Genomic DNA, 142,722 nt, shown 5'->3' with positions numbered 1-142,722 from the left:
AATAATAAAAGAGCCTCCTGACCTGATATGTGGGTAAAGGTGGAGACGTATAGGGATGGTATATTAAAAACCGCAGGCTCATTTCTGAGAACCCGTAATGATGTGGAGAATACACGGTACGATTTTGGGGCGATTTTTAAGTCACAAGGCGCTAGGAGTAATTGTACTGTGCGAGTCTAATTGACTTCACCTTTTGATCGTCGTCAACGCTAATTCTGGCAACTAAGTTTGGAACGGTGCAAATACACATATCAAGTGGATTGATAATAAGTCAAGCTGTCTCCTTGATGTTTGTTACAAAACAAAAGGAACTATATAACTTTGTTTAATAAAGTATTGACTGTATAATGCGCCATATCTTTTCATCTCCCTTTTTTGGTGACAGCTTGAGGGTAGCTTTGCAGCTTTTGTGAAAAGAACACAAAAAGAGCTATAGTTGTAATTTTGAACAAATTTACTGTGGTAAAATTAAGTTTCTTTTATCTGTCTGATGTCTCAAAATAGACAGAAAAGCATTTGCTCTGCCAGCAGGTAAAGCTTGCAGCATGGTTACTTTTATTATCACATAAGTTGGAGCTCAATCATTTTCGATACAATCGTGAAGGCCATACATGGGGCCAGTGGCATTCTAGAAGTCAAGGCAAACAATGAACATTGAACCTTGTCCCTTTCTTGGACAGGATATCTCATTCAAAGGGGAACTTGATTTGACAATTGCTGATCAAGTTTTGGGAGCAGATAGTGCATCCACTTCAGGAGTTCCCAATCTTCCATAATAAGAAGATATAGCTTATATATATATATATTTCCAAAAGTTAGTATCCACAAATTTGGGTAAAGAGGATAATGGTTTCCAGGAGGTTGAATTGGAAGTGAGTCGAACAGGCCATTATCATCACTGTAATACTACTCAAAGTTTGCAGCTTCGTCAGTTATGTCTTATCAGACTCTGTTTGTTTCTAAATGGTCTCTACGAGAGTGCCATCACTATAAGACTGCATTAAGTTCCCAGCTTCTTTAGATGTCTATCAGACTCGGTTTGTTCCTTAATAAGCTCGACGGGTGCCTAAAATAGGCTTTACAGATGCCTGAATAGGCTCTATTGGTGCCTCAATGGGCTCTATTGGTGCCTGAATAGGCAATATTGGTGCCTCAATGGGCTCTATTGGTGCCTCAATGGGCAATATTGGTGCCTGAATAGGCAATATTGGTGCCTGAATAGGCAATGTTGGTGCCTGAATAGGCTCTATGGGTGCCTAAATAGGCTCCACAGGTGCCCGAACGGGCGCAGCAGAAGTCCAAATGACTTATCGGTCGCCAAAGGTTCGCTGAATTTCTATCCTGACGAGTCATTAGCCATATAAATCGACATATCATCAGACTGAACTTGTTCGCAGCGAGTCTATTCGCTCGTAAAGACTCTCGGGCGAGAGAAGAATCTCCTAAAGAGTATCATCGTCTTCTACGTGAAAGGTCTTTGCGTCGTTTGGCAGGACCATTCATCACGTATTTCAGGCAGACGCCGAAACAGTTTCGGCGGGAAGATGGCGACCAGCAACGAGTCCTTCTACGCGACTTTGTGTTGCCAAATGGATATCTTCAGTGATGCAATATATCTGAAGAGCGACAAAATATCGCTAAAAAGAAACCTACTGTGCCAAAAACACAGAGGAATAGCCTGAAAAGGTAAAAAATTAGCAAAAATACAAGATAAAGGGCAAATACTTACCGTAGGGTTTGAAGCACAAGGAAAAAAAGCCAGTGAAGGATCATGGGTCCGCGGGACCTAGGCACCAGGGCCTTATAGGTAGACCCAGGCCCTTGTTTTGCTTTTAAGGGGGTACCCCTTATATTTTTAGCGTTAAAAAGTGGTTTGAAGCACTAACTGGGAAATTCCTACCATTTGTTTTCTCATATATTTCGAACGGAGTCTGTGAAATATAATCAAAATAAATTTCTTGTAGAAAAATGGCCGCTAGAAATCTGAGGTTCAGACGCTGTTTTCTCGCGCGTCTATGCCCCTGATTTCGCGCGACCATTTTTCCACCCGCGCTTTTTTCGCATCATGCTCGACAGACTAAAAGAGGGACTGCTCATAATCTAGAAGTACGACGTTCCTTGTTGCTTTGATTTGTTACTAAGCAGCTCAATTATTTTCTCTATGCCGACGAAATGCCACGGCGTCTGGGGAAAACTGTCTTTGAAAATTGCTTGTAATGGGTGGGCGCTTTGCAAGAAACGCTCAGATGGTACAAAATCCACCACGCTGGATGGGAAAAAAAGGCGACATCCTCAAGAACAAAGCGATTTCAACCAGTCAAGCTTGACTTTTCTTTGTTTTGGATGAACCAGTGACTGTGTTTAGCTTGTCAGCCAGATTTGTGGATTTTGTACTATGCCACCATTTATTGCACTTGCTTTTACACACATCAAGGTTGGTGGAGAGAGTTTGCCTTCAGTCATCTGGAATTTTATTTTATTAAAATTCAAAGAATATACACTAAAAGTAAGTCATTGCGAGGATCAAAATCCTTACTCCATTAAGCTTTTTACTTATTGTAGGTTTTGTACAAAAATAACCAAAAAATATAGCCAAACAATCTCTAGTTAGGTATTAACCAAAATAACATTTCACTATTTTAAGCAAATCACCAAAATAAAGTTTGGCAAATACGTAAAATAAAATGTATTCCAAGACTAAACTATGTTAGCCAATAAAAGCACATCAAATACTGCTTTACTGTCTTACTACTGTAACGGTCATTTATCATAGCATGTTTCCTGGTTTATTCTACTCCTTTGAATTATACAAAACATTTATGATTTCAAGTCATTTTACAACACGCAAAATTATCTTCCAACAGAGTCAACGTAACATCTCAAACCAACATCTAAGCAAGGCAAGGTAATGCCAAGGAAAATAGCATTTTGTCGTAAAGGAGAACGGGCTTTAGTTTTAGAGTTAGTTTACGAACTCACAATTTGACTTTTGTTCTAGTAGACAGGAGTCAACTTTAAAGTATTTTGCAAACACAAAATCTTGATTTCACGCTTGAAAACCTTTTTTGCGTGTTTGTTATGAAGCCAAATTGTAATGTTTTTGTTTTTTAGAAAGCGTTACTTGGTTTGAAATTCTAGTGTCGTAAAATGGCTTCAAATCATCACGAGGCCACTTTTTATCCAAAACATTTTTTTTAAAACCATATCCTACTCTATTAGATTATTACTGTAAACATTTTAATTAGGTTTTCTAGCTACAGGCCAAAAGTGTAGTTTTAAATGCAATTCTCATGGACGTGACAATAACGGTAAGATGTGATCTGATGGTCGGTATGCTAAAGCGATGTTATCTATGTTTTGTCCTCTTCGTTCACACGAAGAGAAGGGCGAAAGAAACTACATTCCAGGCGAAATATTCGAGTGTAACCTGTTGTCTAAACAACATAGATCCGCAACGCGTGCACAGTGCACAGTCCATATCAAGTAATTATCTCAACTTGTGATTCTTCTCACCTTTTGATGCATTATTCTTACGAAAACAATGAGAAACTATTTATTCTCTTTTCATTTTATATCTTCACCGATCTGTTTTATTTTGTTGTCATAATTAATTATTGTGTGATAAAAACAGCAATGTTTCAACATTACACATTGCCGTGACATTACAAAATTCTTAACTGCACGTTCTTTCTATTCTTTGCAAAATTCTTTGCACTGTAATCTTTTAACTAGTTTTTTTTATACATAAATTCTAATTATCTTTTTTGCAAATTTTTCTTTCTTGTTTACTAAGCAACACACACATAAAAACGTTTAATGTATTCTTGGGCTTCACGTTGGAGGGCCTCTGTCCACAGGGCGTTTTAAGGACCTCTGTTTAAATTTGAGTTCTTCTACGATGTGCTTTGAGGAGCCTTTTCGTCGAAGGTGAACCGACTGTTGATATAGAGTGACACATCAGTGAACCATACACAGAGTGTTGTCTTAATGTTGCTCATAAAATAATCTTAAAAAGGCTAAAAAGGGATAAAAATCATTAAAGTTCTTAAAAAATAAAACGTTGTCGACTCGAAGGTCATCATCAGTGTTAAATGAACATCCACATTCAACTTAGCCTGAATTTCAGACATCCCTCTGTGCTCGCCTGCTTGCCAGAAGGGACGTCTGAACACATTTGGGCCTAATGCCGTCCGGTGACGTCACTACCCGAAAACCGGGTAGTGGTTTTGATTGGTTGATTTAAAAATTATTTGCATAATTATGTGAAATTATGACTGAATTTTACCGCGCGAGGATTGTAATTTGAAAACGTTTGGAGTTCGATAGAGTTCACCTTCCCGAAATGAATTTATTAGTCATTTACCTTGAGTTTATTACTTTATTAGTTTACCTACGGACGAAGAATAGCAATGGAAATCGGTAGGTTTTAAGTTGGCGGCATTCGTCGCTTCGATATGCAGTGTTTTGCCAAATTTATATGTAATCTTGTTTTGTCAACAAAGCCGCCCGACGTCCTGCAGCCTCGATGAGCCAGTGATTTCTGAATTCAGTGCCAACGGTCAAGTAGGATATTTTTGTATTGAATGTCGTTTCTTGATGCCTCTGTAACCGTCTAAATTGATTCATTTAAGTACTCACGAGTGTGTTGTATTTGTCCGTTGCGTAACATATATTATATTTTGATCGCTAGATAAAGCAAATCAGTTCAGATTAAATCGGTTCCGTAAAAAAAAAAAATGGCCTGCAGTCAATTAAAATCTCATTCATTTGTCTCACGTTTTCAATAGTTTACTATTAAAACAATTTTATACCCTGTAATCCTTTATTGAAGCGATTTTTCTTTCACAATTTCATGGCCTCGACAGAAACTTTTCCGCATGAATTAAAACCAAAGTGTAGTGACGTCACCGGACGGCATTAGGCCCAAATGTGTTCAGACGTCCCTTCTGGCAAGCAGGCGAGCACAGAGGAATGTCTGAAATTCAGGCTACATTCAACTTGGTTTTGTGTTTTTATGAAATTCTCGAGGGGAACAGTTTGGCAATAAAACAGTAAAAAAAAAAAACAGTAAAACAGTTTGACGATAACACAAAGTATTTTACATGGAATTTGTATGCGATACACAAAAAAATGTTTCTGATTTTTGTCAGAAACATTTTGTATCCGCAACAAATGTTTTCCGGTTTGTACGGCATGGACACAAAACATTTGTTTTCTGCTCGTTTTCCCACCCAAGAAACATCATGAGCAAAGATTGTATCCGCAACAATGTTATGTGTCCTTGTTTGCTAGCACCTTAAAGACCAACAACTGGCAAAAACTCACGTATCTAGCCAAACTACTTAAAAAAAATCACCGTGGTATATTTTTAGCTTGAAACAGAACAAGCACTCTATCCGAGTTACGTTTAATAACGAACATTGCACGTGACGTATAAACGATTTTGGCTTTTAGCATGTATGTTATAATAGGATTATACTACAGACCTGTCTTCCGAGGTGTAAAGGTGAATCTTCTTCATGTGTGTCCTGTTGAATGACCAAACAAGCCTATTAGTATACTTCCGTTGACAGATAATTCACGGTTCATAAATATTCCGTGTAGCCTAAAACAAATTAAGCCGATTTTTGAAGGGGCGGCCGGCCAAGTTTATTTTTTTCCCTAGTGGCCGTTTGGCCACCGACTGCTCAAGTTTGCCCCTCAATTTTAGTTGCTAGGCTGGCGACTTCGGTTCCAATTTAGTCGCCAGCCCCAAACTTTAAGTCGCCATGGCGACTAGAATGGTCTTAACTTAAAGGGTTAGGCGTCTTTTTTCCAGGAGATTTATTCTTTTCAATTCCAGAAAGGAGCGCATCCTCAAGCTAACTTAACCAAACTGAGGAACAGCATAAAATTCATTAAGCCTAGACTTTTCTGTACTTAATACAAAACAGAATCGTTTAAGTAACTTGGAAAGGGGGTAACTGTTTCAGCCAAAAACTGAAGGACATGAAATCCACGAAGTAAGTTTCTAATCCATATATAATAGTGGAATGATATGCAGAGATTCTCCAAGGCATATGAATTAAGAAAGTAGATTGCAACGAATAAAAAGTAATAATCACCCTTGGACCAACAACGGAGTATCTCGCCATCGCTTCTCTCTGAGAAGGATCAGACCAGATGCCTTCTCTCTGAGAAGGATCAGACCAGATGCCTTCAGGATGCTACAAGAGAAAGGGTTCCAGTTAGCGAGATTTATTTCACGTCTTTTGAAGAAGCAACATAAAGTGTTAAGGTTTTGCGTTACGTCGGGTACATTGCTGAACCAATCACAATCAAGCCCCGGTTCTTACCATTAACCAATCAAAAAGCGGTAAGCATCACGCTACGACTGAGCTGTCGAAACAAACCAATCACCAATCACTTTCAGAGCACAAAATGACAGTTTCCTAGGAAACGATGCAAACCGCCGACAACAGTAAATGATTTCCTAGTTCTTTTATTCAGCCTCTTTTGTTGTGTTTTGTTTTGTTTTGTTTTTTTTTTGTTTAATTTTTTCTTTATTTTCTCTAAGACTAGACAAAACAAAACAGAAAGGGATGCAAGGCTTCATTTTATTCTTACAAGGTTTTTTGTTTCACGCTCAATAGTTCAAGAAAAAAAAACTAGGAACAATTTTAGGCTACCATATAAAAACCACGTTGTATACCTTCATATTAAGTATTGATGCCAACCAACGATTCATATCAGCCTTGTCCTTTACACACATATACCTATTTTGACAAGCAAAAAAGTTTGAACTTGAGAGAAATCAAACTACTTAATATAAAATAACAAATTAAGAAGCTGCAATACCAAAACTGGTGGGTGGTGAACAAAGTCTACAGTCCAAGGGTCCTTTTCTCGAAGGTCCCGAAAACTTTTCGCACCCAGAACGCCATAGCAAAATCTCAAACCTTAATATCACAGAGCTAACTTTTATCCACATATTTCTAATATCAACACAAGTTTCCTTTATACAAAGTTTCAGGCTTATACACTTCTCTGTTTTTAGATACATGTAACTAAAAATCGCTTTACGGGCCCGAAAAGTTTCCGGCGCTTCCGAGAAACGGGTCCCGGATTCGTAAGTAGATAAAAATCTTTAGATTTATTGCAATCAAAACTAAAATAAATTGACAAAAGGGCAGTACAGAATTTATAATTACATTTCCCACCTTTTTTGCCAATTAACCTGATTTCTCTGGCAGTCCTGAGGTCGGTCATTATATTGCCCTCCTTTCCCAAAAAGAGTATACATATTCTATATCTAGCCCCTATGGTTATTCCATCCAGCCAGTACTATTACTTAATTTAATTTTCCTCTCTGTATTAATATTCTTGTAGCGCAAGAGTACATTAATTTTGTTGTTGCAACGTCGCTAAGAATTGTTCACAATCGTTTGCCACTAACCTGATGATATCCTCTTGGCCTGTTTTCACGACTACGGTAAATCCGCAACTGCCGAGAGCAACATTACTACAAGTTACTAAATTGTAAACCTTTCATTTCCGAGACTGATTTAAAATCTAAATTCTCCTCATAACATCAATACATTGTCAAGTGGAATGGTGACGAGAATTAAGTAATTCATCAACTAGAGGATATTGTCTTGCCGCACCACCCAACTCATATTAAAGGAGAAGTTCACTCCAGAATGGCCATTTATTTTCGTTACGCCAATAAAAAGTTTACACAGATATTTTATTCACCAAAATTTCAGCCTCCAACGTGCGCTTTAACCATACAAAATATTTCCCAAAACTCGACAACTGAACGCCGCCTAGACTTGCCACAAGTCGACCTCACGAGTTTTCACAGTGAATAAGCGAGCGAAGCGAGCCTTTTAGGTCGCGAAGCGGCCGTGCGAGCGACGAAGTCGCGAGATCGCGTGACGAAGTCGCGAGAGGTCGACTTGTCTCGCTTGATGGGTTTTCGTTTGCGTTTCGCGCCAAAAATGGGGAGTATCAATTTTCAAGGGATGGAGTTTAGTTGTTGCGTGACTTTAATACTCCGACTCAACTTTATACTAACGACTCAACTCCGACGAAAACAATGGAGCGTGTGTGCGTTTCTCGAACTTCAGAACAAATGGAAGTCACCGTTTACATCAGGACAAAAGAAATTTAAAGTTGTGGATTAAGCAATGTTAACATTTCTATGACACTTTAAAGTCGCACACTTGGTTGAATTGTAAAAGCTAGTAACGCTTGCTGCCGCTTGCTGTTCCGCAGTTGAACTTAAACATTAAAATAGACAGTGAATAGACCGGGCTTCTAAGTAAAAATAATAACTGGCACGCGATGCATGCAGAAGCGATGGCGTTACGAGGGGTCTTACATAATTTTGAGGAAAACTTAAAGTAAATAATAGTAGCTGACACCTTGTGTGTCGAAATGACTGTTATCCAACTGCATCTTACATTTTTTTAACATAAGAAGCAATGTTAGTGATTGTATAAATAGTATAGTCCGAGGATCTGATGGAATTTAAATAAATGAAGTTGTTTCATATGAATTCACAGACCAAGGATGCAAATAATACATTTGACACATTTTCTTCGTAGATTTGCTCAATTGAACAACAGTAATACTTTATTTTATATTTTTATTATTTATTTAGATTTCCCTATGTTGTCTCAACAAAGATTGCGTTATACTGCAGTGTGATATCACGGATAAACGACATACGATACGCGCGGGCAAGCTTTTAAGGTCAAACGGTCTCTTGCTCACAGCGGCCCTTTGTATTTTAAGAATTAGAAATTTCTGCCAACTCAATCTAATAGATTCCATCATATATAATAAGTCTCTTTCGTTCATACATTGTAGTTTTCCATTCTAACTGCACAGAAGTATTTTGCTTTTGTGTTTTACGCGGCGATTTCTTGTTAAGTTAAACTTGATTTCTGTTCGATCGGGCCAAACAGACAAAACGAACCGATCGTGCGATGGCATAAAAGCGATGTCACGCCATCGCTTAAAAAAGAACGACAAACACTCTTAACATTTGGCAATGCCATGTCTCTCATCGATGAATACACATTTGAAATTGTTTTCCAACCGACGAAAAATGTGTCGATAGTTAATCGTCTCCGGACTTCCAAACACCAGTTTAGATTTAAAATCTAAATTATCCGCCAGTTGCTGTTCAGAGCAGTCGTCACCAACATACAAAGCTGGAATTCCAGAGGCAATAAGTTTCGAGACTTGATCTTTCATTAAAGAAATCAGTGGAACGACATCTAAATAAAACAATGGCGTTGCTATCCTCACCAAGAAAGGAGTCGAATGCGTACGGAGCGAGCTCAAAGGTGAGGCTTTTTCCAGCTCCGCTCCGGTTGGAGCAGACACAACATCTCTCCCGGAAAGATAAAATTCTATTGTTTTCCGCCAGTAGTCACACAAACATGAATAACTGGTGACCTTGACAGCATCATCTATCGCTTTCGAAATTGACCCCATGTTGAATGTTTGACCGCAAGTCACGTTTCACTCCGCTTGATCCCTTGTGATTGACACTTCTGTCCTAAAGGCTGCTCTGATTGGTCTACGCTCAGCGACCCGTTTTTGGGTCGCTAAAAGTGGCGCGAATCAAGTATGAAAAGTCCTTCGTCCCGGCGCGCCATAATAAACAAGACGAAGGACTTTATTGAAAGTCTAAACGCCGCCATCTTGGAGCTGGTAATGTGTGCGTGACGTCAAAGAGCTCAGCCTGAAGTTTGGCGGGAAAATTAAAATACTCGAAACTCCTTGTTTCTTCGTAGTGGCTTTTGTTTGTCAAAATGCCTGTTTGTGCAGCTCCATTTTGCTTAAACAGAGCTCCAAAAAATACTCAAAACAAGGAGTTTTGACAATAAAAATTTTCCCGCCAAACTTCAGGCTGAGCTCTTTCACGTCACGCATACATTACCAGCTCCAAGATGGCGGCGTTCAGTTGTCGAATTTTGGGAAAGATTTCGTAGGGTTATAGCGACCGTTGGAGGCTGAAATTTTGGTGAATAACATATCTTTGTGTAAACTTTTTTATTGGCATAAAGAAAATAAATGGCCATTCTGGAGTGAACTACTTCTTTAAGGACGTTCGCGCTAACATGTTTGTGCATCCTCACTTTCTGCGCACGTAATTCATGTCGCGACGTCACGCCACGCCATGCACCGAGCGCGCGCGCCGAGGAAACAATGTAAACACATATAGGGCTGGAAGCCGTTGTGCTAACTTTGTTTGCAAATAGCTCTCTTATATGCTCGGTGACCCCTACATCGTTTTTTAACCGTTCACTCTTGTTAACGATTATCTACGTTTTGAGAAAAAAAAATGAAAATTCCGCTTTTTGAGCTTTTGGTTTTGCTGTACGACAGTTTGAAATACCGCTTACAGAGTTAAAGTCTAACACAAAAAGGTTGGCAACACTAGGAATTATTTACGCAACAGAGGCACTTCTACAAAGTATGACTGAGATCATTTGCCTCTCTTTACTCATCTTCGATATTTATAGTCATAAACCCTGTAAACCATGCTGAATTACGTGCGCTAATTTTTTCAAAATCAGGGTAGTTTTCCACACGCTTTATCTCTGAAGTCGGTGACCCCCCCATTTTTTGCATTTCTGACACAAATAACTCATTATCTGACTGCAGTAAATATTTCAAAAAAACGCCCTTAAAAGAGATGTATGACAGCTAGTAAGGAGATTTACACCATAGATGAGCTTACCTAGTGTTTACTCCTTTGGTAGCTTTCTCGTACTCCTTTGGTACGCCCACATACAGAGTCAGTTTATGAAGCGGCCACTGTTCAGAATCGGATTTGTCCGACTTGATGACTTTTAAAATCGACTGGAAAAAAGATAACATTGGTTAACATGAGAAAATGTTTGTAGGGTGTGCCATGGTAAATAGGGAAATCTTTGTTTACAATATTTGCCTCATTAACATAAGCGCTTCACTTTCTGGGACGGATTGTTCGAAAACCGATTAGCACTAACTAAGGATTAAAAGTTGATTGAGGGTTTAATTTCTCTTGTGTCAAAGTGTTTTTATTGTTTATGTTTTGTGAAGTTTGAGATAAGTCGACAACAAAACTGAAGGACAGAAAAAATAAAAACAGAAACTTCACTGAAAACCTTAGAACTAAAAATAAAAATTCACGCTAATCCTGGATTAGCTTAATCGTGCTTTCAACAACCCGGCCCTGATCGAGCTATAAAAATATCAATTCTGAATATTGAAAGTACATGGTATGATTAACTTTTACTATAAGACCCTATAAATTTGAGCCCGATGTATTAAATACTTTTTCTATGACGCAGGTTTAAAAACTTGATATTTTACAAAGAATGAATGGGCTCATAAGCGCTTTTGCCATGCAGAAATTGTGCAGTTTTTGAACGCTTATATCTCCTTGAATATTACACACAAAAAGCTTAAATTCCGCGGATAATTAAGTTTTACAAGCTCTTTACATATGTGGAGTCACTTTGTATATAGCATGATGCCTTATCCGCGTAATACAGAGGCGTTGCTCAAATATGAAAAACTGTCGAGTATTTTTGGGACAGTTTCAACCCCACCACGTTTCAAAACGCCCCGCCACCTCTGTAATAATTTACAAGTACCCATTTATACTCTGGGTTGGGTGGAGAAAGGCACTGTGAGAGTGATAATTCTTACCCTCGAAAAAAAAACCACAATGACCCTCCAGGGCATTAAAGCCTGGTTTTCACTAGCGACGCAAACACAAGCGCAAGCAAAACCGCTCTTATTTCACCGTGAATACGGCTTCGATGCAAGCAAAAGCACAAACACATTGAATTTTGATGCTTGTGCTTGGACTTGTGCCAAGCACAAGCACAAGGGTCATTTGGTTTCCTGTTCGCGTGCTTGCGTTTGTGCTTGCGTCGCTAGTGAAAACCAGGCTTTAGCCACCACGTCTCCTTTAGTCTCACATTAAAGTAATTACAGTCGAGGCTCTCTTAACGGACACTCTCGTAAGCGGACAGCTCTACTTACGGCCGCCTTGTTTGAAACCCCGTTTTAACTCCCATACAAACTCTGTATTTTTACATTCTCGTAAGCGGACATTCCCGTAAGCGGCCGCGGACACTTTCAGAGATTACGACTTAAACTTTTTCTTTGTTTTTAAGCTCCCGTAAGCGGCCGTACAACCTCTGTATCTTGTTATTATCAATCGAATTCACATCGCCGTTTGTGACAATGATTTTACAGTAATTACAGGACCACATTTTAGTGCTTGTTTTGTCGTCATCTACGTCCGTCCGGTTATTGTTAGCTGGGCAAGCTCCCGTAAGCGGCCATCTTTCCCCTACACTTCTAGTGGCCGCTTACGAGAACCATTCTCGTAAGCGGCCAGCACCAGTTACGGACACTTTTTTTCACGTCCCGAGGGTGTCCGCTTACGAGAGCTTCGACTGTACTATAAAAAAGTGTTTTACCCCACGCTCTTTGTTGACCGACATGTAACCATTCTTCAAGCACACGTGACTCTGTTTCCAGCTCCCTCTTTTAGGATCCCGGATGTGCAAGGTGCCCTCAATTGTCAGCATCGAGCCGACCTGGGACGAGGAAAAATAAACAACCATAAAGTTCAACACCGTGAATTATGAACGACGTCAACGAATATCAGACACTTAAAAGCATGCTCAGGTCACAGAAAATTCCATAATAACGGTTGCATTTTGTAGAAATATGTTAAGAAAATGTCAGGAGAACGTTTGGTAACATATCAAACACGAAAGACAGTGCTAATGTACAAGGTTAAAAATTTACTGGCATCTAAACACATTTGTGACATATTTTATAAACAATCTAAGAATTATGATTTGCGTAGTAGCGATTTTCCAATACCTAGGTTCAACACTGTAAATTATGGTAAACATAGTATAAGATATTTAGGTCCCTATCTGTGGGGTAAAGTGGATAAAGGCCTTCGTAACAAAAAAGCCTTTTTGAATTCAAAAAAGCAGTTCGGGACAGTAACATTACTGATGTGTTGGACGGACAATGCAGATGTTATGCTTGCACAACATAATGATGTAACTAATTTTAGTTATCTTGTAATCATTTTTAACTTATTAGAATTTTAAAACATATTTGTGTCATTTAACCATCTATCTATAGATCTATTTTTATAATATTAGTATTTTTGTATTTTATATCTATTTATCTATTTATATAATATTAGTGTTTTTATATTTTATATTTTATATCTATTTATATAATATTAGTATTTTTATATTTTATATTTGTATATTTTATTTTAGTGTCCCCAATTAGCTATTTAGCTAAATACCATGACACTTAAATAAAGTTTATGTATGTATGTATGTATGTATGTATGTATGTATGTATGTATGTATGTATGTATGTATGTATGTATGTATGTATGTATGTATGTATGTATGTATGTACGTACGTACGTACGTATGTACGTACGTACGTACGTACGTACGTACGTACGTATGTATGTATGTATGTATGTATGTATGTATGTGCTTCATCAGGATATCCAAACATCGAGAAGAGAGTTGAAAATACGACGTGCAGAGGGGTATTTTGAAAAATTCAACGTTTTTGGATAGCCGAGAAAACATTGTCTCGAGTGTTTGATATATCTCCTCAATCGAAACAAAAACTACGGAGTAAACGGAGAAATAAAATCATAAAAAACCATGCTAATGGTAAGACCGGGTATCCAAACCTCCTTCACGAGTATGGTTTTCTATGTTTCAACTTGATGAATAATTAATGAGTTTGAGAAGTAACAATGACGAAAGATAGTGAGGATGGAATAGGACTACGATATGAGAACAAGTGGATTAAGAACACCCAGGTCAGATTTTAGGAAATAAAGTACCATTTATATAAGAACACATTCAGCCTGAAAAATGAAAGTTGTTCTTATATGGAAAAATATCAAAGATCAACACTACTTTTCATTGCACACATAATAGTTCCACCCCAATTACAGAACAGTATTGACTTGATTTATCAATTTTATTAAAATTAAAATACAATTGTGTGCATATATATTGATTTCATCTATTGGTAGCCTAGTATGTTCCTTATTTTGAGATACTTTTTTTAAGAACACTTAAGAATACTTACAGGCTGATTTTGCAGATTATAACCCTTTATATAAGAACCAAATCAGCCTGAACCGCCAAAATAGGTGTTCTTAAACGCGGGTTTTTACTGTATTAAACTTAAAACTGGAGAGTCACGTTTTAAAGCTACGCACGGATTTCTTCGCTTTTCTGCAAGTCCTCTTATTACAGGATTGAAATTCGTTTAGAGAATAGGCCATTGCTGAGTTACGCTTTGCCTCTGTTTCAAAACGAGTCTACGTGCGAAGCCATTCAAATGAGAATGAGTTTTACCAAGAGGTCCATTTCCATGCAAATCAAACTTATTTTCATTTGAATGGTTTCGCACGTAGACTCGTTTTGAAACAGAGGCAAAGGGTAACTCGGAAATGGCCTATTGCTTTCATCTTTCATTTTAAACCAAAGAATTCTCAGTTAGAGTTTTAATAGATATGTTTATATCTCAGTTACGGCTGCAACCAAAGAGTAAAATATTTACATATGGGGCGATTTGTTCTGCGATGTAATTCTCTTTGACTATCAGGTAGTTTCCACTCCCCCAGTTTGCCGAGGCCATGACTTTCTCTCTGACTTGGAACGCACGCTCTGTTAGAGATAAAAAGGACAAGAAAATCTTTAAACTAAGACCAAAGTACGAACACATTTCTCTTTGACTAATGAAGTACATGAAGTAAATCCTCACAATTTTGTTAAAGAAACCTGAAAACATTCAACGGATTTTGGACCAATGACATCCACTTTGCCTGGTGCGTTGCATTGCCAACTTAACTTTGAAGCTATACAATTGAAGCTCGATTTATGCCACTGAGAATTATTCAAGAAATTCTCCAGCCAATCATGCAAAATTAAAAAGCCCTAAAACGCCTTTCATTCAAATTTTTTTATAGTCATATTTTGGAACGGTAGCAAAATTATAAAATCCTGGATATACCGTCATCGATATGGTCTACTGTATGTTGAGTGCTCGGTTAACATTTTCGTTGGTTTTTATTGGTCCAGGGCACGTGAACAGTAAATGCCAAGCACGTGTTTTTCTAATAGGGCATCTCGCCCAAATCAACTGAATAAAATGACATCCTAGACTCACCCATGGCGCCGTTTTCAATAACTTCAAAGAGCACCCAGTCCGTGTCACGTGATAGCCCTTTCTGTGCTACAATATCAGCACATAGCCTTCCAGCTGTCATCTCAGAAGAAACCTGACAAGAAAATCACTGATTTTGTACTGAAATGTACTGATTTCGTACTGAAATGTACTGAGTACATTTTATTTCCAAAGAGCGATTCTCCTTACATATCGTCATACAACTCTTTAAATATTAGTTTTGAGAATTTGGTAGTCAAATGGAACCCTGTTAATCGGATAACGACGGGCCATAAAATACGGTTCAATTTATTATGGTAGGATCAATTTAAGGAGGCTCGATGTAGTTTTTTTAGCCGAAGGGTGGTTGTTTTGAAAATTAAAATTATCTAGGAAGCCAATGTTCGATTTTTGCCAAAATACACCATAATGATCAAATATGACCAAATTTTAATTTTTTACTCGTCACTTTGTCACAAAGGTTACCATAGCAACCATTGACGTTTTCTTTTGTTTCCAAACAAGCTTGGTTTTCTCGAAATCTAGACTGACACTTGGTATTCATTTTTTGATATGTTCAAGTACAGTAGATTTACTACCTGTGCTCAAAATTTTAGGAAAATCTGTAAGAGCGTTTTAGAGTAAATCAAGAATGAAGTTTTTGGTATTTTCTTATAATTTCTTACAATCGGCAGTCGATATATTTAAACAAATTAAAGCAAAAAGTCTTTCGCTTTTAGTTAATGGTCTTTGATGGTGTAAGTATTTATATTTCAGTGAGAGAAACTGTGCTCAAATAATACGAAACAATTTTAAGGCGCCTATTTTATATTAAAACGGTATTTTTCTGAAAATTTCATTCTTGATTTACTTGAAAACGCTCTTACAGATTTTTCTAAAATTTCGTCAACAGTTAGTCAATCTACTAAACTTTAACATATCAAAAAATAAACACCAAGTGTCAGTCTAGATTTCGAGAAAATCAAGCTTGTTTGAGAACAAAAGAAAACGTCAATCGTTGCTATGGTAACCGTTGTGACTAAGTGACGGGTAAAAAATTAAAATTTGGTCACATTTGATCATTATGGTGTATTTTGGCAAAAATCGAACATTGGCTTCCAAGGTAATTTTAATTTTCAAAACAACCACCCTTAGTCTAAAAAAACTACATCGAGCCTCCTTAAAATGCAAGTATTAATCCCTTAAAAATGTTACCACAGGTACAATTTAAATTCTGACGCCTCGCAAACCCCTATTCGTAGTACAACAAACACAACCGATGCATTTTATTTCCACTCAACACAATTTTATTTACTCTCCAATTTTCTTGGTCATTTAACTCATTCGGCATTTCGACAGGTCGATTCAACGAGGTAAATTTATGAAGAACAAAAGGCTGAGAACGGGATTCCAAAAAAAGTCGTTGTATATCCGCAGTACAAATATATGAATTTCATATATTCATTTCACAATGTAAGGAGAAGTTGCATGCTGATCCTAACAACAGTGGTAAGGCAAATTTACCTTCCGTCGACAAGGGTTGTCGTTCTTTTCTTTAACATAAATATCCAAAGTGAATTCCCCATCGGAAATTTGGGATTTTTCTTGCATCAAATCTATTATCTTTTTCGAGGCATCTTTGATTTTCTAAAAGAAAATGGAAATATGAATCAGCAAAGCTGAACTACATGGTAAACAAGAAACAAATTTAAAGACAACGACAAAACTTAATAAAATGATCCACTGGTACCCTGTCCTTCTCTACTTCTTCGTCACCAACCTGGTAAAATTAAACAAAAAAACGCGTGAACAAATTAAGTGTCGCAGTGTTATCAATCTTGTTACAAAGTCAAATAATTCTCGATCAGTTTCCCTACTGACACTACATCAAGTGAAACACTCAATGAATTATCAACCTTGTAGTTAGTTATGGGAGGCGCGGTGGCCTAATGGTTAGTGCGCCGGACTCCGGATCGAGCGGTCCGAGTTCGAGCCCCGGCCGGGGTCACTTGTGTTGTGTTCTTGAGCAAGACACTTTACTCTCATAGTGCCTTTCTCCACCCAGGTGTATAAATGGGTACCGGCGACATAATGCTGGGGGGGGGGGGGGGGGGAATCCTGCAATGGACTAGCATCCCATTCAGGGGGGAGTAGAAATATTCCTAGCCGCTTAATGCTACGGAAACCGGAATAAGCTCCGGCAGTGTGGGCCGCTTGGCTCGTGGCTTCTCCTTTGTAGTTAGTTAGTGGCGACTTAAGGAAGCTGACGTTTCGAGCGCTAGTCCTTTGTCGGTTGTAACCTTACCGCTTCTTTTTTCTTTACTTGAACGCGCGCGACAGTTCATAAAGGCTGGTTCTCATATAATCGCCCCGATCGTTTGCAAATACTGAGACGATCGTAGACGATCGAAGCGATTGGAAGCGATCGGGGGTTCTCATATGATCGTCCAAATCGCCTGGTATGAGCGAAGACCTATGAACAACAAGACTCGTGGCCTCCTATCTTCCCAGTTATTGCAGTTTTACGGCGAAGAAGGTAAAAGAGAAGCTAGAAGGATAGATCACGGGCGATCCAAGCGATCGTGATCGCCCCAATCGCCGCAGACGTTAGCGATCGTCTGTGTAATATTCTCGTATTACCGTACCCAAATTCGCAAGTAGCCAATCAGAAGCGCGATCTACTGTCCTGATATTCTACGATATCAAGTCACTGACCTGATATGCCACCATATCACGGTCACTTCGAAGTAAAGTAGTGTTACTGTACGATGAATTAAAAAGAGGTTTTGCCAATGAAACAGAACCTCGTAATTTAAATTTAGCTGGTGTTTTGCGGTCGTAAAAGGAGAAAAACTTTCCCGCCAAAACTAAACTTGAGCGCGCTCGCCAATTGCGCGATGTTTGCCGACGAGTACTGAGACATTCAGACTGAAACAATGGAGTCAGAATTTCCACATTTTACGCTAAGTTTGGATTTCGAAAATTTAGAGAATGAAACTCCAAACAAACGAGCAGAAAAAAGACAGAAGAGGAACTTGTTAACAGTGTCGAAGACCAAAACAGTATCAATACAAACAGGTCAACACAATTTGTATTACGCACCTGGCAAGCATGGCTTAAACAGAGAAAAAAATATAACCGGATTTTTGGCTGTATTTGGGTACGGTAAATACCTAATCGTACCTTTTTGGTACGCTTCGGCGGCATATCAGGCTCGTTTGGTCTCGCCAAAATACGAACCATGGCTCGACCAAACTCGCCTGATATGCCGCCGAAGCGTACCAAAAAGGTACGATTAGGTATAATAATTGCTCCGATCGCAAGAAAACTTTTTGTTGAAGCGACAGAGGCGATAGAAACGATCAGGCGAATGGAGATAATTGTTTAGTTAGGCTCGACCCATGCTTGGCTCAAAATAGACTTTAAAGATCAGGGTTTTGTGAACTCACAAACAAGAAAACATTACTCTGACTAGTTTTCTAGCAGCGTACTTACATCAAAGAGCCATTGATAATATGTTATCATATCTCCTACTATCGAAAATTCTTGGTTGATTGAAGCATCGTCCATTCGACCAGTCTGGTGGTAAACAAAAATACGAATAATGCGGTCATGGAGCAGTAACTTACACAGCAAACGTGACCAATGAGAAATACCATATTGAATGATACGTTAAGTAATAATAGCTTATTTGTAAATACGACCCCAAAAGGAAAAAGGCTGGTTAAGACAGAAACGAAAGATGAATCCGAAAAAGTTTGGTTAATTCGTTTGCTTATAGACCTTATAGGTTTGAATGTAATCCCAAATGTAGACAAAATTGATCGGGGAGGGGGGGGGGGGGGGGCACAAGACATCATTAAAATGTCGAAAATTATATTCTTAAGTAAGAGTGTCTCGCCGACTCTTTTGCAAATAATTGTAGCTTCATTAGGAATTGTTGCATACAATAAAGCACAACAATAGCACATTAGCACAGAAATCGTATGGGCTAAGAGTTTTCCAACGTACAAAAATTTGAGTTCCATCTCGCAACTTGCCTTTTTACCACTATGCTTAAAAATTACCATTTAAATATACTAAACTAAGAGTAGAAGGTCAGTGCTTACGTTCTCATTGGACATCAGAGTGGGTCCAAAAATCATCGCAATATTAGATAATTTCATCTTATTTACGATATCTAACTGCACCACCCTGAAAAAGAGACCAAGTAAAATAAGAAGGTAAAGTCTGTGTCCGACACCGATAAGCTCCGGCTCATGCAGCCGGAGCTTATCCCGGTACCCATTTATACACCTGGGTGGAGAGAGGCACTGTGAGAGTAAAGTGTCTTGCCCAAGAACACAACGCAGCGCCCCGGCCAGGCCTCGAACCCGGGCCGTTCGACTCGGAGTCGAGCGCGCTAACCATTAGGCCACCGCGCCTCCCACAAGAAAAATAAGAAGAAGTACCGTATTTATTCGAATAAACGCATCCCTCGAATTAACGCCGCCCTCGAATAAACGCCGCAGAAATATTAGGGCAGAAATATTAATAAACGCCGCATCATGATGCGGCGTTTATTCCAATAATAGAGTCAAAAGGCAAATACAGTAATAATTTAAGATATTGAAAATGACTTCAGACAAGCATTAATTACAATTTTGTTTTTAAAATTCAAATGTTCAGTTACCATACAATTGTTAGCAAGAAACAAATTGAATTTTAGCATAAACGCAGCCCGCGAATAAACGCCGCACTCGAACCACGAAAAATTTAATAAACGCCGCGGCGTTTAATCGAATAAATACGGTATAGATTTCATGGCAACTTGGAGACAAATAAAAAACATAAGCAGTGCATTACTACTTTTTAGTTCGCATGGAGTTCTGTAGTTCGAGTATCACACCCTTCTAGTTCTTAGTCGTTGGCGGAGCTGCCATCTTGAATAACGTGACAAAATTACGCAGGGACCAGGGGTGCGCCCGGATTTCACTCGTTACAAAAACAAAGGTGGCTGCTCGAAGATTGAATTGGGCATTCCCGTCCCCAGAGCCCTCCGTTTTCTCGTGCCAAGCCGGCTAAGAGAAAAGAAAGGGCTTTGGGGACGAGAATGTGAATTGGGCAAATAAATAGGGTGTGGCATAATCTATAGAAAACGTACCTTATTACATGAAATTTTCGCTACACGTTAATTTCGCGATTTTGAGGTGCGCATATTTCACGACACTTAATTTCGCGATTTTGCGGAAATTTTGTATTTTGAATCACTTTAATTTCGCGTTTTTGAGTAAGACACAATATACATTTCTGTGGCAGTATTATTTAACATGCCCTTGAATTAAATAAAACGACTTTATCAAAGGAACAATAACGTCAAAATTAACAAAAACGCAAGGGCGGGACTAAAACTCGGCAATAGCAACAACAAAGTTCTCACTATGTCTACAAGTAGGTCATGCTTGTAAGTGCATGAGTTATTGTTCTTGAGTCAATAGACGACAACATCCATTTACATTGAAGATTCCTTCCTTTAGTGGTACTAAACTTATTGTTTCTTGATTATTGACATAATGTGAGTCACTTATTTTCGCGTCATGTTATGTTCGCGACACTTATTGTTCGCGTCACTTTAATTTTGCGATTTTTATGGAATTGCGAAATTCGCGAAATTAGGGTGTCGCGAAAATTTCATGTAATAAGGTATTCACTGGCGACAAAATGATGTGGTAACTCCTAGTCTCGCGCTATTTTCGATCTGTAAAAAAGAAATGGAAACTTATTTACAAGATTTGCCAATGCGGGTCATTAACAGGGCAGAGAGGTGTCTTACTTGGTCAAATGAAAGATGATTGCTTTCAGAGTGTCATGGTTCACTTTTGGAAGCTGGTTGATCAGATCTTTTAACGTCTGCAGCCTGGAATTGTGGTCTTGATTCACTGAATCAAACAAAAATATAAACAAAACGTAAATAGAGGGTCTGTGTCACGGCTGAGGTAAGTTTCTTTCATTAAGTTATCCCAAAAACTTGCTATGAAACTCAATGTTTGCAAAGAAATTACTTCTATAGATCTAAATGACAAAACCATAGCTCCATTACAACCAAATGCGTCTCCCGGGCGTTATAAATTAAAGTTACAAGCAATCGAGATTAACTTTGAAAACTGTTCAGCCCAACAGTATTTCAAAAACCCCGGCATATCGCAATCCGTTTCAATCTTCTTTACTTTTGGCCATCCGTACATTCATTTGTATTTGCTTTGTTACTGAAATGTTCCTTCACTGTTTTAAGAGGTTATTTTTATAATTCACTGAAATTTTGCTCAAATCTGTGACACAGTTCCTTTAACTTCTAATCAAGTCCCCTTCCCTTCAATGACTGTTGCGAAACCAAAATAAAAGAAACCACGTGCACATCTGACCAATAAGAGCGCGCACGCATACTTCAATGAACCAACCAGCGTTCGCAGTATTATGTTGCAACCCGCGCCAAACGCGGGAAAAGTCGAAAACCCAATTCACAGATAATTTTAGTTTAAAGGATGGTTGGCTGCGATAACAACATGACATGTTCTGATTGGTTACACCAAGTCACACGAGAATCTTCTGCCAATCAAACAAATAAAACAAAAAGCCAACCCAAACACAGATAATTTCTTCAGTCAGCCAAAAATTGCTTTCAACGGGTCGCTTGACGCCCGTAACCCTTAATTTTATTCTCCAAACTGGAGTCATTAGCTGAGATCAGAATTAGGGTAAATTCTTTAGTACTCACTTCCTGCTGCAATGAACTGTTTGTACATTGTTCCCGGGATGACTGGGTCGGGCAGCTGCCGCAGATATTGCTTCAGCACTCCAGTGACGTCATGAACGCCGCATTCATCCAAAGTCAGCAGCACGCTGCGAGCGTCTAAGAAATGAAATAGTACTTCATTATAAGCGTACACGGAATGTCCTAATGTCCACTAAACTGAGTTTGACGCCAGGCAAAAGTCGGAACAACTCAGCAAAGTAAAATATATTCACAAACGTACAGTTTACCTTGATCAAAGGACGTTCTGAGTTTCTTCATTGTCAACTGGCCGCCATTCACTCGATAAACTCCTTCCATCTCAAGACCACCTGGATGTAAATAGACAGGATTGCTCAGATGAAATTCAACCCGTATGTGATCATGGTTCCTCTCTGTTCTTTGAGTCTTAAATTACACAGGCCTCTTAATTTCACTGGGGAGTCGGAGTCGAGATCAGAAATGCAAAGTGTTACGATCTAGTTAAAATCAAACTGACGGAGTCGAAAGTAGAGTTTCGATTTCGCTTGACTCCGTTTTTTTTTTTTTATTCATTTGAATAAACTTTTATTTACACATACAACACTTAAAGCCTAAAACTCACAACACTGCTACTGAAAACACTTTACAATCCCATAAACTACTAAACCGTCTTTTATGATCCAGTAAAAACTAGATTGTCGGAGCCGCAAGCAGAAAGGAAGCACTCGGAGGGCCTGAGAACTAGCACTGTGATTGGTTTGTTCTTCCGCTTCTACTTGCGACTGCGACAATGTAGTTTGTCATTAGCGACGGAGTCATTAGCGGAAACTGAAGAAACTGGAAACGTTCTACTTCTTCCGACTGCCGAGTTTATGCCGAATTTCGATTTTCACTTGGTCGAGAGCGCTCTTACAACTCCGATTACGACTTCGACTCCGTCGCAAATGAAAGCCGGCATTTATTATAATGAGGAATTTTAACTAGTAAGGAACATTACACCTACCATAGGTTTCGACAAACTGCAGGCATTTTGCCACAAGATGAGGAATGCCATCAGAACCAAGTTCTTGCTGACTTAGTAAGACACCAAACACCTTCGAGGAGAAAAAAACCGTGAGATTTTGAATGAAACGGAAATAAACTCTACGTTAAAATAAGCAATGTTCTTTTCCGCGCAACTCTGTGATGCTGCATTTCATTACAACGCAATGAGGCAATGATCCAATATCACGGACTAGAATTTTGCTGAAGCAACTTACCAAACTTTTATAGAAAGTTGATCTACCAACTGGCCAAGTTTCGTTTGAGTTTTGGCAAGATACAACTGTCATTTTTCGTGTATAAACTGGAATGATATTACTTCTGCCTCAAATAGGTAGATGATAGTTGCCCTGTGGTCGACTGTTTATTAACAGACCGCGAGAAATTAGCGGCATGGAAAGTTCACATCGGCAAGGTGGAAGCCGCTCTTTAAAGTTCAGATTTGTTCCTCAAGTTGCGGTTTGCGTTTTCAATCAATATTACAATACTGCGCTGCAACGCTGCAATGTTGGGCGGAAATCGAAAGCCTGGTTTCAGGGTTCGAAATAGCAGCCTGCCAAGAATGACCACTGAAATGGCAAGTGAGGCCCGGTATTGCAGAATAGACAGTTTATATCCCTGATACAACAGTCGTTTATTGCTGTATATTGATACAATCCTGACACGAAATATCTATTCTTTATATTCCGCACAAGTTATTTTTACACTTGAGACCTAATAAGACGTCTAATATCACACCCATGTAAAGTGTATTTTCTCAATCTTAACCCAATATCTCCATGTCTTTTTTGTATATTGTGTATAAATAGTGGAATTATACACTTTAGACATACATTATACACGTTATACATACACCTTATTCGATGGTTTAACATATAATACGCGCGGATATTTTGCGAGTTGCGTAGTATTTTCCAAGCCCCGTAGGGGCGAGGAAAAATACGAGCAATGAGCAAAATGTCCGCTCGTATTATATGTTAAACCATCGAATAAGGGAATATTATTCCACTAATTTTTCCACTTTGTTTGGGCCAGTATTCCGTAAGTTTGTCCGCCCGTATTTTTGCCCTGTTCTACTGTGTAATAACGTGGCATATTTTGTGCGTTCTTTTGCCCTAATATGGTAAAATGGCGCAATAGTGGAATAATACACAATCATACAGAATAGACACGGAGATGTCGAGTCAAGTTCGAGAATAAACACTTTATACACTTATGACTTTAAGTTCGAAAATAAACACTTTAGACATCTATTATACGTCAAATTCGCGGATTTGGCTGAGATGTCCATGTCTATTCTGACAATTATGTATAATGTGCATAATCATACACTTTAGACGCCTATTATACGTCTAAATTCAAAAGTGTATCCAATGTGTATGTAACGGTAATTTCGAGAATGGACACCAACGGGAATTTATACACAATATACATTGTTACAGTACTGTCAATTGACATTGCCTCATTTGTTTATTCTGCAATACCGCGGCTTAGAGGAAATGACGGGCCAAATTTCAGCCTGGGAGGTTATTCTTATTTTTTTCTATTTCGAGCCCTGGGTTAAGTTTGCCTGTAAGTAACGGCGTGAAAAGCACCAGTCTCCTACCTGTTTGCTTCTCAGAGCTAAGTACCAGACCTCTAGTTCCTCCTCTGTGTCGGCCTTCAGACTATGTGTTCTAAACAAACAAAATATCACTGAGAAAATGCTACATATGAGAGCTTATTACAGTGGAAGGGTGATTTATCAATAGTGATAGTGTTGCAATAGTTGTTTTTTTTTCTGGTAAACCTACTTCAAAACACCCAATGAGCGCCCCATTTAAAAGATACAGAGTGTATTCCCAACAGTTTCACACGATCAGCAAGACTTCTTAGCGCCTGTTTACATGATACCGGAATGACTTTCATACCAGAACGAGTTCATTCCATCTCCATAGATTTCTCTTCCTTCACAAGTCATTCCAGAGTGAGTTCATTCCGGCCGGTTTTCATTTAGCCTGCGTTGCAGACGAACAAAACCCCTGCAACGCAGGCTAGTTTTCATTCAGAACGAAATTTTCGTTCTTGCATGAAATCTCATTCTGGTATCATGTAAACTGTACAACTCCGTTCCGAGATGAATCCGCAAACCATGTAGTCTGGGGCGAGTGGCGCATGCGTATTTCACGAAAAACTCGTGTCATCTTTGTTTTAAGTCTGGCGCAAAAACCGTGCACGTGATTTTAAAGGCTGAGCTGTTTGTCATGTGAATGCTGAACGAACTTCATTCTGGAACGAAACTCGTTCCGGAATGAAACTCATTCCGGTATCATGTAAACAGCTCCTTACTTATCAACGGTAACAATGTCCAACTGTAGCAGCTCTCCCTTGGGACACTTGACCAGTGACGTCACAGTTCGGAGATCAATCGTCACAAGATCGTCCTTCTCGTGGGGCTGCAAACAAATCAGTCAGCGGTCTAAGCAAACTCGGTTTATTCTTCAAACTACATTAGGAAACGGCTTTTGACTATATATTTTATATAATAATAAAATAATTTTATAGGAATAAATAGTTAATAAAATTTCTACTCACCCCTCTAGCGTATTTCAGGTGTCTGTCTTTCAACAGAAACCATCTTTTCCTCCAGTTCTAGAAAAAAAAATAATTTCTCGTCACAATTATGAAGCTTTGAATCAGTTATCGATTCGTGCTGAGCGACAAACTTCAAGTAGAAGAGAAACAAAGCTATTTAGTCAGTAAAATCATGAACACTGCTCTTAAGTTGATTTACGTTTTCACATTCAAACTTCTGCACAGTTTGAAACTAAATGCCAACAATTCCTCCCAAAACACTCATTTACGTTTACTTATTTCAGTAAGCCTTAATCTGGGCAACTGGCACAAGAAAACTGCGGCATACGCAGGCTAAATAAGCCATAATACAAAAAAATTCTTGTGTTAATGTTTTTAATTGCGGCTTTCGATAACCCTTACCCCTTCCTTCTTGTACAAGAATCCTTCCTTCTCATAAACTATGTCAACAGTTGTACTTTGCGAAGCCTGTCAAAAAATAAAAACATTTCAAATCAGTGTGCAAAATGTAGACGGTTTAAGTATATACTAAAACAGTGGATAGCGTTTTTTTGTCGCGCGCTTATTGGCTACTCAAACTCCGAATATCCTTTGTTATTATTCAACAGATGCGCGCGCTGCCCATATATGGTCAAAATGTTAAGGATATCTGTCATCCGTACATAACAGATATCCTGCGGTATTCGTAGGTTGCGAAGATTCGTCCGAAATCTTGTAAAGCGCTGCACAATTACAGTTTTTCTATGTGCAAAATGTGTTTCGTTGACATTTTTTTGAATAATAAAACAATTATCCTGCTCAATCTTGCGGAATATCGTCTGATTTTAGCCAACTCGGCCTACGGCCTCGTCGGCTAAGTATCAGGCGATATTCCGCGCGATTTCGCAGGATAATTGCTAACTATTCACCTCCGAGCAACTCGCGCGCGAAAATTGTAATCTTTGACAGGAATAAACTAGTCAAAAATCATCCTTTTGGGTTATATTATCTCACTGTTTTAGTATATACTAAAACAAATATTCACCTCAGTGCCGGTGGTTAGTGGTGGATATTTACCGAGCCGCAAACCGAGGTAAATATCCACCACTAGCCACTTCCACTTAGGTGAATAGTTGTTAAATATTCGGGGCAGAGCAAAATCTTCGTACAACTACCCAAAGGACTTCCGAGTCTTACAACCAATCAGAATACTACACGAGTATTCTCGAACGCACCGAAGAGTACCACGTCAACTTGAAGTCACCTTATAGTTGCTTAGTCACCTTAAGTAACGACTTAGACAAACAAACCGGAATGGCGGACGATTTTCCTTAAATACTTTCTAAAACAGCCAGTGTTCCTAAAACACTTTTTTAAAAACGAAAACTTCGCTTAGATTAATTCTATTTCTCTCAGAACACGCTGATGTTTCCTGAGCCTCGTGGGGGTATATAATCATTTGCATCAGTCCATTTTTAGTCCATTTCTAGTTCCTTGATGGTACAAGAACAATTTTAGGACTAAAACAGACAATGATTCAACACTATTTTGACATTGGTCTATTTACGAATATCAGCTTCCCACATCAGCGTGTTTTACAATCGTATAGTTTCGGAGAAACCTGTTGGCAGACAAAATTATTTAACGATATGCAAACATATTTTTTACCTCACTATTGCCTGTTGCTGACAGGTCCTCACAGGAATACTGATCCAGTTTACCTTCAATAGCAATATAAAATGCGTCAAATACGTTTTCCTATACAACTTTGAAAATAATTTCAAATCGAAAAATAAAAGTAAAACACAACTTGATACATACCTCCTTCCCCGCCATTCTGCCGAAGCAGCTCCTAAAGAACAACAAAGAAACTCGTTCAAGGCACAAAACAGTACATGTTAAAATAAACCATACATGTAAGGGCTCTACAATTATATGAAAGATTCGTTTGACTTTCCGGCAAAAGCCTCTGGTATCATACCAGAGAAAGAAGTGAAATTGGGCAGCTGGGAATCTTGGCTACTTAAAAAAATCAAACCTCTAAACATCCGTGTTGTACTCACCGCTTGGAGAGTTTGCCCAGCTTCTTCAGCAAGTTCAAGTGCTGAAAGAAAATAAAAGTTTAAGAGTTACAGTAAAAGCTCGGACAGACGCTGCAGGAAACATTGCATGTGACAATGCGTGTAAAGTTTAAGCCATGTTACACCAGGCAATTTTTCTTGCACCCTGCAATGCAACGATGACGACTGAAAATATTGCAAGTTGCAGAGTGGATGTCACACGTTCGCGATTTTTGTTGGCGACTTGCAACACACCCGTTAGAAATTATCATCTTTGAATCTCCCGCGAGAAAGAGACGCTATGATTGGCTCATTTTAATAAAACTGCGTTGGAAGTTGCAATTGACATGTCAAACGCAGCAACTTGCCTGGCAACGAAAAGTAGAGGATAGTTTTACTTTCCTTGCAACTCGCAACGCAACATTTTGTTACATCGCAGGTTTCAAGTAGTGAGTGTTACACGTGAATGCAATGAACTGGCAATGCAACGCTTCTTGCGTTGCAAGTCGCAAGGAAAATTACCTCGTAAAAACGTGGCCTTTTAGTCGACTTGGCCACACGCTACAGCATTTTGCGCGACTCTACTGACCCAGCAAGCAAGTGACGATGTAAAACGGCGACGCTCTCTGACCAAGAACCCAAGAAGAATTAACCCGGCACAGATGATCAGTGCTTTTGTTCTCAAGGGAGAAATAAAAATAGAAAGAAATAGAAAGTATATTGCATATTTAGGTTAAACGTGTCGTGGCTTACGTGTTTTTTCGTCCTCGGCATCCGAAGGAACGTAACGCACCTAAAATGGTACAAATATTTCATATGAGGGTGAAAGAAATTCATTTACAAATCAGGAGAAGTAAAACATGTGTTCTCGCTTTATAGATAACGAAAGGAAGCAGATGAGTTAAAAAGTAAATATTTCAACAGCTCAACCTTCTAACTTGTCTCAGGAGTTTAGAGGAATAAAACAAAAAACATTATAGTCACGCCTTGACAGCAATGTGATTTTTTTATATTCCTAGCCTAGCCTGCATTAAGAGAATTTTAATACATCAAAATAGGCCCATTAATTTTCGATGTGTTTGGCCCGATACTGATCTAAATTGATTCAACACGCAAATTATTTAAAGGAACCATTATGTAAACTACTTGGCGAGAAGTAATTAATGTTTAATTGCTCGTTCTTTTCATTTACAAGGTTGAATATCATTATTCTCATAAATTCTCCCTGATACCTTTTGAATTACAGGCGACAAACGTGATAAAAGAAAGCAATAATATTAATAAAATATTAGCTAAATTTGAGTTGTTGTTTTTTTTTTAAAACAAAACAGCTAATTTTCGATAAAAAATAAATGCAGACACGAGACACGTGCTTATTTTACTTACATCAACTTTGTTAAAAATCAATTCCATAGTTGTCATGATGTCCTCCGTCACTACTGTTTCCCGTAAGAACTACGAATGAGCAAAATAAAATTCCAAAAAGATGTTGCTGACGAGAAAATAATATGATCATTGATGAAATAAATACGGTGAGTGATTTCTTTGGCTTTCTGACTCCCACATGGTTTGAGCGACGTGCTCAATGAAATTAATATGAAATACGCTTGAACCAATCAGAAGACGGCATTTGTTTTTAAGGTAATCAGATGCAAGACTAAAAGAAGCCTCGAGCCGCACAGCGGTTAAACCAACGACTCGACATCAATTCCGGTTTTTATTGCGTCGAATTTTGTAAGAAAACGTAACAAAAACTTAAACGACAAAACTAAAAAACAGACACAGAACTTGTGTATATCACACAATTTATAAATTGAAAGCAAAAGTTTTCAGTAAATGTGTTTATGTTTGGATTGGATACATTTGCATTTTGTACCAGCAGTTTTTGCACACGCGCCTTACCAATGGTCGTACTGTGAGCTGCCCGCAACTACTTTCCCGCGCTTTTTCGTCCAATTTACAACATGTGTTCTTGATTGTTTCAAGTTTGTTACCATTGTAATAGGTTCCAATGCTTAGCATATCTTTTTACAAACTTCTGAATAAAAAAAATCACCTTTCCTAGGAAGTCCGCATCTCCGAAAGCTTGGTGGTATTTGCAGTACTTCTTTTCCCAGTATTTAGAATAGATAAACTCACGTCTTGCTGAGCTGCAAACCACGAGAAAATTCCATTTTAGTGTTAATATAATAAGTGCCTTTTAATTTCAAAAGGGTCTTAATTTTATTCATATTAAGAAAATTAAATGTCAGCTTTTAACTTATCGTAAATTGCAAGCTTTATTACTGCAAAAACAAACGAAAGGTAGAATAGAATAGAATATAAATTTTATTGAACACTCTTAAAAAGGGTTTTCATTGATCGAAACAATACATTAAGAAATAATAAAATTCTTAATGTAAAGTGATAAACGTTTATCAAATTGTTCAACTGACTGTTATCTATCTTTAAGTTTTTGAGTAATTTTAACATATTTTCTGTCACGTACATAAAACGATAAATACAAAAAACTGAAAGTATTTTTTCACATTGCAAACATCTACAAGTAGGTGTGCACAGATTTATTAGTATACATTTGACTAAGGGAGAAATTGAAAACTCTTTAAATGTTTCTAAACCGTAAAAGATAAAGTGCAAACAGTACTTACGAGTCAGATTCCGGGCTTATTTTGTCATCCTCGGGTAATTTGTGCTCCAGAAGCAGGTTGGCTTTGTCATTGCCAATCTTTATCATTAACTGTAGAAGCAATACAAAGTCAACAGGAATTTGAGGAATGGAAGGATCGTTGGACAGACAATAAAGGAATGGAATGGAATGGAATGGACAAATGCTTGGAAAAATGAACAGAAGAATGTTTGCTCCACTTCTTGCTCGAAAGATATCCAAGGAGAAAGTAAGTAAGAAAGTAAGCCTTTATTTAAAAAGGGGAAACTTCATCAGCTTTACATTTAAAACTGTTATCAACAAAGGATCTAGTAAAAAGTTAAAAGTCACAAAAACCTTACAGTTCCTAAAATACAGTTTAAAAATATTAAAATATAAACGAATACTTAGATTTAAACTAAAATTAAGTTGCATCTGTATCAAATCAGAAAATTTAAAAATTACATATCATTTTGAAAACGTTATAAATTTGGCAACCTGAATAATAAAAGGTTTTTTCGCGGCTTCTGTACGTAGTTTCGGCAGATGTAAAAGACTAGCCTGCCTTGTCTGTGTACCTCATCCCTATTAAAGGTAAAATAGTCTTTAAACAAATTAGGGCACTTTGCCGCTTATACATCTAAGAACTTGATGTACTGACAACTTGAAGTCTAGCTGTGAAACGAAGTCGTATGTCTTTTTACATGCAAGTTTTCCTTTTATTATAACTCTTCAAAACTAAGTGATAAAATTCAATCTCAATTTTTCAATAAATGGTATAACGGAGCTACAAAAGCGGGACTGTTGTCCACTTGGCTTTGCCCTTAGCCTATTTTTTTGCCCACAGATCTACGGTAATACCCAGACCATACAAGGTCAAGCACGTCATCTGTCAACTTGTTTTATAAAATGTATCATCAATAAGTTACTCAGAGGACCCCTGTTGGGGACCAAGACTTGCCTCCACAAGAGCTGGGTTCCAGATCTTTTCATCCATCAAAAGAGAGCGCGCCCGGGAACAATGTGACCCAAGGTTTCGATGGACACCTTTGAGGATAAAATTCCATTTTTAGAATAATTTTATCTTGTACATAATGCACTGTCATTTCCACACTTAACCTTTTTTTAAGTTAAAAAAAGTTGAGACCAAGACGATCCAAACTCCGGTCACCGGCATGCAAAGCAGGAATGATATCCACTAGGCCACTGATGACCAGCTGCCAGGAACCGAATTTTTTTTTATAGAAATCCTAACCCTATTATAGGTGACCGCAAGCAACTCAAGCTTAAGTAGGCTAACCAGAACGCTATTCAAGCTAACCAGAGTGCTAGTTAGGCCAACTTAACACTATTTTGGCTAACCGGAGTGCTATTCAGGCTAACCGGAGCGCTATTTAGTTTTTATTACATGAGTGTTACGTGGTATAAATATGTCATAAGGTGTCTTGCTATTGTCTCATTAAATCAACTGTGTGGAAAATAGTCAGCCCTGCTCAGGGAAACCACACAAAGTCATATTTTTGGCAAGCGCAACTAAATGTATTAATGACTTACCAATACACTTTGCACAGACACAAACACAAAAGTTGACTGATGCCCACACTGGATCTAAAATTAAACAGAATTAAAATTTTACCTAAATCACATAATTACAGAGCAAGTTTCTAACTTTGAACCTCTGGATGGAATCCTCAAAAGCAACCACTTTAATGAAACTGCTTCTGTTTGGTATTCTTTTTGTACAAAGTGACTTTTACGACTGTGAATGAATCCTTAGTGACTGACCTTTCATGTACTTCAGAACCTTACCTTTCATTCCACAATCTGCACAGAATCGGTTACTAGGATTTTCCCAAACTTTTTCAAGAATCTGCAAAGAAAATTACAATAAATTTAAAAAAATTACAATTTCAATTTGAGATGCCCTCACAGAGAACATCAGGCGCATAGCCAGCTTTTTGAAGAGTTGTAGGCCTGGTCAATCAGAAAGGGCTGCTTTTTGAAGCGGTAGGGGCGCAGGAGGTCCGCTGAGGAAGTTTTTTGGAAAAAGACACTCAAAAATGCTTTTTCTTCTCTTTCTGCTAATGTAATTTTTATTTTACAGCACCTAAATTATTACATTTCATAGGAAGGAATTGCACAGTTTTCACTCGTTCCAAAATAAATGCACTCATCTTTTAGAGTGCATGCAGTTGTCACCTGCCTAGTCTAGAAAGCCCTCCGAGTTTGCACTTGCTTGATAAGCCTTGATCTTATTGAAAGAGGGTAGTTGTGAAATATGAAATATATAATGCTTAGGTACATTAGAAATTGCTTTCTATTTCATCTTAAACCGTTTCAGACTGAAATTTTTCTATCATACCTTTTAAAAATACGAGTGGGTCCAAAAATTTGTAGGCCCGGGCCTATGGGCCTATAGGCTGGCTACACCCCTGAACATGTTCATCACTGCTTCTTAGCACTGGAGGGAGGCACTTTTTTCAGTAAGGTATATGTCTCGTTAAGCAAACTGAGCCAATCAATTCTACACCTGTGCCAAACAAGCTTGGCGTTTGTCATTTATTAAAAAATATAGAAAAAGGCTGCTACAAATGGACCAAAATGCTAGTAGTTTGGATGTTAGGCAGTCGAAACAAATCAAACTGCTGATTTAGTTTATATAGACTGTTCATAGAACAGCAAACAGCATTTCTTACCTCTCTATCACCAAGACCAATCTGGATGGCTGTTTCTATGGCAACAGTCCAGGAGTTTGCATCCAATTCACTATCTCCCTGAAAACTAACGCCAAAAATAAAATGAAATAACCACTTGATCAATGGCTTTCTTTGTTAGACAAGGGCAATACTTATAAACACAATAAGCCTACTGTAAAACACATAAACAGGGGTTTCAAAATGTTTTGAAGTAGACTTCAGCAACAAGAAGAGTAGGTGGCTGTGACAAGACAAACTTGTTTGTCGCGAGCTGACTGCTATGACCAGAGTAACTGGCAACATCTAATCAAGTAGCTGGCAAAACGCTGGCAGTCCCTGGCTTGGTTTAATAACCTTGTTAAGCCTGGGGGCCACAATGAGAACACAAGTTCCTAGAGTTGAAGATTGAGAGTTGCACAAGAGTTTCTCAACTCCCAGAAAGAGTGGTCCAAAGAAGAGAAAATTTTCAATGACTCTTGAGAAAAATTGGGACAAGTTCAAATTTGATACGAGCACAGTAAAGAATGTGACCACACAGAAGTTAATGAGTCACCAAGAGCACATGAGAGATTTAGACCAATTCATCTTACGACCAGCAGTCCATACATGTATGGTGCCTAAAGCTACTCATATCTGGCAACCCCCAAAAGACACAAAGCCTCCAAGCTAATGATTGGAAAAGACGCTTCAGCATTTCATGATAAACAATTAATGCAAGAGTACAGTTGAATCCAGATACCAACTTGAACCATCGGTAACTCGAACCTCCCACTAACTCGAACCTTTTTCAATCCCCCTTCAGGTCATTTTCTTTCTAATTTTGCCCTCAATAACTCAAACCCCTGATAACTCGAAACCTTTTCTGATTTCCCATGAAGGTTTGAGTTATCGGGATTCAACTGTACAATAATTGTTGAAAGCTAGAAAATATACCATAATGATTCGATTCAGCGCCCAGGGCGCTCATTTACTTTTGGCACCTCAAGGGAGGGCGCTTATTCGAGACAGGGCGCTTATTAAATTTTTTGAGAAACAACCAAATGTTCAAAACAAAACTTTAATAAATATTAAAATAACTAACAATAACAGAAACTGAAACAGTAACAAATTGCTGAAAGTTTAGTTTCTTTTGAATGAATTGTTCCTTTTTGCAGTTATAATTTTGTGTATTTTTACAATTAACTTAGGTGAATTAGCTAGTCTTTTTATTCTTTTACTGATCTTTTATCTTTGATTATATACAATTTGTAACTTTTTGAAAAGATTTGTAATTTTTAATTGTAAATAACTTGTTAAGTGCTATTGGTTAGTAATAGAAATAGCATTATATGAATAAAGTGTTATTATTGTTATTATTAATATATACATGTACGGTACAGTAAATGTTCATAAGTTTATCCATTCGACGTCGATGACTTCAGTAGAGGCAGATATCCACAATAGAGGCACTTATTACAATAGGGCACTTATAAGAATGGGGACGCTTATTAGAATGGGGGCGCTACTTAGAAAAGGAGCACTTATTACAAAAAGACATTCAAAGGGGGGGGGGCGCTTATTCGGAAGGGAGTGCTTATTGGAAGGAGGGCGCTAAATCAAATCATTATGGTAACAAACCATTACAAGTGACAGTGGAGACTGCAGAGCACACTAACCTGTAAGACTTATTGAACGTAATGATCACAAATCTGTTTTTGTGTCCTTCAACCATTTTCACTTTGGCAAGTGCAGCATTTATGCAGTTTATTGGTGTTGCATAAATGAAGTCCTTGTTGAAAAAAAAAATCAAAAAGTTACAGTTTGTATATGACAAATGCAATATAACACGGCTGCAAATAATTTTTTTCCCTTGAAAGGACATGCGTCCGATCTAGTCACCACTTTGATTGGACAAAATAAAGTGAGGTCGGACATCATATTACAGTACTGCTCGATATGTGAACCTGCTTATGTAATACATTGCCAATGCAGAACACTGGTGTTTGCACTGGAAAGCAAACAAAAAAAGTTGTCCGGACATTCTGTTCAACCACAGTTGGAATTTTATCGGACATTGGCATATTGTGGTCGGCCACTGTCCGACGTCTGACTGTTATTTGAAGCCCTGATATTAAATATAAACCATTTTATACTAAAAAATAAATTAATATAAAGAAACACACCTCATATGTGTCATAATAACAGATCTTGTCATCTTTGACAGCAACATATCTAAGAAGAAAACAAAGTTTGTAAAAACTTTTTACCTTTTTAGATTTTTTTTTAGTTTTGAAAATTTTTTACACAGCTTGCATTGTTTAGCGTTCGGTTATCCTGAGTAACATTTCCTTATTTTGGCATCAGGTATTGAGATGTAAATTAAAGTTTAATTTTTTATTTGGTAATACAGTCTATGTTGTTGTTACGGTAAACATTTTCTGGTATATCTTCTGGATAAAAAAAGGCCTTAGTTTTTAGTACGCGTTATTCAGCAAGAAACAAATTCAATAAATTATTATTACCTTCTTCTCCAATCTGCGACAACATTATGCCCCTGTTTCTTTAGCCATCCCTGAAAAAGATGTGAAAATATAAATCAAACTAGATCAAAAACCTTTTTCAGGGCTCGAGACTAACTTTTTTGCTAACTAGCCTAGTGGCTAGTGACACCTTTGATTTCTCTAGTTAGCCAAAACCAATTTTCTACTAGCCATAACTTTCAAGCATAGCTTTCATTTTTTCTTTTTTTACCAAGCCACCTCAGGCAAAAGCCAATGACAAATCGGACAAAATTGGTTTTCCTTACGTTTTTGTTCCTACCCACCACAGAATATCTCGGGTATCCATCGGAACCACATCTTACATGTGCACATGAAGGCTTTTTTGAAAGTGTTCACGTATGCGACCTCTCATCCTCGTTGTTCATGCAACCTTACCCAAGTATGCTCGATTTCCCAGGCCGGAAAAAAATTAGCAGAAACCGTTTTCTTTTACTTGTCGCTTTCGTCACTGGAAAGTCCTAAAAAAAGTTATTGATTGTTCGCTTTTCGGTACCTTTAGCTTGTCCATATTCTTTGATATATGTCAACTGTGTTAGTTCTGTTCTTTCAGAGTCAAATTATTTCAATTTTTCTTTTTCACAAAACTGCCTAAAATTTCCACTAGCCATCTTGGCTAGTGAAAGCCCAAAATCTACTAGCCAAAACTGCAGTTCTACTAGCCTTTGGCTAGTTGGCTACCGTTAGTCTCGAGCCCTGATTTTAACCTAAAATTAATTTTAAACTACCACAAAATCCAGAGTGGAGAGAAGCCCTGTGAGGATAATTTGTCAACACAACAATGCACGCCAGCCAGCATTAAATCCCACCTATCAGTCTACCTTCCAACATACTAAGGGCGCTTTCCATTTGTCAGAACTGGCCAGCCGGGCCGGCAGGTTTGAATGTAAAATGGAACTTTTCCACAAGGTTTTCCCACAAATCCACCACTACAATGTATAACATTTATGTATTGACTAATTTGATAGGACAAATCTGACTAACAACGGAATTCTGTTCTCCAATGTACCGGTCTGGCCGGCCAGTTCTGACAGATGAAAAGGGCCCTAACATTCAACAGATATACAACCTCACAAAACACTGTCTTCTCTTCAAGTCCATTAAAAACCACGTCCCTATACTTTTTTAGGTGAAGCATGATTGAGGCTATTTATTTTGCCATGAAACATGAATTTGGATTTTATTTTTTCGTGATTCATGTTTCCCAATTTTAAGATGTATTCATGTGCGTGTGGATGCAATTTTTAGCTTAAACATGACCCGTAAACTTAGAGTTGAATTAGACGTGAATCGAGAATCATCTTCTTTTTCGTGACTTTATTTCTGATTTTTCAGTTGTTCTAGTAAATGTTCCGCCTTTGTTTTAGCTCTGTGGTTGGGTTTTAAACAGATGAAACTTTTGTCAGCTATTTTGCCATGAGTGTGATCTTTACAGACACAATTATATCCAGGTCTTACAACTTCCGAGCATAACAGTCTAAACAGTGATCGCCATGATTTTTGGGTGAACGTGAAAACATTTTAAGAATTATTTGTGTCACATTAAATTATTGAACAAACAAACTTTCCTACCTCTTTGTCTGGATCACACATTTCTCCTCCACTCTTCCACATTTTGTTATCTCCCTACAAAAAAAGTTTAATTCACGTTTACATTGCAGGGCCCATGTAGCAAGAATTTGAGTGGGTAGGGGGGTCCAGGGGATGTTTCTCCATGAAAAGTTTGGATTTTTAATTTCTCTCAGATACCGAAAAATGCATTTTAAATAAAAAAAATCAAATTTTCAGCTTTTATATATTGCTGTAAAAACACTCAATTTAATTAAACAACAAATATGTTGCAAATTGTAAAGAAATGCTGCTCCATAAAACTTTTTAATAAAACTACTCACTGGCCCTTAAAACCTTACATCAAGACACAAACTTTTCTCACCATGCTGAACTTTCCGTTACTTAGATGATACCAGTTCGAAAAAAAAAGAAAAAAGACAATTTCACTTTCATTGTTGCAAAAATGAAAATACAATAATCTAACCTTTAGCAGCTGTACTGGACAATAAACCGTATCACCTTATAAACTAAACCCATTCATGCATTCGGATTGAAACAGACCAATAATGAACATGATGAAACAGGCCTTTTCCTGAGAAGCCTGCTTGCCCTTAAAAAGCCAGTTTTTAGTAAAGGGCAAGATCCTGGCCATATCAGCCTAAGATCATTTGATTATAACTGAAAATTTTTAAGACAACTGTCAGCATTCTCTTGTTCTTTACATATTTAAGTAAAAGGCAAGTACTTCTATTTTAATAATTACATCAGTTTCTGTTACCTTTGTCCTTCAAGGACTAAATCAATATCTAAATTTTATCACCAGCTTCTGGGAATTATTGCATCCAGAAACAAAATGTTTTCAGTAATTTTTTGTTTCTCTCTTAATTTTTTTTCTTGTAACTGTAAAAAAGTGGGGGAAGGGGGCTAAAGCCCCCCTAGTTCCTCCCCCTGCATGTTCCCTGCACTGGATATTACTATACGTTATAATAATTATCAATTCATAGCTTTTTTAAATGCTACAACAAAATAATGATTACACTTTCACTGGCCCTTAATTGCTCCAACCTATGCTCAAATCTGTATGGCAGTTAATTTAATTAGCGCTACCCAGTTAACTGCATTTTGTTTGCTAACAAAACCCAACAATTATCTCCCATAAAAAACTTGCTCCATTTTGAAAATGTAACAATAATAATTTGGATTTAATTTTTTTTAAGTTTGTCAGGAGTTTTTTTCAATCAAACATTAGAATATAAACTGAAATCATGAATATATGAAATCATATATTTGAACTGCGGATGAAGAAAAAGAGAAGAGAAGATCCTCGAAATGTCAGGGTTCGAGTCCCGGCAGACTGATTTTTTCAGGCTTTCTTTTCCCTGCTTAAGTTGTGTTCATAACTGCGAGGATCTTCTCTTCATTAAGAATATAAACTGTTACCTTATAACTAATGATCGCCTCCATGAGGGTTTGAGACCACAAATTCATTTCCGCTATTAAAAGAAAAATAAAACAATATCCAAAAAATTGAAAACCAAATACTTCAAAATGAATCACAAAAACAACTTACTGATGTTTTCAGATGCAAGAATAAATGTCCTATTTGGAGTTATCACTTTGAATGTGGCACGTTTTTCCTGAAAAAAAAGGAGACATATTAAGTCCACAATAAGCAAGAAGTTACCAACTAGTAATAGTGTCTTTTTATCTCTAAAGATAAATTCTAACACATCTATTTTTTGGGAATCCATTATATAATGAATCATGAATTTGACATAATTTTTTAGCCACGGGTAACAGCAGTTGAACCCAGCTATTTTGAACCATCAGGGAAAACAAAAAACAGCTTGAAATAGCAGGAGTTCAAAATAGCTGAAAGTATTTATTAATAAAAATGACTGAAAGGCAAATCCAAGGGAAATTGGTCTTAGTTCGAAATAACGGGGAATTCAAAATAACTGAGTATGAATTAGCGGGAGCTTTTTTAAAATAAATTAAAAAAAAAAAAAAAATTTAATTTATAAAAAAAAATTATTTTTGTGAAAAACCCAAAAAGAGGGGAAAAAAAAATGTTTTAAAAAAAAAGAAAAAACAAAAAACTTTTAATAGAGGTTTGTGACATGGACAATAAAAAAATTTACTCAATTATATTACCGCCGACTGGTTAGCTTAGTTGGTTGAGCAACGGACTACTGTGGGGGAGGTCTCAGGTTCAAGTCCCAGACCGGACCAACACTCAGGGTCTTAAAATAACTAGGGAATATGCTGAATTTGCAATGACATCTGCAAATGGTTATATATTCTAGTCTTCTCTGATAAGGACAATAAACTTAGGCCCCATCTCCTGCATCTTCAGTGTCCGATCAGCAGGGGACGTAAAAGAACCCACACACTTATCGTAAAGAGTAGGGCAAGGAGTTCTCGGTGTTGTGGTCTGGTCTTTGCCCGTAGTACTGTGCATACTCATCTGTTGACGTGCTTGGAGATATAAAGCTATTCTTCAAATCCGAGGGTTAATAAAAGTGATTATGTATGTATGTACCAGCCACTGTTCAAGTCTTGCATTCCCCCCAGACTTGAGAGAGGAGCAGACATTGAGCTTACAGAGGCAACCTTATCTCACAACTAGAGTTTCAACAGTTACACACAAGCCCTAGTTGACAATTTTCTTTATTCCAGTTACTTGTTTGTTTGACCATGTATTGATAAAATTTGTAAGGAAGGGTCACGGCATACTCACATCTTTGACAATTTCAATGTCCTTTATTTGACTGACAGGTATTATATGAAGAGATTCATTCAGCGAATCCTGTAAAACAGTTTGCATTAGAATGATTTTATAAATACAGATAAGCACTAATGTCAGAGCTATTTATACACTGAACACAGCCAGGGTAATTCAGCTGCTTGTCAGAACTGAAGTGTCAAGAGCTCTGACCTGGCTTGACCACCAGCTTGATTTGACCACCAAATACAGGGGCAGATCTAGGGGAAGGGTGCAGGGGGTGCGCACCCCTCCCTGAGATGACCTTCGGCTTAGTATTCACTTTTAAAATTTGTTTACGTCACCAGTCAGTTACGCCATTCCTTAGTGGTGCACCCCCTCCTAAGAAAAATCCTGGATTCACCCCTGAAATAACTGGATAACTTGGCATCGGCACTATAGATTTTATCTTGGCTTGTCTTTGCCACGCCAAATTTCAGGGGTGGATCCAGGATTTTTGTTAGAAGGGGGTGCCCCACTAAGTAATGGCATAACTGACCTTTTTTTGCAGAATACCAGTTTTATGAGAAAGCTGCAGATCATCTCAGGGGGTTGCGTACCTGCTGCACCCTCCACGTAGATCCCCCCAGAATGTTGAGAGATGCTGATGATTGCCTTAGCTAAAAATCTGGTTTGTTACATAAAAGCATGTGGGGGGTTAGAGTTGATGAGAGAATTTTACTTATTTTTTTACACAATGCTCTGACAAGCAACATATAGAATTACCGGTATGGCTTAAAAAATAATTCCTGACCAGTATACGTTGGAGAAGTTACACGTCTGCTGTTCAACTTACCTTATCTTTAAAGTATCTTAAGTCTTTCCCGTCAAAAACAAACCAACGTTTTCTCCATCCTTTATTGTTCTTTTGCCTGAGAGAAAAACAGAAATATTTGTATCACTGAATAATAAACGACTTTCCCCCTATTTTCCTACCTATCTTTAATCTAAGTGCTCAGCCTACTGTTTATGGATTCGTCAGTCAATGTCATGTCACTGAATGGCCCACACTGGCTAAATAAAACTTACTAGTCTGAACAGTGCAATATTACTTGTACATTATCATATTGCAGGCCCTTTTGAATGCCAAGAGAGAGGTTCAAGCATATTATCCGGCTACTAGTATACCTAAGGTGGTGCTGCCGGGGCGTGTTTGCTTGCGTCTGTGGGCCCCCTGTCCCCCTCTCACCCCCCCTCGGCCGCCCCCCCCCTCACTCGGCCGGTCGGGCCGTGTTCCTCCTTCACTGTCCTCCGCCCCCTCGCGCGCGGCGCCCTTCCCCTTTCTCGTGGCTCGTGTGGGCCTGGGTCGTGTGTCTGTCCCTCTCCAGTGAGGTGTCAATGGGCCGTCTCATCCCCCCCTCACTCCCCTCCTCCTTCTCCCCCTCCGTCGCTCCTTCTCCCCCCCTCTCCCCTGCGTCGCCCTTGTTCCCGGGGGCCTCCTCGTCGCTCGGCTCACTCGCTCGGCAGCTAAGCCGGTCCCGGCTTGATCTTTACAAGCAAGAAGCCTTTTAAATAAGGAAACTTACCCTCCTTGTTTCCAAAGGTATCCGTCTCTCTTACGAACCTGTGTGTGTGAACAAAAGGATTATCACAAAAGCACTCATGAACAAATAAAATTGTTACAATAAGTATAGGACTGAATAACTATGTGATTACCTTTAGGATGGTTTTACAGGACCCCAACTACTGTTGACCACCTTAAAGGGACCGTGTCACGGATTTTAGCCAAACTTAGGCATAGGAAATGACCACCAAATTCGTTTAAATATATAAAATAACATCTTAAAACATTGAAAGAATATTTAAATAATACACCAAATGCAAAAGAAGGTACGGATGGCCAAAAGTGACGAAGATTGAAATGGATTGCGATATGCGTTTTTGAAAAGTGATCCGGCGGACCAGTTTTCAAAGTTAATCTTGTTTGCTTGTAACTTTAAATTATAACGCCGGGAAACACATTTGGCTGTAGTGAAGCTATGGTTTTGTCATTTAGAATCATAAAATTAATTTCTTTGCAAACATTTAGTTTCATAGCGGGTGTTTGGCAAAATTTAATAACATAAAATTAACTTAGCCGTGACATAGTCCCTTTAAAGGGAACCTCGACTGTAAAACAGTTTTGGTCAAAATAATAAGTTTACCACAGTCTAAAATCGTTTTGGTTGTTTAAAGTCGTGGATTCCATTTTTTAATTGGAATACTGGGCCTTTGATTTGTCAATTTTTGTGCTTTTAAATTTCCAGCGCGCCGCCATTTTGAATTTTATGACGTCACTGCGTTGCCGCTATTATTAGAAAGCAGAGGTTCTTTTGTGTGAAACAATTGGGCAACGCACTGGCTTCATAAATTCCAAAATGGCGCCGAGCGGGAAATTTAAAAGCCATAATCTTTTCCGTTTACGGTTGTAATTAAATGCTGTTTCTCCCCTGTCCTGTAAAATTTGTAGTTTAGGCATTATTTCAAACAACTCAACGTCAACTTGCCTAAACAACAGAGGTTCCCTTTAATTTGTTTACTAGCTGATACCCAAGTATTTTACAATGGCAAGGGCCAAACTCCAAATACAGTCACTGAGTAAACTGACCACAGTGGTATTTGTCTTGCAGAGGACAGCTAAGAAATGAACCAAGATATACAACATAGAGCAGGGCCTGAGAATTGGCCAATAAACCTGCTAAGTGATTTTCTCATTACTGTTATGTTTGATTTAACTCCTTATTCTGTCATTGCCCCAAAGCAGAGAGAGGCACATTGCAAGTACAGTCAACTCTGGCTTTGCAGACACCCCGCTATTATGGACAAAATCCAGATCCCCGGTGAAAGCTACAGAGGTTTGACTGGAAATGACTCCCGCTATAATTACAGTACGTACTCTAGCTATTATTTCACCACTGTTAATAAGCTCCTCATAGTCTTTACTTATTAATTGTATGTTTGCAGCATTTTTTTTTTTGCCACACCCCACTATTACGGACTCTGACTATTACGGACACAAAACAACGCCCAGAGCGTGTCCACTATAACAAGAGTTGACTGTATTTTGTTGTCTATGATTAAAACAACTAACACTTCAACTGCCAAACAATGTTGTTTTCTTGATCATGATGAGGGTGATGTGTGCACTAGTCACTGTGCCTCCGTGGTTGTATCAAGGTTTATAATATAATAAATGGCTTGACTAAAGCTGTGCTACCAATGGATTGCCTTGTACTTATTTCAAGTAACTTGTACCACAGGGAGACCAAAGACTGCCTGAACAGCACACTTACCCTAGGGCTGAGAATGTTTGTAGACATCCTAGAGTTATCACCGACACTGTCCACACTGTCTCCTCTTGGCTAATAAAAACAACATAATAATTATCAGCTTTAAACCCCAGCAATAAATACCAACAAGGCTCGACTAAAGGACCAGTAGTCCAGATTTGTATGTCTGGTATGAGAAGTTGGTCTGTAGTGCATGTGTAAGGTGGCATGAAATTGATGTCTTGGATCTGTGGGTGTGAAACTAGTTCTAAAGCCTAAGATACAAGAGTTGGCAGTTATAATCTCCTACAGGTACAAGAAATGTAACTGTACTGTACAGTCGAACCCCCAATAAGCGGCGACCTCTGAGGAAATGTTAGACAGCCACTTTATAGGGGTTCATCAGAAATTTGCATAAGGCGTGGTAGAAACAACAATTTATTGCCAGGAAATCAAAAAGATACTCACTTAGCTTAGTGCAATGGAATCACGTCACGATAAACGTGTCATGTCAAAATAAGCATGTGAATGTTTTTATCAGTCGTCCTCTTCTATTTAGCTTGTTCAAAGCAAGGCCAAACTACATAAAATTCTTGCTGGCCACTTAATACATATAGAGGTAAAACTAGCCTGCGTTGCAGACGAACAAAACCCCGGTTATATCCGTCTGCGAATTAGAGCACAAAAGCTTGTTCCGCCCTGCGTGTTACCAGGGATTTCTATAATAACCTCTGATTGGCTCTTAAAAAAGGGCTGTTCTTTCCTGCGCCGTTATTGGTCGAGTGGATCTTGTGAAACCATAGTTACGCATTCGATGAATACCAGATACCAGTTACACTAAGGCGTTCTTGTCGTATACAGTAATAACTGTAATTTGTATATTTGCCGCTCTGTGGAATTGGTCATCCAATTTACTTTGCTATCACTTGTTTAGAAAGGGCACTTTATGCTGTAAGCTGTATTATTTGGAGGCGTTTTAAATTGCGTAGGGCCATAAAACTGTCGCTTTAATAGCAAATGTGTAGAGGTCATAGTCTGCACGGCTTTTCGTTTGTATATTTTGACTGTTTTGACACCTCTGTGTTAAACTTGCCATATGTAATTACTATTGCGGTTAGTCTTTGAACATTCATGTTTGCAAGATATTTTTTGAGCTCTCGAAATATTTGCTCTGATCCTAAATTTTCCGTGAAGATGTCGACTACTTGCATTCTGCATTTGTAACGCCGGGTTTGGCTGTTTGTTGTGTTGCAAGGTCATGTTGCTTCTCATCACGGATGACGGATGGTTCGTTGTGTGACATTCTTTCACCACAAGACAAAGACCTTTTTGCTTTTCAGTTGTGTTTGCTGCTTGTTGTTATTGTTTTCTTTTTTATCAGATAGTTTGAACCGGTTGCTTTTTTACCGCTTCAAATGTTTATTTTCACCGATCTGCCATGATCGCCGCAAGTTTATTGTGCATCTGTTAATCATCAAAAGCGTAACTATGGTGTTACGACATCCATTCGACCAATCACGGCGCACGGAAGAACGGCCCTATCGAAGAGCCAATCAGAGGTAATTATAGAAATCTCTGGTAACATGCAGGGGGCCGGAACAAGCTTTTGTGCTCTAATTCGCAGACGGATATAGCCGGGGTTTTGTTCGTCTGCAACGCAGGCTAAGGTAAAACCAATAGAGGAATCCTCATCGGGATGGCCAAAAGTTGGTCACAGTCACTTATTATAATGGAAGTGGCCTCTCAATACATGTATGGGTTTCATTTACAGTATTACACTGACAATACTTTCAGGAATTCGATAGCTGGCTGCTTAATATAGGTTCAAGTGTATAATACCTTTCCAAATTCTGGCAGATCATCAACCATTCCATCTAAAGACTCATCGCTTTCATAGTCAGTTTCTCCCTTATTTGACCAAACTTGTTCATAAATGTCTTCAGCTGCTGCAGGTTGATTGACAACTGGCCTTGATTCTCCATGGTGTTCCCCTGATAATTTAAACACAACAGTTTAAAGATAATTTCTTAAAAATAAAAAATTACTATATTTAGAGAGGAAGCCACATCAGCGCTAGCTGGTTTTCATGCGGGTCCTCTGTCCAGGTCGAATTGGAATTTGGAAGTGTTGGTTTTTCAGGAGGGAGGAAAACCGGAGAACCCGGAGAAAAACCCTCGGAGCAAGGCGAGAACCAACAACAAATTCAACCCACATATGGTACCGGGCCGGAATCGAACCCGGGCCACATTGGTGGGAGGCGAGCGCTCTCACCACTGCGCCATCCCTGCTCCCATCCCTGCCATCCCTGTGCCATCCCTGCTCCCCTTTGCTTTTTAGCTTGATAACCCTCTAATTAAAAGGTGTTTGCCAATGGGTACATGAATGTAACTGTCAATAACGTTATTTCCCCAAAGGTTTTTGTTTAAAAAAAAGTTGATAGTAAGTGTGTTTCAGATTACCACATTTAGTGGGTTGAATGTTACTTTTCATGGGACATTTTTAGGGACATATTAAATATTTAATGTTTTACAACCGTAAAATCAGCATTTTTGGGGGAGGGGGAGTCACTAAACCAGGGAAGAGAATTAAGCAAATTTAAGTGACATTTCTAGAGGCATAAAGTTTCAATTATCAAACACAACTGAGGGCTATGCCAAGCCGAATAACGCAGCCTGACGTTTATTTAAGACATATCAAAACGGAACTACTGCTCTCATAACAATCACTAGAAAAAATTTCAATGCAAAAATGACAACTGACCAGCAATCATGAAAAAAATGTTCAACTTAAAAAGAAGTCCTCCAACTGAATGCCAAAAAACGGCAAACCCAACAAGAGCCTCAGGAAATAGAAAGGAAAAAATACCGCTACCAACACTGCAACAAGGGGTGGGAGGGCAGGAGTCAGGCAATGTTGAACCGCAACAAGAAAACTGAGAACCATGTCAAACCAAGTGACCTAGAGCCCATGCAAACTAGCACCCAGACTCCCACATGAGTGTGAGAAAAACGTTTTTCACTTCATTCCTTCCTCAGCCAGCGGAAAACAACACTTTCCAATTTAAAGCTCCTTAACTGGAGCATGAACTAAAAAGAGTTTCATACAGTGAACAGTTGAATCCCAATTTCTTGAACATTCAAGGGAGAGGAAAATTGGTTTTAGAATTTGGGAAGTTCAAGAAACTGGGGCAAAAATTACAGTGTTCATTTAAGGAAGAAGAAATGACCTTCGGTTTGAGTAATTAGGAGGTTCCAGAAATTTAGGGTTCAAGAGATCAGGATTCCACTGTATATGAAATCATATTAAATCAAATATCAATAGGCCTTATCACGGTTTTCGAGGCCATCTTGACAAGTAGGCAAAGCAGGTAGAAATTACAGTGTTTGTATGGGAATCCGAAGGCAAATATCTTTTACAAAAATTGAATTCTGGATAACTTAGGCTTACATTATGAATTGTAAAGTTAAGATACTAGGCAAAAGTTTTTATTTGCCGAGTTTGAAGGATGCAGCGGGGCTAGAAAGCGTTCAGGGATGGCGTCGAAAACCCTGATAAGGCCTATTTATAATCTTGGAGTAACATAGAATTTCTACTTTATTTCAGCTAGTTACCTTGCTGAAAAGCACCAACCAATACATATGATGACTGGCTTGGAATGTTTCCCGTAACTGGCACAGCAGGTAATGGCATATTTGGAACCTCTTGTTTAACAGGGGCCCTAACAACACTTGAGCCACCTTGTCGAGAGGGTGGGGCTGGAGGGGGTGGTCTTTTCACTGTTGCAGCTCTGGGCATTGTTGATGGTTTCTCGTCAGTAGGATCAATCCTTCTGTTTCCTGGTGTTGAAAATGACTGTGTTCTCTTTTCAATTGTATTGTTTAAGCGAGCAGAGATATCCACCCTAGAATCATTTGCTGTGTCACTCTTAGGTAACAAATCAGACAATAATACATTGTCCTCTGACTTGACTCTATTTCGCGGTTTTGGTATTGGTCTTGTTGATGGTGCTCTCTCTGGTGCTTTTGGTGCTGGCCTTTTTGGTTCAATCTGTGGCATTGGTCTTTCTTCATTAACCTCCTCACCTGAAATTATCTTGTTTGTATCTTCTTCTGGTTTCGGCAGCTCTGGAACGACTGACGTAGAATTAACTTGAACAAAATTGTCTCTTTCTTCTGGTGGATTAACAGTTGCAGCATTGTCAATGTGGCTACTAGATATCGTATGTTGTTCTTGCATGCCAGTCTGTATCTTAGTTTTTGGGATAACCTCTGGAGCATTTTCAGAGGATTTTTTTCTAGGTGTTGTTCTTCGAGGTGGTTTAACAGGCACCTTTTTGGGAGGAACATCAGGCTGTTGTTGTTGTTGATGTTGTTGTGGCTGTACAGCAGGCTTCTCAGGAACAGAAACCTGCTTTAAATCTCCTGCATGAGTATCTATAGCCGTTGATTTTTGTTCCGAGGCCTCCACTTCTTCTAAGTCTGCCCTTGGAGGGATAGGAGGAGGTAATTTGACAGATTGCTGTTTTTTCTTTGGAGGAAGCATGGGCACATTGACATCTTTATCGTTCATATCTTCACTTGGCACGGAACTTCCACTGCAATGGTCTTCGCTATCAAAATTTACTAGCGGACCTGGCTGTTCATTTCCTGTTTCGGAACTATGACTTGTCAATTCCGTATTTGCGATGACACAGTCTTCCCCGATTGTTAAATCCATGTTCATGCCAAGTTTTGTTTTTAGCTCCTCGACAAACTTCAAAAATCGCCTTCGATGATACGGTGCTTCAATTTGCATTTCATCGAGAGCATTTTCATTGATGGAACAACACAACTCCAAGGATGTAAAGCCATTTGACTCAAGTTTATCTGCATACCTATCGAGCTTAACCTCGGTCGCGAGCCATTCCTTCACCGCTTCGAGATCCTCTTTTGCGGCAGCCATCAGAGGCTAATTCTTGTAGTTTTCCTAAGATCCATGCTGCTGTAGATCAAGGGATGATGCAGGCTTGATTTGCTGGGACTTGAAGCATAAGCCTATCAGGATCGCGTCTTTGAAACCCCCTATAACATTAGCAAGTGAGTCATGTTTTCGATATACACAGCTTCCGGGACCTTTGGAATGCGCACAATCGCGATGAGGGGCTGTGCTGACCACAGCTGACCACACTTCAGCAGTCACGGGACCTGAAAACTTCCGACGGGGACGGGGGGAGGGGGAGGGGGGGGGGGGACGACAAAAGCGTATATATTTTAATATTGTTGTGTTGTTCGCTTGTTTTTAATGTTTTACCAAAAATAGAAGGAAAACGAGCAGTTATGGAATGCCATAATATTCTACCATTTACCGTTCTAAACATGTACAATTACCTTTTACGCGCTTTCCGGCTCCGTACTCAGGAATGAGCCTCTCCCAGGGGTTTTCAGGGAACAAGGGAACATAGCCATTAACCTTCTTGGGAACATGTAACAAACGGAAAATAAAACTGGAAACACGGGGGAAAAAGCATATTTTAGGGAACAGGGAAAATCAAAATCGAAGCATTACTTTTAAGGAACACAGGAACATGGGCAAAATTTTGTTGGGAAAAAGGGAACATGGACCCTCCCTGTGAGGCCCACAGCAATAAGGAATCATTCAGTGAGATGTAATGCGTTCAAAATTATGTTTTAGCAACTCCTAACCATAGGCGTACGAGGCGGGGGGGCGAGGGGGGCTGCAGCCCCCCCAGCGCCGAAACTTTTCGGGCAAAATGCTCAGAATTCGGGCAATAAGCCAGAGAAAAAATTGAAAATAAGCCGACAAATCTCAAAGTTATGTTCAAAACGAATTACATCAGCAAAAAAGTATTGGAAATATACCAAACTTTGTGGTTCAGAAGTCTAAATTTCTCAGAAGTCTAAATTTCTCATCTCTTGTCTGCTTTCGTTTCCTCTCGCAAATTGCTATAATTGTGTTCGATTTTTCTCGAAAATTCTGCATGACCCCTCAGTTTGATTCAGTAGTAATGATTTTGAAGTGAGTGGGAAATTGACGAGGGCGACCAGAAGTTAGGATTTTCCATAGCTTGAGAGTTTGCGCACGGTGGATCCAGTGTAATACTTTGAAACAAAGCTGTTACAGATGTGATGAAGCTAATGCTCTGATAATGCTTTTGACCCAAACGTTTAGTTAGTTCTAATGGCTAGCCTAAAACTTTCAACGAAATGTTTTAACCCATTTACGCCTGAATGTTTCAACCACTTTTCTATAACTTTCAAGTGGGCGAAAACAATGTAAATTGGCTCCCCAAAAATACTTTAATTTTTTTCTGACTAGAGTGAATAAATAAAATATTTCCGAAGAAAAAGGATTCAGTGCATTGGGGGCGGGAAGATGAGAGACGCTGGGAACGAGGTTGTGCATTGACATCTACGGACAACGCCACGAAATTAATTAGAGAACTTTAAGAAGACAAGGTGCACAACTATTCCAATGCAAGTTTTGTTGTCCATTCTATATGCCTCTCTAATTCGCTTTCAACGCATGTCATTTTTTTTCGGGCAATAAGGTTTCCGCCCCCCCAGGTCCGAAGGTGCCCGTACGCCTATGCTCCTAACTGTAACAAGGCTTACACAAATTTAAGAAAAAAAAAAACGAGACAAAACGAAACAGAAAACATGCGACAGACGGGAAAAAAACCTTGTGACGTCATTGTGGCCGCGCTTGGAGAGTTTTGTGACGTCAGCAAGGTCCTGCAAGGGGGCGTGATACTAAGAAGGTCTTTTGTTGTGAATTCTACCAAGCACGTATCAAGACTAAGCAAATTCGAAAGTTTGCACGTTACAGAATAGCAAGCTGCCAAAAGTTGACAAGGAAAAGTTCCTAAGTCCCCCTCCCACCCCGCGCAATTCTGTCAAGCGCGATGCCTTATTTTCCGGCTTTTTCATGATTTGTCACATGTTTTCTGTTTTGTTGTATTCTTTGTTTTCTTTTTTTTGTTTGAATTTGAGTTTGTTTTGTTTTATTAAATTTGAATACACCTGCACCTGAAGAGATGATCTTTGAGTTCTTGATCTTCTGCATTTTTGATTTGTGTTTTCTCGAACGTAATCAGCCGGAATCACCATCACGAATCACGGTCCTCAAAATAAGCAGATCACGCTTTTACTACACTGGCAATGAACGGATCACGGCAAGATTTAAATTTAAGCTGTTTTCGCGTGTCAAGCACTATTTTTTGGTCAAATCACGCGTTCAAGATAACCCCATTACCACCTTGTTTCACAACAAAACTTACACCACCAAATGGATGAACAAAAACTGAGTGGTCATAATTACATATCTGAATTCAAATATAAATTCTTTCATTGACTTAACGTCACAGTGTTTCGTTGCATTTGCATCAGATCAGTAACCAGTTATTCATTTTGTTCACTGACAGTGCCTGACGCCATGAAAGATTTGTTGAGGAAGTGAAAACTGTGTTGGTTTTAAACGATACTGATTGCTAATTTGCGCTTGATCGATCAATCAATAAATACTTTTATTTATACGCGACTGCGTGATGAGTCGAAATCGCCAATGGTTGGTTTCGATTATTCATTATCTTTTGTCCAAACAGTCTCAGCCGTACTCAGAAAAATTGATTTCTTCAATTAAAACCTTCAATTAAAAATCACGCTGAAACATGTTACACACCCGTTTCAGAATCAGTGTGCAGTCGAATATTTGATGAAACAACTGAGACTGATATCTTTTCTGCGAGCCCGAGACCTTTTTAGCCTTGCAAAAGAAATCGAGACTCCGAGAAGGCGTCAAAGAAAAATTCAAGACGACCCCTGAAATTTGGCAAAAATTTTGCGAGACACGCATTTTTTGAAGGACCATTCACCACCCCGTTTATATTTTAACAGGATTTGAACTGCGAAAGTTAATCACTTGTCTTTCCGGCATCTGCAAGCTGAAAAAAAGTGAAACTTTTACCATGCTTTTCCACGGACTAACAAGGACAATTAAAAAAGTTTTGCCTTGTCATTTTCATTTCTTGCGCTTAAAAAGCAAAATTCCGGGAAACTCAAACGTTGTCACTGAATTTGCTTTTTCGCTGATTTTTTAGTTTTACAGCGGTTGCGCATTGTTTTGTGGTTTTCCTTTCCAGCTACCAGGAAAATTTAAAGTCTAATCAATTTGCTGCTGTTCCGAACCTTTGTCTCGTGATACAACAGTTGTTTCTTGCCCCAAGGGAACATTTTTAGTAGGGGCAGGATGATGGGAGGGGCGGGCCGGTGGTGGAGGACAATACGTAGTGAGGAAAAGGGGGTTGGATGTAAAAAAGAGTTGCCCTTCCCTACCTAGGAACATTTGGCATAAACCAGGGTAACTTTACCTACAGTGCTCTATAATAAAGTGAATGTTAGGCCTGTGTCTTATTTTCTTATCAAATGCCTCGTACGCGTTCAAGTACGTATTAAAACGCCGGGTCAAAGACGCCATTATTTTGTCTATTGTGTTTGTGTGCACCGGATCACATTTTTGACGTCATTCAAAAATCTCCCAGACATCCTTGCGGCATACGAAGGGAATATTTTTCGTCGCTGATAAAGTGCCTACAGTGTCTGAGTAGAAATTTATTTGGTCGAAGAAGACATGTAATTCAAGACAAAAGCACTTATTCTACTCTCCTTGCTATAGGAAAGTTATAAAGGTCGTTTCCTTGGGATTTTCAACGAATTTAAGGACTGCATTGGTCGTGACTTTGAAGAATTCTTGACACTGGTTACCCAGTATGGGTGACGGTGTTGCTGCAAGACATAAAGCGATACCAGAGGACAAGGTGAGACTTTTTGAATTTTCAGCTCTCTCCCTGTCTTGATTATAGTTTAATGCTACTTATATCTACCCTAAGATGTTTTTCTAGGAATACAACTAACGTAATTTACTTCGGAAGAACAGAACTGGCTGTTTTTTCGTTCTGAATGCAAGCTGTTTTTAGTGATCACAGCCTTGACTGATAACTCGGAAGAACTGTTTACTTCGCGAAGATCGGTGGAATTAGACAATCAAATCACATTCTAGATACGAAATCAAAACAGTTTCGGACATAAAATGATATCTTGGTGACACAACTTTGTCTCTAACCTCACAAAGTTGTTTTAGCCAGCCCACTCTTTCAAAATATTATACTCACGTGTGAGGAGTTAGCAAACGTTTCTATGTGCTAGGAAGTATGTAGCGATTAGACGCAAGTGGTGGGGATAAAAGGTCGCTTCCTTGATAATACGTTAACGAGAAACTCGGTAATTCGATGAACTTTAAACTAAATTTCAGAAGGGGTATTCTTTCATTGGGAATAATAAATCAAAATCCCGCTGTTTGTCAAATAAGATAGCCAGATATTCGACAGTTCTATTTGCTTTGGTTTCGTCTGTTCGGCTGGGTCAAGAAATAGCTTGTGAGAACTTGATTTCGTAGCACAAGTCTTAGCCTTGTTTTTGAAAGTAAAGTTTTGTCGATGTTGTTGATTTCAAATTCTCAACTACAGTGAAAGGTTTTGATATATGTCAACAAAAGTTCTAGTTTCTGGTAGATGCGCGTTACAGCATTTTTGACAGCGTTCGAATCTAAATTAGACGGTTTGGTGGATAAACGTCACATTAATTAAAATTGACGCCATTTCTCATGATGACGGTGGAAAATATTAGATCGACGACTGCATAACTTCCAGTTCTGAAAGGGAATTAACTTTATCTTGATTTTGCAATGTCTTGCCGTGGTTCCGCAAACAAAAACAGCGATTAGTCGTTTCATCCCCAGTTTATAGACATGTAAAAGGAAATGTTATACGGAATTCGACTGACTTGTTGAATCATAAAGACGGTGTTTCAACGTTGTTGACAAAGAAAATTTATCCGTAATAAAGAAAATTGAATCATTCCCATGTTTACTTTTGGTATTTGTCTCCACAGTAGTTCACAATTGGTGGTTATCTTCTAGAATTTTTTCACAGTTCTGTTACCTAGCAAGTTTTGTTGTACAGGTGCTAAAATAGGCACAAATTAAACAGAAAGGAAAGCTCACACGTCTGATCCCAAATTGAATTGTTTGTCTGAGTTGCTACACAGTCAAAAAAATTGTTTCAGAATCCTGAAAGGAATAATGTTATTAAATCTACCCATTGTTGTGATAGTACCAAGTGCCCATTGGCTAATGAGCCATATTTTATTGATTTCTTGATCTCAGATAATGTTCAAGTTTATTTATGGTCAATAATAATTATTGTCTTCAAAGATCCATGTTTATCTTCAGGTTTAAACAGATTTGAACATTTGTAGCTGATTTAAATTCATTTCCTGTAAAATGAAGAGATTTTTCACAACTTTGATTAATGGGGTTTTGTCAGGGATGATACATCTCACAACTTTTAGCCTCATAAAGTGTTATTTGCAGATTTCATTTGATTCAATTTATACACAGCAAATAATTAACAATTATCCTGCGAAATCGCGCGGAATATCGCTTGATACTTAGCCGACGAGGCCGTAGGCCGAGTTGGCTAAAATCAGACGATATTCCGCAAGATTGAGCAGGATAATTGTTTTATTATTCAACAAATTGTCAACGAAACACATTTTGCACATAGAAAAACTGTAACTAGTCAGCGCTTTACAAGATTTCGGACCAATCTTCGCAACCTACGAATATCGCAGGATATCTGTTATGTACGGATGACAGATATCGTTAACATTTTGACCATATATGGGCAGCGCGCGCATCTGTTGAATAATAAGTCTGGATATATCGTAAAGGCCATGTTACACAAGGCATTTTTCCTGCAACTTGCAACGCAACAATGATGACTGTGAAACATTGCAAGTTGTAGCAAGGGTGTGACATTTGTCACCAATTTTTTGTTTGCAACTTACAATGCAGCCATTAAAAATTATATTCTTATCAACTTCCAGCAGCGAAAGATAAAGTCTAATCGGCTAATTCGAACAAAATTGCATTGCGAGTTGCATTAGACATGTTACACGCAGCAACTTGTCTCACAACATTTTGAAAAGTAGGGGAAAGTTCCAGCAACTTGCAACCCAACATTTTATTGCATTGCAGGTTGCGGAAATGGGGTGTTACATGTAAATGTGCTATTTTTTTGTAACTTGCAACGTTGTGTTGCAAGTTGCAGGAAAAATTGCGTCATGTAACATGGCCTTATTAACATACAGTGGAATCCCAAATTTTCAAACCTTCTAGGGAAATGGTAATACCGTAATGATTCGATTTAGCGCCCTCCTTCCAATAAGCGCCCCCTTTTGAATAAGCGCCCCCCTTCGAATGTGTTTTTGTAAATAAGCGCCCCTATTCCAATAAGTGCCCCCATTCTAATTAGCGCCCTCATCTATTGTGGATAACTACCCCTACTGAAGTCATTGATGCCAACTAGATAAACTCCTGACCGTTCACCGTACAGTTCATGTATATATTTACTGCTAAAATGAACAATTATTTTCGAAGTAACTGAACTTTTAACAATTTCTAACTGTTACCAGGGCGCGACAAAAGTGCTGTCCGATAGCCCGGGGCTAGTAGAATTATCCGTCGGGCTAGCGTATTCTGGTCACGGGTTGCCCGACGGGCAAGCAACACACGGGCAAGAAACGTTTTTTTTATGACAACCTTCAGAAATAAATGTGCATCAGACAAATTAGACTAGAGAGAAAAATTTGGGGCTCAAAAATGTGACTCACTGCATCCTTGGAGACAAAAACTCCTGGTTTTATAGTCGCCAAACTTGAACGTGGCGACTATATTTCTCTCTGTTAAGATGAGTAACGGCCATTTTCTGAGGAATTGTGTCTTTTCAGAAAATTATATTGGAAGATCTTTGCTTCTAAAGCATTCACAATAAGAAAAGAAGTCATAGTTCTCCAATCCATGGTATTGCTTTGCCATAAAGTACTCCATCACTTCGTAAAACTTGCAAATGGCTGACTGTTTTTGAAAACGCCCCAAAATGCATTGCAGGCATTGGTACGTCATGTATGCATATGAATTATGTCTCTTGAAATGTGTCCTTCAGGATCCTTCATATTTGCAACGTTAGTTGCCACAAAATCGTTATGTGTTTGTTTTAATTCTTGTGGTAAGATTATTTTCTTTTTCTTTTTGAATATTTATGTATTTATTGTCTCCAAAGGAAAAACAATTTTAAATTTGCATAAAATTAATTATGCAAATTACCTTCGGGCTAGCTCCTCAGAGCTTCGGGCTAGTAAGATAAAATAACAGCTTGCCCGAAGGGCAAGCTGCCGTTTTTATTTTTGTCTCACCCTGGTTACAGTTTCTGTTATTGTTAGATACATTTGGTTGTTTCTCAAAAAATTAAATAAGCGCCCTGTCCTGAATAAGCCCCCCGTCTCGAATAAGCGCCCTCCCTTGAGGTGCCAAAAGTAAATAAGTGCCCGAGCGCTAAGTCGAATCATTACAGTACATCAGGGCTTAAAGTACAGTGTTTGTCTGAGGGAAGGGAAATGGCTTAAATTGATTTGAGTAATTGGGAGGTTTGAAAAATCAAGGCTTCAAAAAATCGGCATTCCAATGTAGCGCATTAATAAGCACACAAAGAAATCAAGTCAGTCATCTTCTTATTAGATTACAGGCAAATTTTATGATATATACCGGTATGTTATAGTATGACAATTTATTGTGGTTGTGATCAACTTTTAGCCTGTACTGTCAATACAAACCAATCTTGTCACAGTTAATTTTAAAATATATTATATCCTAAGCAATACAAGCTTGGTAATAATAATATTGTTGAAACACTATTAAGTGTTAACAGAATACTTTAGAACTGACACATGACTGAATTTGCAGGGCTTGACACTAACATTTAAACTCACTGGTTTACTGGCTAGTGGCATGTCAGATTTTACCAGCCAAAAGTAATTTTTCACTAGTCAGGTATATTAATTTCTATCAAGAACAGTTGACTTTTCCGAGTTTTTCTCTAGCCAAATGGCTAGAAGGAATGCTAAACCTGGTAGCCAAAACCTAAATTTTAGTAGCCTTTGGCTAGTTGGCTACCATTAGTCTCAAGCCCTGATTTGAAAGTGATGAACGAGTGTGGGCATGCAATAAGTAGCTAGTGCCATCATATATATTGCACATTTTTAAGTTCAGGATTCTAGTCATATCTTTTACATATTTCTTGTGGGTGTCTTATTGTTTACACCCTTGTAATTAGTGTAACATTACTGTGACAATTTAGTATAAAATTATGTAGTTCCCTCTAACAATTAACTCCCTGATAGAGTCTGTAGTTACCGGATGAAGCCAGTCTGAGGAAAATAAAATCAGTCAACAAGATTTACTGCTGTACTGTGCCGCTCACTAGTTTTTTGTTAAAATTGACAAGAGTTTTGGAGAAGAATTCAAATTGGCAGGCTACATGTAGTTATAGTGCAGGGGACTGTAAATATTATTACTGAAATAAATAAATAACTGTCACAGTGAATTACTATGTGAGTAAAAATGAAGTTTCAAGCAATGTTGCTTGGTTCTTTTTGTCTTTCAGATATGTCTACGATTAATTCTAGTTTCTGGCAAGACTCATGAATTTTTATTTTCACCAAGCGACACAGCATATTATATAACACGGCATGTTTATGAAAACTGGCCTGAAGGTTTGTACCTAACTCTTTCTAATTTATAGTCATAAAAATTGATACTCAAAGGATACTACCCCAGTCAATATTTTGTCAAATAGGCGGAAAAAATTAAAAAATATGATCACAATGGACTGTTGATATAAAACCTGTTTATCTGTCAGATGTTTGTTGAAGCCAGTCATTGTGTAGTCTCCTTTATATCCATTGTTCGGGTCAGCATCAGGGTTCTTAACTTAAAAGGCGGCCACATGTGGATTTCTACCTTCTGTCAACACAAAAGCGGCCGCCTGTTCCAGCTTGAAAATACAAGGCTTATGTACATATAATTTTTTTTGTCACCAGCATGTAAAGAAAGTCATATCTGATAGCCCGGGGCTATTGGATGTTATCTATCACTTGCCTGATGAGCAAGTAGCATTTTGGATGTTTTTTTTTTGTTGTTGACAGATTATTGCTGTTTTCAGTGATATGCAGACTCTGAAACTCAAAATCCAACTGACGATAATCATTGTATTTTGTGCTGCCGTCACTCATATTTATGGTGACAGCCAACGAACCATGAAAAACAGAAACAAACAAAATTGATCGAAATCTTCCAATCACAACCGACGGACCTGACCTTTTGACCCAGTTAGAGTGAACTTCTGTTTCCCAAGAGGTCTATTAAGATGATTGACGGCAGCAAAAAGTGTAAACCGTTGGTTTAGTTTTGAATTTCAGAGTTTGCATATCACTATGGCCACTGAAAAAGGCCTTCAGGCTAGCACACATTGACTCCAAAGTTGTGACCAACACTGTATTTTATTTATGGGAAGCGGTGTCAAAAACTGAGCGTTGGACAAAAACTGAGGCAAAGCATGGAGTAAAACTGTAATTTATTGTGTTTATCACAACAATGAGGACAAGATTTCCTGTTGTGGTTTAAAAATTTAGGTTATGGTGTGTTTTGTCTTTTTCAGATTGGAGGGATGAAGCTGTCAGTTCCCATAACATATTAAAACTTATCTACCATGGTCGGTTTTTACATGGGAATGTATCTTTAGGAGGTTGGTATACTAAATAATTTGAGAATACATGTACAGTAGAATCTTAATTTCTGCAACCTCTAAGGAGAACAAAAATTGGATCAAGAAATTGGGGAGTTTGAGAAAGCATTGACTCTGAAAAGCCGCATGGGGACCAACCAATAAAGCAGTTCTTATACTTTTTTTAGCTAGCAAATAATGAATACCGGTATATACTGATGTGATTTCACTGATTACATCAAGTCTGAGCAAAAAATATTTTAAATAAATGAGTATTTAAAAAAATATATGGCTTATGTAAGTCTTAGAATTTTGTATACTAAAAACATGCACAAACTTTGCAGGAGTTAAAAAAATAAGTTAAAACAAACAAGGTTAATCAATAAATGAATATAAAGTGTAATATTATCAATGAATAATATACTATTGGTAACAAAAGTGTTTCGTGTGTTGCAGCTCTTAATTTGGAGACTGGTAAACGAAGTGTAATGCATCTCGTGGCAAGAGAAAACTTACCAGAACCAGCATCACAAGGTAATAAAGAGATCAATAACTATCAAACACAGTGCATGACTGGTAATACTTGGTTTTTAGCTGGTGACATATTCACCGTCACTCTTTCAACATTTACAAGTAGCCTGCTCTCAGTTACACCCCTGTTACCCACCTCTAGTGAACCTCTTGCCTACATTAAGCCTCTCTAGGTGGACCTTCAATAGACCCCACGCCACTGCAGGGCCTAAATAGGGCTATAGAGTTCTTGTATGCAAAGTCAGATACATACTAGTTATGCAACGCTTTCGAGTGGTATAATATGGAATATCCCACGATTCACTTGTATTTTCTCGGTATACACACGAGCCTTTAGGCGAGTGTGTATGCCAAGAAAATACAAGTGACAAGTGGGATATTCCATAGTATACCACGAGAAAGTGTTGTGTAACTATTTTATACCATGCCATAGAAAATACGCTTACTAAATTTCGTAAAGAATACAGTCGCAGCGCACTATGGGAAGGTTGGGTTGAATACCGTCGAATATACAACGGCTTTCCTGTATTCTGATTGGCTGTATTTTCTATGGCATGGTATAAATGTTTTTATGTACTTTGTTGAGGTACTGTGTACCTACTGTATTTGCATTTGTAACCTGATGTTAACTCAACTTACACATTTTCAACAGGTCAAAGAAATCGTGAGAAAACCAGTGAACAGAGTTGCTGCTGCAGTATTGTTTGACTTAATGTTGAACTTTTAAGATGTTATACAGTATATAGAGATTATCTGCTCTAAACGGTCACTTCGATCTTCTTACAATTTACGTTTATACAATTTAATTATTGAAATGTTTTTAGTTAATTAATAATTAATAAACACCCTGTGTGTATATGCATGTAAGTAACTTTATGCCCATTACAAAGCTTAGTGTCAATACAATCTTGTACCTAGCCTGTTCCAGGCATTCCGTTAGCTGGGGAGCAGTGCAAATTCTGAACGAATGGTGGATGGAAAAATTGGCGCCGTTTTTCGCCCTCCCCCCCAACTAACAGAACACCTGGAACAGGCTTTATTGTACCTAGAGTCTTGATCTCCTTGATCAGTGGTCAGAAAATGAGTGACCCTGGAAAGTACCAATTGGAAGTCCAAAAAATCAGAAGTCCAGTTGAATTGTGTATGCCAAGCTATCAAAAGCGTGGGTCAATAACATCTGGTGTTTTACTTCAAGCCATTGTTATTGTTTTGGAAACCAAAACCCCCTTCAACAGAACTCTGAGTCACTGAATGTTGTAAAACTTGAGCAGAAAGAAGCAAGGGTTCAAGGTACAAGATTGATAACCATTACTTAGAAGCAGAGTAAAATGTAAGATATCAATAATGTTGTTAAAAATGCTATTTTCCCTTTTTTTTAAATAATTTATGATATAAGTAGTCCTTTTGTAACCATGATTTTGTGGTCAACATTTTTATTTTGAATTCATGATCATGTCTACACAATGTGTTTTCCTGTCTGCAAAATAAACTACCATTGTTTTTCACTAGTCATTAATTCTACATGTATGCATTCACAGTGACTTATAGAACCTATTTTTTTTTGGCTTTTAAATTATATTTTAAAAAAAAAAAAAAAAAAACCCAAAAAAAAAAAAAAAAAAAAAAAAAAAAAAAAAAAAAAAAAAAAAAAAAAACAAAAAAAAACCAAATACAATTTTCAAAATCCTAAATTAAGTGAATTTGATCCTAGTCAATGTTCTAATAGTATTACGGATTATCAAAAATACTTTACAAATAAGAAATTACCATATATGTCTTACACTTATGCATCAAACACTGCGTCACTCGTGGAGTACAAATGACCTGCAAAGCAAGTAATATAGATCCCATGATATTTGTACTCCCCCCAGCCCTCCTGACTGCATGGAAGATTGAAAAACAGTGGGAAGTCTAGATTTTAGAAAAGAAAACACTGCATAATAAAGTTCTTATTGGACATTTTAATGTGAAGTAATCCCTGTACATTTTTACTTATCATTGGCATTTTGAATCGTAAAAATATACAGCGATACAAGACTCGAAAATGTCTAATAACATATTTTATACCATGCCATAGAAAATACAGCCAATCAGAATACAGGAAAGCCGTTGTATATTCGACGGTATTCAACCTAACCTTCCCATAGTGCGCTGCGACTGTATTCTCGACGAAATTTAGTAAGCGTATTTTCTATGACATGGTATAAAATAGTTACACAACACTTTCTCGTGGTATACTATGGAATATCCCACTTGTCACTTGTATTTTCTTGGCATACACACTCGCCTAAAGGCTCGTGTGTATACTGAGAAAATACAAGTGACTCGTCGGATATTCCATAGTATACCACTCGAAAGCCTTGCATAACTAGTATATGTTTATTTTGGTTTTGTGGAATAGGGCCTTTACAGCATTATTTGCCTTTAATGATTCATATTTTTCTTTCTGCTGTGTGCAGTTGTGTTTCTGGTGGAAAGGATGCAAATTGATTATCTTTAAAAAAATGTTAGTTACAATTTTTTTTCATTTTGTGAAAAACTGCAATCACTACTATTTTTATAGTGTTTAAATTTTCTCCTATCTGTAAAACTGATATTCAGTAAGGTTTCTTTGAGATTGTTTTGATTTTACACACAATATACAACCAATCTGTCATGCATCGCATGTCTTAGATGGGGAAGGATTAGCCACATTTATAAATCATGCTGTAACGAACAGCCACTTTATTAAAGGAGAACTGTCAGCTTGCATTCACTGATATCTGTGACAAAGACAAGAATTTGTGTTTTTATGGATTAAATATACCCGGTATTACAAAAACTCATTACAAACTCCATGTAGCACAAATAAGAATTTGCACAATTCCAAGAGGAATCTAAACCACATGTGACAAATATGTTACCGATTTATGGTAATCCATTCTCTGTCCTTTACTTTGTTAGTCAACCCCACTTCCATTAAGTTATTGGAATCTTATAGTGATTTAGTTATGTTCTAGTCTATTATTCTACTATTCTGTTATTGTTGGGTGCAATCTGATCCAGGTATGGTTTATGGTAACTTTAAATCATGCCTGTGACACTGTGCCTTTTAGTAATATTTCAATGTAAGAATTTTTTATCCAAAAATATCATTGATCTTATTTGATCCATTAACTGTAGAACTGTAAATATCATGATATTGGATGCTGTTGATTTAAGTAAAAAGCACTAAATTATTTGTCTAGGCCTGCAGACTATGAGCATTTCCATTGTTCCTGGCATATCGCCAAACAAGAAGCAAAAAAAGAGCATGATTTTAAGCCATGCAAAATTGGTTAAACTTACATGTAACTTCCAGTGCAAAAGGTTGTCTATAATTAATTTAGTGCTTTTCACAAAATGTAAATTTAATGTTTTAGCCTAGAGTTGTAAGAATAATATCAGACATTCCAACCCTCCTGATCTAATGTCTTGCCTCCTATTCTCCCGATTTTTATCAAATTTTCCTGATTTATCATGAAATTCTGAAAACAAGGGAAAAATTGGCAAATTATCTTCATTTTTTTGGCAATCTGAGTAAAGAAAAGCCCAAAGATATCTGCGATAAGAATAACTCAGAAATGTTGTCAAAGTGCAGGAAATGGCACTTGAGAGAACCTAAATTGGCAAATGTTCTGGGAGAGCATGCCCCAGGACCCCCAAGAGGCTGGCAATTTTGGCACTTGTGTATAAGTCTTGGGTGCTATAAACTACTCCCTATTTTCCTTAAAAAGGGGTTGGAATCTCTTAGATAAATATAATGTATAACTGTGGAGTTTTTTAAAAAAAAAAGATTGATAACTTTATTTTGTCTTGCTGTTAATTCACTCCATGTAAATACATTGCTAAATAAACAGTCTTGGTGTGTACACGCAAGAACTTTTCTTTACATCACAATTAAAGTGTAATATTCGTAAAACAAATGTCATGTTTCATCATAGTGATCTGTTTTATCATACATTCAAAAGGTGGATAACTCGATCCACTGAGCAAATTGTCATCCAGTAGACAAGTAGACAAACTATGCTATCCCCTGTATGGTGAATTGTGTGGTTCCAGAAAATGACCATACTTCCCCACAGAAGAGATTGGATATCCCTATGGGTGAGAGGGGTCTCAAAGGCCAAAAACGTTAAGGAAATGATTGTATGAAAATTAATTGGAATTTCCAAAAGGGTGGGGTGGGGGTCCTTAGGAAAAATCCCTTCCATGGGGGAGGTATGGATAATTTATGGAACTACACCTTATCTAGTGCATAGTGATATTCTCTCTTTGCAGCAAGTGGTGGCAGGTGTTTACAATACTCAATAACTAATGCTCAAAACTGGAAAGCTCCGGTCTATAGCCCTTGCTCCAAGAAATAATATACCAACCAGCTTTTTCTGGGTCAAACGCCATGTATCCTGAGTGTGCCTAATGATTCCGAAGATGATCCGACAAATCCGGAGTTCTCCGAAGTGGTCGGGTTTTCCGAGACTTCTGGACATATCCCGGTCCCAGTGCGTGGATGCGTTCTTGGGCAAGACACTACTCATTTCCAATGCTTTCTCTCTTCCAGCCCAGCGATGTCGTGAAAGTATGGCGATTTACTCATTTTGCATAATTTTCATTTCTCGCATTGGTTTGAGGTTATAACCTTGGAAAGTGTGACGTTAGTAGTCCCATCACGAGGGGGAGTGAGAAATTACTTCGTAAGCGTCACTTAATGCTACAGATAAAGGGATAAGCTCCCAGTCTGAACTCAGCCCAAGGCGTGAGCGTCCGCAGGTATAGGCTTTACCTCACCTTTAAAAACCATGTCATTCCAGTGGCTTGTAAGATCACAGTTTTTATCTTGCTTTCCGGAAGTAACAATCAAGCTAACCTCCTACACTGTTACTCTGGTCTAGTTACTTCATCTTTCCTCTTCCGACAAGGAAGAGGAAAGATGAACTGAAAGATCATCATGGTGAACTGAAAGATCATCTGCCCAGGAAGCTAGAATCAAGCATGGATGCAACATTTTGGCATCAGCAGGGGAAATGTAAATCTGCTTGTATTATTAAAGCCGAGATGGCCATTAATCGGTTTCCATTTCAAAATTGGCTGGGCATGGAATGGAATTTTGCACAGAAGTACAGTCGAACCCCTATTAAGCAGACACCCTGGGGGAAACGGTTAGTGCCTGCTTAATAGAGGTTTATCACAAATAGATCGTTTTCACGTGAGGTCTGTCCAAGGCCATGTTGGTGGACCAGAACAATAGACTTTCTCTCCATTGGGAACAAGACTATTTTTACGCAAATTCTGCAAAAAAACATTTTGTATTGTTTGGTCCATTACAGTCAAAATAGTCAGGGCGTGCCGCCTTATAATTATTCCAGAATAGTTTTGATTAACGGCGAACAGATTGCATTATTCGTTTCAAACATTCAAATTTAATTTAAATATTGTAAATCATCCAACCGTAAACACATGAACATGTGAACCTGTCAAAAATTAACAAATTTGATTGGTTAATTTTTGACCCCAGAGCCACTTGTTCCTTGTGCCCCAGGCTCAGCTGGGTAACAGGAACAAGTGGCTCTGCTCTCTAACTCTGATTCCCATATTCAGTTTCCATGATATCTGGAAGTCACGAGAGAAGAGATTCATATAAACAGGAACAAATGAACAACATTTACTTCTTGTATTTTTACAATCCACATGCAACTTAATGACAATAATTCAGCATTTCTTAGTTACTTTTAATTACTGCTTATGTCAACTAATATTATTAGAACATCAACCTAGAGAATTAGATAGTTATACACTAGTTAGTTCAATCTAAGACAATCTTTTTTAATATAATTATATATAATAAACTACATTTATTTTAAATTATTATATATTATATTCACAGCTCATTGATCAAGGAGAACTCACAAAAAATATGTCAGACCAATCAATTTAAAACTTTCTTGTTCTCCTGAAAACAAAGTCTAGCATAAACAGAGAAAGTTCATTTGAAGCACAATTATCAAACTATGAGTTAATTCATGAACTTGGGTTCATGTGGCATCGAATGGTGCCAATGCTAGTTATTACTTGCTCAGTAATTTGTCGAAATACAACTAACACTGGGACCATTTCGATTTCTGTTCTTGACATGATTAAAAAAAAAAAAAAAAAAAAAAAAAAAAAAAAAAAACAAACCCCTAATAAATACTAAACAGTAAAAAAAATCAATATTTGAAAACTGTAATTTGTTATTCATATATTATATTAATGGCTTGTTATTAATAAAGGACACTAGTAATTGGTGACTTAATAAATAGTGCAACTAATATAAGAAAAGGTATGAACTGTAGTTTAAAAATTACCGGAAAGATATTATTTATTGTCAGTATCTCATTGTAAGCTTAATAGACCTTACGCATGATAACGTCATATGCTCAAAATTCACCACCAAGCCTTGTTTACTAAATTATCTCTAACCCTCAGCCACCTTTACTGAAATTCAGGCTAACCTTCATGCAGTTTTCACCTGGTATTCTTATCATCTTTGCTGCTTTGGGAATTCGTTCATGATAACATTTACATGTCTGCACTTCAGAAGTGAGGCTTGGTGGGTGAAACTAGCCAGTCTGACCTAAACACGCATAAGACTTTGACTTTTGGCCATAAGCCCTAAGTGGGCAAAGGGCCGGGTTGAAGGGTGGTAAGGGGCCCTGGTGGAGTGCACTGGGGCCACCAGGTGCACTTCGCAAATGCCAGGAAATGCCCACCGTGTCATAGGCTCTGCCACCAAGTCGGCTGTCGCATGTCCTCGTCATAACCCTGGTAATGCAGTTGTACTGCAGCTGAGCGACAACGGCAAAAGGCGGGTATCCGGCGCCTTTCAAATAACGGGATATTGTGGCTAAGGGAAGGACACCCTGACAGAAAACCCTGGTCCTCCAGGTTGGGGGTTGGGCATGGGGCCAATCCCCCCATCCCGTAAAAATTATTGATTACGGAAACCGGAAATTCTAATAAGCAAACACGCATAAGGGCTACCGTAAAATTCTGGTTATAAGCCCTGGGCTTATACAACTTCGTAAGGTGTTTTGGGTGGGCTTATAAGTGGAGGGGCTTTTATCCGGGAGGGCTTATAAATGGAATGGAAAAAACGTTTCGAAACGAGCCACGGGAGTGTTGATCGAATAAGTCTTTAAGTAAAAAACACATAATAATGCAACATTTAGCCCTGTTCAGTATTGTCATCCGGTAGAGGGGGGCTTATATGCAGAGGGGCTTATAATCGGATGTATTTTTTGTTTCCAGGTAGATGGGCCTATAACCGTGGGGTGGGGGGCTTATAACCGGAATTTTACAGTATTTCTTTTCCTCCAAGGGAAACAACTTTTGGTTCCAGTTATCAGGAGGTTTCAACAAATCTAGCATTTGAGAAAATCGGGATTCCAATGTAATTCGTAATTACCAATAGTAAGAATTTTTTACACCAGTACAAGCCATACTGATGTGAGTTATAACTTCTTTACAAAAAGTCATGTATGAGGTGTGGATCATGAAAAGGTCAAATTGTACCCACAAGGGACAAGTCTGAGAAGAATGATGGATGTCCCGTTGTGTGATAATTTTTTGTTTTAAAAAGAAAGTCATGAGTGTGACTTCTCACACATCCCAGGGGTATATTGAAAAAATAAAATAAAATAATTGTCTTCTAGTATGAGCTATTCATGCCATATATCCACGCAACAGCAAGAAACAAGCCAATCATAGGGTGTTCATGTCCCCATAACATACATACATAACCCCTTTACCCATTTCACCCATGTCTCTGTGTGGCATCCCCAGGAATTTCCCCTCGCCACGGCACCGGCCTCTCCCCACGTTGCGTCTGCCAGCATATCCCTTTAAATGAACTTGCGTTTAAGTGCGGAATCAGCAATGTGATAGACCTAGAGTGAAGCAGGCAATGTATGTGCGTTTGATCTTGTACCAGAATTAATTATAGTACAATCATGGAATGACATTACCAGCAGTGGTACAAGAAATCAAACGTAACACACACATGCCTAAGTTAAACAAAAATTTAAAAAAAATTAATTGTCAACTATTATTCGCAGCAACCTGAGGTTTCTCTCTTCTGAACTTTGGATAAATTCACTCCCTCGGTAGCACTGAAATCACTTTTTGCTTTGCTCTGTTCCAATTCATTCAGCCTTTTCACTGCTGCATTGAAGGCAACATCAACATTCGTGGCATCCTTTGCGCTTGTTTCGTAGTAAGGTATCCCACCCATGTCCTTGCAAAAGCGATGTACTTCTTCTTGCGATACAACCCTCTCGTTAACGTCAATTTTATTTCCCAAAAGGATAAAAGGAAAGTTGTCCTTCTCGCGAACGTCGGCATAATACAAGAATTCCTTTCGCCACATTGCCAAGTTCTTGAAGCTTTGAACATCGTCCACGGCATAGACTAGCAAACACAAGTCCGATCCCCGATAAAATGGTGTTCTTAAGCTTTTAAATCTTTCCTGACCAGCTGTATCCCAGATCTGTAAGGTATACGATTGTCCTTCGACAGAAACGTCCTTGTTTAGGAACTCCACACCGATGGTGTGAAACGACTGACTGTCGAACTTCCCACTTACAAAGCGGTTCATCAACGATGACTTCCCCACACCGCCATCGCCAAGTAAAACAACTTTTAAAAACGTTGACTTGCTGGACATCTTGATCCTTCCTACACAACAATCGATGGATAATATAAATCGATCATAAAGATATAAGATCTTGAACCAAATACACCAACTTGACCAACTGCGTTTCACGGTCACCTTTGCTTCCGTGCGTCACGTGATAGAGCGGATATGAATTTGCTCCCTCCCCCCCCCCCTTGGGGCCGTACTCAGGTTAGTGATGGCATGGGTAGGTGCACGTATAAAGTAAATTTAACCGGAGGGGTGGGTTCGTTAGCACGTTTATCTTAAATTCTCCGGCATTTTTCTTCAGGGGAGGGGAGGATACCGTGTTCAAAGAATTTTTTTAGGCTACATGTAAAATTTATGAAAATTATACAAGATAAACCGTTTTTTAGTAAAAATGTACAATGTTTTGTTTTGTTTCCTTGGAAGTCTTCAGGAAACTTGGTTTCTCTTTGGAAAAGTTTGAAAAATGATCAAAAACGTTTGTACAACCTTCGAACAACAGAGAATCTTTGGAAATCTTTGGTCTAGAAACTGCTCAGAAAACAAATAATTGCTAGAAGACCTAGAACAGAAAAAAAGTCGCCCCAAATACAAAAACCTGCCGAGTATTTCTGGGTCAGTCTTAGCCCCCCACATTACAAAACGCTCTGCCACCTCTGAATAAACAGTGGCGGATCCAGACCTTCAGCTAAGGGGGGGGGGGGGTCCGCTTGACTATGAATATTGAATTCTGTGAAGAAAATTCCGGCACTTCAAAGAAAATGCGCTATTTCCGAAAAAATAAGGGGGGACCTGGGCCCGCGGCACTTCCAAGTGGATCCGCCACTGATAAATACTGCTAGGTTCAAGAGAGAGCAAATTTTTGTAGGGAATTGGGAAATTATAAATATATACTGGGTCTACCTCCTCCACAAGCTTTCAAGATATCAATTTTTTGACGAGTCAATGACATATTTGTTGCATGTCAGCACTGCTTCCTAGAATTCTTGTTATGAACTTACTGCTATTATTTTGCCACTGCACAAAAACGCCACCAGCTAAACAGAATAAGTTTTCATCCTCCATTCATGGTTACCTCCTTGCCTCTTTTTTTTTCCTTTGAGTTGCTCTGGTCATCTGGGCCAGGCTCAATTTCCGCCCTTACATTTTACTCCAACAAAGGACTAAGGCTTGAAATTTCAGCAAAATTTGCAATTTTATTTATCTGCCTGTAGTCAAAGATGATCAACTCCGAGTATCAATTCCCTCCCACTCTCTCAATATAATTTTTTCAATTTATACACTACTTTATCAAACATGAATTTGTAAAGCAACTACAAATTGAAATATGTTCAACACAAAATGAAGGTTTTTTTTTAAAAATTTACTTTTAAAAATAACCACAAAATAAGTTATCTAAAACTAATTATAATTAATGAGCACAACTGATTATGCTATGTATGCTTCTTTTAATTAATAATTTATTTCACAAACCTGAGTTTATATATTAACTTCATGTAGGATAATAATTATAATTTATTCTTGGACCCTGATGGGTACACTTGAACACTTCAAGACAAATTATTAATAAAAAAAAAATAAAGCTGAAATAAATTTCTAAATAGTTGCCTACCACAGTGATTATCACCAATAATTAATTAAAATTTGGCAGCATAAGCAAAATGTATACAATTTATTGTTTCTTTTTAGTAATGAAAAGAACTGTCCAAAATTTAAAAACTAAACCAATCTTAACTGCAATGGAAATTTTAATATGGTTGATAATTCATTTAATAAAATAATTGTACTAAATCTTTTTATATTTATTTGTGTGACTGGTATTGCATTAGCTAGTGTTCACTGGTGACATTCAGCTGAAAGCCAATCACATGACTGCTCATATAGATTATGCTTACAAAGCATTTTTCATCATTGCACTTGATGCACTGTTGTATTGTATCCAGAGATGTAAATCATGTGATAGCGAAGGACTTTGCACATTCCATCCACTCAGAAGTTGTACCAGTTCACCCGGTGAGACAAATCTTTCCTTTTTATTTGCTTGAATTACTGTATTCTTTGTTAGAACAATAGCATAAACAAAACCATCTTCTGTGGTGAATCTCTGCTCTAAATAAAATGCAGTTTCGTCCCAAGCCAACACTCTGGTTTTAAGAATTACTTTTTGAAAGAGTTCCAGTGATCTGCGATAACGCACAGTTGAGGCAGCTATTGTCACACCACAGTTACTCTTTCTTAAGACGCGCATCATTCCACTTGTGATCCAAAAGTTAATTCTCCCAAAGTCACATTCACGGAGGTACCTGTAGTGAAAATGAAAAGATTTAGTTGTTTCATTAAGGTAATCAAGACAAGGCAGCAAGGAAAATCAGATAGTTTTCAGCTACCAAGAACTAGAATGTGGGCAACATTAAAGGGACTGTGTCACGGCTTAGTTAATTTTATGTTATCAAATTTTGCCAAATATTCACTATGAAACTAAATGTTTACAAAGAAATTAATTCTGTGATTCTAAATGACAAAGCCACAGCTTCATGGCAGCCAAATGAGTCCCCCGGGCGTTATAATTCAAAGTTACAAGCAGACAACATTAACTTTGAAAACTGTTCCTGCCGGACCATATTTCAAAAACCCATATCGCAATCCGTTTCAATCTTTGACACTTTTGCCCATCGGTACCTTCTTTTGCATTTAGTGTGTTATTTTAATGTTCCTTCACTGTTTTAAGGGGTCATTTTATTTATTTAAACAAATTTGATGGTCATTTCCTATGCCTAAGTTTCTATCCCTTTAAAGAAGAGAAAATAAGGTCAGCAAAAACAAATAATTATAATATTTTGGAAGAGATCAAATAATTGAACTTGTGCCATAAACATAAAATTCTAATTAAATTATGTCCACAACAAAACTTTATTATTTATTTTGGTTAGGATTTGCAAATTTCCTACATTATTCTCTGCTTTCTATCCGCTTTCTTTTTAATTCAGTTTTAACTCAAGTTACTCCTTTCAAGACATACCCCCATGACATATTATTTATTCATAAGTGACAACTTCAACAACCACAAATTGAAAGCAGTTCTCTAGGATTTCACCTTTGTAATCAGCTAATTGTAATGACCATAACTCACCTAGCGTTATTCATGTGAAGGTTAAGATCCATGTCTGACGGAAGAACGATGAAGGTGGTTTCAGAAACATCCAGGAAATCGTGGTTTGATCCTCTCCTGAAAACAACCTTCTTTAGAACAATCCATGTTACGCGTAAACTCCAGTTCACGTCAAAAAACATATAAAGAAGCGGGACTACAAGAGCGTAAACACCTAATAGTCTCCTTAGCAGCACTGCTGTCACAACTATGGCTAGAAAAACCAAAATTAGATTCTTTGACCGTCCCATGGCTATCTACACCGTTCCAAAAACCTTCCAAAATTGTTCAGGTTCTGATTTTCTGCAAGGCGTTGCTTTTTTGGCAAAGGAGGACTGGGGACGAACCACAGGGTGCCCGCAGGGACCACAGGATCAAAGGGACGACACAGGAATACCAATATCCTGTGAGGAAGAGCCACACGTAGAAGCGTTACGTTGACACTATAATAAAGTTGATGAATGATGAAATTATTTGATGAAATTGAAAAGCTTCATATGTATTTGCTTTTTAATTAGGTCAGTCTATAGTGTGTGAGGGGTGTCCGAATGGTATTAAAAATTGAGACTTTGTGAGATAGCAAAACTGATATCTTTTCTGAGTCCAAGACTTCCTTATTCTTGCCAAAAAAGTTTTGAGGTGACAAGACTCATGAAATATGGCTATAGTTCTGCATGACATGCATTTTTTGAAGGACCTGATTCACCACCCATTGTGTGTTTTATTTGTGGTTGTTTGTTAATTTCTTGTGTTTTGAAAAGCGGGATTGTGTCTTCTTTTTTCTCAAGTCTTGACTATCATTCCATTGATGGACTCATAGACTTTTTGGCTTCCATTGATGGATTTTTTTCTATAAAATTCATTGCTTTCAGTTCTAAAGTAAAGCACAGGAAAAAGTAGGAAAGGAAAGTAGGAGGATTGAGGGAATTTGAGGAGTGAAAACAGAGTAGAGTGCTGCACAGGCTTGTGAAAATAAAATTCAATAACAAGAAGCTTGTGCTGAACACAATACAGTTTAAAGTGTATCAAATGCTTTTTATTTTTATTTATTTCTTCTTTATTTTTTAGTTGCCATTGCTATAATTAACTGCGCTGCGCAGTTCTTGCTCTGCAAGCGGTTTTTTTTTTTTTCTCAGTGACCAGACTGATGCCTCGCTCGGCCGGGCTCGGGTCACGCAAGGTTTAAAAGCTAGAAAAAACTTACCAATGGGAAATTTTCAAATGCTTTGGTCTTAATAAGCATGTTTAGCAAAAATATCCGATTTTGAAGCGTTTTACTCAAAGAAATTTCTAAATTTTCATGCGTCAAAAGAAAAAATATATTTCAGCGGGCCAGAATCTGTGAATAAATACCATTACGTTGGTGTAAAAGAATGTGCTGACATGACAAGTTTCACTTTCGATCGGCTAGACCTCGAGTCACGTAATTTTTCAAAGCTATTATCATCTTCCTTTCAAATCTTTGCGAGGCCATTAATCTTTCCTTACAAAATTCAGTGTGAAGTATTTTGAAAAGTTTGAATCGAAGAAAATACTAAAATTTCACGCTTTAAACAAATACGCTTTAGCGGGCAAGAATTTACATTTATTAACATTACGTTTGTGTCCTGGAATGTGCTAGCGTTAGCAAATTTTTACTTTCACAAGGCACTGATCGGCAAGAATCACGCAATGCTCTAAAAGGTTTAAATCTGCCACAAACGGAAACTAAACAAATCCTCTGGTCTAAACTTAGCATGTTAAGTGTGAAATGTTTGACTTTTTAGCGTTATTTTTTTTGGAGCTGTGTCATCTAGAGGATTTCTGAAATCTGATGGAAAACCACTGAGACAAACCCTGACTTGCAAGCGTTACGTCATTGCTAAATTAATTCCCCGGGGAATTTCCATTCAGCAAAACACAGGTCTAGTGTTTTTCTCAAATTTGATTTAATTATTTGTTCCAATATTCCATTTTCGGAGCTGGTTATTCAATCTTTCAACGGTAATTCAAGACAACACTGGATGCTGATTTAAAATATTTTTTTGTTTCACGGATCAGGATCGTGGGAATTAAATTTGGCCAGCATTAGCATATAAGAAAAATATTTAATTTCGGATGGAACTAGTCAACCATGAAATGTCACGCAAGGTGTTTCCCTACCATCTTGTTTGTCAGTCGCAACATTGTTCGACGCAGGTAAAGGGGATAAGGGGGGCGGCGCATTTTTTGTTCCCCCCACATGGCTCCCCTAAAGTGCTAAAGAGACCAGCGCAGTTGTAAGCTCTAAGAGCTCTTGTTATTACAAAAATAGTTATGAAACTATTTACACCTGCTTGTCTCAACTCTCAACATTTCCCTCAACTTTATCTCACATTCTTGAGAAAACAAAACTACCGGTATCTATTTCCCCCCAGGAACAAGTCCAAGAGAAAACAGTCTGTCATTCCTTCTCAACGGTAAATATGACTACCACAGCCTGAAAAACTAACTGCAGCTTTGTTGTGGCTCTTATCAGCTTCTACGAAACAATCCAGGGGGGATTCTCATATGAGAGGGACAGGGATGCTTGTAATCTTTCGTAGGGTGTAAATTATGGTGTTTGGTCTCACTTAGGGTGTTTAGGGAAGCCAAAACGGCCATGTAAAGGGGCTCAAAAAAAGATTGAGGCAAGTCCCTAGATTGGCATCCTTTACAAGTTCAATCCAATTTTACAGAAATTTACAGAAATTCCCCCTCCCCACCCAGGGAAACAATATATTTTTACGCCGAAATTAGTTAAAACCGCAGTGAACTTTCACTACTCTTTAACTTGATGAGCAGGTAGCTTTTCTGCAACCTTTGTCATTATGTCTGAGCAAGTCAGACTACATTTCTCCAACTTTAAATACACTAAGTACTCTCAAACTCAGTAAGGACTTATTCTTTTTCAAGCCAATCTCTCTTGCAGCACATAATTTATCTTGTCAACCCTTCAATTCTCTCTTGGCGATATTTCTATCTTTTGACTTTTCCATCAATATGTTAGTCTGCTGATATCTATCAATCATCGGCAGCTGACATGTCAAAATCACCATTTTGTTTAGCTTCTTTGTGTTCCTCAACTGCTGTCTGTTCAAAGTAAAAGTACAACAGAACATTTCAACAAAATGCTATTGGTGTTGTGAGATTGCAAACATACATGCCAGATTGACTTTTACACACATGAATACCCAACCTCAAATGTAGCCAGCATGTGTTCACACATTGCAGTGAGTTCTGATAAACCTCTTCTCAACACATCTACAGCGGGAGTACCTAGAAAAATCAAATCTAATGATAAGCATAAGAAGCTAATTGCAATATTATCATTAAAACATTGTTCCTTTCAAGTATCCCCAAAACTTTAAACTTACTGGTCAGTATTTTTAAATATGGCAAAAAAATATTTGCTTATTCAAAGAAGAGATTCACAGAATGATTCAAATTTAAGCAAAAATATTTGCAGATCGCTGGATTTGGCAAAAAATGTAGTGGATTGGTAGATACAACAACCTCTATAATTCTGACCCTCACTCCCCCCTCCCCCCAAACTCCCACTTAAAGCAGAAGGGAATTTTGATGATAGAAGCTTTTAAAAGACTACTCGCTTACAGCTCAAACTTACCATTTGTTTGGATCCGAAGATTGATTTTGTTTTCTGATGGATGTGGAATGCTGTAACCACAGAATACGACATCAGGACTTCAACAAAAGGAAAAGGTATGTTAACATTAATGTTCTGAATAGATTAAGACATAGCAGCACTCATTTGTTTAGTCAAGATTCACCTTGTTTGAAAGAAAACAAGTATGTTGAAAAAATTTACAGTAATGTTAGTCCGCCAATATTGAATCTTCTTTGTAAATAAAGGTAAGCATAAATTTAAAAGCTATCATGGTGCAGTGCCCACCTCTGATAGGCACACCGCTATCCCCAACCCCTTATTCTCCCAATACACACACCAGCAAACAAATTCCTACATGGACTTGGTGATATTCCCCTTAGCCTACACAGACATAAGTTGGGTGCCACCCTGCCCCCTATCTCCACCCCTAAGATGAGGTGGTAAGTCAAAATCCCTCTCCCCCCCTTGCCGAAGAAAACAAGATCAAATTACCGACAGGACGCCCACCTTAGAAATAACCCAAATATTCTTTACTCCCCTCCCTCCCGGAGAATAGCCACCTTTCTTCCAAACCCAGTCATAAACATGTAAAAGATCTCTACAGAAAATCTCGTTTACGGGGGTTGCTGCGTGGAGTGCAGTGGGGTGGGGGAGCCCGGGGGAAGGCGGTGGATATGTACAAAATGAATGGCCCATTCCCGCAGTGTGCAGCATTCATCGCATCGAACACAGAGAGCAACTTCACCTTTTCCCCCACCCCTTCCCAACCAAATGACGTGATAAAAACTTGCCCTACTTTTGGCAAGATTTCTGCACAGCCCCCTACATTAATTATGCATACAATATCTGACTGATTCGTTCTTTTCATGATTGCTGTTTATGTATAGTGATAGTATGAAATAGTTGCATACATAATTAATGTAGGGGGCTGTGCGGAAATCTTTCCCTACTTTTTCATGATGATATATCTCAGCGAGTTTCCAAGAGTGTGATCCTCTTCGTGCAAAACAAACGTCGCACATGTTTCGTCATCTTCGCTACCTGTGGGCATCTTAAATGAAAGACAGGCGAAAAAAATTAACGAAAACAACCCAAAAATTACTAACATTCAATTTTTTTTGGCATTTAATTCAATTAACATTGCCACGTACCACTTCCAACCGACGAACTTTCGCAGTCTCTCCTTCCTCGCGGGCCGCCATATTGGATTTATCGACACGATCAAATGGGACAGCGGTCAATCCTCGTTCCCAGGGCCCTTTCTTGAAAAGGGAATGACGTCATTTCAGTCGATAAATGGCGTAGATTGAAGTTATTCCAAGAAAGAAAACCTCAATATTTAAAACTCAAAACGAAAGGTAAGAGATACATTTAATGGGAAACGTATCTTTAGTTTCCGTAGTTATATTTTCAGTTAGCCTTTTAAGGTTTGATTGTCATTACTTGGTGTATAAAATGTGTCTCTGCAAGCATTTGTAGCAAGCTTAAAATTAAGCCAGGCTGGTTAATAAGGAAAGTTAGATTAAAAGAAGTAAGAGTTTTCCTTATTTCTTTCTTTGACGACAGATGTAGTTGAAACAATAGACAGACAAGATCAAACACAGATCCTTAGCTAATTCTTAATCATTTTGTCTAGCCAGAAATCTATGTATATAAACACAGCTTCTGTGAATGCTTCCAGCTTTTAAATTAGTAATAATTCAACTCTAAATATTATTCATTGAAGTGGAGGTAAGTATCCCGTACCTACATACCAATACAAGCCAGCCAGAAAAGTCCAGAATTGGCTTATTGGTGTGTGTAGCACAAAGCAACCATCATACGTTTTACAGCTACTGTATTTACTCGAATAAGACCCCCCCCCCCAGGGGGGTACTCCGTCTTGTAAATGACGAGGATGATGGAATGGAGGCAAAACCCAGGACCCAAAAAAATCCCTAAGTCTTCCGACATTACCCAAAAAAATCCCTGGACCAAAAATAACCCCCCAAAAAATCCCTTGTCAAATTACCCCTAAATTGCCAGGAGCTTCAATAACATAACACAAAGAACGCTTGTTTTGTTTTTTCATCATACCATAAAAACGCCAAGGCCGCGCCAAGGCACTTTAGTTCGTTCTTAATGCCCAAAAAAATCCCCTATCTAAATCAAGTCACCCAAAAAAATACTTGCCAAATTTTCCAACCCAAAAAAATCCCGGAATCAAAAATTTCAACCCCAAAAAAATCCATCGATCATCCCCGTCATTTACGAGCCATTCAGCCAAAAAACTACTACATAGCAACTCTAAAACAACATTGGAAACTTCTTTTCATCAAAAGCGACGTTCTTTAGTTCACTGCTCACCCATTAAGTTCTCTATCCAGAATTCTTGCAATACATAGTTCTGAGAGCGCCGCCCTCGAATAACTACTGCATTTGAGGCACAAAAAATTTAATAAGCAGCACAGTGCTTATTAAATACACGCTTGTGCAAAAACAGAACTCTTCATGGTTGAGATTCTTTGGTTAAAGAGTAGAGTATGGTTGAAATTCTTGTTGGGCTGGTATATATCTTGGTGGGTTATAATGCTTTTTACCACGATCCAGTTGCACAATGGGTTGGTAATACTATCTACTTGATAAATCTCTGTACAGTGGATAGGTGTTCACAAAACTAACTAAGTGATTAATCAGCTGGATAGTGCTTTCTATTCTTTGACCAACCAGAGTCAGATAAGTCACTAGATCCAATGGATGGTGTTTCTTCTGTTGGTTGGAATATTCATCTTTTGAATAACCAGGTTTAGCATGTTGCCCTCTCCAAATTTTGCTTCAACCTTTTATTGTAAAATTAAACTAATGTTTACTATAAAGTCAAAAAGGAACTGTGTGCCAGTCAGATTGAATACCATGTTGTATGTTAGAAAATAATAAGTTGTATACGGATTTGTTTCTAAATTTATAATCCTGCTTTTAGGAAGAAACCATGCCGATCCTATATAGTGTTGTAGCTAGAGGAACTACAGTGCTGGCCAAGTTTGCTTCTTGTGCCGGCAACTTTGCTGAGGTCACAGAACAAATTTTGAGTCGAATTCCACCAGAGAATTCCAAACTCACTTATACCCAGGGAAGGTATGTGATTAACTTAAATATTTGATAATATGTACATAACGTTCTCTGAGTGCAATTCATGGAAATTGCTTGAATATTTCAAAGTAAAAATGGCAACAATTCAAAACTTGAATGTTGATTGGATTGTTGTCTGGCTTCACGCGACAGGCACGGGGAAATTCGGCCTGAATTTGCATAACCTAGTCAACTGTCAACATCCGAGTTTTGAATCGAGTTGCAGTTGGACATTGAAATATTGAATTCAAGAATGGAATATTGAAGCAAAGAATGAAATCAAATTTGCATTAATGGAATCATTAATCCACCCTTGAGAGTAACGCTTGAGCTGTTTTGACTGTAATGTAATCATAGAGTGACCCTTTTGTGAAAGTTACCGAGTGAGTAGCATAATCAAGTTTTATTTGACTGCAAGTAACTGAAAGGTTTCTTTCAGGAGTTAGTGTGGATTGCCTTGAAGAAAGCTCTAAAATTACTCTTTTCTTTACAGCTACTTGTTCCATTATATATCAGAAGACAGGATTGTATACTTATGCATTACAGATGATGTAAGTCATTGAACATGCTTTGTCTGCTTTGTTTGCTATCAGTTGATGAGTTGATTGCTTTCAATTTATTTCTAAAATATTGAAATATTAAAACATTTATTTAAAATGTTCTGAGTATTCTTTCCATTTCTGTGAAGGATTTCGAAAGATCAAAAGCATTTATGTACCTAACAGAGATTAAGAAACGGTAAGTCGCAAGTGTCTGCAGCGTTGTTTTTGTTGTTGCTTTAATTTAAATTTTTTATTTGAGTTTTAGAATTGAATAGACTCAGACAAGTGGTTGTATTTTGACAGTTTTCAAAGTGCATATCATGGCCGAGCTCAGACGGCACTGCCTTATGCGATGAACAGTGAATTTTCAAGGGTTTTATCAGGTGAAATGGTAAGTTAAGACTCGCATCTTGTAAAGGGATTCTTGATGTTCTTGATTATGGTGCACCAGTCAGATATTCGATAAGCTGGGATTCTAAGAGTGCTTTACATTTGACAGAACTGACCAGCCAGAACAGTATATTCGAGAACAGAATTCCGTTGTTAGTCAGATTAGTCCTGTCAAATCAGTCAACACAACAAATCTTGTGGGAAAATCTTGTGTAAAAGGCCCATTTCAAATTCAAAACCACTGGACAGGCCAGCCAGTTATGACTATAGGAAAGCCCCCTAAATTATCTTAAATTTTGCCTCAGCTTCTTCAGCAAATGCCACTGGTATTTATAATACAAAATAGGAATTGGAACTCTTTGATTACTTCACTGGGGAGGATTTTTTCAGAAAACTGCTCCTTCACTAAATTGTATAAACTCATTGGGTAAAAGTGAAAATTCAGTAGTGTCAGCGTGTCATTCACCTATTATATTAGGCATTATACCATTTTTTAATGTTCCATTTGACACTTTTATTTTATTTTTCATTAATTTAATTTGTTATATTCTGGATACACATAGTTATAGACCAAACAAATTTATTTGATTCTTTCTTTGTTCTTGACTACTTTTTGTGTCCAACTGCGTATCAGAATATATGTAGTTCCAGAAAATATTCATACTCGTCCCACAGAAGCTTCTTGGTTCAGCTGTTGGTTTGAATCCCCCCTCCCCTCTGGAAATTCCAGTTAAGCCCCATACTTTCCTTTAAAAGTTTTGGCTTTTGAGACCCCCCGCCTTGGAATTTCCAATGACCTTTCATGGGGTGAGTATGGATATTTTCTGGAACTGCACAATCATATACCTGCCAACTCTCACGCCTTAGGCGTGAGTCTCACTCCTGCGAGTTTAAAACTTCGATCTCACGCCAACTCACGCTAACGAACCAAATTCTCATGCCTAGTCAAAAAATGTGAGTTATTACAAACATAACCGACACACTTTCCAAAAATATGTTAACTCAAACCAATAAGAGAAATGAAAACTCCATGTAAAATGAGTAAATGACGATACTTTCCCCAAAATCTCACAGTTTTGACAAGAAAAGCATTGGGAACAAGGTTGTGTTTAGCAAAGCACGTCCATGCACTGGGATCGGGATATGTTCGGAACGTCTTCGGAATACTTTCGGACATCTTCGGAAAACTTCGGACATGGTCGTATTGTCTTCGGTAATCCTGGCACGCTCAGGATAAAAATCTCACGCCTTTGACCCAGAAAAAGTTGGCAGGTATACAATCAGCAGTGTTAGTTTCGGGTCTCAAATCACCAACATCCTTTCCAGAGTCTGTGAGTAGAGGTACTAATGGACAAGTATTAACTTAAGATAGTTTCCGCACAATTTTCGAGCAATACAGGCAAAAATAAAGTTACCAAAAAGACCTCTTATCATGGCAACAGTTTTAGTACAGCTAACAAAAACCTGCCAAAAATTTAGCACTCAAGCTGACCCCGCAAGAGAAAAATGGATTTGAAGTTGTCTTTATTTCAGTTAAAACGAACGTTTCGCGCCAGTTCAAAACAAAATGGCGCGTGTTTTATACATTTTTTCGAGGTTTGACTTTAATTTTCTCGAGAATGCTTTAGAATTTAATTGCGGGGTCACTAAGACAAATAAATTTCGATGAGATCTTTTAAATAGTATACAAAATGTTGCCGTGCAATGAGTAGATTTTTGGAACTTAATTTTCGCACTCATTGCTCGAACTTTCAGCGGAATCCGTCTTAATCATTTTGTTTCAATAACAGAAACGCTTTTCAGACACTGGACATCAGTCAGATAACTTGTCCAAGGTACAGGGAGAGTTAGATGAACTCAAAGGAATCATGGTGAAAAATATCGGTAAGGCCTTCAGTTGATCTTTTTATTCTTCCTAAAGCCTAGAATCATTTTTGCTAAAAATATAAGAAGTGTAGTCACAAAATGTCTTAAAGACACATTAACCTAGTGACTGAATTATTGTCTTTGAGATTTCCTGGATGGGACTGTCAATGCACTTTGTTATTTTATTAGAACATCTTTTTAGAGTGTACTGAAACTGAAACTGAAACTTTATTTACCCTCGGTATTATGAGCCGTGTTAGGGCTCTAGCAAGTATGTGCTAATGAAACCGAGCATTTCACAGTGTACAACACAATAGTAAAGATAGGCAGAAAATCCCATCCAACTACAAGACTAGTAACCAGGGAGGTCACTAAGGGCCAGCTGCTGGCTAATTTTACCGGCTGAAAGAGAACTTAAATCTGGCTGAAATTTCACATGAATACAAAGACATAGGTGAACTTTCAGAGCTGCCAAGGCCAGAAAAGCCAGCTGGGCTTGTTGATGAGCTGGCTAAGTGTTTTCTTAGCTACATCCCAGAGTAACATGAGCAATTTAAGTCATAGTCTGGCTTAAACATTGAGAAGCTATTCTAGGGCACAGCAACATTCACTGCATTAATTAAGTTGTATTGAAGCTAACAAATATACCCCACTTGATCATACACCTTAATTTCCTGAACTGAAAAACTGTGTAGAAAACAATTTTCATCTGGCAACAGTCTGACATTGAGTCTGGAAAACTGCAGGAAGTTCTTTGGCAAAAATGTTTTATTTTGCATAATTTAAATTTATGAATAAATTATAAAAATAGTAGACACCTGTGCCTATGAAAATGCCGTTAAATTTGATTATGTGTGTTTTTGTTGACAGACACCATTGCATCAAGAGGAGAGCGTTTAGAACTCTTAATTGACAAAGCAGAAGACCTAAATACCACAGTAAGTTTTAAGTCAATATCATCAACCATAAAGTGACTACAGGCCCGGTACAACTGAGTATTAATGTTCATGCCTGTGATTACATTAGCCTCGCACTGAGCACCCTACTGTGACATAGTGTTATGACTTATCATTGCAGTACATGGTGACAGCCAGTCGTCAGTATTTACAGACTTTGAACTTAATTACATATACGCACTTTTTCAAAACGTACAAAAAAGCAGCTGGGAGAGTAAACTTATTACGACGAATCCGTTCTAACATTGATGTCTTTAGCGCTGAACGCATCTACAGGACAATGATCATGCCCATTTTCACTTACTGTGGTCATAGTACGCTTGGTTGGTCAGAAACACGCAAGCGCAAAATCAGAGACCTGGAACAACGAAGTCACAGGACCATTCTGCCAAATACTACATGTCTCACTTGTGAACTCCGCCTACCCACAGTCGAGAACACTCTAATGAGAAAAGCCTGTAATTTTGTTTTTGACTGCCTACAAGGCAACGTTTGCACCCCTTTTAAAAACTATTTTAATTTTTTAACGCATAATCGTGATACGAGGAACTGTAGAGCCACTGTTGTTCTACCTAAAGTGAAACTTGAATTTGCACGAAAAAGTTTTTATTTCTCTGGTGCAAATATTTTTAATTCTTTACCTTTAAAAACTAGACAAACTAGCAGTAGGGTTTTATTTAGGCAGTCTTTAAACGAATTATTTTTATAGGTTAAGTAAGCATAATTTAATAGATTTTTAACTTTTTAACTTTTTATCCTTATATATAATGTACTTATTTTTATATTGTTATATATATTTTTCTTTTTACAGGACCCCTTTGATAACAGTACTCATGTACTGAAGGGCCATCCTGTTTAAAAATTCGTTATTATTATTATTATTAATCAATTTGCGATCTCTCATTCAAGACACTAACACTGTCTCTCTTCACCCAAAGGGCTAAATCAAGAGTTTACAGAATCATCTTTTTGTGACTCTCTTACTGTCTTTTTTTACAGTCTCTGATTGCTTAATTGATTATTTACATTGTTCTTCCTGATTTCCTACTAGTCCCTCACTTTCAAGAAATCCAGCAAAGGCCTGGCCAGAGCCATGTGGTGGAAGAACGTCAAAATCACCATTATACTCGTCATTGTTATCATAGTAAGTACATAGTCGCAAATGCTTTTGTATGAAGTCTTACTGGTTTTGTGGGAGGTGCAGTGGCCAAATGCCATGTTGGACTCCAGATCAAACAGACCAGGTTCAAGCCCTGGCTGGGGCAATGCCCAGGGGGGGTACTGCGGCTTGTAAATGACGGGTATAATCGAATGGAGGCAAAATTCAGGACCCAAAAAAATCCCTTAGTCTTCCGACATTACCCAAAAAAATCCTTGAACCAAAAATAACCCCCCAAAAATCTCTTGTCAAATTACCCCTAAATTGCCAGGAGGTGCAATAAAATAACACAAAGAACGCTCGTTTTGTTTATTCATCATACCATAAATACGCCAAGGCCGCGCCATTTAGGCACATTAGTTCGTTTTTAATACCCAAAAAATCCCCTATCTAAATCAAGATACCAAAAAAAATACTTGCCAAATTTTCCAACCCAAAAAGATCCCGGAATCGAAAATTTCAAACCCAAAAAAATCCTTCGATCATCCCGGTCATTAACAAGCCGGAGTACCCCCCTGGGGGGCAATGCATTAAGTTTTGACCAAAGCACTTTAAAGTGCCTCGCTTTGTTCAGGTCTATAAATAAGTACTTGCAAATTTAATATTGGGGGGGGGGGGGGTGACTCCTGCGGCGGACTAGAGAGTTAACCAAGTGACTTGTCCAAAAAACACAACACAATGGCCCCAGCCAAGGCTCAAACCGACACCACTTGAGCCATTAGAAGGGGGGGAAAAGAATAGGGAGGAGGGAGAAATGGTCCAAAAACGTAGGGTTGAGGGAGAAATTGAGGTGAAAAAGTGTAGGGAGGATGGAGAAATCGCCTCAAAAATGAAGGAGAATGGAGAGATTGGCTCAAAAAGTAGGGAAGAGGAAGATTAACCCTCCTGTCTCTTCCCCTCCATTAGGCTACTGTGCCTCCCACTAAGAATAAAACATTGGATTTATTGCATAATGTCGATATTTTTATTTTTCAGCTTGTTCTCTACTTCATTGTGTCAGCAGCATGCAGTGGATTAGACTGGGGTGGCTGTATACATAAAGATGACAAAAAATCATAATGAGATAATCCTTCAGACACTGTGCATGATATAGGTGTGGATCTGAAGCCTGGGTGATATATAAATTTCAAATCATTTTGTTAGCAATTTATCAAGTTATTTCCAAAAAAAAAAACAGTTATACCACAAGAAACAAAACTTAAGTAAGAATTCTTCAGGTTTCTCATTTGACAGAGACCTACAATACAGTAAAAACCTGCTAGTAAGAACTTAACATTTGAAAAAACCTGTTAGGCTAAAATTTGCAAATTAGATACCATTTTTATAAGAACCTATTTGGCTTCAAATTTGGAAACAGGTTTGAATTTTCTAAAATTGATTAAAAATGTTTACTTTTGGGAAATACGTTTGGACAAAGCATTACTGTGCATGTACCGATATATAACGTCATTTTCTAAATGATTAGTGCTTCATTTTTACATAAGCACTTAATATGTGGTATGCAAATTTTATACAAGGAATAGGCCGAATACCACTAAAAGTTCTTTTAGCATCATTGTAAATTTTCTTCAGAAAATAAGATCCCAAATAGCCTAAATTTGTGTTAACTTCCATAAGAACCTGTTGAGGCTAACCTGGAAAAATTAGGTTCTTACTCACGGGTTTTTACTGTATTTCAAGCATATAAAAATATGTAGACCTTTAGTTCCCAAGATTGATCCGAAAATAATTTGCCAAGCAGATAGGTGATAAGAATAAAAAAACACCAAGGGTAATTTCTTGATGTAGAACCAAATTCTTTGAACTAACATTTAAAGGGACTATGTCACGGACTTAAACAGATTTTTGAACAGCCAAAATTTATATTTGTGTCGTAGAAAACTTAAAAATAATGGTCCATTTTTATCAAAAACTGCTATTTTAGATCACTAAAACTGTTTAAAAGCGCGTTTGGCTGCGGATAGCTCGGATGAAAATGGATTGCAATTTGAAAACGTTAGCCAACATTTGTTTCCGCGCACCTTCAAAAACAATCGATATTTATAGCCGAAGTTTGATTTCTATCTCCAAATAAAGGTTATATCTTCAGTTAAATGTTCAAAGATAATGTTTTTCATGGGTAAAGTTGCCTACCACTTATTTCAGAACAGTTTAGACCAAAACTCTGCAAAATCCCCGTGACATAGTCCCTTTAAGAAAATGCATAGCAATCATTAAGGTGAATTGATATTTTGAGCTTGAAGAGATTTGAAAGAGATTCCTGATCTCAGAGATTTGTGTTAAAGATTAATGTGAGAGTGAAGACAGAGAGAACAGTCAGAGCTCATTACATAGAGAGATTGTTAGGAAAAGAAGTTCTTTAAACACAGACATGTAGCTGGATAAATTTTGTGTTGGAATATTATTTTCTCCTAAATTACTTTATTCAAAGGAAGTGTTTATTGGAATCTTTCTTCTTTACACTCTCTGGACCCCCCCCCCCCGGGGGGGATTGGACCATTTGAAACTAGACTTCAAAAACTTGTAAATTATACAATAATTATTATTAGTAGTATTGTTTTTTAACCGACTTGTATTTGTAGCCAAGATAACTAAATTGAAAGACGGTTTTATGATTTTATGATAAAAATCATGGTCTTTAATTACACTAACTCAAAGGCACAAATTAGACAAATTAGAAGAATGTCATAAAATGCATGCTATTTGTGAATCTATTTAAATAAGTTTATGATTTCTCCTGCAATGTGTCATTTGCCAACCGTTATATATTTATGTTTTGTTTGTTTCCCCCACCCCTTTGGAAAATTTAATTTAGCTTCATTGATCCTTCTCAGAATTTCCAATGCCTTCCTTGGGGATGGGTGTGGATATTTGCTGGACCGGACATTGGGCGCTTTCCATTCGACCACAAAACCCGAAAAAATTTCGAATTGAAATTGAAAACAACATTTTTTTGTGAAAAATAATTAAGATCAAATTTTCGGTTCCCATCAGAGCTATATGAAACGTTTCGAAATTCAAACCGGAATTTTTTGGTTGAATGGATCGCGCTTCTATTGGTTAAAAAGGGCGTGTGCGCAGTGCAACTTTTTCTATTAACCAATCAGAGCAAAGGTGCTAGCTGTTTTTAACTAATCATGTGCAGAAACAAAACCAGTCTGAACTTCGCTTACGCGCGTTTTCTCGCGGTTGGCAAACCGCGTTCGGCCCCGGTTTTCCCGCGGATGGCGCTGGTTTAATAGTGCGAGTTCTGATTGGATGATTCTGATATTTGCGTTTGTGAAGATTTGGTGTTACAACAGCCATTAGAAAAGTCCAAAAAATAGCTATAACGCACAGTCACCAAAAACTAATTTCTAAAATAATTAGCATTGTCTTTGTCGTAGGTGAGATACCCTGCAAACATGAAAATTAAGAAATATTAAAGTACTTTTCGAAAAAAGGATGCATTGTGCCTTTGTTTACCGTGTATTTTATACCGTCAATCTTAAACAGAGTCTTAACGTGCAGTTCTTTAATAAACGACAGCCCCTTCTTTATGAAAATCTACGAAAAGGATGTCCTGAACAGGTACCATATTTTACCGAAAAGTAACAACAGAACTTGGAAATAGCTGTCGGCTATTAAGGTCGCGCAGGACCCTTGCTCATTAATAAATTCATTAGCCAAATTTCTTGACGGGGTGCTATCTTGTAAAGCTTTAATTCGCTACATTTTGAACATCGATTCCTCTAAAATTTATCAAGGATATTAAGGGATGATGGAATTACATCATGATTGTCCTTCTACTGAGAGATGACCGTTTATTGTAATGCTACAGGCTCTTAAAAGTTTTACTGCAGATAATGCAATTTTGTGTCCAAGTTTTCGGCTACAACAGCGCACCGAATTAAATGATTGTATAACCTAGAGATGAATCATAACCTCTTTTGTGTTATGACAAGAACGAAATTTTCGATTTCAAAAACTGCTAGAAGTTAATAGCTTCTAAGAGAGTAAAAATGTGAAATCTAAACTTTGAAACGTGCTATCTTCATTTTGAGAACGAAATTTCAAAATTCGCTCTTGTCATAACACAATAGAGTGCACCAAGTTCACGTTCCTCGCGAATCAACTCCTGAAATTCTATATAGGCGAAGAAAACGGACACAAAATTGCAGGATTTTCCGCTTCCGAAGACCTTCCGAGACAATGTTTACAACCGACTTGTGCAGCTGTGAATCTAATTATGATAATTCGCTTTGTTTCAGCGCACGGTACGCAAAGCTGAGAACAATACCGTCTAATTACTTGTACAAAGAACTTTAAGAAAAACATTGTCGTGAATATTTCGTTTGTTGTCGGCTTCAGTCGTCGCAGTTCGTGCATACTCTTTAAATAAATACATACATAATGATTTCAAGGGTCCTGCGCGACCTTAAGGGGGGTCCTTCTTAACTAAAGATCTAGAACAGTTGCTAAGGAATTTCTCAATATGGTTTATGGTGGCAAACTATTTTGAAGCGATCGGCAATGCTTAACGGTGAATTTTTGGTGGGGAGGACAACTGTATTAAAAAAAAATGATATTGCACGCGCTTAACTAGTGCCAGTCCCAAACCGCGCGCTAGAATTTGAAATCCCTAAAACTTCTGAGAGAAAAGTAAAGTACCGATTTTTTTCAAAGAATTTGAGATAACATATCTTTCTTCATAATCCGTCGTATTGAATTACCATTTACATGTAAGAAAGGAACGCTACTGAAGAAAGTTCAAAAATACGAGTTCCTTTTTTACGCCATAACTTTAATAATAATGCGAATTTCCTAAAAACCATACGAAGCATTAAGCACATGGACGTTCTTTATCTGCTGACACTGATTTTAATTCTTATATCTAAACGCCCTTTTAGTTTTAGGGTTTTTTCTATTCTGGTCACGTGACTTGACAAATATGGCCGTGTTTTGAAACTTTTGAAGGACTCTTCAATAGAACTAAGTTGTGCAAAAATCTCATCCATAGGAGGTTCGGTTTCCAAAATTTGACGGTCAGAAATCTTTCTTAGCAACAAATTGGTAGTTAAGGACCCTAACTAGCCTCAATATGGTTTCAGACCAACCCTGACTAATTTTCTCGTGAGGTAAATGAGGTTGTTAGAGAATAATTGTTTAGCCTTTGAACACTACTTTGTTCTCGACTGAGTGCGTTGTAAATTATCAGAAAACTATCTTTCTAATGAAATAAAACAGTTTAACGTGTGGTCAATTCTTTTCCAAAGTTTTCTTTTTAATGTACTCTTGTTCACTGCATTTCCTTTGCTTCCGTCATTTTACAGCTTCTGTTCAACTGCACAATTTACAGATGCAAATTTTCCAGAAAACGATTTGGATTTTGAACAAGTTCACCAAGATATCTTCTCAGCTTACCAGCAACGTTCATTCTGTCACCTCTTGACATCTCAACAAACAGATTTGCGCGAGGAACAAAAAAGTGTGGTAATGAGCCTTGTTCCAAACGATCGATCAAACTTTCAAAAAATTTCACCACACTCTCACCCAAATTGTTATCGTCGTGTCTTGCGCGAGGATATTGGCTACGGTTGTGAAGGAAAAGATTCTTTAGATGAAACGACGTTAGAGGCTCTAATTCTCGCTTCTTGGCTAGGCAGATGGCCTTGGTGATCCTGTAATATTTCTTGTCGGTGGAGGCCGACTTTAACAGGGTTTTCTCCGCGTTCGAAAATGAAATCCGCCAGTATAGATGAGAATCAGTACACACCCCTCTCGTATCTGGAAAGGATTTCGCCACTAAATGGAATTTAGGTTCCTTCATTTTGATTTGCTCCACGTCACATCTTGTAGGCCATGTCCTGTTTGTAGCAAAATCACCCCATCCACTCGCACAACGCGGCCATTTCTTAACCTCAACACTCAGCACTAGATCGACATCGATTTTTCTATCAATTGTCAACGTAACTGCAGGGCCATTCAGTATTGGCTGCGAAACACATCCGCTCATTGCCTTCACAGCATCACACACCAACTTGTAGAAACGCCCAACTAGTTCCCCAGGTGACAGATATTTTCCATCTCTGGTGAGAAATTGCCCCCAGAGTTCTCTCCCTCCGTGGACGAAGTCTTTAAACACAAGTTTTGCATAACCCGGGTGGTCACGGGAATATTGTTCATCGAAGAATCGCATGATGCGATGGGCATCAAACACTAGCATAACATCAAATTCAACCGGATGTGAAACCTTCAGTTTCTCGTAGTAGCTTCCTGAAATGGATATTACAAAATAAACTTCATGATGTACTAATTTTCGAAGTGATTTCCACATTCCGATTTATTTTCCATTAGGGAAGCCATTATAAATAGACCATTTCCTGAGGGATTTGAAAAGTCAAGAATGTTGAAAGAGGAGAATTGGGAATTTCCAGTCATGAACAATGCGTTTCTCTCTAAATTATGTCCCGGTGCCATGGTAGAAATAATTTATAACATAAAAACTTCTACCAGTAAACTTCAAACCCGCACCAAGTCAAATCTTGATTTCCAGCCCTTGGAAACCAGGTCTTTCAATGGGAAGCGCGGTGGCCTAATGGTTAAGTGAATAGCAAGAAAGTAGGCTAACCGAAGGAATAGTAGGCTAACCGAAGTGAATAGTAGGCTAACGGAAGTGAATAGTAGGCTAACCAGAGTGCATAGCAGGCTAACCGGTACTAGTTACCAGTCGACGACCGTAAGTGGCGGCCATCTTGAAGTGGGCGTAAAATAAAAAATTGCCCGGGCCGGACTCAAGCCCTAGCCGGAGTCACTGTGTTGTGTTCTTGGGCAAGACACTTCACTCTCTTTCTACTCAGGTGTATAAATGGGTACGGGCGACATAATGCTGGGGTAGTACCATTTGATTTACTAGCATCCCATTCAGGGGGAGTAGTGCCGCATGGCTCGAGCCTTTTCTTCCCTTTTCAAGGACTTTCAAGACGACATTACCTGTATTCAATGGTTTCAGTGCAAATGTGTCATCTTTCTTCCGTATTTTATCCAGGATCGTTGAAAGAAGACTTTTTACAGCGTCTGAAGTCCGACTAATGTCTTCCTGAGATAAAGATACCTTCTCTTTGAAAAATTTCAAAAGAGGTGCTCTCAGGGAGTTTAGATCCGTGGGCAATGCTTGTCTGAGTATTTGCACTGGCCTGGGGGAAAAATTAAGGTTGACATGTGAGAAAAAATAACTTATTTAGAATGTCCGTGGCTCGTTACAGTCAAAACTGGTCAAAAGATTGTCCGACCATGAATCCGAGACTAAAAAGCAAAGATAATAATCGGGGTGAAGAAATACTTCTTTACTCCTAACCAACAACGACAACAACAAAAACAGTAAAAACTGACAAACCAGCGACCCTCGGATTATAAATTGAGCAAAGCTGTCGATTTTAGGAGATTCCATTTCACTCTTCGTTTCAGTGCAAATCTCGAACGTTCATTGGATTAGTGCATGTCTTACACAAAGCAACTGAAAATGCTCAAGTACGCATTGCGGACTACTTCGCGTGGGCCGATCTATTTGAGCGCGAGTTTCTGTGAGCGAATAGTCAACGAGGTGCAGCCGAGTTGACTATTGTTCAGAGGAAATGAGGGTGAGTAGTGAAATTGTTTTAGTAGAAACTCTAAAGGACTGCAGTTTAAAGTGCGCTATTATCTATCTTCATTGTGTTTCATCAGCGAATAGAAAACAATGGAAGAGCCAATCAGATTCGCTGATTTTAATAGAAGACGAATGAGTTACTACGTAAAACGTGTTTGCTTGTTTCTGGTCTTACCTCTCTGGAGGAGCAGCACTAGTAAGATGTCTCTCTCTTGTAGGACGCGAACAGCACGGCTCTGGAACCATATTCCTTGGTTCGACTTTTCTGTGACTTCCTCTCGCAGCGCCTCCGCGTGAAGAACTGTGTTGAGACTTCACCGGCAGAGAGGTTTGTTCTCTGGAAACACCTGAACGCAGTCGTCTAATTCCTCTTGCCACTGTCTCTTGTGTGGAGCTGTAAGGTCCGCCTGCAAGCGGCTTTTTTAATACTGTGGCATCTTGTGCAACTGGTCGAGAACGTTGCGGCCTTATTTCACTGTTCGGTTGGCCAGTACTGAGGTTCCAGTGCTTTCCTGACTTCTCGTGATCGGGAATTCTTTCTTGGAAACGGAAAGTTTTCTTGCCCGGTTCTGTTGTCAGCTTAATGTCAGTGATGACCCCTTTACCAGCTTCAGTGTGATCAGTTCTGCTAACAGTTCTCTTAGGTCTTTGTAGTGGCTGAACTTTCAAACTTCTTTCCTGGAAATGGACAGTCTTCTTTCTCGGTTCTATTGCCAGCTTTATTTCAGTGATGACATCTTTACCAGTTTTGTGGCCAGTTCTCCCAGCAGTTTGGAAATGCGGTCTTCTAGGTTTGTGTCGTGGCTGAACTTTCGTACTGATAACTTTGCCTCTCTGCTTCTTGGTTGAATGTGAAGTGAGCGTTTCCATTCAACCTGCAATGAAACAAAGTCTTTAGATGTTTGCTTGTCAGACAACGAAAGCCACCTGCACATATACGCTGCGGTGTCGCTAAGGGGTTTTCCCTGACGCTCCTTTTCGCTGGGAAGTCATTCACTGACGACCGGAAGTTGAACTGGCAAATGTGCTTCAGTGAATGATTGAATCACAATATAGTTATACTATTTCACTATCTAGAAAGACAATTATCAGACATGGAAAACCTAATTTTGTTCTATTTTTATATCAAAAATAAGGTTATAAGTGAATTTCCTTTAATCAGAGATCTTATTATTGACATTTGCGGACTACAAAACGGAAGTGAGAGAACTATATTCTCGGAATTCTCGCAACAAACTTCCGGTAACCCAAAACGTTTTCAGCAGTCGATAAACCCCTATTTAATAGCCTTCACTTCTTATATAACTCGTCTATAAATCCGCGAAGAAAAGACTTTTGAAACATTGGCTCAGGCTAAAAGTCTAATTTACGCAGTTATAGAATTCGCAGATTTGTCAGAAGTACTTGACCTACGAGGAAACAAGTGGACGAGAAAGTAAGTTTTGAAGATTTGTCCCTTTTAAAATTTGGGTCATTAAACCTTACTTTGGGGTCGAGAAACTTTGTTAACTTTCATAGCTCAGTATAATTTTGCTTTTCTCCCATTTGTGGACTCTCCTGGCTATCTTTGACAACGTATATAGTAATAAATAAGAAATTCAAACAAGATATCTTGACAGAAGGACACAAGTACGAAGCACAGTATCATGGAGTAACTGGAGTATGTTGAGACGTTTACAAACATTCATAAAACTGTGATTTTTTCCCTTTTATCAGAAAATGCATCTACTACGATCCGATCATAAACCAGCCATGTTAAATGGAAGTTTAACCACATTTATAAAAGCTACTTTCCTTTTCACATGATTCCGTCCAATGGTCGACTACATCACAATTCACAACGGAGAAATACTCAAAATCAGTTACCTGTTGGGCTAAACGAATATGCTCAGTGCTAGGTCCAACCCATGGTTGAAATCTTGCTAAACTCATTCATCTGCCGCGAGGGAGCGACTGAGGTTAGAAAATGAAAGAAGGATATAGGCGTGGGCGTATTTAAACAAAAAGGAAAAACGTTGGATCGTGAACTGTGAATACATCTGCAATATTGTCAAGGATGAATCATTCCTCAACAAGAAACCGATATTTTACATTTGAGTTCCTTGAGTTTTTTTTGTTGTTGTTTCGCGATTCGATTTGTTGGTTTTTTTTTCTGGCAAGGAGTAGCTGTAAACTGAAGAGAAGACAAGAATGCGCTCAAATGTAACAAAACGAAGTTCATTAATAATAATAAAAAGTGTAAAAAGAAAGCGGACAAAAAGGACAACCAGTTTTATCATGACACCCTTTCCCGACAGAGCGGGGAAGAACCTTTGTTGAGTCATGGTTATTGAAAGCCTAGAAACGCTTCCTTTCTAACTAGCTGAGTTCAATTTGAATTTTCTGTGGCAATCGGGGTGCAAAAATGTAGTAGCTACGGGTGCATTTCTCGATATTTTAATCTTCGGCAAATACTGACCAACGAATATGTTAGGAGTCGTACTTCACCGAAATTAGGCCTGCTCTGGGACCCAAAGTCGCCGTAACTTTGGGCGACTTAAGGCGACTTTAGGCGATTTTAGCTTATTTTGGCCAAAATTACGGGCGATTTTGAGCGACTTTAGGCAATTTTAGTTGACCTTTTATGCAATTTTAGGTGACCGACCGAAGTACAGTTGTGGTGGCTCCTGGTATACATGTACATGGGAATCATCATGGTACACCATAAAGCATTGTTACAGAAAATATCTATACTTAGAGCGACTTTGGGCAACTTTAGGCGATTTTGGCCGACTTTGGGTGATTTTGCATGGGTCCCAGAGTAGGCCTGAAATTGGGGCCGGTGGGAGTTACACATTTGAAGAATATAGTTGGGTGGAAAATGTTTTGTAACATGTCATTCAGTTTTCTACACTGCGTCGAGAACCACCAATATAAAGCGGACACTCTTGGGTCCCGAAAAAGTGTCCGCTTTTAACATGAAGTAATTTTATGTGGCTGGCAACAGGATCAGTGTTAACCTGAGATCATGCCCTCTCTCCGCTACTTACACTCATTGACTGTACTCAGTCTACTCAGTTTATCGCATCCTCGGCCTCGGAGACCCTGGGACAGACAATTTTCTTGCGGAAGAGCTCAAAAACTTAGAGGAGAGAGCAAAATTTTAATCAATCCTTCGGCCTAATATTTTTCGACAGACCTATAAACCACCGATCGAGAGCTCTTTACCTCGAGCCTTTGATGTTTTCCGCCGTGGCAGCGAAAGAAACTTCAGAAACTTGTCAAACGAATGTATCGGGCGTTCCTTTCTCTTCCGCCGGCGCCGCGAAAAAGGCCGCCTGATCACGGGTTCATGCGACAGAAGAGGCTCTAGACTTATTGTTGTAAACCTCAGTTGCACCGATTTCGCTCGTAAAACTTCCTTTACCCGATCATTTTCTCTGAGCGTGACGTCCCGCCTCTCTTTTCCGCGAGCGAAAACGAAAAAAAGAGGGCTAACACACCAGGAGGATGCTTGTCTGTCAATTGTCTGGTCGTCGAGTGTTATTTTCCCACGGTAGTTAAATATCAACCAAAAATACCCCGTATTTCTCGTTGGGTAGCAGGCTTCTAAAAAGTAAACAGAATCTGTTGCTGTGTAAATGAAACGCTGTTTTGATGAAACTACGATTTACTTCAAGACTTCGTGCTGGGCAAAATGTCCAAAATTAACTCTGCATTAATATTCACGGTATACCGGTAAAATATAAATTGAGACCTTTGCACGTATGGATGACCTTTGCGTTATAATGGACAAATTAAATTTGCAATTGGGCGCCAAAACAATAACGATCTTGCTTCAAATGATATGAGGCCACATAGCAGAGTGCAAGCAGAAGATTCAAATAGACTGATCGAACGTCTAAAAGGTTGTCTCTATAAAAAGATTACTTCATATATTTCGCGTTTCGATCGAACTTTTCCAGTTTGTATACTAGTAAATTTTTGCCGAACAAAACAAAGCCCTTTTGCTTCTCATTAGCGCTGCATAATTAGTGCGAACCTCTGAGGAAGCATGCAAATGTTGCCATTGGTCAAACGTAAGATAAAAAGAAGAAATCTGATTGGTGCATTTCGATCCTTGGCGCTGCCATAAAATCGAAGATTCCTTCACTTCAGAGATCACTTGCTACAGTTTTCACGAGTGTAGTGCGATTTTACTTCAACCATGTCTGGACGCGGAAAAGGCAAAGCGAAGGGAACCAAATCGAAGACCCGCTCTTCCCGAGCAGGACTACAATTTCCAGTCGGCAGAATCCACCGTCTTCTTCGCAAAGGCAACTACGGTGAACGTGTTGGCGCAGGGGCACCGGTTTACATGGCTGCCGTTCTCGAATACTTGTCCGCCGAAATCTTGGAATTGGCGGGCAACGCTGCACGGGACAACAAGAAGTCGAGAATCATCCCTCGCCATCTTCAGCTTGCTGTTCGCAACGACGAAGAATTGAACAAGCTTCTCGCCGGCGTCACGATCGCCCAAGGCGGCGTTTTGCCAAACATCCAAGCTGTTCTGCTGCCCAAGAAGACCGAGAAGAAAGGCGGGAAGACCTCTTCGCAGAGTCAAGAGTACTAGATCTTCACAAATTTAAACATACAACGGCTCTTTTAGGAGCCACCATCTCTTACGAAAGTCCAGATCAACATGAAAACTCGTCCGCTTTTTAATGTTCCGTAAATCGTTTATTTATTTTCGTGTTTATTGATTTGGCGCCAAAACCGTTAGCGACGCCAACGTTTTTGTAAAACACATTTTGTACGAACCTTGAAAGACTAGTGTTTCCCTGATGCTTATTAAGCTACGAAATGTAATGGCGACTTTTTAATATTGAAAACAATTTCTAGTGCGTAAAACGCACGGACATTTATAGACAAATAAGTGTTTATTTCATAATGGCGACAAGAGGACCGTGTAATTTTTGAGTCAACATATTTTTATCTTATTACCTTAATCAAATATGAACAGTTCAAACTTGTGTTTATCAAGTGTTCCTAGCAATAACAGTTTAAGAAAACGGGTTTTTAATCATTGTTCCTTGAAAATGAAAAGTTCAATATTAAAACCACAACTGAACGTGATTTTGCATGGAAAACTTGTATGTATATTGGATTGAAGGCATGTGAGTTGAACTACCTGATTTGCTTTTTTGTCAGCTCTAAATACCTTGTAGGCTGTTTTGGTAGAATTGAAAGCAAATAATTCTAGTTCATATCAGTGGTTTGTTTTCCCATTTCAGAACTTGTGGTATCCATCCAAAAAGTATTCGTATACAAGTGATGATTTAAAAGGAATTTACAACAGTATCATCTTGTGGTCTGAAATGGGACAACAAACTACCCAAACGAATAAGGTCTGTTAAACAAGTCCTATAAAACAATTTTTCAGTTGCGAGAGAACTTTGGCTTATAACCTGCGAGCAGGCTCACCTTGGGGCGAGTGGCAAGCATACGCCGCTCATGTGTAACTTGTGCATGCCCCAAGGTGAGCCTGCTCGCAGGATACAGAAAAGGCTTCTAACATTCCTCAATAGACCATATTCGTATTCTCGGTGTTGGACTGGAACTAGCTTGCAATGGAGGCTAATGCGGGGGAATATCATTAAAAAGAGTTTAGTGTGATTTGCATTCAAAATTGAAAAGACTACCTGCATTTACCTCCATTGCAAGCTAGATCCAGTCCAGTACCGAGAATTCGAATAAGGCCTATTGTGGTTATGAACATTATTACAGTCAAAATACTCGGTGACTGCTGTGTCTAGTATTTCAGAATATACCGTAGAATTCCGGTTATAAGCCCTGGGCTTATACAACTTCGTAAGGGGTTTTGGGTGGGCTTATAAACGGAGGGGCTTATATCCGGGAGGGCTTATAAGCGGAATGAAAAAAACGCCACGGTAGTGTTGATGACAATACGTTTTGAAGTTAAAAACACATAATAAAGCAACATTTAGCCCTATTCAGTACTGTCATCTGGTAGAGGGGGGCTTATATCCGGGGGGGGGGGGCTTATAACCGGATGTATTTTTTTGTTTCCAGGATGATGGGCCTATAACCGGGGGGCTTATAAGCAGGGGGGCTTATAACCGAAATTCTACGGTATTTGATTGACGGCGAATGGCCTCATTGGACAGCAGTTTCTGTTTTAAACATTCAAATTTAATTTGAATATTGTAAATCATCCAACTGTGAACACGTCAAAAATAAACTCAAATATTTTTTTAAACAACCAGGGTTCAAGGACATGCTAAAATGAAAGCATGAAATATCAGAAAAAAATCATGAAAAGTTGTGCACAAATCACATTGCATGGAAACACAAAGGCAATTAACAGCAAAAACTTTGTGACCTATCAACTTGAAGATCTTTACTGCACGTTGATGGAGGATGGACATGGCATTTAGGGTTTTGTGGGCATGTGTTTAGTATTTAATGTTCGAAAAAAATTATGGTTAAGTCATGGTAACAATAAGGGTATGAAACCTGCATCGCTTCATTAATACAATTTCTATAACCTGTCGGAATGGTAGTCGATTTTATGTTCTTATGCTCGCCAGTTGTATTTTTCTTGCCTTCAGTTATAGCCTCAGGGTGTTTATTAGGCATCGGAGATCAGAGGCTGAATTTCAAAGGCCTGTACTTATTTTTTTATAAAGATGTGGAACCTTTCAAAATCATTCTCCGGTTACTTTACACTATTCTCCTGCTATTACAATTCTTAATAAAAACCCTGTAGCCTTGAATATAAGGTGGCCAGGTGGAGTCTGCATTTGAACCAAGTGGCAAATCAGGCTGGCCGTTAATTCAGTTCCAGTAGCAACCAGAAGTATTTCTACCCTACATTCACTCCTTGGATGGGATGTTAGTCTGTTTAACAATAAGACTACCAGCCAGAGTTTTCTATAAGCGAACTCAAGGAGGCGTAGCCGAGTTGACTATTGATCATAGAAAATGAGAGCGAGTAGTCTAATTGTTTTACCAGAAACTTCAAATGATTGCAGTTGAAAACCCACAATTTTATGTAATTTTGAGCAAAACAATCAATTACAGAGCAGCGTGCGCAGGTTTTTTTGAAAGCAGATTAACACTAACCCAGAATTAAAAGTTGATTAAGTGTTCAATTTTTCTTGCATAAAAGTATTTTTTATTGCTTACAGAGTTTGAGATAACTAACTGTGTTTAAATAAAGATTATGACATGACATGAGTTTAATGCAGCTGGCAAATTACCAGCAAACACAATGATTGTGTTTGCCCCCAACTCAAAAACAGTATCAATAAAAGTAAAAGTCTGCATTCAAGCCTAGTGGCCCATCAGGCCATAGCTTATCCCAGTTTCAGTAGCATGAAGCGACTGGAACTGAGTACAGCAAAAATCCGCGTATAAGAACAAGTGGATTAAGAACACCCAGGCCTGATTTTAGGAAATAAAGTACCATTTACATAAGAACACATTCAGCCTGAAAAATGAAAGTTGTTCTTATATGGAAAAATATCAAAGATCAACACTACTTTTCATTGCACACATAATAGTTCCACCCCAATTACAGTACAGTATTGCCTTGATTTATCAATTTTATTAAAATTAAAATACAATTGTGTGCATATATATTGATTTCATCTATTGGTAGCCTAGTATGTTCCTTATTTTAAGAAACTTGGTTTAAGAACACTTAAGAACACTTACAGGCTGATTTTGCAGATTATAACCCTTTATATAAGAACCAAATCAGCCTGAACCGTAGCCTGTTCCAGGTGCGGGCGCGCGCGACGGGGGGACTAAGGGGGGGGGCCTCGCTCGCCCCCCCCCCCCTCCCCTATTTTTTTCCTCCCGTTTTCGCGCTCCCCTTCCGCCTGGACAGGCTACCTGAACCGCCAAAATAGGTGTTCTTATACGCAGGTTTTTACTGTATTTCTACTCCTCCTTGGATGGGATGCTAGTCCATCGCAGGGTTACCCCCAGCAGTAAATTCACTGGTACCCATTTTATTTGGGTGGAGAGAGGCACTGAGAGAGTAAAGTGTCTTGCCCAAGAACACAACACAATGAACCTGGTAAGGGTTCGGACCCAGACGGCTCGATCTGGAGTCCAAGGCACTAACCATTAGGCCACCGTGCCTTCCACAATTACCTTACTTAAAAGTAGACCACTAAATTTTTAAACACTTCCACAACCTGATCATTCCACCATGTCAAATTTTAATATTTACAAAATATGTTGTTTACTTCAAAGGTAAGGGAGAGGGTAAAGGCACCCTGTATTAGTCTACTGGTAGTTAGCTTACTCTCTTTATTCCTTTTTTGTGCAAGTCTATGTTTGAAATGAATGAAATGATCCTCGCAGAGTGTAAATATTGTTGAGTCACTTGTGACAGTGTAGCGCACAGGATGAGTTGGCCATTCTTAAAGTGATGTGACTTATTTAAGAATTGTAGAAAAAACAAGCAATGTTTGTTTGTTTTTTAGCCTGCATAGCTGGCGGCATTGTTGGGTTTTAAAGTGCGCACAAGCAAGCGGCGAAGCGGTGACAACGAGCAGCACAGCCACGAGAGGCTTGGGGCGGAGGAGTTGAAAAGCCTCTCGCGGCTGCCCCGCTCATTGTCACGACTTCGCCACTTGCTTGTGCGCGCTCTAAAACCAGCAACAAAACCACCAGCTACACAGGCTATTTGTTTTTTTTATATAGGGGTGGTTGCAACTAATGTGAGGCAATTTTTAGATAAGTCTGTGAACAGAATCACTTTTGGGAATACGCGTGCGAGTGGCAATGCTGTAACAATGAGTCAGCAAGCAAGGTGATCCTGGTGGCTTTGGCACTGCCATGTGTATTCCCAAGCATGAGCCTCCTAGCAGGAAATTCTTGGATCGCACCAGAATCCAGATCAAGGTGAGCACAAGGGAAACAGCTTGATCACACGATGCTCCCTTGTAGCCAGACCACACGCAGTGCTGGGTAAGACAAACCACACAGTCCTGTGACAAATTCTGATATTAAGAATTAACTATATGCTCTCAGGCAGCATCAGCAGAGATAATACAATATGCAATTATGTAGATGGCGTGACTTTCCAGCTGTGTTGTTCTTGAGATCTTCACAGAATTCTTTCCAGCTTGTGGAAATGGCAGCTGTCATTGACTTTAAACCAATGTGTCGCAATGTGATCAAATTAGACTTGACTCCATGTCAACCTATGCGAGAAAAGAAAATGAATAACAATACCCAGTAAGCAGTTGTCCCAAACAACTCATTTAGCTCACCTAGAATAATAATTTATTATTGATATCAACTTTTGATAAAATACAAATGAGGGGCCATTACCTTGCACTAAAGAACACTTTCTCTACAAATTTATAGCCATCAGTTTTAACTATAAACTTAAAGGGTACATAATTATAATAATAATAAATAATACATAATATTTTAAGAGGAGGTCTCCAATCACCTAGGGGTGGTTTTCAGGAGGGTCCTCTGAAAAAATAAATGTTTAACCTTAAAATACATTAAAATCTAAAATATAATAAAAAGATAAAACCTATGCGGTACGCTAACTATGTAAGATTAAAAATTAGAACAAGAATTAAAATACTACTAACTAAGGTTAAAAATGATTTAATAAAAACTGTTTCAGTTTGTATTTAAAAATAGTTTTCGGCATCAGTTTCTTTAAAGCACTAGGTAGTGTGGCCCAGTCATTAATGGCTTTATAATATGGTTTGCATTTTCCCCATTCCGTTCTTGGCCTACTGATAATATATAATATATACAATATATAATTTTAACCCTTTCAATCCCAAAGGAAGTTTAAAGTCTATTTAAGAGGAAATCCGCCAGGGCTTCGAGTAGTTATTGGACAAAATTATGTACCAAAACTATTTACACCTGATTGCAAGCTTTTGTGTTACTGCTTCAAATATCTTATCGAAAGAAATCTTTTCTAACAACACCACACATCGAAAACACATTTTGAAGTTCCGCTGAATTCCACTGAATCGCTTAAAAGATGTAAGCTTTTGCCCATAGCTTGTGAATTTTAAATATCATTTTCTCAGACTCTGATAAGAAATTGTTGTACCAGAATTATTTCCACCTTATTGCAAACTTTTTTGTTACTGCTTCAAATATCTTATCAAAAGAAATCTTTTCTAACAACACCACACATCGAAAACACATTTTGAAGTTCCGCTGAATTCCACTGAATCGCTTAAGACGAATTTACAAAATGGCTACACGTGAGATTTTGCCCATACCTTGTGAACTTTGAAATTCATTTTCTCAGACTCTGATAAGAAATTGTCGTTGGTGTTACCACGGATAATTACTTACATCTTTACCTTTTATTAAGGGTAGGAAATAACGCAGTAGGATTTAAATTATTCTGGAAATTGATTTTTGTCCAACTTTAATAAATATTACTCCACTTCCTAGTGGATTCCGTCTTAAGTTCTCATCACTGTTTATACCTACAGGTATTTTTTTCTCAAAGAGTTACATGCAATGGCCTAATGGTTAGAACACTGGACTCTAGATAGAGCGATCTGGGTTTGGGCCTAGGCCGGGGCCACCCAGGTGTATAAATGGGTAACTAATGAAACTAGTAAATAAGAAAGATGGTAATTTTTTTTTTTTTTTTTGGTTAGAGCGCCCAGCCGGTATCTGGGAGGCCATGGGTTCGATTCCCGTCGGGGACTCAGAATTTTTCTTTGTCCCATGCTCGAGTCATGTTGAACACTTCATCTTCATTATTTATTACCGAGCTTAAAAAAATTTACCATCTTTCTTATTTACTACAAACTTGATGAATTCAACATTGCTAATCCTAGCAGTATGCAGGACGCGTGTCACTTATCAACCTAGTAAAATGGCCCAGCTCACAACGAGTCTCGTAGCTCAGTTGGTTAGAGCGCCCAACCGGTATCTGGGAGGCCATGGGTTCGATTCCCGTCCGGGACTCAGAATTTTTCTTTGTTCCATGCTCGAGTCATGTTGAACACTTCATCTTAATTAATGAAACTAATGTAACAGCGAAACTAATGCTGGAGGTGAACGCTGTGGTGGACTAGCATCCCATCCTGGGGGAGAGTAGAAATACTCCTGGGCCCAAGTGTTCAAAGTGCAGATAACACAATCTGCTGGATTAATCACTATCTATTGTATAGGGTTGTATGTTTTGTTAATACTCATCCACCAGAAAGTGATTTATCCAGCAGATAGCATTGCCAGTCCTTTGAACAACTGTGCCCTGGTTGCTTAATGCTGCACAAACCAGATACCGTAATGATTCGATTTAGCGCCCGGGGCGCTTATTTACTTTTGGCACCTTAAGGGTGGGCGCTTATTTGAGACAGGGCGCTTATTCGGGACAGGGCGCTTATTTAATTTTTTGCGAAACAACCAAATGTTCAAAACAAAACTTTAATATATATTAAAATAACTAACAATAACATAAACTGTAACAGTAACAAATGGTTGAAAGTTCAGTTACTTTTACAAGAATTGTTCATTTTAGCAGTAATATAAACATGTACCGTACGGTGAATGTTCATGAATTTATCGTTTCAACATGGATGACTCAGTTCAGTAGGGAAAGTTAGCGCTTTTTAGAATAGGGGCGCATGTAAGAATGGGGGCGCTTATTAGAATTGGGGCGCTTATTAGAATAGGGGCGCTTATTAACAAAAACACATTGGAAGGGGGGCACTTATTCAGAAGGGGGCGCTTATTGGAAGGAGGGCGCTAAATCGAATCATTACGGTAAGTTCTGCCAGTATGGACCACCTGCCCAATGCAGAATTTACCTTTAACCATTTTCCAATATGATGTAAACAGAATCTTAATGACATTACTTCAGTTGATTACCTCTCCTTCAACAGACTCCACATCAGGAGTGCCAGGGCTTTCATACTCGTCAGTTTCATCTTCAATTTCTTCTGCTGAATCATCATCATCATCCTCAATCTCATCATCGTCTTCATCAAGTCTCTATCAGTGATGTTGGGAGAAGCAAAACATTCGGCATAACTACAGAATACATGGCCAGTTTTGAAGACATATATATCTGGTGGCTCATTTGGCTCGGTAGTCACTGCCTAGCCAAACAAGCCACTAAATCTTCACACCGAATACTTCCATTGCCAAGCCAAATGAGCCACTAAATCACACACCAGAGACTTCCACTGCCGAGCCAAACGCACCAAACGAGCCACTAAATCTACACACCGGATACTTAGCCCACAATGCAATGACGCATAATACAATAACTTCTCGTTCTTACATCCACTGCCGAGCCAAACGAGCCAAAAAATATACACACCGAAGACATAGAGCACAATACAATAATAAAAAACCAGCAAATCCTCGTCCTTTACATCCACTGCCCAGCCAAACGAGCCACCAGATTCACCAAGTGACTGAAATTGAGATCATACCTTTTGGAGTGGGTTGGGGGGGGGGGGGGAAGATTACAATAATAGAATGTACCATTTTATGCTTACCTCTTGTTTGTCTTTGGTTTTGGTGGTACCAATTGGAAGAATATCGTTGCCCTTATCTAGGATCTTCTTGAGCTACCAAAGAAACATCATTTAGTACAAAGGGTATAAAATAAAGGTGTCAATTTAGCCAGAGTTTCTTTCTTCCCAGCACAGTAGCTAATGAAGATCAAGGGCCTAAATCCCCAGGGGAGGGGGGAGGGACTCGAGGTATACAAGACGGGTGGATCTGACGGAGCTTCATATTCCAAACCCCCCCAAAAAAATACACAAGCCTGAAATTTTAGACCCAAAAAAATACATGGCATCAAAAATTCCAACCCAAAAAAATGGCGCGGCCGCCCCCCCCTCCCCGGAAAAAAACTCTTACCAAACCAAAAAAAAACGAGACTCAAAAGTTCCAAAAGAATATTTTTTTAAGACCTAAAAAAATACGAGACAGATCCCTTGACCCAAAAAAAAAAAAAAAAAATACAGAGCGTGTAAATTTTCAACCCAATTGGAGCAGAAATAAGAGAATACGAAAATCGAAAATTCATTTCGGAAATAATTTTAGCGACCTTCAGATTTGACTACGAGTACGAGATCGAGTACGAGTACGACTTTGGAATTTTGACACAATTGTATCCCCCAAACTATAACTCTTCCCTGTTGCTGACAAACACATAAATAAACGTTAGGGGTAAGATTGGTGCGATAAATGATTATAGGAGCCACACGAATTTGGTTTGAAAACTCGTACCCGTACTCAATCTCGTACTCGTAGTCCAATCTGAAGGTCGCTAATGTCCGTGGCTCTAAACCGTTGCGGGCCGTTTGAAAATATTTCGTTCTATGCTTCTATGACAAGCTAGGAAATAGATTAAAACACACCGAAGCTGCATATTCTTCCTCTTCTTTAGTTAAGGCAGCGTCATCGTCTGATTTCTTTTCTAAAGTGAACCAAAGATCGTCTGCGACTCGTGGAAGAAGCGACGGGAAAGTTACAGATGAGGTCGCCATCTTTGATGTTTTGAAATTCCCACGAAATTACCGCTGACATCTCTGGCTCACTGACAAGAAATCACTTCATGTAACATAAACGTACGTGTACACGCTTTTTGGCTGTTGTGGAATAGAAAATCAAATAGTCTGCGAATGCAAAGAACGAAATAACTGTGATCCTTGTGGGAAATTATAAATTTAACAATCTTTAATGCACCAGAACTCATTGTTTATCTTGCTTCTAAGAGGTACCAGTTCCAACAGAGGTGAAAAACTAAATTTTAAAAAAAGCTTTTTGAGCAAGGACACTTCTTACAATTTCTTTTACTGCAGTTTATATCAGAGCAGACCCAATTTTATATGCCTTCTATCGCTTGTGCGCTTATTACAGACAGTGGTTGAGACGAACTGAGCTTCAAAACAGAGGGATGCCTGAAAAAGAAAAACAATTGACCTCCTGTTGCTGGATAAATTGTCTTGGTATACTCTCTTGAAATGTCAGATGTCATAGAGAGCGGCTAAACAGGGGGGATAATGGTCCGGGGGTACTCTCTATATTTGGACTGACTCGTTCCCAGTCATCTCTTATGCGAAAATTGCAAGACGCGAAGGATGATTCCCTCCGTGCTCAACAGTCGACTCGTTATTCAAATGAAAAACTAACAAAAGATATGCAGTATCCCTTCTGTAGATATGTGAAAGGGGTACCATTTTCCTATCGAAGGTATAGGACGTCAGGGCGAAGCCTGCTCGTAACCAAAATTTTCGTGTGCCCCCACCGTGCTTATGGGGCTTTTATGGTATAATTATTTAGCACGAGTGTATATTTTTCGTGTCTTTTCGTGATCGTTCGTGTCCACATCTCACAGACTCACAGTTTTGCTATTGCACTTTGTAAGTTCTTGAAGGCCTCCTCCGAGGCATTTAATTAACGATTTACCGAGGAGCTCGGCTAAAAAGAAAATTGACTTGTCATGGGATCTTTCCATCATATTGAAGGGTAATTAGTTAATTATTTTCGACATCAATATTTTCTCCGTGTGGAAACAATGCATGACAATCACAAAACTGACAACGGAACGCCGACATATTAAAGACAGCACTTTACTCGATCAGCGTCATCAGCTTTCTAACAACGAGCATGTATTGGGCCAGCCTGAATTTCAGACGTCTCTCTCTGGCCGCCTGCTCCCGAGAAGAGACCAGAGAGAGACGACTAAAATTCAGGCCAGTATTGGGCTGAAAGAGAATCAAAACAATCCTGTCGATGCTTGTTCAACTATGATTTAATTTCCTACAAATCACATGCAGTTTCACGGTTTCTTTTTTCTTCCGGCAGTGCCGTTACTAACAAGAGACAAGACAAGGCCCTCGTCTTGATTTTAACCCAAAACTAGAAAGACAGCCTCTAGAACCAAAATATGTTTAGTTAGGAAAATAATCCACTGAACAAGAAAGAATTAATTTTCTTAAGAAATACCGTTTTGAAAAATGTTTAAGAAAGAGTTTCAAAGCTTCTTGATTTCCAAATTTTCTGGCGGGCATGAATGCCCCGAGAACCGCCTAGCAAGTAGATCTTGCCACGTTTATTGCAAAGACCGAGTTACGGCCCTGCTTCGGGAATCGGGAAGGTAATTAGTGATAATGGAATGACGTGTGGAGAGAAGAACTCAGAAAAAAGTTTGAGTTCCCTTTCCAAGGGTTAACGCATCGCTAGTTGCTCCCCAGGGGGGGGGGGGGGGGGCAACGAACAATAACGTCGATGTAGCTTATTAAAATTCTGCAAACCTTGCAAAAATCCATTATTCTTTGACCGCAGAAGGCGATCGAAAATTTAGAGCGTCGTTTTATATTTTTTAGATCTGTTTTAAACACTATTATATTTTAAGCTATGACCACAGATCGCCCAGCTGTTTTATTCACAAAATTATATCAGGGTATTTACGTGCGCTGCAGCACTCGTAGGAGCAGATAACCTGAATAATAATATTAATAATTTTATCAGAGTCAACTGATAAAAGCTCCATTGCAAACAGCTTTTGCGAATATTTCAGTACCGTTGTCAACATTATATATTGTATTTTTAAAACCCACTCATAGACGAGCGTTCCTCCCAATAAGCCCGGGGGGGGGGGGACTCGCATTTGAAAGGGGCGGGGATGCTCGTCGTCTCGCGTAGGGGTGTAAATTTCTGATTTTTGGTCTCGCTTAGGGTGTTCCAGGCCAAAACGCCAAATTTAGTGTCTCGTGTGCTGCACCATTTTGGGTCGAGCTTGAGCACACCGTCTCTCTTTTGGGGTTCTTTTCAAAATTTCCAACGAGCATCCCCGTCCCTTTCAATGGGTCACCCGGGCGCCAGACCGTGCACGGACTTAGCTACTGGGCTGAGAAATGACATTAATTCGTTAATTAAATCCTCTAAAGTGGGGAACATTTCATAACACACTATAGAGAGGTACGGATGCCCAAAAGCAACGAGAAAAACGGATTGCGATATGGGATTTTGAAATATTGTTGGGCTGAACAGTTTTCAAAGTAATCCTGTTTGCTTGTAACCGAGTAGAGGACAGTCTAGTAACCGGGAGACACATATGGTTGCAATGAAGCTATGATGCATGGTTTGCCATTTAGATCCATTTATTGAATACTTTCTTGCAAACATGTTCTTAGCGGATTTGGAAACTTAATAAAAACTAACTAGCGTGACACAGTCGCTAACTTGGGTTACGGCTGGCAATTCTCGTTCATATTTCAAGCAGTGCAAAAATCTCTTCTCATTTCATCTATGTTTTTAGTGTTTTGTTAGTTTTTTTTTTTTGGGGGGGGGGTGTTTTTGGAAACAATTTTCTCAGAAGTTGTAAAATTTGGATAAATAAGAAATATTGAAGATAAAGTAGTATAAAAGAAGAAGTGAAAATTAATAGATGAAAAAAGAAAAAAGTCACCTGAAAACTGGAGTGCCCTTGCGTGGAGGTCACCCTGGTGGTGTTTCAAAAATCTTTTTCTACCTTATTTATACCTCTCAAAATTCAATGTGCCGCTAATCATTAGTAATTTGGATGTTTTGTCTTTTGTTAGTCTCAGTTCAGTTTGGTGGACAAAATAATGTATTGACAGCCTAAGTCAGCTTCCTTAGACATATCAAACTGGTCGCAGCAAATGGGAAAGTGGGTAAACTGCTGAGACTTGCATAATGGTTCCGTTTGCGCGGTTTGGGTTGCCCGATCGATCCACGACCTATAACTGTTGTTGGTGTCCTTGAAACTAAACCTGTTCCGTAAAAAATGAAAGACAATGCCCTCAGTCAAAAATGATACAGTTAACTTTCTCTAAGACGGACACCTTCGGGACCGGGCGCAGCTGTCCGTCTTGAGGGTGTCCGCTCTGTAGAGAGTCGAGGTAACATGACACCAGTAATTCTGAGATAATAAAGCTAAACCTTTGCACAGTGTAACAAACCTTTGGTAACTGCAGAAATACTAAAATAATAAAAGGAACGTATTTGCTTTTTAAAGCAAAAATTGAGAGCTTCTACAAACTGTAATGCTGTAAGTAGAGAAGGACCTCTTTAGTGTCCATATACGTAAGCAAAAAAGTAATCCGTTAAAGCGTCATTGTTTGCGATTAGTAAGCTTTGTATACACGTTTCCTTAGAGCACTGACTAACTTTGCGAAGCCTTTTGGAAGTATTTTCACTAATAAAACATGTTATAAAGATACCCCTCAAGAAAGTGTCCGTTAATAATTTCAAAGTGTTCGTTGTCCGTCTTGGAGAGGTGTCCGTCTTATAGGGAGTTGGGTTACAGTAAAATGAAAAACGGCAGGGACCATCACCAGGTGTCCGTCTTATGGAGGTGTCCGTCTTATAGAGGTGTCCGTTAAGAGAGAGTTGACTGTACTTCCGTTTTTGGAAAAAAACACATTCTCTTTTATTATTACCATATTAATTTGTTTTACTTTTTTTAGTTGGATCTCCTATCCGGGTGGAAAAAGTGAAAAACCCAAGCGAGGAACAAATAAATGAGCTGCATTCCGAGTATACCAGAAAACTGAAAGACTTATTTGACAAACACAGGGATGCTTGTGGAGAATCAACGGATACCACTAACTTGAATTGTCAAATGCTGTATGACTGGAAAACTGTCTAGAAATTCCGAAAAGAGCGAGAAAGAACGCTATTGAGGGCTATAAAACAAGAATCGAAATAAGCAGTATGACAAACAGTGAAAAATTTGATATCGTAAACTATATCAAGCGCATATTGAATTTTAGCAATTAAAAAGGTTTTTTATTCCGCTATTTTTTTTGAAAAAAATAAACTTGATGCAGAAGTAACTCAAACACTGTTAATAATAAGCAATAATATTCCTAGTGATAATATTCCACCGTCAACCCACTGAAAGGGTGAATTTCCTTTCCTTTGAAGTGCGTAATCTAAGAGTGTCAACATGCGCCGAAAAATGCATGGACGGCTGGCGTTGCAAGTCTTTCGCAGAGCTGGGTAAATGTGTTTTCTCTATTTCAGTTCATCGGCCCTCAAAATTACACGACAGTTGAAATATACTGAATTGTTCCTTAATAAAAGTCCGGACCCTTTTTTCCAATACTCCAAATTTCTAAAACAATTAACTGTTAACTGTTTTGGAAAGATGCGTCCTGACTTTTATTTAAGGGACAATTCGGTATATTTCAACTTTCGTGTGATTTTTTTAACCTGCATATTAATGCAAAATTCGTGCTTTTCTCGCAACGTTTGCCAAATACTCATTAATCAATGCACAAAAATCTTCACGAAATATTCAGATTTAGCAAAGCGAATTTATTGCAGCTGCCATGAATTTTAATCGAGTACATAAACAAGTCTCAAAGGACACGCCGATCTTTTTGATGTTGGTCACAGTTGTGTGCGAGCCTTCGTCTTCCTCGATGAGCTTGGCCATCTTCGGGTGAGTAAGTCCACCGGCGTTTTCTATCTTGTCTTTGTTGTTTATTCGTCTAGTTGTTGTAGCTTAATAAAAGTTTTCGTTGCGTTTAGGTTTCGTTTCAATTTTGGCCGTTAAGCGGCCGGTTTCCTGAGCTAACCAGTGGGAATGTGAAAAGTCAAGCGTGCTCATGGTAACGCCATATATAAATCGTTGTTTAAGTCAAGCTTCTGAAGAACTGACGGATTTCACCGAGCAAATTTGGTCTTCATTCTTTTATTTGTTTGGCAGCAAGCACGGAACAGAAGGTTAGAATGTTTAATCCAGCTACAGCTACACTTTTTACTTCGTATTTTGTACTTGTAACGTTCGGAGTGCTGCCGTGTATACATTTTCTCTCGCCTGGAAGGCCGCTTTAAATTCAGAGTTAGAGAGATTATAGTTGCAACTTCCTTCAAAAGTCTAACATAACACCAGTAATTTTAATAACTTTTACAAAGTTTATTTCGCAGGCTGAGGGACTTACCACGAGCGAGGTGTTGCAGTTGGCTGACGAAAGCTTGGTTTCATGGGTAGATTCCTATTGTTGACGCTGGAGAGCAAGGCAAAAGTTCTACAGGTGAAGTTTGTTTGATCTACTGAAAATATAAACACGAAAAATTAGAAAATTTCCGTGGTTTGTGGCAACTGTTACATTACAAACCACTTTCTGCTGTTCATTTAGTCATCTTTCTTTTGATGGTAGTTTAATATTTTTTTAAGCTTAGAACGATAATGTAGCCAAGAACATAGCTAGGGCTTGTTACGAATAAAGTTTAAAATTTGGAGAGATCAACAAAACTACCCACTTTCTTTCACAGAAATTAAAAACTTCTTTATATTTTATTTGATCGCTTTGCCAGCGAGGCCAAAATGCCAGCACACGTGAATATGTGCATGAGAGTAGTCTTGCTTTAAATTTGTGTATTTTTTCCAGCCACTGTTGTCACTGTTTCAAGGTAGAGAAGTTTCTTTAATTCCACTGATGTAGTATTTGTGATGATTTGTTTTGTTGCCTGAAAAAGACGTGTAAAAAGACGCAGTATACTCACTCGCGTATTTTTGTTTCACTAGGAATGTTTGTTGGAGAAACTGCATCATACCGTACATCCATTCTGGAACTCGACGAGTATTGACGCAAACTAGGGCGCCTTGTCTACAAAAAGATAAGTGTCTGGTTCGAAAATTTCCTGCATGCCTTTGCATTTTACCAGTTTATGATCAAGAAATTTTAAGTAATTTGGTTTTATAGATAATTAGCCAGCGTAGCTTGGCGTTCTAGTCAGTCAGGGAGAGCGAGAAATCGCGCGCGCGAGCAAAGCGATTTCTCGCCCCCGCTGACTGACTAGAACGCCAAGACGCTACGCTGGCTAAAAGATAATGCGTTAACTTTTGATAGTCTCATAGAGAAATAGACGAAATGTTCAGTATTTTCGATGCCCGAACTTGCTTCACTGATAATAGTAGGCAACCTAACTTCAAAGGTCCTTTTTTCATATGACAATCCCGGGGGGGGTACTCCCTATAATGGCCTATACGGGGAGGCTCCGCCCGAAAGGGGTACCTTTTTCAGGCTCCAGGTATATAAAAGGGTAGGGATTTCACAAGTTTAGGTATATGAAAGGGTAGGGAAATCTGCCATAATGATATTTAAAAAGGCCTTTACATTAAATATTCCGAGCAGACGCAACTTTTGGCTGTATCGTCTTAATTTATTAAGCGCTACATAAAAATGACAAGAAAACTTCCCGTTTTAGGTAAATGTGATGTTGTGTAGGTATATGAAAGGGGTGACTTTTTGCAATAAAAGGTATACAAAAGGGGTACCTTTTCTATCAAAATGGTATATAAAAGGGTAAGGGGTTGGATCTCCGGGCGGAGCCTCCCCGTAGAAAACTTTTTCAGTACCCCCCCCCCCGGGATGACAATGATCAGTAAACCAGAAACGAACCTGACAGCAAATTAACAGCTCGACTAAACAAAGAAAAATGACTTGATTAATCACTGCTGTTTCCCTTTTCTGTAGGTTGAAGGCAAGAGCGTGGTTACAACCGGAAATATCTTATTTCAGGTAAATTTCATGCAGTCTTCTTATTTTTACTGTCATTCACTTTTTATTGATTTCAGTACAAGAGTGATGAAAATCGTATGTCTCATTACTTACATTATTGATACGTTATCAAGTATGTCATAATGAAGGTCGTTGGCAAAGGGCAATTTTCTTGATATAATACCAAGTACTCACAACTCACATTTAAAGAAAACTAAGGCAACCCGTTAGGAGAATATATATATAAAAACATATAATATATATTTCGAGTATGGGACTCAAAACAGAGCCGTAACCAGACCTTTGCCATAGACAAGGCAAGATCTTGCTGGTGGGTTCTGGGGGCATGCTCTCCAGAAAATTTCGAAATCTAGAAGCTCGGAAACTCTTGCAGAGTTCCCAACAAAAACATATTTTTGTTTTTAATTTAGGGTAAAAATCTAGACGAGGCAATTGCCTCGTCTTGCCTCTTGTTTACATCAAGCTCATTCTTTTCTGTGATCAACGTGAAACTCTCAAATATTGCAATGTATTATTTTTATTGAAATTATTGTTTCAAACTTCTATGAAAAAGTTTAGCTCTGGTATACTTGTAGTATACCAGAACTAAACTTGTTCATAGGAATTGTCTTGACAAATTAGGATAGCTTAATTTATTAATGTCTCCTCTTTTTTCTAGACGTTGAACACAGGTGTGTTGAAAGAAAGTACAGCCATTTTGGATCGCAGTGTGTCGCTGTTGGGCTCTGAATTCATCATCAGTTTTGTTATCAATTTCTGTTGTTTACCGCCGGTGAATCATCGATTTTAATCCAAGAGTAATCAAATCTTTAAATTGTCTTCTCGCCGTTGTAGTAAGTCTTTATTTCAATAGGTTGACTCTATCAGCTTTTACAATAAAAACTGTTATCAATAGAGACCCTAGTAAAAAGTAAAATTTAAAAAGTCGCTATAAGCCTTACAATGTACCTGAAATGGAAGTTAAAAATATTCAAACATATAAGGATACTAAGATTTAAGCTAAAATTATGTTGCATGTGTATAAAATCGAAAGATTTAAAAATTACTTATATTTCGAAAACAGTTATAAATTTGGCAACCGGAATAATTGTATTCTATTGACAAATTGTCAAGTATCTAAGTCGTAAAGTAAAGGTATTTTCTACAACGTATCGCCAATTTTTCATCACAAGCATTTGAAAGTCAGTAAGGACAATTTTTAACTCGGCCCGGGGACTTAAACTAGGATTAAAGTTACTCCATACCTGCGTTGAGCTATATCTGTGAAAAGATATTTTCAATCAATTTAAACCTCAATATTTTGATAGAACTTTTTCAAAATTAAATGAACTTAAAAAGTCTTGGAACACACACAAACTATTAAAAGCAACATATTTTAATAACTGAAGTTAATAACCCCAAAAATGTGCGTATGTTTAGTGAACAAAATATAAACATAGCAGTGTTGTTACAAACAATCTGCACGGCAATATTATGAAAACTTTTAGTGGTACAGTAAAGGTATTTTAAAACAGTTCTGATTAAAAGTACGATACATTTATTAGTAGCGGCAAAAACACTTTCTAGAACTTTCGGCGTGACTACTATTTCCTAATTACAATGTGCTAAAACTTGGGGGGGTTTTTTTTTGGGGGGGGGGGGGAAAAAAAAAAAAAAATTTGTTGTGGCAAAAAAAAAAAAAAAATAAAAAAAAAAAAAAAAAAAAAAAAAAATAAAAAAAAAAAAAAAAAAAAAAAGAAAAAAAAAAAAAAAAAAGAAAAAAAAAATATCCCCCCCCCCCTCCAAGAAAATAATGGTCCGTCCCTTACAGTGATTTCGGCCAGTGACAGGTCAATGATAACAGCGCGACAGCGCCTGTAACATTTTCGCTTTACAATAATTAAATGTGAGATGAAAACTCTACTTCCCCTTTATACAGTGACAGTGACAATATATTATTATTCAATATCAGGTGATGAGAACAACTAAGGGATATTGTTCTGATGTAGCATTAAAATATGTGGTATGGAGATTTAATTTTAGATTTGTCTGCAATAGCACTCAAAAAACTTGGTTTTTTAGTTTCTTAGCTTTTTTTCTGAGGCTGATGTTTAATCTCAATTTTGTTTCTTGCCTCTTAAAAATATTCGTTACTCGAGGAGAAATAAGATCTTTATCACTCTATTTGCGGCATAAATGGTTTGAATAGAAATCATTATTTTCCCTTGCAACAATGAAATTATGTACGTTCACTTAATTACACATTCAATGTTTTCCTGCGTTACAGAAGAAAAGTCTTATTATATAATTGTAAATGAAAGGAAACAACAACAAAGTGATACAAAATAATTAAAAAAAAAAACAATACAGGACACTTATTCCATAATTCTTAATCATTAACGTTTATTCTGTGTTATGTATTCTAAAAAATTGTCCATTTTTGTTCCTCTCAACAGATAGAGATTGAAACGTCAAGAAAATGAGCAACAACACAGAGCCTGAGTGAATTAGTCTAAAGAAAAGCCAAGAACATTTGCAAACTTTTTTAAATAATAAATAATGAGTGTTCTGATAAAAAACGTTATAAATGTTTGATATATGTACATTATAGGAACTTGCACAGTTTTCTCTTGCTATTTAAAGGGATATATATAGAAAAGTTATTCTAAGTAATGCGAAAATAATCACAAAAAGCAGGAAAAATTACACAGAAAAAATAATCCAGAAGAAGATTGCAAACTAGTACAGTTAATACGTTTTCAAAAATATTCAGCCAAGTACACTAGTTGTTCTCTGCAATAGCTATTTCATATATTTCACTTAGTTGTTTATTTTTCGTTCAAATGTGTAAAGGAAACTGTCAAAACAGAGGTCGTTTACGTGTAGGCAACTGACGTATGTGGTTTACTAAACTTAAAAAAGAAAGTTTTGTTGTTCACTGAGACAGAGTCGTTCTCAATCTCATGTTATCAGCAATCAACGCAATAATAAGTTAAGTTTACTTTACTGATTTAAAGAATACGCTAAGAGCAGATTAAAGGCCTGGGCCAAATGCTCTCAAAAACTTTCTATAATATAACGTTACTTAGTGATTTAAGAGTAAAAGGATAAAAAATACGCTGCACCACTTGAAAAGTGAATGCGGTGAAACTTGTGTGGTTGTCCTTTACTTTTCCACTTAAATTTGGTTTACTCCGATGAACATTTCTTCCTCGCCCAAAGAAGGGGATATTGCCAGTGATATTATGTCCACCGTGGGGAAAAGTGTGCTCATATATAAAATTCTTGTCTTTCATTGGGGAAAAGGTCGAAAGATTTTGAAAAGGAAATAACATAAACTCTGAACCATTATCACCCAACCTCTTAGAGCAACTCTCAGCCCCAATCCTCCATCGGATCATCACAAAGTGCAAGGCAGCGAGGCGTGCGATCCATTCTGATTAGCCTAAAAGCACTTCTGTAAGCGTAAATTACACTCTGGTTAGTCTACAGCCGAGTTAGCTTAAGAAGCTTGGGCTTGACGTTTTTATTTGAAGAAGGGATTTCTGATGTGCCTCGCTGCCTCGCACAATTGTAAGACTCCTCCAACCACGAAAGCATATCATAGGGAGACTTTACTGCCGTTGACAATTCTTCACCCTCCCACAGGAAAAAACCAAATGAAAAGGTGTAAATTCCATCGACAATCTACAATTTCCTGCGGAGAAGATTGTGGGAGGATGTCCACAGTCCTTCACTCCCCTAAAACGGTAAAAATATTACGAATGGCCAAAATCAAATGACATAACTAATTTTTATTTAAAACCACGTTATACTGGTTTTTTCTTCACCCTATACACTTATACCCCCAAGAATTATTTCTTGGACTTTTTCCTTGCACGAATTTTTTGTCCCTCCCCCAATCACTTTTCTAATGGTGACTTCCGTAACTCTCATGAATATTCTCATGAATGAGGTTGGGAATAGTTAAACTCCCGCGATCCCTCTTAAACCTCAAGGAAAATTACTATTTTGGGATGAAAGTTACCATTCCCAAGAACTAGGCCAGGGAAAAGGTTAATTGACTTTATTTGAAAAGGAGGAATTGCATACGAGGGTAAACCAAATTTATATGGAAAAGTTACAATTGCAGCGAGATCAATAAAACAGTGCACCTGTACTTGTGCAAAATGAGGCCGGAATATATGAATAAATTAACCCGAGGAAGGGTGAGTGGGAGTACCTCCCCCTCGCTCTCTCCTTCTCCGAGTGGAGGGGGAGAAGGGTGAGTGGGAGTACCTCCCCCTCGCTCTCTCCTTCTCCGAGTGGAGGGGGAGAAGGGTGAGTGGGAGTACCTCCCCCTCGCTCTCTCCTTCTCCGAGTGGAGGGGGAGAAGGGTGAGTGGGAGTACCTCCCCCTCGCTCTCTCCTTCTCCGAGTGGAGGGGGAGAAGGGTGAGTGGGAGTACCTCCCCCTCGCTCTCTCCTTCTCCGAGTGGAGGGGGAGAAGGGTGAGTGGGAGTACCTCCCCCTCGCTCTCTCCTTCTCCGAGTGGAGGGGGAGAAGGGTGAGTGGGAGTACCTCCCCCTCGCTCTCTCCTTCTCCGAGTGGAGGGGGAGAAGGGTGAGTGGGAGTCATTTTTTCTGGTCTTGTTTTTATACCCGCCCGTTTTAAATATAAAAGCAAGAGACGCGGACACAAGTTTTTGCCGTGCGAAGCCTTTTTGGCTAAGCGGCTTTTTTTTTTCATCTATGTTCATTTGCTTAACTTTTATTTTAGTAGAAGGTTTAATTGAGCATTTTGTTCACAACCCCTTTATTTGTGCTCTTTTTGCCTTCTTTACATAAGGTTGGTTCTCAAAATGTATCTTGTGGCTAGTCTTAAAGACAATTCGTGTTATCTAAATATTCTAATATACTAAAAAACGAACGCAAAGATTGAATATCAGAGTAGTGTTTATTTGGTCTGAAAATGTTTAATGTTGATAGTGAAAATGAGCAAACGTCGTGATGTTTTTCTGATGCATTTTTGAAAGAATTAACTGTTGCGATCCTTTACTGTTCATAACCTTTCATTTGCCCTCTCGTCTCAAGCTCTGTGCCTGTCGACAAGCAAAAAAAAACTGATACATTGGAAGGCATATTCATGAAAAGTTTACTGAAAAGTTATGAACAAAATTTTGTTAATAGGTATATAATAGAACACTTACTATGTGATCGACGTTTCTTCTAGGCAAGTTGTTCTGCAGTTTTCAGCAAACGGATTCTCGTGATCTATACGTGCATTTCTGTGGGATTAACAGATACGTCCAGATTAAGACGGAATGCATCAGGAAAACGAGTAATATTTGTTTAAGTTAGACAAAAATCGAGTACAAAAAAATACCACAATTAATTGAATCCTATTTGTTTGTGAAAACACCAACAACAATTTCTTATCAGAGTCTGAGAAAATGAATTTCCAAGTTCGCAAGAGCGATGAAAACTTGAGGTAAAATTCCATGTGTAGCTATCGCCTTTTAAACGATTCAATGGAATTCATTGGCACTTCGAAATTTGTTTTCGATGTTTGGTGTCGTTGGAATTTTCTTCAATAAATACTCGAAGTCGTGGCGGATTCTGTCTTAATTCTTGAAATGATCAGATTAATTTTCAATTTTAGGAGAGAGCGAGGGGGAGGTACTCCCACTCACCCTTCTCCCCTTCCACTCGGAGAAGGAAAGAGCGAGATAGTCTTATCGACTATTTTGCAGATGGATGCCCGATAATTTTCTGTTTAGATTTTTAACCAAAGCTTAGTGATTTTTTAAATAGATGAGAAAGTTTCACCAGTACTGATACCGCAAAGGCATTTTTTAAAATTTATTAAACCTACAAACAAAGTACAGTCAAAAACTTCAATCATCCTGTGAAAGTTGCATTTTTCGTGGATTTTCTCGTACTTCCTTCTTTTTTCTCATAACTTATCGCTGCTTAAAATTTATGTAAACTATTATTACTGATATTCAGTAATAGCTCGAATAACTGCAGCTCTACCACTTTTGTCCAAATTTATTAGTATTTAGCATTAATAAGTATAGTAGTAGATGGCAGAAGTGTTCAGCTAATAGAATTTGAGGTGGCTTCCCGTAAAAAAGAGCTTTACCCCGACGCGTCCGCGGGCGGCCCCTTCTGCTTCCGTCAACAACAGAGAAAGACCCGGACCGGCAGAAGTCATTATTAAGAATAGTAAAGCTATGGAACTCTTTAGATAAAGACTTAAAACTTGAAGAGTCATAAATTTTTAAGAAAACTCTGACAACTTCTCAGCGAGTTTTAAATAATTTTTTTTCTTATTTCTTCATTTTTCTTTCTATTCTTTTTATTTTTTATAAAAAGGGTACACATTTTAATTTTACATTTTTTCCTTCATGTTGTTCACTGAAAAACCTCTTTAGGAGTGTTCAATAAAATATCTTATCTTATCTTATCTTATCTAGGGTAATTGTAACACTACAACAAACTGTAACAGTGTTTGTGCTAGTGACTTGTCATCATATCTGGGCCGGGTTGTTCAAAGCAGGATTAAGCTAATCCAGGATCAGTTCACTTTGAATTCATACGATCAGTTAATCGTTTATCTGAATTCTTTTTTTTTTTTTTTTGCACATTGTTTAATTGGAACAGTGTAAAACTGGAAAGTAATTTAGCAACGATAAACACATTTTGAAACAAGATGAATATAACTACGATAACTACTAATTTCTAGCTTTATCCTGCTTTAGAGCAACCTGGTCCTGCATCAAGGTCACTAAACACTTTAGCTGCCCCAGCGACTCGGCGCGCGGGCGGCCTTAGCAATTGAGAAATGACCAAGAAATGGTAAAGGCTATGTATCACAAACACTTTATTTTTAACGCTATTAGGAATACCGTATTTACATTAAATTTGCAGGTGTTACAAAAACAAAACAGTTTCTCCAGCATGTAGATTACTTATTAACTTCAAAGCAATTAATGCTAATTGAAAAAGCAACGACTTTTCTTGTTGACGAACAAAAGTGAACTTGTACCATGCATTCAATTTTCCAAAAGTCTAAATCAGATTAAAAACTTTGCGACGAAGAATGTTATAGAGATACAATTTAAGCAAGTTGTACAAATTTTCTCCTTGTGAAATAACGCAACCAAACATTTTTTGTCGACTTTTACCACATGACTACAAAGAAACAATTACTGGTATTTTCAGGCATCATTTCTCTGCCAATCACGAGTGAAAATAATTAAGCGGCATTTGGTATCTTTTCAGTGTTAATTCTGTAATATCATAGTTGCTTTTATTAATTGTCATGTTTTTTAATTGATAAGGCCAAGTAAAAAAAAATGTTTCTCGTCCCCGCCCGCGTCAGCTTTTTAGGGCCGCTTCTCTTTTTTTAATACAGTGGAACCCCGAGATAACGATCCTCGATATAACGATATTCCCGATATAACGATGAGTATTCCATCTCCCGGGAAAAATTACTGTAAAATGTATGGGACAGTACCCCGATATAACGATCTTCGATATAACGATATTCCCGATATAACGATGAGAATTTAGCGGACCGAACGTAAAATCTTTCCCGATACAACGATATTATCAGTTCTCAGTCACAATTTAAGCAAAACACTGAATTTAACACAATAACATAACAGTAATCGAGTAATCTCTAACGTTTCTGTCACAGCTTTGTACGATTATATACGAAAATACTACTGTGTTCTAAGCCTCTTTTTCAACTTTATCCTCTTTATCCTCCTAGTCATTAGTTGTCATTCAATAGTTCTCTTTGTTTCATTAACTTTAACTAGGTTTACCCCGATATAACGATATTTTCGGGTTATTTTACGGCCTTATCGTTGTATCGGGAGTTTCAATATAACGATTCCTCGATATAACGATATAATTTTAATGCTCCCTTGGCATATCGTTATATCGGGGTTCCACTGTATTTTTTATTGGGAAAGTTGGAACGAACAAAAACCAACAGGCGTTACTCCTCAATTTAAGTACAAAGAAAATTTGTAAGGCATGATGACTGTCTGCGTTTTAATAGCGAAATCAGGCCAAAAGTTTAAAGCCTCGGCACGCTAGGTCCGTACTGGAGAGGTCAGGATTTATTTTGCAAGTTCGCTTCTGGAGAATTTGACGATGGTGGAAATAACAAAAAAAAAAAAAAAAAAAAAACGCCCGTCCGCTCTCTTTTTTATAGAAATCCGGACAAGTAACATTTTTTTCTTTTACTTGGCCCTAAATCAGAAAACTTAATGATATATTGCGACAATGTGCCCTACTTGCTGATTTTTTTTTTTCTCACCACCTGTCTGTTTGAAAATGTATTGATATTGTGAGGAGAAATTGTATGTTGGTCACCAATATTGAGAATAAAAAAGTTCATTGTTAACTGGCATATGTTTAATTTATTCACTTTCATTCCTAAATTTCGTTCTGTAAGTGTAGTATCCAAAAGCGAGAACGTTTAACTTGACTTCACAATGATTTTGCTTGATAAATAAATCTTAGATTTAACATTTTTCGAGATATTGAAAGACTTTTCTCTTTACCTTCAAAAGATAGGAAAATCACTATTTCGTTTCCGAGAGTTTGTGCCAAAATTGCCCTATGTGTGAATTCAGAAGGTCTTCAAACAAATCTAAAAACAAATGCAGAAAAATACTTTTTTTTCACTAGATTTTCACGGCAAGTTCAGAGAAGAAATTTTCGACAAATATTTTTATTTCACAAGACTCAATCGAAAAGTTAGTTAACGTTTTGGCTTTCCAATGCAAAAAGGTAAGATTGAAAACTGGAACCAAAGAAATATATAATTTTGAGCTATCAATATGTATTGAGATGATGATGACAACGGTGAAATATGTTTTGTGCCTTAATTTGACAAATCGCAAGGCTAGCAAATTGTAAATGATAATTTTTGATAAAATGCATTTCAACATATCATGCGCACATGATGAAAACTCATGCCACGCAACTCAAAGGACTAAGACTTTCCAAACATCGCCCCGACCCCGAAAAACTAAGTTCCCAAAATTTAAACCTCAGATCATGGGCGGCGGAACTTTTTGAAACGTGGGGGCCCATCGTTCTCCAAGCCAAGCGCATAGCCCCCCCTCCCCCTTGGCGCACACATCCCCCTATCTCAAATTTCCCAAAATGTCTTTAATCGGTGAGTCCGTGATCGATTTTTATGACAATGCATAACTAGGCAGTTCAGACGATCCTGCTTCGTGGTGCTTTTGGGTTGTTCTTTTGACGTTGGAGGGCAGAAAATGGACCTTCTGAAGTCGCCGATACCACAGGTAATGTAAAATACAATCTTAACAGATTGCGGACCTCTCCAAGTAGCGTTTCAGGGAAATGAGTTTCGTTGAAAGTCCTACACCATATATCCCGCTAAGCACGATGCTGATAAAACGATTTGTGTCTTGACAAAACAATTAATGCTGCGCTAGTGATACTTTTAACACTGAAATGTGGGGGGAGCCCCCAAAAAATTCTGTTTGGGGGCGGGGCTACACCCCCCTGCCCCCCTGCTCCGCCACTTATACAGATGAAAAAATAATTCCAATAATAAGCCATTCCTCATCTCTCCCAACGAATATAAGGCCATGCATGGAATTCATATTAAGCTCCAGAAAAAACTTAATTAAACACTGAATTGCTCCCTGGTATAAATTTAATCTGTGCAGTTCACTGTATCACGGAAAATGTTAGGAACTTTAAGAATATTTTGATGTTCAGTTAACGTTTTGTTTTGTTTTGTAAAAGCCTTATCCCTTCAAAAAATGTCCCAGATGATAGCGCGTTACCCCCCTCCAAAAAAAGACCCACAGAAAAGGGTTTTGAAGAAAATACATTAATCTCTTTTTTGTACTGTCAGAGGGGTTTTATTTCTCGAACTTATTTTTTGGCGAATTGTGACAGTATGCAAAACGTTGCATCCTTTTCTGAGTACAACTTTGAATCTGCGCATTTCGAATCTGATTGGCTTAGAGAAATGCAGTTTTTAGTAAATTCGATGTAGAAATAAGTTAATTTGGTGCAGAAAAATTGCTTAATCGCAATTTTTTGTTAGCCTTTGAAAAATTGTCCCCCTGCTTTTTTTTTATCTCAAATTGCACTCGAAATTATGTGATTATCTATACAAACAAAACGAATTAATACTAGCACGTGCATGCCATTTCTGACTTTCTTAAATTCTTGTTTGGTTAAAAAAAAGACAGTTCAAAATTACGACCTCGATTTTTCAGTATTCGAATCGTGTCTCAAATTGTTAAGAGGAATTCCGCAGACTTCGAGGTATGGACAAAAAACCTACCCTAGCGCTCCTTCCGCTCCATCAGCACCACCTGGCTCACGCTACGTCCGAACACCGCACTCTCCCCTCCACCACCTCGTCGCCCCGCCGCCCGCCTCCCTCCCCCCCCCCCTGGGGCGGCCTCCCCTCGCGTCTAATTCCTTTTCTAATTGCTGTACATTTCTTTTAATGTTATTTCTGGGAATTTGGTAGTTCAACGAGACAATATCTTTTATGATGATTTTTTTATTATATAAACTAGAGTTAATTTTCACGTGTGAAGATATGATTTTTTTGCGCGAAAGATTATGTACTTATTGACTGAGTGGGAGATCATACATATCTTAAACACTGTAAAAAAAAATGATACGTTTCATATGTGAAAATATCGATTTCGTCACATTTGCTGATGAGTTTGCCATGTTTCAAAGGTGACTGAGCCTAAGTTTATCGATATTAAGTCGAAACATCTTCGCATCTTTCGCGGCAATCTTCGGCAATGTTCGGGAACATTCGTATGATCTTCGGACACCATTTTGAAAATCTCCGGAAATCTTCGAAAAACGTCTTTTTCAGTAAGTTTATAAAATAAACAAAATAACGCTCAGTAGTAGATATTAATTTGAACACGAGAAGATAAATTTCATATCTTCAAGCAACCATGTGTTATCCTCTATTCCTTTGTCACATAAAAAAAACTTATCGGAATTAACATTTTTGATAACATATACTCAATATACACTTAAGTTTACAAAAAACGGCAACTATGATATCTATGCTCTTGATTTGAATTCCACCAAATGTTGTGGATACTGAATGATCATCACGGCCATTTTCTAAACTTCTTGTTTGACTGGAAAAATATTTATTTTTTTCGTAACTTATTCAAACAAATTTTCGTTTTTAATCAAGACTCTGACTTAGCACTGACAATTTAATACAACAATATTTGACAGTTTTGCTTTGACCTCCGAAAATAAAGAACTAGATTTTACCCTTTCCGCCCTAAGCTCAAAATAATAATTATTCTTATTGCTGATTGTCTTACTTACATTTGTTATAATGTTATATAGTTCGTAGAATTTGGTAATACAAAGATAATTTGACAATTATATCAATATTGAAAAGAAGCACTTTTAATTTTGATAACTCCGAGTATGAAATGCTAAATAACAGAGTAAATTAGAAAACTGTGATGTACTTATCTGAAATAACATGCTTCCAATTGTGAACTTGCGTCAGAGTCTAAGATCTTCATCGTCACTTTCATCCAAAATGTTTGCAGGCAGTAAACCATACACTTTATTTGATACATCTCTATCCAACCTGGAGTAAACAAGAGAAACGTTAACATAACTAAAGCATACCTAATGTTTCATTCAACATGTCCACTAATTGCAATTTTTATTTCAAATGTAGTGATTTTAAAACGTCGTTTTGCATAGCTTGAACCAACGTCAGTGCTCTGACCAGTTAGGTAATATTATTCATATTTAAATTTTTTTGTTGTTTCGCGCCTTTTATTTCTTTTGTCGATAATTTCCCCCTTAAAATTTGTCTGGACAAAATAGTTGACATTTTTTAATAGTGAAAAACAACAGGGACATTATGTTCACTTCTTAGTCTAGAATGGTAAATGACAAAAAAATTAAGAAAACTATGATATACTTATCTGAAATAAGATGTTTGCAATTGTCAACTTGCGTCAGAGTCCAAGAGCTACACACTTCGATCCAAAATGATTGCACTCAGGAGTCCATGCACTTTTCTTTCATACATCTCTGTTTAACCTGAAGTAAACGGATGGAATATCAATATAACCTCCTTTTCCCTTCCCGTTTAACGCCTGCTACGCAGGCTAATTTAATTACAATAGATGTTTTTAAGTCGTGGTTGCGGAGATCTAGTCTTTTTAGGCAATCAGTTTCCCGGTATTAGGTTAACTTGTTTTATCTTATTTTCATGTATTTCCTGATTTCTCTGCCAATCAGATCATTTTTAGGCCCAGCACTAACGAATGTAGTTCTCCTCGAACACTGCTCACCATCCATTAATAATGATTTGCTGTACTGAAAGACATTCGACGATTTATCGACCTTATACACCCGGGGGGGGGGACTCCTATGTGAAACGGACGGGAATGCTCGTCGGAAATTTTGAAAAGAACCCCTAAAAGAGACCAATCTGGGTGTGGCTCAAGCTTTTCTTGACCCCTAAAAGATACCAAAAAACTAAGAATAGAAATTATATTTGTATATTTCTTCGTGTGTAACCCTAAACGAGACCATTATGGCTAAAAATATTGGCGTTTTTCCCGGAACACCCTAAGGGAGACCAAAAATCCAAAATTTACACCCCTAAGCGAGACGACGAGCATCTCCGTCACTTTCATATGCGAGTTCCCCCCCCCCCCCCCCCGGGCTTGTACACTCTAGAACTGAACTGTTAAAGAATAAACAATAGAAAACAAGAAAACAAACAAGAAAATTGTTATGAACTTATCTGAAAGAAGACTGATGCTTCCATTAGCTCATCGGCCACGCCGCGGAAAACTTGGTTGGACTTCGATGGACCCGATGGATTACACGTGCCGGCGCCGGATTACTCATGAATCCAAGTCCTTTCTTTTAGTACTGGTCTCTGTTAAGCCTGGAGAAAACGAAGAAACACCATTGGTTATTGTGTATATTTTTCAGTGCGGTAATTGTAAACAATTGGCCTACAAACCCTGGTGGAAATTTTGCAGTAACTTTTGAACGCGTTGGCAAAGTAAAGTTTGAGTACAAACATGCTAAGTATTAAAGTTTAAGGAGTTTTTGGAGGTTCTGCAGCCGACACTTAGTTTTTGACTTCAACAGTTTAAAAAGTTCTCAAACAAACCTTGCCTTTCTGAACTCTTCTGAAACAAGGACTGGTGCGTTGTGGCTTGACAGCGTAAAGTCCACAAAGGAACTGATGATCAGTCGACCCTGAAGCCAAGAACCAGAATGGCTGTGCAACATTTCTTCTCAACTCATTCCCTGCGTAAAAGCGAACAACAAAAAATACACCAACATCACATTAACAAATTCTATATACGCGCTCGCTCGTTATAACTCTCAGCCTGTAAGAACGACTGCTAACAAGGTGTTTGAAACTAATAGAGTTTCGTTTTGTGAAACTGAAATTTACAATAACTGAATATGGCGGCGCTTCGAAAGGAACGCAACAAACTGCAAACCAACCGAAAAAGTGTGAAAGAACAACAGTGCGCTTGACTGCTGAACAGAATCATGCAATAACTGTACTCACAAGAATAAAAGTGTTTAGTGATCCAGTATAAGCTAAGATTTTCAACAACTTGTAAGCTGAACAGTTTTCCGCGGCGTGGCCGATGAGCAACTCGGTTCAAAATTGAAAGGATAGCGAAATTTCAAAAACTAAAGCTGTAGGTTAATGAACAAGTTTACACTGATACAAAGAAGACATAAACCGTGGACTTATCTTAACGAAGCACATGGAGGAAGAAGTCCGCCGTTCACCTCACAGTACAGTACGTGTACTTTGACGAACCAACAGTAAAATTATGGATGAGTCGGCTTGACACTTCTTTATATACGCGATTAAAATTCATTCCTCGCAGCCATGAGCTCGAGAAATATGTTCGATTCAAATAGAATACATTGAAGAATTTTTTGGAAATTTTTGTGAAAATTGTATGCCCTGAATCACTTCAAAAATGTTACAAGAAAAGCACGCACTCCAATTATTAATAGGGAATGTTACGCATCTTTATGTACGCGTTTAAAATTCATATCTCGTAGCTTTGGAAAATATGTGAAAATGCAAAATTTCAGAGATTTTTTTTTGCCGCGATAAAAGCACGCACTGCAATCATTAATGCAGATTGTTATTCGTAATATGTTCTGCGAATTGAGTATTTTGTCTTCTTTTTATAGACTGTAAGAAAGACCACTCGAATTTATTTCTTTATTAAAATCAACAGAGCATCACCAGTAAAGTATTAGCTGTTTCCGAATACGAGATTGATTCAGTTGAAAAATCCAGGCGAGCCACCTTAATATTGCAACACCGGGTTTCTCACTGGGATTTGGGGCATTTTTCATTCAATTAAAAATACTGAAAATTTCGGAAGGGGTACTGTGCAGACAATCCGAAAGCTTGGCTACGCCGCGAGAGGTTGTCCTCTTCTACGAAAATTTCTGAGAAAAAGAGACACCATTTTTCCTACATGTCAAGTCCGGCGCTCTAACCACTCGGTCACGCTGCCTCCCTCGGCCACGCTGCCTCCCTGCCTCCCGTTCCCAGGTTCGATCCACAGTACTTACTTACTTACTTAGGCCCATCGCTCCAGGTGGAGCATTGGCCATTGACAACACCTCGCCAGCGAGCTCGACTTTGGGCTTTTCGCACAGCTTCCTTCCAGGTGAAACCCATTAACTTAGCTCTGCATCCGTGTCGCGTCGCCAGCTGTTTTTGGGGCGATCTCTCCTTCTCTTCCCCTGGGGGTTTCAAGTCAGGGACTGGCGATCCATAGTAAATGAAGATAATTCGCAGAGGATTGTTTGTATGAATATCAAACAACGAGCCATTTTAAGATATTGTCATGCGATGTAAAAAGCTTCATTTTGGGATAACTTTACAGCGAGATTTCCCGTATATAACCGCAGTTATGCCAACACAAATTAAACTTATTTTACCCTACGCTATACGCTTTTAAACTGAAATCGATAAAAATGATGTACCTCTTTTATAAACACCGATAACTCCTCGTCGCACACAATGAACACACTCAGCACACACGTAAAAGTATTCATTATGTAATGTTTAAAAAATGAGCAGTAGTGTTTTAAAACCGAGGCGCAGCCGAGTGTTAAACTTGATAAAACACTGAACGGCTTAAAAATCTTCTAATGTAGACTGATCAACTCATTCTTGCACTAATATTTAGATTTGGGGTTATTTTGGCCTAGAAAATTGGACGTAAAGTTAAGCCGTGTCTTTATTAGATATAAAGACACTCATTAAACATTAATTTCTGTATTTTCTTATGAGTTTTTTAAGACTCGATAGCTTATCTCAGAACAGCATTTTGCATGCTCAACTTTTCACAAAATGAACCTTACTTTTTCGAATCCTTCAATTACGGCTGTAGTCTGTTCCACGTAAAAAAAGAGCTCGACGTTATAAACAGATGGCCTAGCAAGCTAGACGTGTGATCTTCCGATCTTCAAGTCCAAGATTCGTGAATTCAATGAGAATTTTCGTGAAAACAGTTTACTAAAGGTTTATAAATCACTTAAAGATAAAGAGAAATAAAATCGATAAACATTCTTTAGCATTAAACTCAGCAAGTTGCCACAGAATATACAAAACCCTCTAACAACAATAGCAGCGAGCAGTCAGAATTCTATATTTCCTAGAGACAGAGGCTAGCCAGAACTCCAGCCAGCTACTTCAAATTCGTGAATTTACCTAAAATATATGCGTGATTCGTGATTTGATGGGGGAAAAGATCTGTTATTCGTGATTGGCACCCCCCCCCCCTCCCCCCACGCTTTACCACCCTGTCGTAAGCCACCGCTTATTAGGCGTCCACTTTTCAAAATAGCAAAAAAAGAAAAAACACAAACCACGCCTCCGACCCACTCGCGCCTCCCGTTTTGCGCTGGCGTCCAATTTCTCGCCGTTCTTTTCCAGCGCTCATCGATCGAAAAAATCTCGTAGGCGATCGCAATCACTTTTAGGGTGATGATTTGAAGTTTTTTTACCTCCGATAAGCGACCATTTCTCATGATCCAAAGACACCAGGAACGACACTTCACGCGCCATACGACTTTGGAATTTCGAGAAAATTTTCCCCAAGCTATAACTCTTTCCTGTTGCTGACTAACACATAAATAAACGTTAATAGGTAGCTTTTTTAAACTTAAGCGTAGGTGTCCCCAATTAGTGGTTGCACTGCTATTCTTTTTTGACATTTAAATAAAGTTATTATTTGTGAAAACCGCTCTTTTGGCTTTAAAATCTCGCGTTACTTTCTCAGCCAATCAGAACTAAAACCAAAACCAATCGTGACTCGCTCGCGCACGTTTTCCCGCGCTTCGTGCCGGTTACAGGTATTTGCTTCGAGTTTTGATTGGTTCACTGGATTGTCCGTGTCTTTTATGATTGGCGCTCTAAATAGAAAGTCTAAAGTGGGAGTTACTGGAATCCAGGAAAACTGGTGACCGTTTTCTGAGTGGGGGGGGGGGGGGGGGGGTGCACGCTTTCCCTGAAAAGTGTTAGCGAGATTGACCGATTTCCGTAAAACGGTGGAAACCGGTCTGGATCCCCGCATGGAGCTTCTCAATCTGACTGTTGATAATTTATAGCAGGGGGATTACGACTATTGGAGAAGACGGGAGGATGAGGATCAGGAGGAAAGGACAAGATGGAAGGGGGGGGGAGGGAAAGAGAAGACGGGAGGAGGAAGAGGAAACGAGAAGGCAAGATGACGAAAGGGAATGGAGAAGGCGAGAAGAGGAAAAGGAAAGGGAAAAACGTGAACAGGAAGAAGAAAGGAGAAGACAAGAGGAGCAAGAGGAGGAATGGAGAAGGGAAGAGGAACAAAGAATACAATGGGAAGAAGACGCAAAAAGAGATGAATGGTACTAACGACGGAGGTTGTGCTGGGGGCAAGTGACAAAGAGAGTCGTGCAGGGATTAGACTGTCCACAGCCTCTCGATTTTTCGCCTCCCACCCCCTTGCTTCTTCCGTTTTGCGCTGGCGTCCAGTTCTTTCGCCGTTCTCACCGCGCGCTCATCGATCGAAAAAACACGAAAAAATAGAGGGCTGTGGACAGTCTATGCAGGGATAACATTTTATTGCTAGAGTTCTAACACAATAGAAAACAATATTTTAATGGCCTTATCTGGCGAAAAGAAACTAGCTACCTATCATGTAAAAATGTTTCTCAGTTATACATTGATACAAGTTTAAATTCATTATTTCAATTTCATATATGTCATGACTTTTTCTAACACTACTTCTGCACACAATTAATTAATGACCTTTCATTGGCAAAAAAGCAACTTAATTGTGGGTAATACCCACCCTAGAATCAATCTAAAAATATTTCAAGACCTAAACTAGTATAGCTTCAACCTGTCTTGAAAAACAATTTTATACAAACATCATATGTTCCTAAAAATATCAGTAATTAAATTTTTAAACACCATTTTCTGAGCAAATTACAATGCAAACTATACCAGCAAATATATATATAAGCTTTTGCTGCTCTGATATTCAATATTTTTCATTAACAAATTGCATATAATAATATCATATAACGTGAAATATGTTTTAAATATGAACGTTGATAACAAAATTAACGCTGTATCAAAGTCACTGTTGCCATTTGTATTAACTATATACTTTTCAATTCCATCGCCACAACAGATTTTAGAAAAATAGTCAACACCTTTGATATGTAAATATATGCCTGTTGGATACTCTAAACAACTAACAGATATTCTGAATTTTTTTTCAAACTAGCAGAACCTTGGCATCTCCACTTGACTTATCCAGTAGAATCAATTTCTGGTAGTCTTGTGGTTATGAAATGACATTCTTTAACCGGTCATTACCACCCTCTGCCTCTGTTTCAAATCAAGTCTATGTGCAAAACCATTCAAATGAAAATGAGTTTGATTTGCATGAAATTGGACCTGTAAATGAAACTCATTTTCATATGAATGGTTTCGCACATAGACTTGTTTTGAAACTTAGGCAAAGGATAACTCGGAAATAGCTTATTACCAATGTTGCTAATGCAGTTGCGGCTGCAATTCAGTCTAACAGATGTTGATAATGAACGTTTTGCAAACTCTAAATTAAAACAGTAGCATAGCACAGTGACTTAGTAATAACAATCTCACAATCTTAATATCTTCTTTCAGGCATTTTAAACCCTGGCAGCGCATGCACAGCAGTTTCCTTTTGCATCAGTTATGAAAAGTCGAACATTAGTTTGAAGTCAAATATTTGTTCATAAAAAAGCAGTTTCCAGATCAAAATTCCATGGTCTAACATGCAAAACGCTTGAGAAATCTCAGCAAAAACTTGTTAACGCTACCCTTGTGTTTACAAAAACTGTAACAGAGTTGGGGTATGAATATTTAAAATTATCTTTTATGACTATCTTCATATAACTTTGACACAACCTGCATATATATGTACTTGGATTTCTGAAATATTAGAATCTCCCAGGAAAAAAATTATTACCTTTTGCCTTTGTGCATTGCTTATCACATGTCAAAATTGTTGAAACAAGATGCACAACACAACATCTAATGGAACAGCACTAAATGTTTTTGGCTTAAATTTTTAGTAAGAATACAACAACTGACCCAGGTTACAGTATGAAGCCTTTTTCACAAAAAATAGAAAACAGGTTTATGATTGAAGTATTAAAAATTGAAACTGCCTTTAAATTCAGTGGTTACCATTGACAAACCAAGATTCCGTTGAACATCGATAAGAGTCAACAGCTATAGGAAACCTAACTACATGTAAGTTATTCTGTTATGGGATGTCTCTTTTGTTTGATTATAAAAATTATGCAGTGAAAATGTGTGGGTCCAGAACAAGACCTATGACTATTTACCCCAAAGAATAAACTTTATGTAGGGTTTCTATTGTATTAAATATTTTTAACTACTACTATTGAAAATTCTGTATTATGAAATGCTCTTCCAATCAATCAAATTCTCACCATGGTCACTCATTGTGCAGTCAACTTATAATCTGAAAAAGCCAAGCTTTCCGAGCTCCCCTATGAGCTAAGGAGTGATGCCCAGAAAAGGCTCAATACAGTGAACCTTGGTTATCGTAATTCGGTACATAAGCTTTGTTTTTACACACTAGGCCAAGCTAGGAAATTCAAAATTTTTTTTAAGTCCACAGAGTCATAAAAATTATATCTTTGTTTCTAAAGACTCATTTGAGCCTTTTGAGTTTGCCGTTTTTCCTTCTCTTGATTTCGATGAACTAGCACTATAAGATGAACTTGCACCTAGCTGCTTGATGCCAGAGAAAAACCCACGTTTGCCTGTCACCTTTCCACGTTTCTCTTGACCATGAGAACCACTGGAAGTGAATGCACTTTTCCCTTTCTGCTTCATCTTGTGAAGCAAGGAAAACTGCTTGTGTTTACCTCTTGGAGACGGCTTGCTTGCAACCACATCGTCTTCAACAAGGGATGTCCTAACAGGCTTTTCTGTGTAAGGGGGTGGTTTCAATACGTCCAATTCTGACGTGTATGGTGGGCAGGCTGAATTCCATGGCTCCTTGATCGGTTGAACAGAATGTAAATCACGAAAACTGGCAGAGTAGCGCCTTTCTTCTAAAATTTCTCCATTTGGTCCAAGCTGATGCGTCGAACCTGGTACTCCAAGCTCCTTTCTTGAGGCAGCAGGAGATTCAGAGCTGTTTGAAGAGGAGACGCTGTCTGATCTTTGAGGCTTTTCTGTAAGGCTACTGTTTGACACTGTACTGCCGCTCTCTGATTGCGCTGACGACAGCTTCCTCTTCAAGGTACTGGTGAAGTTTCCATCATTCATTCTCATCACACTGAACGCTTCCAGGACTTTTGTTACTCTTGTATGACCTGGCAATACAGAGAAACAAAGACAATAGTTTACAACAATGGCATCCATTAAAGCTTTTGATTCAATCTGTTTGGCATTTTGACTTCATTTGACATTTTGATGTGCACTTGAGGAGGTGCAAAGGACTATGGGGAGGTACAACAGGTTTTTCTGGTATTTTTTGAGGGAGGGGAAGGTCATAAATTTTTGCCAGCATTCTTTTTTTTTTGGGGGGGGGGGAGTTATGATTAACAGCTTTTACAATGCTTGATATGGTGATCAGAATGGAGGGGGGGGGGTTGAAAACTAGTTTATTCACATCACCCAGTGCCATAGAATTTTTTTTAAAAAATTCAAAGCCACCCCCCCCCCCACAAAAAAAAGAAAGAAATCAAATAAAGCAAAGCCTTGTCAATCAAGAACTAATAATGGCTTTGCAATAGGAAAAACAACATACAGATATCCAACTTACCTTATTATAGGAAATTAACGATACATGTAATTAACATGAATTTCAAAAATTCCCGTTAATTTCATGTACCAAGTAATTTACATCATTGTTAATTAAAATCACACTATTTTCCAGCATTGTTATTAAAAGACACCTTTATTTCCGGAAAAGTTATGTTTAACCGACATTTACTTCTCCGTCAAAGCTGCAGGAATAACAGAGGCAGTGGAAAGCGCAAGGATGGGATGTATTCCATCCCTGGATCCATTCATTTAATATTAGTCACTATTTGGTCTGTTTAAGTATCTCTGTTGTGTATCACTATGGTTTATCAGAATTATACCGGCCTCAAGTTCTGTTGTTGGACGTTGTTGTTTTGTCTTTGAAATAGCGCAGGTTGCAATAAAAATTACTACGCATCAAATTCGCGTTAATTAACTGCATGTAAGCACACACCACACGATAATTCGCGTTAATTAAATGCATGTTAACATGAATTTTCGACAATTCGCATTAATTTTATTATGCGTACATTTCGTTCGCGTTGTTAAAATGCTTTGTTATATTCCTATAATAAGGTAACTCAAAAGCTATATTACAAGGTAATCAACCTTTTACCAATACAGTGCCCATTTTTATTGTTTTAAAAGGCATTATGTTCAGGGGGCATGTTAATATGTATTTGGCCCCCTGGGCATCCCATAATAGCTATTTCAAACAATAGATTTCAAAATGGCTGTCATGTCGGTAAAAAGGTCTGTGGTGAAGAATATTATTCTACATGACACAAGCGTGGGACAAAGAAAAAATCTGAGTCCCCGACGGGAATCGAACCCATGGCCTCCCAGAATACCGGTTGGGCGCTCTAACCAACTGAGCTACGTGAGACTCGCTGTGAGCTGGGCCATTTACTAGGTTGATATGTGACACGCGTCCTGCATACTGCTAGGATCAGCAATGTCGAAATCATCAAATTTGTAGTAAATAATAAAGATGGTAGATTTTAAGCTCGGTGATAAATAGTGAAGAATATTATTCTACATGACACGAGCGTGGGACAAAGAAAAAATCTGAGTCCCCGACGGGAATCGAACCCATGGTCTCCCAGAGCCCATGGCCCAGCTCACAGTGAGTCTCACGTAGCTCAGTTGGTTAGAGCGCCCAACCGGTATTCTGGAAGGCCATGGGTTCGATTCCCGTCGGGGACTCAGATTTTTTCTTTGTCCCACGCTCGTGTCACGTAGAATAATATTCTTCACTATTTATCACCGAGCTTAAAAAAAAAAATCTACCATCTTTATTATTTACTACAAGGTCTGTGGTACACACGACAATATTTTCAAGATCACTAAGACTTTTCATAGGTACTTACCAGCTTCATAAGCAACTTGCATTGGAGTTCTTCCGAGCTTGTCGGCATGATTCATGTTAGCATCATGCTCAAGCAAAATCTGTACAACTTCGTCATGCCCTTCCTGAGATGCAATACAAAGTGCAGTGGCACCTTCCTGTGATGTCTTGTCAACTTTTGCACCTTTCTGAATCAACAACTGTACTGTAGAGACGTGACCCTTCCATGCCGCTGACATCAAAGCAGTGCGTCCTTCACAATCGGCATGATTTATTTCTGCACCTCTGTCAAGGAAAAGCTCCACTAACTCGTAAGCACCCTTCCATGCTACCGCCTGAAGCGGAGTCCTTCCTTCCATGTCCTTGCTGTCAACAAAACCTCCGAGATCTAACAAAAGTTCAACCATCTGCTTGTTCTCTTCAATGGACACGGCAAAGAGAGGTGTCCGTCCAAGACTGTCCTGGTGATTGACGTCTGCTCCAAGACTGACCAGGTGTTGGACACACGCCTCGTGTCCTTCAATGGCTGAAAAATGAAGTGCTGTGCGTCCGTCAGAGGATGCCTGTTCAATAGGTAAACCATGCTCAATAAGTGCCGACACTACATCAACATGACCTTCCTGTGCTGCTAACATCAGTGCAGACCTTCCATCTGGATCAAGTGCATTGATGTCAAGGTTTGCTCCTAGCAGTGACACGACTGCGTCTTTGTGACCTGTAAAACAAAATAAAAAAAATAATGTTTAAATTACACACTATCCAAAGTGTTGACATGTTCTTTCGCAACCTTTTACCCTTGCTAATAACTCTATTTGCTCCTGATTGAAGATTTGGTCCTTTTGCTGTCAAGAAACATTTTTTGATTTGAACTTTTGATGTGCACACAAACTATACATTATATGAAAGTTACTTCTTCATAAATTCTAAGTGAATGGTGTAAAATGACAACAAAAAACAAGCAAAGGCGAGCCCACCAATTTAAGAATTTGGGGGAAGACCTGAAAAAAAATTCAGGTACTGCGATACTGGTGCGATGACTCATGTGTACCAACTTATGAGCTATGAAGCAACACATTGGAACCCACGTCATGAGCTAGCCCCTGGGGGGGGGGGTACTCCCTATAATGGCCTATACGGGGAGGCTCCGCCCGAAAGGGGTAATTTTTCAAGCTCCGGGTATATAAAAGGGTAGGGATTTCAGAAGTTTAGGTATATGAAAGGGTAGGGAAATCTGCCATAATAATATTTTAAAAGGCCTTTACATTAAATATTTCGAGCAGACGGAACTTTTGGCTGTATCGTCTTAATTTATTAAGCGCTACATAAAAATGACAAGAAAACTTCCCGTTTTAAGTAAATGTTATGTCGTGTAGGTATATAAAAGGGGCAATAAAATAAAAGGTATACAAAAGGGGTACCTTTTCTATCAAAATGGTATATAAAAGGGTAAGGGGTTAGATCTCCGGGCGGAGCCTCCCCGTACAAAACTTTTTCGAGTACCCCCCCCCCCCCCCCAGGAGCTAGCTCTGAATTTTTTTCCAATTTCTTGGAAATTTTCAAAAATTTTCTTGATTTCAGGTAAGTTTTTACCCTTTTCTTCAAAAAAAAAAAATAACCTGCCTAATTTATTTTGCACAATCTATACCATCTTCCATGACTTTCCATGACCCACACTTTAAATTCCATGACTTTCCGAGCCTGGAAAATGAAATTCTAAAATTCCATGACTTTTCAGGTTTATTCATTATCCGTACGGACCCAGATAACAGAAAATACTCGGAAGCCATGGATATATAGTTGGCCAACATCGAAGTAAAGCAGCACAGGGTTGGAAATAGCTGTTATTGTAGTTGAGCCTGCGATAATATATTCTTTTGTTGAGAAGGTATGCGAACGAGGCGAAAGGGTCAACACATCGGTTAAAACAATGCAGAATGACTCTTAAGCCTCGTATATGTGTCAACCCACTGGGAACTGCAATAAGAGCTATTAGCACTCGCCCACTCACCCAGGCGAGTGTGAAAACAGTCGGGCGAGTACAAATCACGGATCACTCGCCCGGTTTGGCGAGTATGATTTTCAATAAATTATTCAAAATAAGAGTTACCTTTTACTTTCCACTTTACAATAATCTACTCTATCTACAAGCCAATAGCTTTCCAACATTTTGAAATCTCCGACAAGGCAGGCAAGGTTGTGTTTGCGTTCGTAAACAGACAAAAATGGCTTCCGTTTGGTGATTTTTACATGATGGACTTGCTTATAGAAAGTAATACCTCTGGTCATAAATAAACTGACTCGTCCACCGAGCCGCGAAACAAGGCAAGATGGCTATTTTCCCGCCTCTTTTTCTGTACAGTTTCAACACAAACTACAGGAATTAAGAATACGTATCAAATAAAACTACATTTCAACTTTTGAAGTAAGTGTGCTCGTGTTTTTGTCGTGGAGTAAGGTCTATTTTTGTCGATTTTTCGTTAAAGAAATAAATTTCAGTCTGTATCGCGATCGACCACCACGGTAGCAAAGCGTGATAAAACATGATTAAAAATTTAAGTTGTACATTTTATAAGTGGGCAGAGGGGGACTAAATTTTCTCTTTAGGATCTTGGGCGAGTGAAAACTGATCTGGGCGAGTGCAATTTGAAGGTCACTCGCCCAGATGGCGAGTGCTCCGAAATTTTAGTTTCCAACCCTGCAGCATCTCTATTTTTAAGGAAATGTTACACTACCTTGATTTGCAGCCACCATCAATGGGTTCCAGCCACTGTGGTCAGCGCGGAACATTGAAAACTTGGGTGATGCCCAGGCAGAAGGATCTGGTTTACCATCTGAAATAAAACATGACATTCTTTCTTATTCTCCAAACTGATCAACATCAAATTTCTCCTCAATACATTTCTAAGGGGACAGACCATGAACGTAATGGCGCTTAGGTAAATATCTAATTGGCACAACTGTTCATCAGAAGGATACCTTAAATGCGTGCAATTCCACAATTATTTCGGCTCCATTAATACAGTGGCTTCATTAAAGGGTCTATGTCACGGAATTTAACTGATTTTTGAACCACCAAAATTTACATTTGAATCGCGGGAAACCTAAAAATAATTGTCATTTTAATTTATTAAAAATTGCTAAATTAGAGCACTGAAACTGTTAAAAAGCATCTTTGGCTGCGGATGGCAAAGATGGAAACGGATTGCAATATGAAAAACTTAGGCAAACGTTTTCAAGTTGTTTCTGTGCGTCCTCGAAATATCGATGTTTATAGCCATAACTTGATTTCTATCCTCTAGATGTTCAAAGATTTTTTAAGGTTGAGTTGCCTACCACTTACCGTATTTCAGAACAGTTTAGACCAAAAATCTGCGAAATCCTGGTGACATATTCCCTTTAAAACTGGGTGCAATTCTCCTTAATACATTATACAGGTAAGTAAGGATAATATAAAAACATCAACTAAAGGACAGTGCATTGATTACATTTATTGACAGTATTGACTTCTCTTCAATTTTCTGAACAAAAAACCTTTGCCGGCTAATAGCAATGAAAGTCAAAATGAAATTATATTTTCCATACATGTACCGTATTCTCTCGATTTAACGCCCCCGGCGTTTATTACAAACTTAGGCTGGTAGACCCGGCGTTTATTTGACTCTTGCAGTTTATTCGAGCCCGGTTTTCATAATGCAACGGTTTTTATTCATTATTTTTGGCAAACATGTGTCATGCTAATATACCTAAAGCTTATTACACCCGAAATACGTAGCTGAGGGGCTTACTTTCAAGTCCACTTCGGAGACCCAGCGTTTATTCGGTACCCGGCGTTTAATCGAGAAAATACGGTACATTACAAGACAAAATTTATCTCATCATTTAAAGTTATTGTAACATACAAACCTTCTGCTGTTGCCAGAAGCAAATCAACAATGTCACAATGACCACTAGCTGCCGCCGCAAACAGAGGTGTCCGTCCATTTCTGTCCCAATGGCCAGTGTCTGCCCCTGCTTTTATTAGCAACTTTGCAACATTGTAGTAACCCTCGAGAGCCGAAACACAAAGAGGTGTAATGCCATCAAAATCAGGATGGTCTACCTCGGCACCACGGTTTAGAAGAAGATCGACAACAGCTTCATGATTCTCACTTGCCGAAACACAAAGAACAGTCACAGCTAAAGCAGTTCTGCCGTCATTGTCTGGGTGATTGATTTCTGCTTTGTGATCAAGCAGTATTTCTACAACTTTCTTATGACCCATGTAAGCAGCAGCTATAAGTGCTGTCCGTCCCTCTTTGTCAGCAAGATTTGGATCAGCTCCACGCTGGAGGAGCTGCAAAACAACATCACTGTGTCCACCCCACGAAGCTCCACGCATAGCAGTGCGTTTATCGTCATCAGCCAAATCTACTTGAGCTGAGTGATCCAGCAGAATTGACACAACGTCAGAGTGCCCTCCCGAGGCTGCCGCCCTTAACGCGGTGCATCCATCATCAGCACAATGATCTACTGTCGCACCACAGTTCACAAGAAGGTACACAATTTCACTGTGTCCTTGTCTTGATGCTAGCATTAACGGTGACTGCCCGGAAGTGTCTGAGAAATTAACATTTGCACCATGTTTAATTAGAAGCCGTACTACGTCAACATTTCCATTAAATGCGGCATTGCATAACAATGTTCGACCAGCACTGTCAACACGATCCACAGACGTTCCCTTTTCTAGTAAGGCCTTGATAGAATCCTCTGTCTCTGGTGCAAACGGAAGTAGAGAAGCTTGTTCCTCAAGTTCGTTAACTTTAGCACCAGCATCAAGCAAAAGTTGTGCGACCTCTTGGTTCAGTGCATCCGTGTTAAGCTGGATGTCTGTGATTTGTGTTCCACTCCAGAGAAGCCACAATGCAAGATGGTCTTGCGTGAAAAACTCTCTGAAAGATGCCCGACTTAAATGAAATGCAAGTTGGTGTGGATGCGCCAGTTGTTGTCTTTGAGAGAGTTGCGTGTAATGCAAGGCTAACATTGCGTGCCCATCTGCCGGATTGCATAGAAACTTTGGAGTGCAGTGCTTCACGTCTAAAAGCCACTCTGCAAAAGATAGATGCGAAATACTCTTTGCGCCATTATTATCAGTAAGGATATGGTGTGACATCAGGTCAAGAGTTTCCAAGAAGCTTTCTGTTGTTAGTTCAGTATCTTTTGTCCAGACTGCTTGAAACATTTCAGAATCGGTTAGCGGCCTTTGAGCAGCTAATATAACATTCAGTACTGAACGAATCTTTTCAACTTGCTCCTCTGTGAACAATCTGTTACAAAGCCACAGGTACAGACCAGATAGTGTTCCTGGGATGTCTTGGGTCTCGTCCAGGCTGAAAAATTCATCTACGACTCCATCCAACAATTTTTCCAGGTAGAGAAGGCAGCCATTACTTTTAATGTGGAGCTGGTTGAATGCTTCGGCCGTTTCACGAGTCAAATGTTTTCTCAACCTCGGTTCGTCGTCCAAGCGATTCAAAATGTACTGCTGAATATCTTTGACCACATGTGCTTTCCGAAGATCGTCTAGAGTGAACTTTCGGAATCCTGTAAACATCCTAGTCACCGTTTTCGATTGCTTTCTTGCACTCACAACCAGAAATAGCCACGATGGCAGTAAATCGTGATGTGTGGCCATCAATTCGGCAACAGTGCGGCTACCAGATGAAACGCCGGAATCGAAAGAATGTAGGTACGACTCGTCAATGGCGTCTACCACAACAAGAAAGATATCTTGAGGCGGAGGTAGCGCATTTAGAGGAAGCAGAATCCCTTCTTTGAACGAACGATCTGGGTTTCGAATGCACTGTTCACTTTTGAGATGATTTTGAATTTGAGGGTCGCTGAATTTGGCAGCGTACGCTTTGAGCTCTTCTGCTTCAGCAAGTTGCTTTGCAAGACTCGAAATGAAGTCCGCCACAGAAACAGAAAGCGCATTCTGGGCTTGGCAGAAATGGTGGGCCACAACCTTCTTCGATAACTCCACCTGAACGCCTTCTTTGGCAGTTGGAGACACAAGTTCACGTAGAATTGTCGTTTTGCCGGAGCCTGGCCCTCCTAAAATAAAAGCTCCCTTCGTCTTGGTATCTTCTTGTTGTTTTCGTCGTTCCAGGCAAGCGTGGATTTTTTCGTAGACCCATTCTCGGCAGTAGAACGGCCTGCGATCGTCACCACTCCGCGCCATGACTAAGCTCTCGTTCAACCTCAAAACAACACGGTTCGTAAAAGAATGTTAAACATGCTTCCACGCTGTAGAGCTAAGCCAGAAGACTTGCATTGTCAACGTCCGAAATTCCATACAACACGGATCGACCGTTTTGCTGCTAGCTACCGGGTCCCCAGGGAACAGATATCCATTATATGTATGAAAATGTGACATGTTCTTGAAATGTTGTCATTTAGTGTTCCGGCCCAGTGCCCTCGATGTGGCACAGATATCAGCCCTGAGGCGCATTACACGCGGATTATCACTGTTTGGCTTCGCTAAATCAGTTCAAAATCAACAAGCCTAGTTCTTTGCTGGCTGATTAGCATCACGGATACAAATATTTTTATCATGAGAATAGAATCAAAGGTTTTCTAACACCAGCTCTATTCCATCTTGGGGGTTTGTTAATTTATGTGATAATAGAAATTGTACACTTTGATTGAAAAGTTTAATTTCGGAAGTCGAGATTTGATTGGCCAATTAGGCGCGACCCTGCATATACAAAGCGCTGGAGAGTGGTGAACACAAATAGCTTTGAGGGTGTTGAAGTGTAAATATTGCCCCAAACTATTCATTTTGAACTAGGGCTTTGTTCACAACATGACCACGTTTAAAATCTGTTTAGCTATCGGCAAACAAATCACAAGCTGATTTTTCCTTGCGCCTTGCTGTGTAAAGTCATATGAACTACGGGAAATTAAAGATAATTTTAAGGGCATTTTTAAGGGCTCTTCAGAAAGTTTGATATCGTTTCTTATTTTGTCAGCAAGGCCTTTGTTCGGCCCGATTCTCTGGCGCCACGACTGATGTTCAGAAATAAGTGGATGTCACAGAAAGTAGCCAAAGTATTCAATTAAACTAGTGTTTCTCTGATATTGCACTCACAGATAAATTCACCCTATTAACTCGATCTGAAAATAGAGGTGGAACAATATTGATTCAAGTGCACCGCTAAAAATAATATAAATCGATTTAAAATTTGCAAAACTGTCGCAACGTGCGGTCGGTCGGTCGGGCACTTCTGAAGTACCCGGTAGCCCCCTGGGGAAGTCCCCGGGCGTCTCCTGAAATGAACCCCCGAAATGAACTCAATTTTAGAATAAGGGCGAGGCCGTTTTGCACTGGGTTGGGTTAATACCGGAAGCCCATGCAACAAACTAGAAAGAACAGATACAAAATGGCAGAAGTGTTACAATAAAAGAATTAAGGTGCGACCATTCATTACACGGCATAGTTAGCAATGCCGCGAAGTTGCTCAAAAGTTGCTCGCAAGTTGCTCGAAAAGATCAAAAGTCTGCTTTTGAAGAAGAAAATTTTCCAGACATATGCTAATTTCTCTTTGAAGGTAAATTTTCTAAGCATTTTCATACATGATTTATTTCCTTAAGAACAATCGTGAAGATACCAATGACGTCATGTTTGCTGACAAGTTTTAAATGCTGAATGATCCGAATGTTGAAACATGTTCTGAACTTTCTCTGAAATCTTTGGCAAATTTCGTTAATCTTCGAAGAAGTTCGAAAAATGCTCGGAAATGTTCGTATGACCTTCGAACAACACTCGGACAATCTTCGGAATTCTTCGGTCCATAAATTGCAAAAAGTTGCTCGAAAGTTGCTCAAAAGATAAAAAGTTGCCCAAAAGTTGTCGAGTATCTTTGGAATAGCCTTGGCATAGTATCAGAAATGTAACACTGAGAACTGTACAGGTAAAGAAGAACGCAAACAGCCGTAAACAGACCCTGTTGTAAACGGTCACTTGCAGTGATGGAATTTTTCGCTAGACAGAAAGTTTTCAAGTGATAAAAATTAGTACTGACACGAAGCCGGAATTTTCTCAGATATTTTTTTTACAGTACAGACACCAGTTTAATGGTATTAGCTAGGGTCAAATCTCGACAATATATAAAACTTTTCAATGCGGGGAACCACAGTGTGAACCCAGTACTTTTTGTTGTCAGATCTCTTTTGTAGAAGCTTGTAGAAATGCTCGTATCGGACGTAACAGTGACGTGTCCTGAGCGTGTAGAAAAACAAATTAAAATGTGAAGCTGGCACTACGGCAAAGGACACTTTCAATGGGCCAATATTACAACTTGTGCAACAAGTCTTCTTCAGGGCCAGTGCTACAATGAAAGAAATAACGGTTCGGGACCGTTATTTCTTTCATTTCCTGCACTGGCCCTAAATTCTCGACAGCTCTAGGAGCTCCTGACTGCTCCTGATTCTCGGCTAATAAAAACTTTTCACTGACTAAAAGTTCTTATCTGATGGAAAATTGTCGACCGTTTTTTTAAAAAGTCTTGGGAGATAAAAATTTCTCAGAATATACATGTACTGTACAAAAGTGTTATCTCGCTGGAAAAGGGAGAACCTTTGTCCCATCACTAATCTGCGATCAAGTGTTTTGTTTTGTCGTTTTTGTTGTTTGTTTGTGCTTTTTCCTGTTTTTTTTTTTTTCTTTTTCTTTTTCTTTTTTTTATGAGACGCAGTGAGGGAGGGTACGATCACAGTTACCCCTCCGGGGTAGCGTTGGGAAAAGTACGTACGAGGGCCACGTACGAGAAGTAGAAGTATCAGCCCCAGGCCCCTTCAACTTGCGCGACATCCGGGCATGTTGTCAGCATAAAAATTAAAACGACGAAAGACTTTGGAGTACAAGTGCTACTTTTGTAGTTTTTGTGTCACCATGGACCAGATTTTAAGAGGAATTGTGGCTTCAAACCATCCTGAAAACGTCAAGAAGTCTTTGGTTCAACAACTCGTCTCAAAAGCCGGTAATAATGTGCCGGAGGATCAAAACAAATCGATCTTTGAAATTGGAACTGAATGGATGACAGAAGAAAACTCGCAGTTTCTGAATGAAACTGGAAGACTTTTGCTTACCACGTGGGCAAAACGGCAAAAGGACGTCTTTCAGAAGTATTTCACTGAAGGATTTCTCCTGTGTTTTCTTGCTGAACGCGAAAAATTGTCCGTGAGTTTCATCGAATATCTGCGGACTTCATTTGATCTTGTACAACATACCCCACAAATATTCTCTTTGTACACAGTCGTTCGCCACAGAGCTCATATCTGGGTTGAAAAGAACTTAAACGCAGACTTCTGCGCGGCTGTGGGACGCCTTTTAATCAAGTATAACCATTGCTGGCCCGTTGGTGAAAATTTACTTCAGTTTAATTTGTCACTGATCAAAGCTTTGAGCAAAACTGAACTCCCTAAAACTTCGAAAGAGGAAATGAAGTCATGCATCCAAAATGGTGCTGTCATCGGAGCTATATTGAATAGAATGTGGATAAAGAATCAAGCTCTTCTTTTTCCAGTTTTGACTGAAATTTTTAAGATTATTTCCACGGTTGGTGGCGATGCCTCTGTGGCAATTGCCTCCGTTGTACAGTATTTTTCGACTGATATCATCGACTCTGCTACAAATCTTGCCGCTTCTAATCCTTCTGTGACTGATGAAAGTCTGGCTCTATCCCTCAGTCGTATGATCAACTGGCTTTCGTGGCCAGGCGCAAAGAAAGTAGACCAGTGGATTATTGGGTTCCTAAAGGCTTTAGCAAGTGCTAAAAAACACTCAATTCTTATCTCTGTTACACTGAAAGAAGTTTCTCAGGTAAGTTTATCTAGACTGCCTTCCTAAAACAGACAATACCTTGTTCCCAGAGGTCTTGTTGTTCTTGACCTTTTGAAGCAAAGTATTTAGCCTTTATTTACGCATCTGTTTCCTTAAGAGAGTAGAATTAGCTAAACTGGATTAGTAGAGATATAAACTTCACATTTTATGCTGGCTAATGTTTATTTTTTCAGTAGCATTTCTTCAGTTTATAGCTGCATTGTAAATGGTTTATAGCTCCGACTGTCCAATCGCCCCTATTTCATCAGGATTACCCTAATTTTGCTTGAAATCCCGAATCCTGACCAATATGCGATAAAGATAGGGAAAATCTCTATTTTGACATCTGTACCATCATTTTCATTAATTAAATTGGCTTTCGTTACTTTTAAGGGACTCTTGCTATATAGGGAAAACAACTGTCCAGTAAATGCACACGCAAAATGGCATAGACAACAGTAGTACTACGCAAGTGATACAGTTATCAATTTAAAAAAAAGTACTGCCCTCACTAACAAATATAAGCTAACCGCAAGCAAACTGGAGTGAAACTAACCACAAGGAAACCGGAGAACAAACATTAAATAAAATAATTTGTTGTTTTCCGCGTACATCGCTTTTATAGTTGTTTGCTTTTTATTTTCAAGTCCCTTAAAAGTAATGAAAGCCATACTTACTTCCAGAATTGGCGTTTTTCATACCCTCAGTTGTTGTCCAAGAAAACTAGACATGGAGTTTCAGAGAATCAAGATATTTAATATTTTCTGGGGTGAGGGCATGCCCCCAGACCCCCCTAGTGGTTGGCACCTTTGGCCCCCGGACACTCCATTTAATTTAACACAATATTTCATGCTCAAAAGGTTGGACAGTCTGATAGCTGTTCATTCTCCAAGAGTGATAACAGAGAGACACTAATATAATAAAAAAGCAAGGGAATGAGGATAATTATACTACAGTCGAACCTCAATTATCGGGACCTCAATTATCCTGATTTCTCAATTATCCAGATTTCTTGATTATCCGGACTTCCTTCTCTGGTCCCAATTTTTCATGAATATTAATTAGTCACATTCAAGACCAGATATAACTACCGTAAAAACCCGCAGATAAGCCGCACCTTTTTTCCAAAAATTATCGCTCGAAAGCGGGGGTGCGGCTTATCTGCGGGAACATTCGGAAAAGGTGCCGTTAATTTTCGTTTACTGATGCTAATTTATGGAAAATTATGTAA

The 142,722-nt window shown here is 38.5% G+C and overlaps 10 protein-coding genes, 2 long non-coding RNA genes and 1 pseudogene across 14 annotated transcripts in view; 6 read left to right on the top strand and 7 right to left on the bottom strand.

The window, feature by feature from the left end:
* Positions 1-2,459: 2,459 nt before the first annotated feature.
* LOC144653818 (arf-GAP with Rho-GAP domain, ANK repeat and PH domain-containing protein 1-like) lies at positions 2,460-48,186 on the bottom strand. The gene is made up of 44 exons (XM_078513916.1): positions 46,688-48,186; positions 44,916-45,067; positions 43,101-43,169; positions 41,355-41,392; positions 40,625-40,700; positions 39,805-39,873; positions 38,635-38,701; positions 38,505-38,557; positions 37,086-37,139; positions 35,478-35,527; positions 35,139-35,187; positions 34,632-34,744; positions 32,977-33,061; positions 32,090-32,150; positions 31,835-31,888; positions 31,242-31,327; positions 30,285-30,373; positions 29,693-29,786; positions 29,023-29,091; positions 28,390-28,429; positions 27,640-27,680; positions 27,398-27,428; positions 27,245-27,297; positions 26,000-26,065; positions 25,598-25,654; positions 25,352-25,458; positions 24,630-24,699; positions 22,986-23,076; positions 22,252-22,332; positions 21,986-22,120; positions 21,044-21,149; positions 19,341-19,425; positions 18,727-18,810; positions 16,982-17,011; positions 16,756-16,878; positions 15,235-15,346; positions 14,626-14,732; positions 12,477-12,596; positions 10,739-10,860; positions 7,436-7,483; positions 6,692-6,755; positions 6,105-6,206; positions 5,487-5,528; positions 2,460-3,936 (listed from the first exon to the last, which is right to left on the bottom strand). Exons 1-44 carry the CDS (start codon positions 48,015-48,017, stop codon positions 3,832-3,834), a joined length of 4,680 nt encoding a protein of 1,559 aa, XP_078370042.1. The 5' UTR covers positions 48,018-48,186; the 3' UTR covers positions 2,460-3,831.
* Positions 48,187-51,633: 3,447 nt separating this feature from the next.
* On the top strand, positions 51,634-59,793 carry LOC144653922 (ubiquitin-like protein 3). Its single transcript, XM_078514065.1, has 5 exons — positions 51,634-51,888; positions 56,632-56,740; positions 57,685-57,771; positions 58,207-58,284; positions 58,934-59,793. Exons 1-5 carry the CDS (start codon positions 51,841-51,843, stop codon positions 58,987-58,989), a joined length of 378 nt encoding a protein of 125 aa, XP_078370191.1. The 5' UTR covers positions 51,634-51,840; the 3' UTR covers positions 58,990-59,793.
* A 4,704-nt stretch (positions 59,794-64,497) lies between these two features.
* On the bottom strand, positions 64,498-67,110 carry LOC144654907 (ras-related protein Rab-9A-like). The gene has a single exon (XM_078515145.1). The coding sequence runs from the start codon at positions 66,998-67,000 to the stop codon at positions 66,383-66,385; it is 618 nt and encodes a 205-aa protein (XP_078371271.1). The 5' UTR covers positions 67,001-67,110; the 3' UTR covers positions 64,498-66,382.
* Positions 67,111-68,372: 1,262 nt separating this feature from the next.
* Positions 68,373-70,993, bottom strand: LOC144653958 (protein THEM6-like). The gene is made up of 2 exons (XM_078514090.1): positions 70,107-70,993; positions 68,373-69,279 (listed from the first exon to the last, which is right to left on the bottom strand). Exons 1-2 carry the CDS (start codon positions 70,373-70,375, stop codon positions 68,868-68,870), a joined length of 681 nt encoding a protein of 226 aa, XP_078370216.1. The 5' UTR covers positions 70,376-70,993; the 3' UTR covers positions 68,373-68,867.
* Positions 70,994-72,376: 1,383 nt separating this feature from the next.
* On the bottom strand, positions 72,377-74,981 carry LOC144653923 (DNA-directed RNA polymerases I and III subunit RPAC2-like). The gene is made up of 5 exons (XM_078514066.1): positions 74,901-74,981; positions 74,700-74,800; positions 73,750-73,826; positions 73,321-73,400; positions 72,377-73,214 (listed from the first exon to the last, which is right to left on the bottom strand). The coding sequence occupies exons 1-5, from the start codon at positions 74,949-74,951 to the stop codon at positions 73,146-73,148; spliced, it is 378 nt and encodes a 125-aa protein (XP_078370192.1). The 5' UTR covers positions 74,952-74,981; the 3' UTR covers positions 72,377-73,145.
* Positions 74,982-75,021: 40 nt separating this feature from the next.
* On the top strand, positions 75,022-84,467 carry LOC144653912 (vesicle-associated membrane protein 7-like). The gene is made up of 9 exons (XM_078514056.1): positions 75,022-75,107; positions 76,709-76,863; positions 77,351-77,408; positions 77,546-77,595; positions 77,703-77,790; positions 79,580-79,673; positions 80,526-80,593; positions 81,663-81,755; positions 82,746-84,467. The coding sequence occupies exons 2-9, from the start codon at positions 76,718-76,720 to the stop codon at positions 82,827-82,829; spliced, it is 681 nt and encodes a 226-aa protein (XP_078370182.1). The 5' UTR covers positions 75,022-75,107; positions 76,709-76,717; the 3' UTR covers positions 82,830-84,467.
* Positions 84,468-85,981: 1,514 nt separating this feature from the next.
* On the bottom strand, positions 85,982-91,335 carry LOC144654194 (cyclic GMP-AMP synthase-like receptor 1). The gene is made up of 4 exons (XM_078514281.1): positions 91,264-91,335; positions 89,573-90,272; positions 88,743-88,945; positions 85,982-88,025 (listed from the first exon to the last, which is right to left on the bottom strand). The coding sequence occupies exons 2-4, from the start codon at positions 90,265-90,267 to the stop codon at positions 87,103-87,105; spliced, it is 1,821 nt and encodes a 606-aa protein (XP_078370407.1). The 5' UTR covers positions 90,268-90,272; positions 91,264-91,335; the 3' UTR covers positions 85,982-87,102.
* Positions 91,336-93,519: 2,184 nt separating this feature from the next.
* LOC144654906 (histone H2A pseudogene) lies at positions 93,520-94,491 on the top strand (annotated as a pseudogene).
* A 2,098-nt stretch (positions 94,492-96,589) lies between these two features.
* On the bottom strand, positions 96,590-102,905 carry LOC144653957 (uncharacterized). Of its 2 annotated transcripts, XM_078514089.1 has the most exons (6): positions 102,771-102,905; positions 101,901-101,972; positions 101,266-101,388; positions 98,062-98,597; positions 97,276-97,825; positions 96,590-97,142 (listed from the first exon to the last, which is right to left on the bottom strand). In XM_078514089.1, the coding sequence occupies exons 1-4, from the start codon at positions 102,897-102,899 to the stop codon at positions 98,571-98,573; spliced, it is 351 nt and encodes a 116-aa protein (XP_078370215.1). In that variant the 5' UTR covers positions 102,900-102,905; the 3' UTR covers positions 96,590-97,142; positions 97,276-97,825; positions 98,062-98,570. The 2 variants fall into 2 exon arrangements, with proteins under 2 accessions (XP_078370215.1, XP_078370214.1); XM_078514088.1 differs by having other exon boundaries at positions 96,591-97,142; positions 97,276-98,597.
* Positions 102,906-106,063: 3,158 nt separating this feature from the next.
* Positions 106,064-109,341, top strand: LOC144653936 (uncharacterized). The gene is made up of 4 exons (XR_013570847.1): positions 106,064-106,133; positions 107,710-107,827; positions 108,304-108,422; positions 108,917-109,341. It is a non-coding gene; the product is annotated as an uncharacterized LOC144653936 (long non-coding RNA).
* A 428-nt stretch (positions 109,342-109,769) lies between these two features.
* LOC144654905 (uncharacterized) lies at positions 109,770-114,040 on the top strand. Of its 2 annotated transcripts, none has more exons than XR_013571015.1 (3): positions 109,770-109,913; positions 110,572-110,584; positions 111,865-114,040. It is a non-coding gene; the product is annotated as an uncharacterized LOC144654905 (long non-coding RNA). The 2 variants fall into 2 exon arrangements; XR_013571016.1 differs by having other exon boundaries at positions 110,572-110,746; positions 112,349-114,040.
* A 12,920-nt stretch (positions 114,041-126,960) lies between these two features.
* On the bottom strand, positions 126,961-138,040 carry LOC144653823 (uncharacterized). Its single transcript, XM_078513928.1, has 4 exons — positions 135,536-138,040; positions 134,365-134,463; positions 131,655-132,347; positions 126,961-129,851 (listed from the first exon to the last, which is right to left on the bottom strand). The coding sequence occupies exons 1-4, from the start codon at positions 137,847-137,849 to the stop codon at positions 129,160-129,162; spliced, it is 3,798 nt and encodes a 1,265-aa protein (XP_078370054.1). The 5' UTR covers positions 137,850-138,040; the 3' UTR covers positions 126,961-129,159.
* Positions 138,041-140,505: 2,465 nt separating this feature from the next.
* LOC144654903 (ubiquitin carboxyl-terminal hydrolase 38-like) overlaps positions 140,506-142,722 on the top strand; it is a 9,699-nt gene continuing 7,482 nt past the window's right edge. Inside the window, exon 1 of the mRNA XM_078515143.1 lies at positions 140,506-141,491. Within this exon, the coding sequence (XP_078371269.1) occupies positions 140,562-141,491 (930 nt within the window). The 5' untranslated portion in view covers positions 140,506-140,561. The remainder of the gene's footprint in view (positions 141,492-142,722) is intronic.

Source organism: Oculina patagonica, chromosome 5 (assembly GCF_052425735.1).
Source record: "Oculina patagonica isolate OP01 chromosome 5, crgOcupat, whole genome shotgun sequence".
Lineage (NCBI taxonomy): Eukaryota > Metazoa > Cnidaria > Anthozoa > Scleractinia > Oculinidae > Oculina > Oculina patagonica.
Note: the sequence above shows the minus strand (reverse complement) of the source record. Positions and strands in the feature narration are given on the sequence as shown.

Coding starts and splice junctions, on each gene's coding strand:
- LOC144653818 (XM_078513916.1), bottom strand. CDS start 48,017: ATGGCTGCCGCAAAAGAGGATCTCGAAGCGGTGAAGGAATGGCTCGCG. Junction 26,066..27,244: donor CAGCAACAGGCAATAGTGAG/GTAAAAAATATG, acceptor ATTTTTTGACAG/GCTTCGCAAAGTACAACTGT. Junction 18,811..19,340: donor CTCTGATGTCCAATGAGAAC/GTAAGCACTGAC, acceptor GTTTACCACCAG/ACTGGTCGAATGGACGATGC.
- LOC144653922 (XM_078514065.1), top strand. CDS start 51,841: ATGGGTGACGGTGTTGCTGCAAGACATAAAGCGATACCAGAGGACAAG. Junction 56,741..57,684: donor TTATGAAAACTGGCCTGAAG/GTTTGTACCTAA, acceptor TGTCTTTTTCAG/ATTGGAGGGATGAAGCTGTC. Junction 57,772..58,206: donor TGGGAATGTATCTTTAGGAG/GTTGGTATACTA, acceptor CGTGTGTTGCAG/CTCTTAATTTGGAGACTGGT.
- LOC144654907 (XM_078515145.1), bottom strand. CDS start 67,000: ATGTCCAGCAAGTCAACGTTTTTAAAAGTTGTTTTACTTGGCGATGGC.
- LOC144653958 (XM_078514090.1), bottom strand. CDS start 70,375: ATGGGACGGTCAAAGAATCTAATTTTGGTTTTTCTAGCCATAGTTGTG. Junction 69,280..70,106: donor CTTCACATGAATAACGCTAG/GTGAGTTATGGT, acceptor TTTTCACTACAG/GTACCTCCGTGAATGTGACT.
- LOC144653923 (XM_078514066.1), bottom strand. CDS start 74,951: ATGGCGGCCCGCGAGGAAGGAGAGACTGCGAAAGTTCGTCGGTTGGAA. Junction 73,827..74,699: donor AGATATATCATCATGAAAAA/GTAGGGAAAGAT, acceptor CTTTTGTTGAAG/TCCTGATGTCGTATTCTGTG. Junction 73,215..73,320: donor ACATGCTGGCTACATTTGAG/GTTGGGTATTCA, acceptor TACTTTGAACAG/ACAGCAGTTGAGGAACACAA.
- LOC144653912 (XM_078514056.1), top strand. CDS start 76,718: ATGCCGATCCTATATAGTGTTGTAGCTAGAGGAACTACAGTGCTGGCC. Junction 77,791..79,579: donor GGGTTTTATCAGGTGAAATG/GTAAGTTAAGAC, acceptor TTTCAATAACAG/AAACGCTTTTCAGACACTGG. Junction 80,594..81,662: donor CAGAAGACCTAAATACCACA/GTAAGTTTTAAG, acceptor ATTTCCTACTAG/TCCCTCACTTTCAAGAAATC.
- LOC144654194 (XM_078514281.1), bottom strand. CDS start 90,267: ATGGAAACGCTCACTTCACATTCAACCAAGAAGCAGAGAGGCAAAGTT. Junction 88,946..89,572: donor AGTGCTGCTCCTCCAGAGAG/GTAAGACCAGAA, acceptor TTTTTCCCCCAG/GCCAGTGCAAATACTCAGAC. Junction 88,026..88,742: donor ACTGAAACCATTGAATACAG/GTAATGTCGTCT, acceptor TATCCATTTCAG/GAAGCTACTACGAGAAACTG.
- LOC144653957 (XM_078514089.1), bottom strand. CDS start 102,899: ATGGCGACCTCATCTGTAACTTTCCCGTCGCTTCTTCCACGAGTCGCA. Junction 101,389..101,900: donor AAACCAAAGACAAACAAGAG/GTAAGCATAAAA, acceptor CATCACTGATAG/AGACTTGATGAAGACGATGA. Junction 98,598..101,265: donor TGGAGTCTGTTGAAGGAGAG/GTAATCAACTGA, acceptor TTTCTCGCATAG/GTTGACATGGAGTCAAGTCT.
- LOC144653823 (XM_078513928.1), bottom strand. CDS start 137,849: ATGGCGCGGAGTGGTGACGATCGCAGGCCGTTCTACTGCCGAGAATGG. Junction 134,464..135,535: donor GCTTCTGGCAACAGCAGAAG/GTTTGTATGTTA, acceptor GTTTTATTTCAG/ATGGTAAACCAGATCCTTCT. Junction 129,852..131,654: donor GCAAGTTGCTTATGAAGCTG/GTAAGTACCTAT, acceptor CTGTATTGCCAG/GTCATACAAGAGTAACAAAA.